Source organism: Myxocyprinus asiaticus, chromosome 48 (genome assembly GCF_019703515.2).
Source record: "Myxocyprinus asiaticus isolate MX2 ecotype Aquarium Trade chromosome 48, UBuf_Myxa_2, whole genome shotgun sequence".
NCBI classification, from domain to species: Eukaryota; Metazoa; Chordata; class Actinopteri; order Cypriniformes; family Catostomidae; genus Myxocyprinus; species Myxocyprinus asiaticus.
In genome coordinates, this window is record NC_059391.1 from 25,152,363 (window position 1) to 25,278,603 (window position 126,241).

Sequence of the window (126,241 nt, forward strand, 5' to 3'; positions counted from 1 at the left end):
GCACCGGCCCCCTCCCCTACCTCTCTCCGTCGCCCTTCCCAGGATGATGTCTCCACCACCATGAGTGCAGCTGGGGAGCCTGGGCCGGTCTGTTGGAGTTGCGGTCCCTGACATGCCACAGACTGCCCCCGATCGAACAGGGAGGTACCGCATACTGGTAAAAATCAAGGGGCATACATACCAAGCCTTGGTGGATTCTGTTGTAATCAAACCTTGATTCATCACGGCTTGGTTCATGACAGAGCTTTGGGTGTAAAATACAAGGTGATGGTGAGGTGTGTGCATGGGGATGTTCACGAATATCTGGTAGTGACAGCCGTTATTCAATTCCGGGGGAAAAGCATAGAGTGGGGGCCGCTGTTAATTCCCACCTCACCCATCCACTGATTCTGGGGACCAATTGGCCGTGGTTTAAAAGGCTACTAAAAGCGTTGTGTGTGGATGGGTCCTGTAAACTGAAATTTTGTGTGTGATGTGTGACGCAATGGCTGGGGAGGCAAAGCCGGGGCTGTCCACGTCAACTCAGCATCAGGATGACGCAGTAGGGGAATCCTCTGGCATTCCCGCCCTGAGGGAGTTCCCGGAGGGGGATTTTCCTCTAGAGCAGTCACGTGACAAAACCCTTAGGCACACATTTGACCAAGTTAGAGTAATCGATGGCCAGAAGCTCCAGCCTGACATCGCTCTCACATATCCATATTCTTTATTATTAGGGACCGGTTGTATCGAGTGACACAGGACACTCAAACCCATGAAAATACAATCCAGTTATTAGTCCCGAGGAGCCGTCAGGAAGCACTTTTCCAGGCAGCTCACCATAATCCTGTGGCGGGTCATTTAGGACAAGAAAGAACACTGCACCGGTTAATGGCCCGCTTTTATTGGCCGGGCATTCGCGGGGATGTGCGCAGATGGTGTGCGGCAGGCCGCGAATGTCAGTTGGTGAATCCACCGGCCACACCAATAGCGCCATTGCACCCGTTACTGTTAATCGAGGCCCTCTTCAAAATAATTGGTATGGATCTTGTAGGGCCATTAAAACGGTCAGCACACGGATATTGGTTTGTATTAGTCCTGGTGGATTATGCAACACGATATCTGGAAGCGGTGCCTTTACGCAACATCTCAGCATGCAGTGTTGTGGAGGCAATCTTCAAATGTATCTCCCGGGTGGGTATCCGAAGGAGATCCTCACCGATCAAGGCACAACCTTTATGTCACATACACTGCTCGAACTTTATTAATTTCTGGGGATTATATCGACACCAGCGTTTACCTCCTGCAAACTGATGGGCTGGTTGAACGATTTAATCGAACCCTGAAAAATATGATTCGTAAGTTCGTATACGAGGATGCTGGAAACTGGGACAAATGGCTGGAACCCCTATTATTTGCAGTCAGGGAGGTCCCACAAGCCTCCACAGGGTTTTCCCCCTTCGAGCTCCTGTATGGACGTCAGCCCTGTGGGGTGCTTGACGTCATATGGGAGGGGTGAGAGGAAGGACCTTCCCAAAGCAAAAATAAAATTCAGTATGTCCTTGATCTTTGAGCAAAGCTACATATGCTGGGTCGATTGTCACAGGAAAATTTGCTCCAAGCTCAAGAGAGACAAAGCCGGCTCTATAATAGGGGTGCCCAGCTACGGTAATTTGCACCGGGAGACAAAGTCCTTGTATTACTGCCCACGTCGAGCTCGAAATGACTCACCAAGTGGCAAGAACCTTTTGAGGTTACACGGCGAGTCAGGGATCTCGATTATGAGGTTAAACAAATGGATAGAGGCGGATCACGTCAAATTTACCACCTCAACCTCCTTAAATTATGGACAGAGGTGGTCCCCACACCAATGGCAATGGTAGTTCTGGAGATGGTGGAGCTCGGGCCGGAGGTGAAGTTCAAAGCTGATCCATTCTCCCCAGTCCCTTGTGGAGACCACCTTTCATTGTACTAGCTAGCGGAGGTGGCCAAGTTGCAAAAGGAATTTGCGGATGTGTTCTCTCGTCTTCCCGGACGTACGAACCTCATACACACCATATTGAAACCCTACCGGGAGTGGTAGTGCATAGTCGGCGTACCGCTTGACCAAACACAAGAAAAAGGTGATTTGGAACGAATTAGAGGCAATGCTCAAGATGGGGGTAATAGAAGAATCGCACAGCGATTGGGCAGCCTGCCCTCGACCCAAGACCAAAAAGGAGATGAGACAGTTTATGGGGCTGGCTGGCTACTGCCGAAGGTTTGTGCCTAGTTTCTCTGATGTCACCAGCTCCTTGACTGATCTTACTTAAAAGGGGGCGCCAGATCCGGTCTAGTGGACGGAGGCGTGCCAACAGGCTTTCACGAGAGTGAAATCTGCACTCTGTGGCGGGCCACTTTTACATGCTCCAAAGTTCTCTCTCCCCTTCATTTTGCAGAAGGATGCATCAGAGAGGGGGTTTGGGGTAATGCTCTCACAGGAGGTGGAGGGGGTGGAGCGGCACACACCGAAGCTACGCTGAAAATCTGTGTTATTTTATTGAGTTTATGCTGACTGTTATAATTAAAGCTGTGTGTACAAACTAAAAGACTTGCTGGAAAGTACATTTTGAGTTAAAACTTGGAGAATAAAATCACACTTACGTGGACTGCAACCCCGGCTCTGCTTCCTTCTTACTAGAACTCTTTACAATAACCTTGGCAGAACAACTCTGGCTAAACAACATGAATATAATGCCAATAGCGCAAGTCATGGTTTTAAATTAGTAAATTAATATGCATTAAGGTCCAGTGTTTTAAAAATAAAAATATATATTTTTTTATTAACTTTAATATTAATGACTAAAGTGTTTGAAGTCCATCCTGGATTAACTGCAGAAGTTCACATAGATGCATTGTCCTTTGTTAGTTGGCTGATGAAGGCTTTTGTTGGCAATTAAATGATAGTCAATTTATTCCATTTCAAGAGTGTAGTCCATCAATAGACAAAGGTGATGCAGGCAGAGATCAATGAGGTGCATCGCAGTTCAACCTGCAGGTCATTTCGGTGAGGTTCAGTGGGGTCCATCCTAACTTCAAGGTTCAGAAAGTGGCATATGAAGAGTCTGTGTGAGTGTTTGGGTATTTGATCTGAGACTTGTCATTGTCTCTGGGCTGTGGGGACTCTGGTTTCCATAGCACTGCCCGCAGGGAGAGACCGATGCTGAGGGATACCAGAAACGATATGCAGTCTGGACAGACCAATTGTTCCTGAAATTAGCTCTGGAAAGGTACTTAAATGGTCTGAACTTCCAACACACAGCAAGTGAGGATTTATCAAGTACATATGTAACACATATTAGTCAAATAACACTTAAATACATGGCGAACTGTGTAAATGAAAAGTTGTAAACAAAGCACTGAATAAAGTTTAAAGAGCACCTATTATGGTTTTTCAAATATTACCTTTCATATAGTGTGTTATATAGCTGTTTGTGAATGTAAAAAAAGTCTGCAAAGTTTCTAAAATCAAAGTGCACGACAAATGGAGTTATTGACTCCCAAAAGAAAGAACCGATTCTGAACACCTGAAACGAGTCGTTAGTAATTCCAGACTTACTTCCTGTACTAACCTACTTAATTTGGTAACAGAAAACCCGCCTCTGGTCTTCATTGGCTGCTCGCGAACAGCTTTGACCCGCCGTCAAACACTACACTAAGCGGTAGACCAATCACAACAGACTGGGACATCTGACCAATCAGAGCAGAGTAAGCTCTCTGAAAGGAGGAGTTTAGAATGAATCCTTTAGAATGGATCATTGAACGAGTAGTTTTTGACACTGGGGGAAAAAAGGTAATGCTGCAATTTAAATTATGAGCAAATTAAAGTGTTTTTTGACCTTGGATGCATGTAAATCTATTGTATGAGACCTTTAAAACAAAATTAGGCATGTTTTAAAAACCATAACAGGTGCTCTTTAAAAGATTTTAAAAAACAAATAAGTTTTTCTTGAGGCATGCACTCTCCGGAAGAATTTTCTCCAAATAAGGTTCCAGTTAGGACCATGCGTGTTTTTACAGGCAGAATCCATAGGAGAACCTTTTTAAAGTTCTTCAAAGAACATTTATTGTTTAATTCTTTAGAAAACCTATCCACTGGTGTTTAAAAAACAAGATGCAGCTAAAAACATGTCTGTTGTCAAATAATGTTTTGGATGAACAATTTTCCCTCTGTAAAGTAAAGTTTTGAGAGTTAATTTGTAGGTGATATCTGTTTTACTCTCTTTTCTGTTCTAGAACCTTATGAACCACAGACAGAGAGAAAGAATAAAAAAATTAACACTGAAGATGGAGAGTTGACACAGATCTTGTCACAGCAGGATCACAAAATGTACTGTATCTTGCTCTTTCTGTTCTTTAAAATACGCCCAGTATTTTATCAGCAAATAAAGGGCAGTGGTTCATTGCCAGTGATGTTATTGACTCAGACTTTAGCCTCTGTGGAACAGTGTTAAGCACAGCGATGGCTGCTCTGCTGTCTCAGTGCTCTAGAGCCTGTATTATATTACCCCACTCATCTATGACCTCATTACTTTTTAACCTCACTTTTGTGTAGAATATGACCTGTAGTCTCACTGTTCTATGTTTTAATTGCATAATCTTTGTGGTCTATTTCAGATAGACTTCATAACTGCTCTTGTTTAGAACCACTCTACAATCTCACTGCTATAGAATCCTTATGTTTAATAACCTTAGTGCTCTATAATCCTATAATCCCATTGCTATAGAATTGCTTTTCTCTATGGCTCTACTGCTCTAGAAATGTTCTGCTTTATAACCTTGCTGCTTTATAACTGGTCTTCTCTATAACTTCATTAACCTGGAATCGCTCTTTACTGCTGCCTCACTGCTCTAGAATCACTCTGTTCAATAACCTTGTTGCTGTAGAACTTCTCTGTTCTATAACCTTGCTGCTCTATAACTCCATCCATACATCCATCCATTTTCCTCCACTTACCCGGGTCCGGGTTGTGGTGGTAGCAGTCTCGGCAAGACAGCCCATTCATTATTTTCCCCGGCCACATCCTTCAGCACTTCCTGGGGGATCCCAAGGCTTTCCCAGGCAAGCTGAGAGACGTAATCCCTCCAGCGGTTTTAGGTCTGCCCCTGGGTTTCTTCCCAATTGGACATGCCCGGAACACTTCCCTAGGAAGGCGCCCAGGAGGCATCCTGACCAGATGCCCGAACCGCCTCAACTGGCTCCTTTCAATGCGGAGGAGCAGCGACTCTACTCCGAGCCTCTCCCGGATGAATCCGCATATCACTCTCATGCTCCAGTCTACCTTCACTCGTGAATAAGAGCCCGAGATACTTGAACTCCTCCACTTGAGGAAGTAGCTCGCTCCCTACCCAAAGTGGACAATCCATTCTTCCTTTTCCGACAGAGAACCATGGCCTCAGATTTGGAGGTGCTGACCCTCATCCCAACCGTTTGACACTCAGCCACAAACCAACCCAGTGCACGCTGGAAGTCACAGACTGACAACGCCATCAGAAAAACATCATCCACAAAAAGCAGAGGTGAAACCCTGAGGCTCCCAAACTGGACACACTCCGATCCTCGGCTGCACCTTGAAATCTTGTCCTTGAATATCACAATCAAGATAGTTGACAAGGGACAGTCCTCAGTCCAACACCCACTGGGAACAAGCTTGACTTACTACCGATAATGCAGACACAGCTCTCGCACCGGTTATACAGGGACCCGATGGCACGCATTAGCAGCCCCAGGACCCCATACCCCCTTAGTAGCCCCCTCAAGACACCCCAGGAGATGTGGTCATAAGCCTTCCCCAAGTCCACAAAACACATGTAGACTGGGTAAACAAACTCCCACACCCCCTCTAAAATCCTCGCTACGGAAAAGAACTGTTCCACGATCGGGACGGAATCCACCTTCTCCTCTAGCTGAGGTTCGACAATTGGTCGGAGTCTTTTTTCCAGCACCCTGGCTCAGGCTTTTCCAGGTAGCCTGAGAAGTGTGGTCCCTCAATAATTGGAACACACCCTCCGGTCCTCCTTTTTTAAAATGGGAACTACCACCCCAGTTTGCCAATCCCCAGGCACTGTCCCCGATTTCTACGTGATGCTGAAGCGATAACTCCTCCACTATATAATTTCACTGCTCTAGAACTGCTCTGTTCTATAACTTCACTGCTCTTTAACTGCTTTGCTTTATGACCTTGCTGCTCTACAACTGCTCTGCCCTGCAACCTCATTAAAATTGAATTGCTTTGTTCTGCAGACTCACTGCTCTAGAACTGCTCTGTTCTATAACCTCACAACTCTAGAAACGCTCTGCTTTATAACCGATCTGCCCTGCAACAGTACTGCTTTAGAATTTCTCTAATTTATAACCTTGCTGCTTTGCAACCTCATTAGCCGGAATCGCTCTTTTCCACAGCATTGCTGCTCTAGAACTGCTCTGTCCTATAACTTCACTGCTCTAGAACTGCTCTGCTTTATGATCTTGCTGCTCTATAACCGCTCTGCCCTGCAACCTCAATAGCTTTGAATTGCTCTATTCTGCAGCCTCACTGTTCTAGAACGGCTCTGTTCTATAACCACACTTCTCTAGAACTTCTCTGCTTAATAACCACTCTGTCCTGCAACCTCACTGCTCTAGAACTGCTCTGTTCTACAACCTTGCTGTTCTAAAACTGCTCCTCTCTATAAACTCTCTAAACTCTCTGCTCGAAAACTGCTCTAGTTTATAACTTAGTGCTTTTCAACCTCATTAGCTTGGAAATGCTCTGTATTTCAGCCACACTGTCCTAGAACTGCTCTGTTCCATAACCTTGCTGTTCTAGAACTGCTCCACTCTAAAATCTCACTGTGCAAGAACTGCTCTGTTCTATAAACTTGTTGCTCTACAACTGCTCCACTTTAAAACAGCAAAGCTCTAGAACTGATCTATTGTACAACCTTGCTGCTCTAGAACTGCTCCGCTCTATAATCTCTCTAAACTCTCTGCTCGAAAACTGCTCTAGTTTATAATTTGCTGCTCTGCAAACTCATTAGCTTGGAATTGCTCTGTACTGCAGCCACACTGCTCTAGAACTGCTCTGTTTTATAACTTCACTGCTCTAGAACTGCTCTGCTTTATGACCTTGTTGCTCTATAACTGCTCTGCCCTGCAGCCTCATTAACTTGGAATTGCTCTGTTCTGCAGCCTCACTGCTCTAGAACTGCTCTGTTATATAACCACACTTCTCTAGAATCGCTCTGCTTTATAACTGCTCTGCCCTGCAACCTCACTGCTCTGGAACTGCTCTGTTCTATAACCTTGCTGCTCTAGAACTGCTCCGCTCTATTATCTCTCTGCTCAAAAACTGCTCTAGTTTACAACTTGCTGCTCTGCAACCTCATTAGCTTGCAATCACTTTGTACTGCAGCCACACTGCTCTAGAACTGCTCTGTGCTGTAACCACACTGCTCTAGAACTGCTGTGTTCTATAACCTTGTTGCTCTAGAACCATGCTGAAATCTATAAACTCACTGCTCTAGAACTGCTCTACTTTATAACTTTGCTGCTCTATTACTGCTCTGCCCCTGAAACCTGGCTGCTGTTGAACTGCTCTGCTTTATAACCTTGCTGCTCTGCAACCTCATTAGCTTAGAATTTCTCTGTCCTTCAGCCTGTTCTAAAACTACTCTTTTCTATAACATCACTGCTCTAAAACTGCTCTGCTCGATAACCTCACTGCTCTTGAACGGCTCTGCTCAATAACCTCAGAAGAAAAATTTGAGGAGGAGAAATTCTCAATTTGATCTCCATTAAATCTCATTGCTGTCTAGGAGAAACAATGGAGATATTAAACAGACCTCATGTGTGATTTGTCTTTACTGGCTGATCTTAAACAAAAGTCTCCATCTGGTCTCCTTTTAATTTCACTGCTGGCTAGGAGAAACAGGAAGAGAATTGATCTGGTCTGTACTGAGGTCTGACCTCAAGAACATCTCTAGATGTCCACCAAAAATGCATTTAGCCTTGAGTAAATCTGATTAACAGATGTTTCTGCCTTGAAATCAGACCTGAAACTCAGCGAGATAGAAAGGAGGAGCTGAGGAAAATGGAGCATTTTGGGTTGTTGTTTAAGGAGTTCAGAAAACATGTATGGAATGTAGGCTCAGTGTTCTGAGGAAGTGACTGTTGTCTTATGGGAACGTTATTTGGCCTGAAGACAAAAGGCGGAGTCAAGGGAAGAATACCACGATTAGGGGGTGTGGTGCAAACATTTTCTCATACTCATCATCTCTCCCTCTTTCTCTTACTCCATTATCTGGCTTTCATCCAGTGTCTACATCTGTAGAGTTTGGTAACCCATCCTCTCCCTCTTTAAAACACAGCATAGTCACTAAGAATTATAGAAGGAAAACACAGAAAACATTTAGAAATTTACGCACACGACAGATCAATCTGAATTACTATTTACATTTTACAAAATAAGATTAGGATTGTTTAGAATTAGGTTATCCTACAGACATAAATAAATGAGTTTTTACTGAATGAACACATTTAAGCTCTAACTACAACCCCTATGATTTACTCTGTAAATAATAAGTGGCACTAAAGTAAAAATACTGATTAGGGGCTAGATTCACAAGACATTCTTCAGAATAAAATTCATCTTATTTTCTAACATAAGAAAAGGCTACGAATATTTTGTATCCTCGAAAAATCAAGTCATGTTTATTTATTTAGCGCTTTTCACAATATACATTGTAACAAAGCTAAAAGACTTCTTAAAAATGTTCCTTTTCTTAAACCGTCAATGTTTATAGCTGAACACCTTCTTACAAACCTCTTATAATTTATCCTATGAACTTCCTTTGTTTTTTCTTAAGATGTTTGCGAATCCAGCCCCAGACCATGACCAGAAGCAAAGTCTGAACCGGATTGCAGGAAGACCAGATTAAGGACTTCATGTTAATAGAACATGACCATCTGGCTTTTTCTTTACATTCTTTGAGACACACACACACACAAACTTGCATATGAAGAGTTGTTCTTCATACAGTAAGTATTGGATAATCATTACATCACTAAGACAGCTGCTCAATGTTCCTGCAGTGTGATTTTTCTCTTGATTGGAATGAATTTTCCAATGTAATCCAACTTAAGCAGCCAAAAGACCTTTGGCCGATATTTCTTGAAATTCTTTCTGTTAAAAAAAAGTCTGGACAAAACATCAAGAGTCTCTGAAGGCAATGTTTATGGATCTGCTCACTTCAGGGGTCACAGTTGGAGACTCAAAAGCTAAAGCAGACATTCAGCTCTTATCTTTGTTCAGAAAAATAAACCTGCTATTTGTCCTTCCTCGAAAGTTTATACATAACTTCAAATGGCATTTAGCACTGAATATTACTGTATTATAATAAAAGGAAACCCATTAATCAAAAAGTGGGAGGATCTCCTTAAAGATAATACATGAATTAGGAGCGACATTATTCTTTCAATTCATTTTTGAACTCTCACATTGTATTTTAGCAGATCATCTGCACACAAGATGGTGGATAGTTACTGTGTGAAATTCCACTGCATGTTCAAGAGACCCTGACCTAATGAGGAATACAAATAGAAAAATATTACTAAATATAATTGTATTATAATAAAGCTTTTAATGTAAGTAGATCGTAACTATATATCCGTAGCAACACTTCTGGATAACATTGACAGTTTAACCTCATAAATGTAAATTTCACAGGACTGTCTGAAAGAAATGGTTTACTTTAATATATAAATAATAATATATATTTTACAATTCTTTTGTATTTTGTCTGATCGTGTTACCCGAAAGTACATGTACTTTTGATCTATTTTCTGTTTGAAAAATAGCTGGCTTGGTTGGTTTGACAGTGGTCAAATTTTATTTCTACTCATATTATTTAATGACAAAACAAAATATTTTATGCTAGTAGGTATTTTATGTATTTCACATGCTTTTAGCCACATTCTAACAAGTTAGCCAAAATAGTTATGTGGTCTTTATGGAGAAATTGTCATTTTTGTATGTTGGACGTCTTTCAGTATAACACCACAGAACTGCCTGTGAGATTATGATTGGAAAATTCATTAAGCTCTAAAATCTATGTACAAATTATGGTAAAGTGCTGCTAAAAGTAGTACCATTAATTTATCTGAGGTCAATTCTAAGCTAGCTTGTAAGTGTTAGGTTAAAATTATATCTTTGCTTTTCCTGCAGGCAGTGAAGTTACCATAAAACAAGTTTTAAACAACATGAGAAAGGCACTGAAAACATTTTGAGATCTATTTATTAAGATCCCCTGTTTAACACCAGATCTGTGAAAGAGTGTAAAATCTACACATTATATAAATTCTACTGTCTTCTTTACAGTAAGTACACATGGAGAAATGTGCCGGTAATGATCTCACACTGTAAAAGAGTCCAAAACTATCTGTATGAGTTCTGCTGACCCTCCAGAACTGAGTTTTAAAGTAACAGAACATATTCTGCTTCCCATCTCGACCAATGAGAAGAGAGTCCATCCTCTGTAGTTGTTCCATTTTTGCTCATTTAAACAATAGGCTTCCTCAGAATGTGAGTAATCCATCTTCAAAAGTGTCCTGATAAAACTTTGCCAACATCTCTAGCACAAAAAGCAAGATGACCATTATGAAAATGGAATATTTGGATTAGTCTAGTCATGGAAAACTGTATCTGACTTTGGTATGAGGAACTCTGCTGTGCATTTGAGCTCAGCTGTATCTCGGAATGTGGGTGAAGTGGCCAAATGCACACACAACAACGACACAGGGTCTGTGTCCAAAGATTTCCAGAGAACTGAAAGCAGAGTGTTTTTGTTTTGCTTATGCGGACTTCCCCTCTTTACCAGAAAAGAAATCCCCTGAGGGATTGTACAGTGTTTTTTTTAACTGATTTGATCTGTGAGCATATAAACATCTGGAATCCAAAATAAAATTTCTGCAAACCACAGGACTGGTCAGTTATTAGGCATTTTAAAATATTCATCAGTATGTTTATTTTCAAGTCAACATGAAATGCCGTTTGCAACTCATTTTACATCCGTAATGGGATGAATTCTAGGTTTCTCAGAAAAATATGTAGGCCAGGATTTAGGGCAGGATTTTATCCATCAGGAATTGATTGGATGGTGAAAAGTAGTCTTTTCATGACTAGTGGATGGAGGGGGAGGGGCTAAAAAATAGGACTTGGTGACATCACCCAAAAAGGAAAGGGGTTTAAGAGGCGGGGTTTAAATATTTTCATTAACAATTACAAAGATAACCATTTTTTTTTTTTTGGAATAACGTGCACTGATAAATTGTTAATAATACCAGGAACGTATATTAAGAAATTTTAATATAATATTTAAGGTCAATTTTTATTTCATGTTGACTTTTGATTTATTAATGCATTAATGCTATAGATGTTTCTACATTACATTTGTGTCAGGTCCAGATTACAAGTCCAAACCTGCTCAGATAAACCTCTGAGATTTTTAACATGTTTATCGTAAAACTTCAATAAAACTAAAGTTTGACATTTTGGTCCTTAACAGTTAACAAGTGTGCAAACAGTAAACATCCAAGTTTACAATCTGAAACTTGAGAAAAGAGACAAGTTTTACAGTTAAACCAAAAGCACTGTAAAATGGCAACTCTACACCACAGAGTCAAGTAAGATTGCAACCTTGAGATTTGCTAATATAAACCCCTGTACCTCTTAAATCTAAGAACTAAATATAAAAGGGAAATAAAAACAAAAACCATGAACATAAAATCAAGCACAAAGTGTAAGACCTCTCCGTTTTTTTTTCCTGAGAGAACACAAAAATGAGAAGAGAAGTATGTTAGTTCCCTTTCACCTTTAGAAACACACCGAACAAACATTTGTGGTAAAGATGCTAATGCTAATACTGAAGTGTTTACATCTGCAATTCAGACCCTCGGTGTGCAAAAACTTTCTGAATAACTCACAAAACATGTTTTGTCTCAATCAATAACTAGAAAAATTTGTGCCAGAGGGAATTGCAAAATACTCTTTCCAACTAACATGAACTCATAAGCTCATTCATTAGCATGGAAAAAAGAGTAATCTCTACTGCATCTGAGAGCACTCTGGACATCCAGACAAGAATTCAACTGAATCTCTGAAGAGTATCACATGACTCTAACATGTGATTCACTGTTTAAAGCAGAAACTTGTTGCATCTAGATACAGATACTAGATACAGTAGACATATTCATGTCACAATTTTCTTTTAAAAAAGACAATTTGTTTGGCAAATGATCATGTAAACAAGCTTCGTCATATGCTAGTTTTACAACAAACTTGCTTAGTCTGTATTAGCAAACCACCAAATTTACTACCTTTACACTTCTCTGCAACAAGATTCATACTATTAGTTTACGTTGTACATAATAAGACGTGAGGTGATACACGGTGGTCTTTAGAGTCTGATAAGCGTCTGCACCTTGTAACGCGCACGTTTGACTCTAAAAAAAAAAAAAAAAAAAAAATCTGAAAAGAAAGTGTAACACTGTAGCATTTATCTAACAGACATTTAAATAAATTTCATAGTGAACCCGAAGATACAATTTACATGTACATTTTATCAAACAAGTAAACTATAATGTTGGTTTCTGCGGTTAAAAGTGACATTTTTAAGTGCAGAAGCGGCAATTTCTACTTTCTCTTGCAAAATATCCAGTCTGGAATTCGAAACTCCTTGTATATCCATCCCCAGGAGTGTCGTATCTCCATTACAGTCCAAAGGTCAGGCCCTAGAGGTTATCGTACATGCGTAGGGTTCTCTCTAACTGCTGACCCACACGCTGGTAGAAAGCAATCTGTTGCCGTAGATACGCCTGCATCATTTCTTTAAAATCCACCTCCCTGCGCTGGTGGAAATGATTCATTTCAGCCTGCAGGGCGAATCCCACGGTCCTGCAGCGCTTGCGAATGCCGTCTGCTTCTGCTTGGTCCATCCTGCCCTCGTCGCTCATTCGCTGAGACTCCTTCACCTTCGCAAATGCACCTAAAAGAGAGAAAGAAACATTAGCGTAAACATGAAATCAAAACTGATAATATTTACTTTCTAAATACACGTTTGTAACACGGTTAAAGGGAAAGGAGGAGGCGAGAACCGGCTTAACAACATAAATAATCATTTAATGATTAACTTAAACAAAAAGACAAACACAAACACATGCCAGGCAGCTGCCCGTAATTCTCTCTCTCTCTCGTAATTCTCTCTCTTTCTCTGCCGCCTACGGTCACCTTTATCCCTCGCCCGCCTCATCAGGCTGATTGGGGTCCGGGCGTGCGTCATTCCGGCCCGGCCCCGCCCTCCTCCACGCTACAACGTTCTTGGTCTTATTTATACGTTTAAATTCGTTTTTTTTAATCTTTTGAAAATGACTAGTGGCGTCACAAATATGTAACATTGTATTGCAGACGCATATGGAGCTGAAGGAGTAATCAAACGCGCTCACAAAAACCGCCCTCTATCTCTCATATGTAGTGCTGGGAAATCCAAATCATTTAAGTAAATTAGTTCATTCGGACAGTTCAAGTAAATTAAAAGTTAAAACAAACGATCCAATGAGTCACCTATATTTGAAGTGCAGCACCTAGTGAAGTGGTGCACTGACAATAATCTTGCCCTTAACACCCAGAAGACCAAGGAGCTCATTGTGGACTACCGACAGACCAAACAAAACCACGCACACACAACGCGTGTGTCCAGCTTCAAGTTCATAGGTGTCCTTATCTCCGAGGATCTCTCTTGGAAACTCAACACCTCCTCTCTGATCAAGAAGGCGCAGAAACATCTCTACTTCCTAAGGAGACTTAGGAAAGACTGCCTGTCCCCTCAAGTCCTGATGAAATTCTACTGCTGTACCACTGAGAGCATACTAACAAACTGCATCACAGTAATGGTATGGCAACTGCACAGTCTCAGATCGGAAGGCCCTCCGGGGGGTGGTGAAAACCGCCCAATACATCACTGGTGTCCAGCTACCCTCCATAAAAGAAAACCAGGACAAGCGCTGCCTTCGGAGAGCAAGAAGTATCATCAAAGACAACTCTCATCCCAGCCATGGACTCTTTACCCCTCTTCCATCAAAAAGGTGCTAAAGGAGTCTCCTCTGTCGCACTAGCAGACTCAGGAACAGCTTTTTCCCTTTCGCTGTCAACCTGCAGAACTCAGTAGCCAAGCACTAACCCCTAACACCCCCCCCACCCCACAGGATTGCAGAACTTGCAGGTTGTGTATCCAGCGCACAATGGTACAGGTTCAGGAAAAATAAAAAAATTGCAGGCACAGTACAAATCCATTCAAATGCACAATGGAAGAACTTTCTATGGTTTGAGATCATGGACAGTGTGCTGTTAGTGGAGATACCACTTGGGACATCAAAGCAGTTATAGTCGGTGAGTTGTCAACGCTAACATCTCTTGAAAGCTGACTAATGTTTACACACAACATAAACTCAATATTCTAGATAACTAGATAACATGATACCTCAGTTTGAGCTTTCCTTTTGCTTGTGAAATGGGTGAGGTGTGCGACGTTGGCACCAGGGCGGCGTATTAAGGGGGGATTTTAGGGCAACGCTGGGGGGCTATTGGCCCAGTGGTTGAAACGCAAATCGATTTTGGTCTTGCAGCTCAAGGTCCGAGGTTACTGGCCCCAGCTGGCCAGTTGATAGTCCTGGCTCGCACTAGCCCGATAGTGGAAAAGCGGCTACTGATTCTCTTGATTTTGATTTTGGTAGAAGTCATGGTCCTTCTTGAAGCAAAATATTATGTTATAGTTATTGATAATCACTGTTTTCAAGGGTGTTTTCTAGTTTTAGTAGTTTATATATAAATGTATGTAATGTTTAATGTCATCATAAAAAACACAACCATGAGGTGATATTATTTATTTGTCCAAGCAAAACTTCTGATTGTAGAATTCTGAAATGAGTCCTATTATAAACTAAATTTAATACATTCATTTTAACATTAAAATGTATATATATAAATGTTTAGTCATGCCTCAGTGAACCTCTGATCCGGTGTAACCTGTTCTTGCATCATACTCCTGTTTGACAGGACACGCTCACACTCGTAATTACGAGAATCTGAGCTCTTAAAGGAGCAGTTCAATCATAAGACCAAAATCTGAACTGATTCATGTGAATCCAAACTGAACAAAGCAACTGAATCAACTCATTTTGTGTCCATCTGTAACACAGAAACAAGACAGACAGAAAGACACGGAGATTAACAGACACAGCATGACAGATTAGATCTGAGTGTGTGTACAGCTGATCAGAGGTCAGTGTTTTACAGTGGCTGTACACACCTGTAATCCGACACAGGATGTCTGAGCATGAGCTCTTTGCTTCAGATTACACAACACTTTTTCTTTAGTTCCTTTAGTGAGCTCAGAGACTGATGGATTACAAAGAACAAATGGTGTACAGGCAAATGACATGCACAGAGTTCTTTATGCATTTCCTCAGCGAGTTTCTACATTATACATTATGTATTGTAAACGAGGTTGAAGTTGAAATATACGTTGGCTCGCCACACTGAATTTTAAAGGGGCCATCTTTGTCATCTTGTATGACATTTTATTTTTCCCCTAAAGCCGTCATTTAATGCAAGTCTATATTCCTTGCACCAAAAACATATTAAAGGAAAAGTTCACCCAAAAATGAAAACTCTGTCATTATTTACTCATTACTCCTCATTTTATTTTAAAAGAGCAAAGAAAAGTTGGTTTTCTGTTATATGACCCCATTACGAGGAACAATGAAAGAGGAGAGTGATCTTCTCATAACAGATGGACTTGAACAAGTGTCCACCAGTACCAGGCACAGCACAACACTGATCTCTATAATTCTCTCTTTCTCTAATCTCACAGCAAAAAGCATGAGTTTACAGGACTGAAATCTCCAGAACAGTGCTCAGTTCAACAGGTTTTATTACAAAATCTCACATTTCTTAAATTTTGCTTTAAAAATAAGCCACATTTTAGTGGAGTTAGACAGCGTAAAGTCTGTTTCACAGTATAACACAGCTCATACGTGGTTTCTGTGATATTAGTGGTCAAATGATATGGATTTTTCCTAACGTCAATGTCAATCTTTTTATACATAACATTAAAACAAAATGCACAAAAACTGGAAAATAAAAAAACTAGTGCCGTCAGTCGAATAATTGTTTTTAACATGATTAATCACAGATTTTGAAAGTGCTGAAATTTTACTCTAAATATCCTTTTTTTCTGTCAAAATGCATTTATTTCCTTCTTAGGAAAAAACTAAATGTAACAATATATTGCTTTATTGACATTTTCCAAACAATAGACCTTTTTCACAGACTGTGATGGCACGTTTCCACTTTATTTAGTAGCATAAACCTAACAAACTTTTTGATATGATAATTTTTTTTAAATATTGAGTGGAATTTTATAACATTATGCTTTGTGTTATATTACCCTGGAATTAGTTTTAAAAAATGAATTACCACAGCTGCAAAGGGGTTTCGATTACAGCTGCTGAGAGAGTGAGAGTAAATTTGGCATCGTCTCCCATCTGACTTAATCCACCACTCTCCTTTTTTTTTTTTCTTCTGGAAAGTCATTCAAATGTAATAGTCTTTTGCTCTTGGAGCAAATGGGTAAGTTAAATAATATTTGCTGTGGTCTCCCATTCACTCCCATTCAACGCTGTCGAAGTTTACCCTGCAATCGTTTACTTCAGCGTTCCAAAACCCGGAGTGTGAAAAAGGTCTATTGGTTACTTCCACAGTACAAGGATAAAAATGCACTAAAATTGCACCAATTCAAGTAACATTAAACGTTTCCCAAAGTCTAAGTGGGAGGTTGACTAATTGAAAGAACTAGTCCCCACATAGGTTGCATACTCAGTGCAATAGGCATTAAATCTCTTAAACTCTAATCCTCTACAATATTAATCAGCCAGCAGACTGTGGCTATCCACTTTGTTACAGCAATCGTGAAGCCGAGTTCATGATTTGCATCAGGGTGTGAAGCAGCGCTCTGAACTCCCCTTGAAAAGCGCTTGCAGACAAAAACATCTCATTCTGCGTTTTGAGGATATTTAAGACTTGTCGTGCTTCTGTGGTAATTAAAATGCACCTTGCTTAGGCTGAAAAATAATTGATTTCTGTCACAAGTTCCATCTAGGCTTTTTTGTACAACAAATACAGTTAAGAGCTCCTTTCTCCATAATTTTATCACTGACACGGAATAACTGCTGTGTGTTTGTGGTGTGTGCGGCAATGACTCCAGGCGGACACATTGTAAAGGTTCCATCCTTACAACCAGTGTTTATGCTGGTAAATGCGTTAATCGTGATTAAGAAAAATTAACATGTTAAACATTAAATTAATTGCATGCATTAACGCCTTCATTTTGACAGCTCTACTAAAAAACACGAATTATCCATTTACAAGGCTGTTGGTCAGTTTTGGAACTGACAGTTATGTTAATTGGGCACATCTATGCACCGATACTGATTATCTTAAAATGCGGAAATAGAGGTCCATTAATATTTTATTTATATTGGCCTTTTCAACAGTTTTATTTATAGAGACAGAGGACAGAACATGATGAGGAGAAAAGGGGGGAATAGATTCAAGAAATGCACCAAGGTTAGAGCTTAGGGTTGCTAAATTTTCGTCATGCGAATACAGGATTTTTGATCATTTTGAGTGCTTAAATACGGGACGGGAGTCCCCATGAAGTGTTATGCCACCCAAATGGGGGTGGGCGGAGACTTCCCTCTTGACAAACTCACCTCTAAAATACGGGACAGTAGGTGTCCCGTACGGGACGTCTAGATTTCTGCTACTACAGGACAGGGCCCACTCTAACACTGCTTTACTGACATAGTTAACATTCTGCTGGGAGAGACAAAGGCATGCTTTTATTTCTTTCAACTCAAACTTCTAGTTTCCTTCACCTTGTTTTGAAGCTTTATAATGTTCAGCAATCATAACACTGGCAGAAACTCTTTAAACTCTCAGGCCATGTTCACACTACTAAAACTCATCGGGTTTGCTATGTTTACACCTCTAATCCACACTGGAACTTTCGAAAACGCTTTCTTGTACCTCATATTTTGGAAAATGACAACATTAGGAAACTGAAAACTGAGCTTTTTAAATGAAAACAGATTAGTAAGGACACCGCCTCAGAATTCTAGAGGCCCAGTAGAGTTAGACAGGTAGAACGCTATAGCACAACATGTTATTAAAGGGCATGAAGTGAATTGTTCTCATTCCATGAGTGACTTAAAGGAAGAAATGCTGTGAGTACCCTCATGGCTCTGTCTGTATTTAAACATGCCTGTCCTCATGCAGAACTTCTACTCTTTGTGTTCAGTTATAACAGAGCAATGAAAGAGGAAGCTGAGCATTCATAAACTGTCTGTACCACTCTGCACATTATTTCTGAGGTCAATGTGACTGTTAGGTTGTTTGTTCCTTATGCAAACACTTATACATATATGACCCCTGTTAACTTTGAGTGGAGGTTTTCTAATGGTGTCATGCCATATTCTAACCCACGGAAATAACCCTGGCAGATGCTAAATGATATATGCCGTTTACACCCCAATGAAAATAGTGGCAGATATTATTTGAACACCAACCCTGGTGCAAATAATAAACCCTTACCCCTAAACTTGTGATGCTCCGATCGATCGGCCACCGATCAGTATCGGCCAATATTCATGTCCTGTGATTCGATCAGTGATCGGTAATTTGGCCAATCGCATAAACCGATCGCTCATGTAGGAAAGTGGTCACTCAAAGACATGCTGTTCTTTTAAGACTTCAGCAGCGCTGTCAGGGCATAACGGAGTGTGGGGAATACTGGCATAGTGTTGTAAGACAACAAACTTGATTCAGCAGTTATGAACGATGCAGTGGGAGAGGTATGGCAAATAAAGTTTGTGTACTGTACTGTTAATGTGGCATTTCACACGCGACAAGGCAAAGGGAAAACAGCGAGAGCTGTCCTAATTATCGTTCATGGAGGCAGCTCAATAATAACTTGAGTTACAAGATGTGGTGTAATTCATCTATCAAATTTTATTTTTAAATAAATATCTCCCGATTAAATGGCATTAACAATAGTTGCACCTGTAGAGTCCAGACACATGCAATCTTTCTCCGCTTTCCTTTCATCTCTTACCCTCATGAGAGAGTGCGTGTTACCTTCGTTAAAGTTCAAGCAGCAACAAGTGAAAAATTTACTATTAGCATAATACAATCATCCAACTAAATTAAAAGGCAGGGAAGGAATTTATAAATGTAATCATTCTTTATACAATATTAAGATACCATAATATAATGTATTAAATATAATGCAAAAATAAAATAAGGAATAATTATTATTATTTGAAATAATGACAATGAATCAATAACCAAAAATGTCACATCAAGTTTAATTGCACCTATGGGTTATCAGTTTGTCTTCAGTTGGACACTAAGCTTCATTTTTTATAGGGCTATCTTAATATAGAGAATATTTTGTTAGCCTATACTTGTTTTAAAGTCTTAATTAAAAAAGTTTTTTTAATAAGCCTTTTAAACATTTTCTGTCATCAAAAACTAGGCAAATTGATATGACTGAGAAGATGAAAATTCAATTAATAGTGACAGTGTGCAGAGAGCTTACACATAGTTAGTTATGACAGAGAAAATAAAGCAGTTACAGAAATACTCAAACCAGCCCGTCTGGCACCAACAATCATCCATGCATTTATCTAATCAGCATATCATGCGGCAGCAGTGCAGTGCATAAAATCATGTAGATACACGTCAGGTGCTTCAGTTAACGTTCACATCAACCATCAGAATGGGGAAAAAATGCCGACCCTGGCATGATTGTTGGTGCCAGATGGGCTGGTTTGAGTATTTCTGTAACTGATGATTTTACTCCAAATGGTGCCAAAAACAATCCAGTGAGGGGCAGTTCTGTGGACGGAAATGCATTATTGATGAGAGAGGTCAAAAGAGAATGACCAGACTGGTTCGAACTGACAAAGTCTACGGTAACTCAGATAACCACTCTATACAATTGTGGTGAGAAGAATATAATTTCAGAATGCTATTCTGAGATGCGGGTTGGCGCTGTTTTGGCAGGTGGCAGGTGGTTTTAATGTTGTGGCTGATCGGTATTTCTGTGGTTCCACCAGACTACTGGGGTGCAAATAGCTGCACTGTGTGGCAGATGCTATTTACACTGGGGTGCAAATAGCAGGGTTCCCACTCTTTTCAAGGCACAATTTTCCAGGACAATTCCAGGACATTCTATGTGCCCAATAAGTGTAATATTTAAGCAAAAACACATGCGTCCATTTAAATTGAGCTTTTATTTTGGCATTTCTGTGTGTTTTTGATGGTAGTTTCTCACCTGCAGATAAGCAGTTTGTCCCATGGCGCAGTGTGATTATTAATCCCCGTAAAGCTGTGATTAGGGCTGGGACGATTCATCGATGTAATCGACGTCATCAATTACAGAAATACGTCGATTTGCATAACATGTGTCGGCGCGTCGCAATGAAGTAATTAAAATGGCAGCGCCCGGTTTAAGTATGGATTCCCCCGAAGAACAAGCTGCAGCTAAAAAAAATCTCGCCTACGGTCATCTAAAGCGTGGGAGTATTTTAGCCAGAGACCCAACAATGTGGTGCTGTGTAAGCTATGCAAATTGGAAATGGCTTATCACAGCAGTACAACCGCCATGAACGAACACTTGAAGCGAAAGCATCCCGGAGCACTTTGTCAAGACGGCAGCAAGGTAAGTCCTGTTTACTTTATGTCCCCACCCAAGCATGACATATTAGTATTACAACACGTGTTAGTACTAGTCACTTTAAATTGATTTTTTAAATGTTTCCTCATCGCCCCCATGTTAAAAGTAATTTCTGCACCGCTGCTAACATAGGGTGACCATACGTCCTCTTTTTCTCAGACATGTCCTCTTTTTCGGACCTTAAAAAAGCGTCCGGCCAGGATTTCTAAATTTGCAGAAAATGTCCAGGATTCGGCTTTAGTTGCATTATGATGTGCATCTGGTCTAATACTTCATTGTGTGTGCGTGCATATTTGCATTGCTTTAACCCCTCTTTGTAAGTCCCGCCTTCTCGCACACCAATTGGTCAATTATAAGAGGCTTGCAGCAACTATTGGCCAAATTCCTGCCTGTCAATCTCTCCGCGAACGCGCAAAGCGCTGTTGTGTTTGGCATCAAACAGCTTGACAGTAGCAGCAAATGACAGCTGAGTGGAAACAATGCCCAAACGAAAGTGCAAATTTACAGAAGATTTGCAAAAGGTCGAGATCCGTGGGAAGCAGAATGTATGACATGTAAAGCTGGCACTTATGTGTCAGTTGCTAATAAAGGTGCAAGTGATGTAGAAGCACACATTAGCTCTGCGAAGCATAAAGGGTCAGCAAAAGGTGAAAGTTCAACAGGTAAAGTAACGGACTACTTTTTGCGACCAGGTAAAATTGTTATCACATTGCTTCAGAAAAAGAATCGTTAGATTAATCGATAAAAAAAATTATGGTTAGGTGCAGCCCTAGCTGTGATTCAATTGAATAAATACATACAGTAGTCTGTATGTGCTGCACACTTCAGAGTGCTCTCTATCTCTGTCATCTCACACAGAAGAGTGTGCGTGATGATCATGATGAGGTTTTTTCAGTGTATGAGCGGTCGGCTTTACATATTCATTTTGAAGTGCCCATCACTTGCAGATTATTTGTTTATTCAATTAAATCAGACTGTTTTAGTTTAATTTTCACACTAGGACATATCAGAATTTTAATTTGATTAATTGTACATTATGTCATATTCCACGTCATTCTGCGTTTTATTGCTTATGTCATTTGTACGATTAGATTTTGTGTTTTCCGCATACTACATTGAAAAATAAATTCACATCCCAAGGTATTAGGGACGAATCACTGTGGTCCGACTGTCATCGTTGTCTAAAGTTTATAACTCACAGGGTTGCAAACTCATGAGGGTCGAAAAAGTTGAGACAATCACTGATCCACGAACATGTTTTCCGGGGTTATTTTTTTAAAGAATAAACTAAAAGCACCAACTTAAGCTATTTTAATGATTCAAATATAGAAAATAATCTGCACAATTTTGCAGAATTAGCTGCAAAAATAAAGGGTATTTTGTTCTGTTTTACAAATTTTTTCAGTTTAATTTATTGACTAGTTTAGTGACCACTTCTGGAGATGCCACTAGGTGGAGACAAATGAGCATCTTATGTGCTATGAGTCATTGAATCATTTTGAGATGTTTACCACCGAAATCTGCCAAGAGACTTTATAGTATTTAAGCATTATAAGAACAAAGCAGATCTATAATTTCCATTCAGTTTGTGAACTGCCGAGCATGACTTTTCATCCAAACAGACAATAGTCTAATAATATTAATGAGTATCAATTACGTCCTTATCTTCTCCTTTATTAAAATTTGCATGACAAATCTACTGACTTCAGTAGAATGTTTAAGCATTATAAGAACAAAGCAGATGTACTGTATAATTTTCTTAAAGCAGTTAACCTGCAGAGCATGGCTTTTATTAGAAAAGACAACAATAATAGCCTAATAATAATAATAATTTTGAGTTTCATTAATGTCCTTTGGTCATTGTAAAGTGCATTTCACATGAGTTGAGTCAAGGCGTCAACGCTCCGCTCAATGCCAGCGTCAAGCAGCGCTTTGCCCTCCACATGACAAGTGTTGCAGAAAGCGTCACTGAAGGGTGAATATTTTGGGGGGGATTTTCTCCCCTTTTCTCCCCAATTTGGCATGCCCAATTCCCAATGTGCTCTAAGTCCTCATGGTGGCGTAGTGACTCGCCTCAATCCAGGTGGCAGAGGACAAATCTCAGTTGCCTCTGTGTCTGAGACAGTCAATCGCGCATCTTATCACGTGGCTTGTTGAGCGCGTTACTGCAGAGACATAGTGCTTGTGGAGGCTTCACACTATTCTCCGCGGCATCCACGCACAACTTACCACACACCCCACCGAGAGCAAGTACCACATTATAGCGACCATGAGGAGGTTGACCCAGCATGACTCTACCCACACTAACAACCAGGCCAACTGTTTGCTTAGGAAGCCTGACTGGAGTCACTCAGCACGCCCTGGATTTGAACTTGTGACTCCAAGTGTGGTAGTCAGTGTCTTTACTTGCTGAGCTACCCAGGCCCACTGAGGGATGAATTTACGAGCTTGCCACGCAAGAAAGCGAGAGGTGTGCACAATAAACAATGAAAACATTTATTTGGAAGAGAAAAAATGGCAATTGCTTTGATTGCAGAAAATAAAAAGAGGACTCGTTTATGTTTAGGTCTTAGTATTTTTTTTGGTAATATAATTACTGTAGTTCAATAACTGGGGTCTCTGGACACTCAATATTAAATACAGTATCTCTTCATAAATTTGGACAGTTTTGAAGTATTTCTTGTAGCTTTGTATTCACAAAGACACCATTGTGTCAAAAACGTGTGTGAAAAACAATTTGGTGTGAAGTTGTGCTGACACATCACTTCATAGCTTTCAATGTATTTGGCAGCACTGATATGAGTCATTTACATTTATGCATTTGGCAGACACTTTTATACAAAGCAACTTACAGTGCACTTATTACAGGGACAATCCCCCTGGAGCAACCTGGAGTTAAGTGCCTTGCTCAAGGACACAATGGTGAGGGCTGTGGGGATTGAACCAGCAACCTTCTGATTACCAGATATGTGCTTTAGCCCACCACGCCATCTCCACTCCAGTTCATGTAAAAGCCTCTCAATGTGTATAAACATCAGTCACTTTTACACATTAATAGCTCTTCCACCCTTTTCTCTCCGTGATGAACAAGGCAGACTCACATGCTGATGCTGAAGTAAACGAACAACATGCCCCTCTCATTCAGTCGGTTGGTACATGTACCAGGTCATATCAGTATGTTTATGAATGAGAAGTTTCACAAATGCCTATCACTGTGCATGTGCTGCTGTAACCAAGCACGTGACTGGCTGTAGCTGTAACCAATCAAGTGATCTGCCTCGGTTGGACATCAATTGCCAAGCACACAATTGGACGCTGCTGTAATCAATCATGAGGGTGTAAGCAACCTTAAAGTAACAGTTCACCAAAACATTTACATTTGCTGATAATTTACTCACCCTCAGGCCATCCAAGATGTATCTTTCTTTCTTCATCAAAACAGAATTTAAGACTTTTAGGATTTCATTTCAGGTCTCCTCCTTTAAACAATGCAAGTGAATGTCCTCCATTTTTTGGACTGTCCAAAGTGCATATTTAGGGTGCATCAAAATAATCCACATGACTATTCTTGACTCCTCCTCCACGTGACGCGTGTCCTAATCGTTACCATGTTTTTGTACATGTAACGAAAACCTTGCTAGCAACACAGTCAAACTGTTTTATTATACTAAAATATTTTCCAGGACAAATAATTATTTTCCAGGACATTTAAGTATTTTCTAATTTTCCGTGATTTTTCCACGACTGGAAAACTGCATTGAAAAATTCCAGGTTTTCCAGGACGCGTGGGAACCCTGAAATAGACACTCCGAATAACTTTAGGGGGGGTAATCCATTCAGTGCTTGATTAGTAATCCTACAAATATAGTTTGTTGATCTATCTAGTCTTAACCATCAAACATCAAGGGGGGCTCAGGGCAAAAAATGCCACTAAATGTGCCACAAATGCCCCCGCAATTTAAAATGATGGGGCAAAAAATGCACTCATAAGGAATTCTTCTGTTTTTAATCTGACATAATTCTTAGTATTCCATTGTTGTCCTGGTTCTATAGATTATGGCATAAAATAAATTAATTCTGATTGAATTTCTAGGGTAATAGGTAAGAAATTCTCAACCATGAAAATCTTTTATTAATTAATTGATTAAATTGAAGTCAACGGATGAGACAGAGAAATAATGGCCTCATAAAGGTAAAAAAATAAAATAAATGTTTTTGCCCAACAATTGCCCCTTAATTAAGTTAATTTCTGACACTGATGTCAGTTAATGTCATGTTATATAAACAAAACTATAAATGGTCAAATAAACAAAATCTTTATTTTTGTTTTAAATTAGCAAGATAACCGATTATCCTTCTAGGACGCTAAATTGTGACTACACAATTTAGGGACTGTTCAGACCGAACACGCCCTTGCTCTCAAGAAAAAGTTGTACACAGGCCCACGAATAGAGCAGAATGTGTTTTTAGCAGTTGAAATTCTTTTTAACTTGACACGGTGTCTGAAAATCACGATGATCCAATGCAAGTTCTTCACAGACGCAAAAATGTATTCGGTGTGAACGGCCCCTTACTACACATAGTCATATCAATTCTTCAGATATTACTTGGTCTCAATGTGTGATGTAAAAACATTTAAATGACATAATGATGTTAAATGTGCACTCAGTAATTTTTTCCTCATTAAAAAATCTATACTCCTTAAGAATCAGCAGCCATATCACCCTGCAGCTCTTTCCTGGTTCCCCACTAAAGCTAAGCAGGGGTGAGCCTGGCCAGTACCTGGATGAGAGACCTCCTGGGGAAAACTGTGGTTGCTGCAGGAATAGATATTAGACAGGCCAGCAGGGGATGCTCACCCCGTGGTCTGTGTGGGTCCTAATGCCCCATTATAGTGATGGGGACACTATACTGTAAAAAAGCACTATCTTTTGGATGAGATGTCAAACTGAGGTCCTGACTCTCTGTGGTCATTAAAAATCCCAGGGCACTTCTTGTAAAGTGTAGGGATATAACCCTGGTGTCCTGGCCAAATTCCCGCCATTGGCCCCTAATAATCTCCATCCCTGAATTGGCTACATCACTCTCCTCTCCACCAATAGCTATTGTGTGGTGGGCGTTCTGGTGCACTATGGCTGCCGTCGCATCATCCAGGTGGATGCTGCACACTGGTGGTGCTTGAGGAGATTCCCCCATACATATAAAGTGCTTTGATTGCCTAGAAAAGCGCTATATAAATGTAAGGAATTATTACTATTATTATTACTATATTATCAAAGTACTGTGGTGTTACAAGTACAGTTAATTAACCATACCTACATGATGAGTTACAACAGAATAGCGCAAAAGTTTTTGCTGAACTGTGGTTTGACAAGAGTCTTGAACACTGCTTTTTCTCATTAGAGAGGCCATACAGCTGAGCCATAACATGTTAAATAGTTCTAACATACTAACAGTAGCCTACCATACTGCCATTAATTGAATAAAGATTAATTTCTGATATCTGAGACCATCACTGCCGTGTTCACAGAGTGAGAGAGAAAAGATACTTGGTCTAAGTCCACATAGAAGGAGAGAGACTCATGTTTTTCTCACACTTATGGTGTTGGGAGGCTAAACAAAGAGGGCACAAATATCTGGAGAAGCTTTGGTTAGAGCCACAAAAACAGACATAGTTCTGTCAGAGTAAGAATTACGAGATTAATTTTGAGCTTTCTCTCAGTCTTTGAGGTGAAATGAATGTCGATTGCACAAAGAATAACAGACTGCATTTAATGTTTCTAACAGCTCAGTCATGGAAACAGAGGAATTTTAGGCTGGAAAAACAGTCAAAGCTGAGCAAATTCTCAGAGAAACATGAGCATGCAAAGACTACATATATGTGTAGCTTTAAACTTTCAGCTTAAAATCTTGCATAACTGAACTCAAACTCTTGAGTAAAATTTCTAGTAGGCTCTGTTCCAAAAACATACTAACCTGACTAATTGCCTATTGCCTCCATATGTTGCTGCCGTCCATTCGAATAGGGTCCATCACGCGAAGTGCACAGAAGACTCGACTCACAATTGATTTTAACAGAGTTTGCAGCCAGATTTTTATAAACGCGCGTACTCTGAACGCCTAGAATTGGCATGGAATTGTTTGCACTTATGAGTGGGTCCACAAGGTGGCAACACTCACAGTTGAGCCTTTGCTGTTTTTTTTTATTTTTAACTATTTTTATTGATTATTTTCGTAGATTGAAATATAAGTGTATTTATAATAGTTATATTTGATATGCGATATTAAATATGTGATATGCTTCACAAAGGGGGCACGTCTATGATGCCTTAAAGACCTATGTTGACCCATTTGATTGGGCAAAAATCTATGAAGTGCAAGAGTAATTCATGTTTTTGGTCGGTTTTCCTGGATGAGAAAGACTATAAATAATAAATGCAAATATCTGCTTAAAGTTTTTTGTTTTTTTACACTTTGGCGTACAGAAGCATTTATGGGTGTTTCTTCAACTTCTGGCCATTTTATGTCCATGGGGTTGATTTTTATTAAAATTAAAAGATTTCAACATTTTTCTTTTTGTTATAGGAAGATCACATTAAAACTGACTTGAAAACTTTTTATCAGGCCTTCATTACTTATTTTTGGTACTTTTCAAATGCCTTTTATGTACAGATTTGACTGTTTTAGCCAGATCTGACTGTTAAACCCAAACCTTCAATTCCATGAAAAAACCCATGATAGGGGGCCTGGGTAGCTTAGTGGTAAAAGACACTGGCTACCACCCCTGGAGTTCACTAGTTCGCTAGTTCGAATCCCAGGGTGTGCTGAGTGACTCCAGCCAGGCTTCCTAAGCAACCAAATTGGCCCAGTTGCTAGGGAGGGTAGAGTCACATGGGGTAACCTCCTCATGGTTGCTATAATGTGGTTCATTCTCAGTGGTGCATGTGGTGAGTTGAGGGTGGATGGCATGAAGCCTCCATACACACTATGTCTCCATGGTAACACACTCATCAAGCTATGTGATAAGATGCACAGGTTGGCAGTCTCAGACGCAGAGGCAGCTGGGATTAATCCTCCACCACCTGGATTGAGGCAAATCACTACACAACCACAAGGACTTAAAAGCACATTGGGAATTGGGCATTCCAAATTGGGTGAAAAAAAAAAGGAAGTCCATGATAAAAATGTTTTTTATTGTGTGAAAATTATTTGTCAATTTTTAAAAAATGATGACTGACACACAGCATGATTTCCACCACAACAGTTTTGCCCCCTAATATTCTTTTTTTTTTTTTTTAAAGTTAGTGGACTTAAAGGTGCAATATGTAACAATTTTCATGTAATATTCGCCTTTTTTTTGCCAATGTGTGAACGGCTTGTAACGCAACTTAAAAAATGAGCCCTTCCCGGACTTCCTAGGTTGCCTATTAAAGCCTGTAGACTGATTTTCATGCAAAGGGAGCGGGTCACTTTTGCCAGGAAAATCCAAAGGATGTGACGTTTATGCGCGCTCCCGAGAGCCTTCCCTCAGACAGTAATAGCTTCTCTTCCGCTATTCAACAGCGACAACAGACAGTCTGCAACACTAGGTAACATATCTTACAGATCTAATCCAGCAAACGTCCGGCTCCCAGCAAAACACCGACTCCTACACAAACTCTGAGTGAGCCAAAAAAAAACAAAAACAACAAAAAAAAAACATTTATCTACTGAATCCCGTGTGGCTAAGCGGAAACGTGATCGTGGTCAAGTGAAAACTAGAGTGAACATCGGCAGAGCATTTGATTCCTGGAGGGACCTTCGTTCGTTTTTGGGGATCAAAACCGACTCTGAATTGGCGTTCTTCTTATTGGACAGGTAAGCTTACATAACTGCAAAGCATGTGAAATATAGTGCCATAAGGATTGATCTGTGTAATTTTAGCTAACTTGATCTTGCCTGCACAGTAACTGTCATAAACAATGTTAATCTGTAATTATTCAGCAAGGTAAACTATAATAACACATGAAATGAATGCTAGACAATGTTCAAGCTAATGCAAAAAGACCCATTCATTAGTGTAACGTAACTTGGTTATACAGAAAATATATACATTCTATTATTATAAAACAATAGCACATCAATATATAAAAATGACAGTTGTGATGGAATCACATCAATACTGAATTGTGTCAACATATTTATAAAGTACAGTCTATTTTATCAGCTACTGTCATCATCCACCAAATTTAGCTAACAGCTATTGATAAAGCTGGCTAGCTAGCTAATGCCGACATAGGCTATCGTATAAATGTAGTCAGTGTATTATGCAAAGAAAAGTGATTACTTCAAACTACAGTCTCGCATAGTCAGACCTATATCCACACTTTAATTAGCCCTGTTCCAGCATAGTAGAGTCAAATATAATATACAGTCTCAAAGTTTGTAGTAAAACAATCAGAACTGTGTCATTTTAATTATGCTACCTCATCTGTCAGCATGATGCCGGTGAATCACGTTGTCTCTTTGTACGTTACGTCATTGTTTTGGAGTGTGTGCACGAGCACGAGTAACAGGTAGCTGGCTGCAGTTCACTTAATGGCCACAGGTGTCATTAATAACAAGGGTTTCTGAATCTTACATACTGCACCTTTAACAAAGTAAACAAAAATGTCGACTGTGTGAAATTATTATCCAATTGTGTGTATTTAGGATACATAAAATGTATAAACAAAATGAGCAAAACAAATGAGTCTGCCATTTTTTTCCCCGAAAACATTAAAAATGTCCTTTCCACAAAATAATTCTATTAAACACAATACAGAATTTGAGAAGAGGTGGAAATGACACTGTGGTGGGACAAAAATGACAGTGTGTAAAATATTAAAAGAAGACTTTACTTTCAGTGGCTGAAGTTGAAAAAACACCCATAGAGATGACCTCAAAGCTAACGAAAGGACTAAAAGCAACAGATTTTTTTGTTTTGGAAACATAGCTAATGACTTCCAGTGATATAACAGAGTCACTATTCTGTTTATAGCTGCTCTTCTGCTATAGAAAGCTGTGTGTTGTTTCAGGACAGGTGAGGAACAATCCTTCACTGTCCTGTTCATCCACAAGTATGTAAGACACAAGCATGATGTAAAAACCCGCCTCACTTCCTGTCAGTTCTCAAAAGATGGAGAGGAATTCAAGGTCTTGCCCTGACACGTTATTCCTCTTTATTTCAAAACTAAAAGCAACAAGAATCATTCCAAAAAACACTGCACGACTACTCTGTTGCGTACGTGTGTGTATTACTCAAATATCTGGCAATAAAACCAGACCAACACCCAGATCAACAGAAAACTTCATGACTACCATACACGCACAGCCTGAGGCCTGGAACACCTTTTGTTTTTACTCTTATTTTTTTTTTATTCTCTCCATATTAGCTCAGACGATACTGCAGCTAAGTTTTGAGAGAAGTTATGCAATATTATCCAAATTCACATCCCACTGCTTTAGTGAAATCCAAATATTTCTGTACCCTTTAAATCGGAGAGTGGGTCCAGGTCAAGTGTCCTGCAGTCCCACATCAGATTTGATTACAGCCCATTGGCTCGGACACAAAAACTGCATACGGAGCATGCTCCGAAAGAGCTGTTATTATTTCCCAGAGTCATGTGTTGTTTTTGTCCATTCATTGGTTTCCTTTGATCTCTCCTTGAGCTGTCGTGCAGCTCACGAGAGAAACAGATCATATTTCATGGATCATGGAGGCTGATCTTAGATCAGTGTTATCCCTACGTTAGAGATGCTCCACAAACACTTCACTGACCCTTTATGAGCTATAATCAGTTCCTTGGCAGATGCTATCTTACCAAAGCACAGTTGTATATTACTAGTACAGCACTACTATAACAGGTACTGTAGATCAGACTACAAAGTATTGCTAAAGGCCAAAGCCAACACATTCATATCAATAAAACAAACTGAAGTAGACATGGAAACAAAATCAACCATGTTTCCTTTCCTAATAAATGTTCCTGTTCTTAAAGCCATTGTCAACTTTGGTTTTCAGCATGCTGGTATGTCTAAATTTCAGCATCAGCACAGTACATGTGGACTGTCCGCGTGCTGCCCAGTTTTACTAGACGGGACTGTCCGCGTCAATGGCAAGTCATAGTGTGCATGCATCACACGTGTCTGTACGGGCTCACGGTCAAAAGAGTATACTTTGAAAGGATAGTACGTATGGCCTAGCCTTTATTGTGTAGGATTCATTTCCTTCTAAATTAATTTTATTTTTTGCTGATGAAACCAAGGCTGCATAGTCAGGAAAAAATAATATAAACCAATACTATCACAGCCTAATGATCATGATCCAATCAAATCCTGAAGGATACCACTCTACTTTAAATTCCGCTTACCTTACTGAATATTCAGGGGATGAGATTTGAATCTTCTCCCGGCTGATGCACACTCTGGCACGGGGACGCTCGTCACTCGCGCACGTTTGCTGCAGCTAGATTATAACGTGATGGCTTGCGACGTAGTGAATCATAATATATGTGTCACATTCACTGTGTGTACCTTTTCATGAAGGAAATCGGCAATACGCAGCTCTATTAAGAAGAGAAAGTTAGTTTTTTTGTGAGTTAAAGATGGATCGAAGTGAACATGAAGGTGAGAGAGTGTAGTCTTAGCCCATTATACACTGGAACAAAATACATTTTTGATTAGTCTTTTTTGGCTTGTTTTCCAAAATAATATCTAAAACTCATTTAAAACAATGTACATTTACTTTAGGAGCTATACTACAGAAGACAAATTGTTATTGGAGAATGCTGAATACAACATTTAATCGGGGCTCGACATTAATGCTTGTCCACTTGTCCGGGACAAGTGGATTTTTGAAGGGGCAAGTGAAAGACAATTTTACTTGCCCGACCGGACAAGCAGACTGATTAAAACATCAATAACGAAAAAATAACCATATATATTTGTGATAGCCTAGCACTGTGTCACTTATTAGAAAGTTCATATTTTTATTCTGCTGTTGAATGTAATCCAGAGTGCGTAATTGTATAATTCGCTAGCGATCTAGTAACAGCTGCACCCTGTTTGATTGACAGGCGACGTATGTGTGTGTGCTGAACAGGCGCTTGTTTTCCGAAAATGTTTGCGCTACTGCGCACATGAATGGTCAAACACATTTCAAAATTCCGCCAAAATGCCCGTCTTGGTGAGGTATTCATGTAACCACAGAGAGTGATGTCTAAAGTGAACATAAACAGTGGAGAAAAAAGCAGATTTGTATTAAAATGTTGGACTTGTTAGTGTAAATGTGAGCTAATAGACTTGCTGCCGTCTAGTGTGTCATTATAATAATCAAACAACCATAACAAGAAAACGAGAAAACACTCACTGCTCTTGACTGGGTAAGTTTAGTAGCTTTAAAAAGTATTAATGTATTATAATTATACAGTGAAGGCCAGTAGTAGTTTTATGTTGCATTTCATTCTGAATGTTTACTTGAATACTTGATAGCCTAAGCTGTTAAAAAGTACTGAATTTTCTTAATTTGTATTTTTGTTCTATTTTTAATCTATTTCTATTCATTGCTGTTTTTTATTGTTATTTTATTACTGACTGTTTACTAGCCTTGAATAATTACTTAAGAACTTGAAACCATTCTTCCATAATTAACATATTAGTTAGTGTTATTATTTGTTGTGGTTTTGAAGCTGGTATTGAGAATTGTCAAATTTCACTACCGACTACTGAAATGTTGGTATTGTGATAATGTATAGCCTTTATTGTACATGGTAGATCTTGCTGCATTTACATGATGAAAAAGTAGATCTCATTCCATAGAAGTGTGAGCATTCCTGCTGTAAATGATGGTGATGGAGGTTTTTCTTTATTTGACTACCATACATAACATAAAATAATTATCATATGACAATAGCCTACTCCCCTACCCAGTGCAGTTTACGTTTCAAGTTCAAGGAAATCCACTTTTAAAAAGACTGTTAAAATTTTTTTTTTTTTAAAGTTCAATAAATGCATGATGTCAATGTCTAAAGTCAATGAGTAATCGTGTTAAATAATTGTGATCTCAGTATTGACCGAAATAATCATGATTATGATTTTTGCCATAATCGAGCAGCCCTACTATCTGTATATACTCTAGATATAGCTGGACCATTTGACTTAAATATGAATTATAGGCCAAACAATGGGTTACAAGTAGAGGTTGACCAATAGTGGATTTTGCCAATATCGATAACTAAGGTGGTGGAAAAGGCCGATAACTGATTACTCAGCAGATAGTTTTTTTTAAATGTATCTATATAATAATAATAAAAATCTTATTAATTCCTTACTATGAAGGGCATAGACACTGAGGCTGCAAAATCAATAAAATCCCAAAAGAAGTTTACTGTACAACCAAAATCCCAAAAATAACCAGAGAAATGATTTGGTGCATAACATGGGACTTATTACTTTAAACAAGTCTGGGGACTCTTATTTTGAAATGATAGCGATTTGGCTCAGTTACAATGCTCTATATGTGAGTGTTTACCAATGAAGCTTTTTATAGGATATAGATTTACCAGATGAAGATTTTTGTGGGTAAATATTTCACCAGATGAGGTTTATTTTTAAGGAATTAATGAGGGAAAAAAATTAATAAAAATAAAATATCAGCAACTATCTGCATATATTTTTTCCGATAACCAATAGTTCCAATGAGCAACTATCGGTACCAATTAATCGTTAAAAAAAGCTATATATCGGTCTACCTCTATTTACAAGGCCCAAAACAATTTTCTGAATTTCAATCTAGCAGCTCCATGATGTTCAATAATCTTAAAATGAAAAAAATGTATCCTAGATAGCAACAGTTATTGAATTAAGATATATGAGAGGTCTGACGAGACATGTTGAAAGTCCAGTCAGAAGGATACATTTTAAGAAGAAAATGTAACAAATAATATGTATTTAGCTAGCTGGATGATAAATTGAAACAATGTTGAGCAAATTAAACTTCAGTTAAAGCAGAACAACTTTACTGTATTTAGAAAATAGTTGAAAAGAGTTGCTTTCAAGTCTGTTTTTGTCTGTTCAAGCTTGAATCTATCCGTACGTTCACATGCACTTCAAAAGTTCGATTTCAGTCGGACTAAAACAATAACTCGTCTTTTTCAAAATGTCATGTAAACACTTTAGTTCGACTGAAATTCAGTCAGACTAACATACTTAGATAAAGCGACTAGCTCGGCTTCGTCCAGCATGTAAACATGCTAATCAGACCACAATTGGCATTGTGCACATGTTCCAAAAAACATTACAAAGCAGTGCGGCGTGTAATTAATGCGCTGTTTTTGACGTCCTTCCTTCAAATATTTAATAACGCAATGTGTCATGTATACCTCGACAGATGAAGACCGTAGCTTGAATATGCAAATCAAGCTGTAGCTCGAATACAACCACACATGTAAACATACCAAATGTCAGAAATTAGCTAGTAAATTTATTGAGTAAAATTAATATTGATTCAGAGTCAAAAATCAGTAATTGGATGACTGTTGGTATAAGGGATACTCATCCTAAATCCATATAAAATCAGTGGTCAGTGCTCTTCCATTGAAAGACTAGAATCTTCATATACAGTACAGGCTATAATATAATAGAGTTCTACTGTAGTTAATGTTAGGGTAAGGGTGGGAGTCACTATGTCCATTAGTCACTATTAGCAACTTAATTATTTAAAACACCATTATTCATTGTATGGCAAGATCCATTGTATCTGAACACAAACTGTAATCAAGTTACAACCGTTATAGGGTGTGGACGTGAAACTACAGCAATCAGACTGTCCTGCCTTCAATACACAAGCACATGCACACGCACACACACGTCAGAAGGAGAAACTAAGGCAAATGTTTGCCCAAGGTGGTTATTTAATTAACACTAGTTAATTCTGCTGAATAACACAAGGTGAACTGCCCTCAGGTACACAATGCTGACAGATAATGGGGATAGTTTTCACTGGTCTCTTCTACTTTTGAGAATAAATCTACAACCCTGGATTAGGCACTACAGATCCTGAACTATTTGGCTGCTACCATGTCTTTCTGGCATGTAACGTTCACGTGTCATGTGACTGATCATGAAACAACACATGCACACCTGTGTCGTAAGGATAATACACCTTTACACACGTCTCAAGATGGCAACTCCTGCTGTTGTCATCCACAATCTACAGGGGCATTTCACAGTTCCTATGTATTTATATAGGACTTTTATGGACCTTGTTACAATTAACACAGCACTACAACACAAAATTGAGTGAAAAGATTAAACCCTACTGGTGATTATAGTTTCAGGGTCTCATTAAACATCAAAAAGGCTTAAAAGGCAATCAAGGCCTTACAAAAGACACTGATTGGGCTACGCCAATCATCTAAAAACATTGGACAAGGCATATTTGAGGGTTTTATAAGCTGATAATGATGAAAGATGTATAAATGTTCCAAAAAGAGTGCAGAGCTACGTCAGCGTTAGAGTGAATCACACGTCATACTTCACACCACAAACAAAAGGAAAAAATTATACAAAATTATATATAGCATGCTGATTTTCACTTTGTTTTATGTGTGTGTGGACAGCATGGTTTTCATAATGAGAATGAGATTTTTCTGCACTACAGTAATGAGAAATTGTGGATAAAATGTGCTTAATTGTCAGGAAAATAATGTTGCGATGCAAAAAATCGTAATGATCCTAAAACAGGATCCATTTTCGCTATGCAAACTATAATTTATTGTTTCTTTCTTTTGATTATGGGGTAAATTATGACCCACACATTTCTTTTTGAGATTCACCTATTAATATATCCTTATTAACAAATTTTTTTGTACACATCTAAAAGATGGCATATGTTAAATTCCAGCTCTCATTACACAAAAACATTGTAATGAAAGTGGAAGTTCATCTGGGCCATGAACGACTTAACTCTTTCTCTTAACTACATGGAAATGCCAAACGCATCCCATTTCCACTATAAAATGACTCTGTACCTCACCTTTAGGAGTTCAGACATCAACTGTGGATAAACAAAACCCCTACTCACCCCTACTCATATACATAACAACAAATGTGATTGGTTGCCTAAAGGCATGATGTCACTGGGTCAACTCTGCTCTGTGTCCCACATATCTGCAATCTGTGAATTGAGGAACCAGCAATCTTGTAAAACTAGTGAAAAACAATCTATTTGAAATGTTGGAGGATATATTAAGGCATGATATTTTAAAGCAATGTGCTGGGTTCAATATAAATTAAGCTCAATCAACAGCATTTGTGGAATAATGTTGATTTCCAAAAAAAATAAAAAATAAATGTCGCCATAATTTCGCCAAATATGCCACAAATGCTGCTGATTGAGCTTGACTTGTATTGACCCTGGAACATTCCTTTAAAAGTGAATGTAGCATTGCTGTGCCCCTACGACCCATTTATAAACAAATATCTTGAAAAAAGGTTAATATTATATTACAAAATTAGCCTAAGAGCTCTGTTTATTCAGAGCTAATTTTACCTTTTTGCAGGTGGATGATGTCTGGGAAATTGGATAGCAGGCCTTGGTACAGCGACAGTTTATCCAGCATGTGAAACAGGTCATATTTGGGCTGCTCTGCAAACATCTCGCCAATTTTCTCGTAGGTTCGCCCAGTATGCGAGATGGCATTGCTGAGGGCATCCGAGCTGTATGGAGGATCTAACAAGAACGATTGACTGATGGACTGGAAACCATTCCCAAGCCTTTGGAACTCTTTCCTAAAGCCTCCAAGGTGTTTACGAACCAATTCCGAAGCAACATGCGTCAACTGCATCACACTATCATCCATCTTTCTCGCAAACACCTTGAAGGAGTCAATGCGCTCCTCAACGTCCTGAAGATCCTGGTGCTCATTGGGTATCTGGAAGGTGAGCATGAAATGAGCACCAACCATCTCATCCTTCTCTGCCCTCCTCTTCCCGAGCTTCCACTGTTTATCATCTGCACACATTAGGAAGTGTTCGAAACCCTCATATTGTGATAGAACAGGGTGGCTGGTCATGTGGTCCATCCATAATATTAGCCTCCTCTTCCTCTTCTCAATGAAATCTTCCTCGAAACGGCCTGTGGCCTGTTTTTCTGGAAGGTGGGGCACGGATATGACAGTGAATTTGTGCAGTAGTCTGTTGTATAGCCAATCAAAGTGCTTGTAGCGACGGTACACCGGCCTGCTAGTATGACTGGGGGTCACTCGGTACGAGATATAAGTTTTAATGCCCTTGAATTTGGTCTGTTTTGTAGGGTCTTCAATGGAACAGGAAAATGGCTGAGGGCTCTCCTTCCATTGGGGCCCCCGGGGGCCCATTTCTATTGAATAAGACTCAGCGATTTTGGCCATCATGGGCACATCACCAAGTATGAAGGCCTCCACACCTGAACGCACGAAACTGGAGAACCGATTCAAGTTCCTGCCCACCATGCTGCCCTTCCTGTTGCTGGATATGCTGTCTTGGCGTTCCATGTATGGCTTGGCCCGGTAGTGGACATTTGAGTTGGAAAACCCGCTCTGGTGGGAATGCCCATTGGCACCTATGCCTCTCTGTGGATCTTCGTCATCAACGACTGTTGAGCTGTCATCCCAGTCGTCCCAATCGTCATCATCATCGCTCGGTAGGGTCGTAGTTGGGGTGTGGATGTAACGATATATCTTTTCCAGGAGAGCTTCCAGAAGAGCTGAGGGATTGATCAGTCAGGTTGGATCCAGAACGGCACCGGATGATGTGCACATAGGAGGCAGGGAAAAGTCCTCGTTCTCCTCGGCTGTTCTCGCCTTGTAACCAACCGTCCACAGAGCTCTCATCAAAAATCACGAGCTCTTCATTCTCCTGGATGCTTATCTCTTCCTTGTTTTCACTTTGGAATGTGTAGAGGGCTTTGGCTCTCAGTGACATTTTGTTGTGTTTTTGTTTTGTTTTTTTGCAATACCAAGGCAGATACACAAAAATTGGCCACAAAATCAGCTTCCTTTCTTCATGTCACAGTGCAGAATACTGTACTGATCAAATCTAACATAAACACAGGTCTATTTTCAGCCTCATTGGTGTATAACCCAGAGTCTTATATCTGGCTATGTAGTACAGCAGTAGATAAAGCTAATGTGCTCATAGCCTATGGAGACTGTTTTAAGGCTATTAGTTATAAAAATAAAAATAAAATAATAAATAAAATAAAAAAAATCTGATTGAAGGATTTAAGCCTTACTGGCGACAAATAAGAAATCAGGGATGGTTTATTTTCCCGGGAAAATGAAACAATGAGTGTATAATCGTATTTGCTACATTTGTAACTCTAAAAGAAAGTAAGTCTACAAAATATCCTAGTTGTATTGTTATTCTCCAACTTCACAAAATTTATGGCGTTTCATTATTCCGCAAAACCACAATATTAAGCCGCAAAAAGATAACTATAAATCCATAAATTCCGTCCAGCAGAACCTCGACACCGGTAAACACTTGCAATTCACTTATAATCCTTATATAACACTTTTAGGCATCTTGCGTGGTGTAAAACTCTTTCAAAACAAACACAAACTGGTTTGCATGTCCGGCTGAACTAAATTCCAGATGAAAACATTATCCCAACATTTTGTCCCGTACTGGGATGAGGAATACACGCATCCTCTGAGTTCCGTCAACAACAAAAGAGCAAAAAATACATCTAAAGCATCTTTATAATCCACAGATACATTTCAGATCGCTCTTTGTTCCCACTGTTTCCTTCGACTTTAGACTCAAATGGCCCGAGCGGAGTTTTTCAGAAAGTATTTCTTTAGTTTGAGCAGAAACGCAGTAACTCTTTCCATGACGTGACGATCGAACAATGAGAGTAGCGCAGTTTAATGTGGCACTTAAAAATGTTTCTGGCGGAGCCCTGCGGTCAACAAAACAACTACAGGCCCTGTGGAGTTTCACTAGTTGTCACGTTAAAAAGACAGCGTTTTTGTGTAGTCCGCATCTAAGCAAGCAAATCGTCTAATTTAACTCCTAGACCATCTAAAGTGGTCTTGATCCATTGGGTAGCTAAAAGCTTTTTGCCTACAAGGGGGCTCAAAAAAGCCTAATCCTTAATTGAGCCGTGTTCAAATTTCATGACCTGTTTTGTCGTATTGGAGATATCTGTAAACAAAACAATGCAATTGTTGAAATACATTAATTACAAATGTTTTATCTTTTGACTTACAAATAGAAATCCACTTCAGCAATGGATGTAAAATTAAATAAAATCCTTAGTCGTTAATCACAAACGACTGTGATTGGTCCATCTTCACCAGCGATGAGAAAAGTAGAGCGCACCACGTGACATCTATATGTGCAACCAAAGATTGTTTAACCCAAGACGGACCACTTGCATCAAAATCAATGGGAGAAATTGGAACGCTCAATATGGCGAATGTAACATCGTGTGTAGACCGTAGGTGCGTTTCAATCGACCGTTTAGGTCCTCCGGTCTGGACTTCACACATTATTCCGCCATATTAAAGGAGATTCCAAGCCAAAAGGTGCATTTATTTTCAGTTGGAAAGGCACTCCAAACGGCATAGGGAATAAGTGTACATCGATACATCACTTTACAGGAAGTGGAGAAGGATACTTACCCACCGGTCATTGCGAACCAGCAGAGTACTGATGTAACGTGGCTAAAATAAATGCTAAAATCAAACAAACAAAAGGAGTTTGAGATGCTGTCATTTTAATTAAACTTAATGCTTTCAATGTGGTTGCACATTTGATGATGTTGCAGGGTATTCCAAATGAACAAATTCTGTCAGGTGAAGTGGACTTCAGCAGATATCCCATGCTCAGTGAGTATGGAGCAGTGAACACTGTGTAGGGACCCTACGGAATGGAACGCACATCGTGTGATCATCCCTATGCCCTATTCACTACGAGGACAGAGCTATTGATATGGGTACTCTAACGGAAGCATATGGCATTACAGTTTGAATGTACCCTTCACTAAAACTCTTGTGAAAGGGCCCTTTGTGAAAACATTAACTTTCTTACTTTTGTTTGGAACAACCCTTCCAGTGGCGTCCCCTTCCTGAAATGCCCTTCAAGGGTGCAAAAATGCCATTTGGAAAACGCCCACATTCAATTGGAATTCGCCCCATATCTGTATTCACAGCAGTGCCAATCTTTGATTTTTGAAGGGAATGATTAATTATTTTCTGAGCAACTTATGTTTTTTTATGGAATCCCCTCAGACAACTGTACGATTTACAGTCTCCGACGTTCACCATTTCTGAACAAAATAAATAAAATTGGCACTGGATTTGATACTGAGATTTTAGCTTTTTTTCTTAGTCAGTCAGAACCTGTCTTTCTGTCAAAAAAAAAAAAAAGATACGACTATATGGAGCCTGCAAGGCTGAGTAGCCTGCCAGGAACAACGTATGGCACCTTTGACCCATAGCGACTTTTACCGTAGACAACGCGGAAATAAATACAGGTGCTGGTCATATAATTAGAATATCATCAAAAAGTTGATTTATTTCACTAATTCCATTCAAAAAGTGAAACTTGTATATTATATTCATTCATTACACACAGACTGATATATTTCAAATGTTTATTTCTTTTAATTTTGATGATTATAACTGACAACTAAGGAAAATCCCAAATTCAGTACCTCAGAAAATTAGAATATTGTGAAAAGGTTCAATATTGAAGACACCTGGTGCCACACTCTAATCAGCTAATTAACTCAAAACACCTGCAAGGGCCTTTAAATGGTCTCTCAGTCTAGTTCTGCTACACAATCATGGGGAAGACTGCTGACTTGACAGTTGTCCAAAAGACGACCATTGACATGTTGCACAAGGAGGGCAAGACACAAAAGGTCATTGCAAAAGAGGCTGGCTGTTCACAGAGCTCTGTGTCCAAGCACATTAATAGAGAGGCGAAGGGAAGGAAAAGATGTGGTAGAAAAAAGTGTACAAGCAATAGGGATAACCGCACCCTGGAGAGGACTGTGAAACAAAACCCATTCAAAAATGTGGGGGAGATTCACAAAGAGTGGACTGCAGCTGGAGTCAGTGCTTCAAGAACCACTACGCACAGACGTATGCAAGACATGGGTTTCAGCTGTCGCATTCCCTGTGTCAAGCCACTCTTGAACAACAGACAGCGTCTGAAGCGTCTTGCCTGGGCTAAAGACAAAAAGGACTGGACTGCTGCTGAGTGGTCCAAAGTTATGTTCTCTGATGAAAGTACATTTAGCATTTCCTTTGGAAATCAGGGTCCCAGAGTCTGGAGGAAGAGAGGAGAGGCACACAATCCACGTTGCTTGAGGTCCAGTGTAAAGTTTCCACAGTCAGTGATGGTTTGGGGTGACATGTCATCTGCTGGTGTTGGTCCACTGTGTTTTGTGAGGTCCAAGGTCAACGCAGCCATATACCAGGAAGTTTGAGAGCACTTCATGCTTCCTGCTGCTGACCAACTTTATGGAGATGCAGATTTCATTTTCCAACAGGACTTGGCACCTGCACACAGTGCCAAAGCAACCAGTATCTGGTTTAAGGACCATGGTATCCCTGTTCTTAATTGGCCAGCAAACTCGCCTGACCTTAATCCCATAGAAAATCTATGGGGTATTGTGAAGAGGAAGATGCAATATGCCAGACCCAACAATGCAGAAGAGCTGAAGGCCACTATCAGAGCAACCTGGGCTCTCATAACACCTGAGCAGTGCCACAGACTGATCGACTCCATGCCACGCCGCATTGCTGCAGTAATTCAGGCAAAAGGAGCCCCAACTAAGTATTGAGTGCTGTACATGCTCATACTTTTCATGTTCATACTTTTCAGTTGGCCAAGATTTCTAAAAATCCTTTCTTTGTATTGGTCTTAAGTAATATTCTAATTTTCTGAGATACTGAATTTGGGATTTTCCTTAGTTGTCAGTTATAATCATCAAAATTAAAAGAAATAAACATTTGAAATATCAGTCTGTGTGTAATGAATGAATATAATATACAAGTTTCACTTTTTGAATGGAATTAGTGAAATAAATCAACTTTTTGATGATATTCTAATTATATGACCAGCACCTGTAAATTTCAGCCCGATTGTGAAACTCCGTGATACGTTTAGCTCGCCCAACAGTCCTCGACGACAAAAAAAAAAAAAAAAAAAAAAAATTATTTATTTTATTGCTGAGAACATGAACATCAGTGTACAGTGATATAACCATACAGAACAAAACATCAAATAAATATTACTAATAGTACAAAGAAAGAGTTTTGGTAGGCTGTGGTGAGGTACGATGACGTCAGCGCGCCCATGCGTTTGAACGCGCGTATCTCTGCAGAAGGTGTGTGTTTTTGTCTATATTTGTGCTGGTGTCTCTAATATTCTCTTCGTTTATTATTATCAGCACCAGAAAGGGGCTTTAGAGCAGATCTGGCGGCAGCGTGATGACGTGTTTGTTGTGACACTTTGTTTATCTGTATGTAACATACTGACGTATATTTGTATCTCTATGTTAGATGGATAATTGGTGATTTGAAACACCTCTCATTGCTATTAAATACATATCAGCACTAATCATAGCATACTGTTTAGTGTCTCTAAGATGTTTTGAACTGTTGTGTATGATGTCACAGGTCAGTCATGGAGGCTCTGACTCAGGCTCTGTCCTCCAGCTTCTCTGTGTCCAGAGGGCCAAACAGCACATCTGCTCCTCACTCATGCCTGGCCCAGTACAAGAGCAAATACAGTGTTCTGGAGCAGAGTGAATGCTGCAGGAGGTGCATGGAGCTTCAGAAAGAGTGACATGTGAGAAATGCTTAAATCAGTACTTAGAACTTATGCATTGTTTTGGAAAAATTCACTTACCCAGCGCGCGCACTTTTCGAATTGTTGCCCTCTGGCCGGCGCTACAGGGCACTGAGCACCAGAACAGCCAGGCACAGGAACAGTTAAAACTGCCCCCAAATACTTTCCTTTTGTCAATGCAACCCTGTGCAATATTTAATCCATCCATTCCTACTTATATCCATATTTCATTTATATTTTTTAACTTGTATGTATGTATATACAGTTGTGCTCAAAAGTTTGCATACCCTTGGAGAATTGGTAATATATGTACCATTTTTAAAGAAGACATGTGTGAGCAGGTAAAACACATTTCTTTTATTTCTTATGGGATTCATATTCAACTGTAGGTTATAACAGAATGGCACAATCATAAAACAAAACATGGCAACAAAGAAAAAAATGAAATGACCCCTGTTCAAAAGTCTGCATAGCCTTAGTTCTTAATACTGTGTATTGCCCCTTTTAGCATCAATGACAGCGTGCAGTCTTTTGTAATAGTTGTCTATGAGGCCCCAAATTCTTGCAGGTGGTATAGCTGCCCATTCGTCTTGGCAAAATGCCTCCAGGTCATGCAAAGTCTTTGGTTGTCTTGCATGAACCGCACGTTTGAGATCTCCCCAGAGTGCCTCGATGATATTAAGGTCAGGAGACTGTGATGGCCACTCCAGAACCTTCACCTTTTTCTGCTGTAACCACTGGAGGGTCAACTTGGCCTCGTGCTTAGGGTCATTGTTGTGCTGGAAAGTCCAATAGCGTCCCATGCGCAGCTTTCGTGCAGAAGAATGCAAATTGTCTGCCAGTATTTTCTGATAACATGCTGCATTCATTTTGCCATCAGTTTTCACAAGATTCCTCGTGCCTTTAGAGCTCACCCCCCCCCCCCAAAATATCAGTGAGCCACCACCATGCTTCACAGTGCGGTTGGTATTCTTTTCACTATAGGCCTTGTTGACCCCTCTCCAAACATAGCGCTTATGGTTGTGACCATAAAGCTCTATTTTGATCTCGTCACTCCAAATTATAGTGTGCCAGAAGCTGTGAGGCGTGTCAAGGTGTTGTCTGGCATATTGTATCCGGCTTTTTTGTGGCATTGGTGCAGTAAAGGCTTCTTTCTGGCAACTCGACCATGCAGCTCATTTTTGTTCAAGTATCATCGTATTGTGCTCCTTGAAACAACCACACCGTCTTTTTCCAGAGCAGCCTGTATTTCTCCTGAGGTTACCTGTGGGTTTTTTTTGTATCCCGAACAATTCTTCTGGCAGTTGTGGCTGAAATCTTTCTTGGTCTACCTGACCTTGGCTTGGTATCAAGAGATCCCTGAATTTTCCACTTCTTAATAAGTGATTGAACAGTACTGACTGGCATTTTCAAGGCTTTGGATATCTTTTTATATCCTTTTCCATCTTTATAAAGTTCCATTACCTTGTTACGCAGGTCTTTTGACAGTTCTTTTCTGCTCCCCATGGCTCAGTAAAAAGGGTATGCAAACTTTTGAGCACAACTGTATGGTTGCATTCTCTTTGCACTGGAAGCTTGTTCTGTCACCATGACAAATTCCTTGTGTGTGTAAGCATACTTGGCAATAAAGCTCATTCTTATTCTGAACAAAAAACACTGGTTTATTTTTGGATGCTTTAACATAGTCAAAAGGCAGGATCTACTGAAAAACTAAGATATAAGATTCAATTAAGATGAATGCTGAAGAATTTCACGCTGAGATTCAAACTGCTTTTTCTCTGCAGAAAGAGGCTGAACTTTGTAAATCATGCACGTCAGCTGGCGGATGGAGACTGGACTAGAGCAGACAGTGAGGATGAAGAGGACAAAGAGCCAGCTACAGCTGAAGAACAGCACAGAGGAGGAGGGATGGAGATCGAGCAGAGAAAGAAGTTGCCGAAGCATTACGCCAACCAGGTGCTTGTAAAACACACTGATAGATGAACAGAGATGCATTTCACATGCGAAGAGGTTAGCCAGTTCTTAACAGAGGTTATTTAACACAAGTCTTAAAGGTACAATTAAAAATTAAGTCATCACCCTTACTTAATTGAATCATAGAAAGCTTTTACAAGTACTGGTAATTTAATGTTTTATGTTCAGATTAAGTCAGTTTCATTGAGCTAAAATAATTTCGTTGGATTAGGTCAAATTAATGTACTATAGTAATTAATTAATTAATTTTCTTTATTTATCACACATTATACATTTGCACATATACAGTGAAATTCTTCTTTTTCACATATCCCAGCTAGGCTGGGGTTAGAGTGCAGGGTCAGCCATGATACGGCGCCCCTGGAGCAGATAGGGTCAAGGGCCTTGCTCAAGGGCCCAACAGTGGCATCTTGGCAGTGCTGGGGCTTGAACCCCCGACCTTCTGATCAGTAACCCAGAGCCTTAACCGCTGAGCTACCACTGCCCCTAGTAGTTTTAACTTAACTTCATTAGGTTCATCAAACTCAATTTACCAAGGTTTATTTAATAGATTTTCATATGCTGGACCAACTTTATTTTATTAATCATTAGTATATGCCAGGTGAGCAAGTATAAGTACGGTGAAACTGTTGCATTGTCAATTTATTAACAACTGCTTATAAAGCTAAGCAGCGCTCGAATCAAGTATCACTTGAAATTGAAAGTCCATTCTCGACCTAAGCACAAGCGCCATTCTTCACCACAATAACCCCCAAAACTCCAGCATATACAGACACTCTTTTTAAATACCACTATAACAGAAGACATTAAACATTAACAAATCTCTTCCTGTTCTCATCTTGCTCAAAAATGCATAAAATAACACTTACCATTTCAACACCTATCTAGTCCCATGCAAAGCATGCAGGGAAATGGAAATCCCCTGCCCAGTTTCATCAAAGATGCATAACACCACAAAAAGTATTCATGTAGTCCCAACTTAAATTAATTAATAAACTTCCATTTTACACATTTAAATGGATAGAATGCCATGAAATAAAGATGTGCCAAAATGTTGTAGAATTGTGTTGCTTTAGTTTATTTAATAAGTAAATTGAACAAACAGCAAAAAATCCTTTTTATTATTTTTTTTTGAGTGCTGCAATAATAGTCTGTAATTCTGAGGTTGGGTGGCCGATGGTCACGAAAAAATAGAACTTACAGTCAAAAATACTAAATTACAGTCAAGAAATCTTTGGGGTTCATGGGAATATCAGGGAATTTTACTATTGTGATTTCCAGCCCTGGAAAAGTCATTGAAGTTTTCATAGAGAATAAACATTAGTATAAAAACATTTTCCACTGTAAAAAAACAAACAAAAAAAAAAACAGTGGAAAACATAGTTTTTAGATTTCTTATTTGTGAGCGAATCATTCTTCTAAGAATGATTTGAGGTCAAAACAGTTCACAAATCGGTCACAATGATTCATTAGCGAATCAAAATGGTTTTTAAAAATCCAAATTCAGCAGTCCCAAATGACAGTAAAAGTCATGGAGGAGTTATAGAAATGGATAAAATCATGAAAATCATAGCAGTCATGTTCGTTTCTATAGAGTATACACTCCCCCCTCTCTGCCTAAAATAAAAAACACTCACAGACCATAGTCATTTCTGAGTTGTGAGTAATTTTAGGTAAAAAAAAAAATGGTCAGAACTGTTCACAAATTGGTCTGAATGATTCATTAGCGAATTGGTTTGAATCTAAATGATAAACAAAAATCTGTATCCAGCAATCCCAAATGACTGGAAAGGTCATGGAGAAGTCATAGAAATTGAGAAAATCTAAAAAAGAAAAAAGAATAATAATGGAAAAGTGATGGAAATTTCTATAGAGAACATAAAGGTTTCTAGTTTTCTTCTGCCTAAAAAAAATAAAAATAAAAAACTTGTCCACACACCATAGTGATTTTTGAGCAATTCATTGTTTTGAAAATCATTTTAGGTTAAAAGTGGTCAAAGCGGTTTATAAATTGGTCTAAATCAAAATTATAATAATAAAAAAACAAAACTGTTTCCAGCAAACCTAAATGATTGGAAAGGTCATGGAAAAGTCATAAAAATTGATAACATCTTAAAAATCATGGAAAAGTTGTGGAAATTTCTATAGAGAATTTTATTTATTTATTTATTTTATTTTTTTAGTTTTCCTCTGCCTAAAAAAAAAAACCGTGCACACACACCATAGTAATTTCTGATTTGTGAGCGATTCATTCTTTTGAGAAAGATTTTTGGTCAAAAACGGTTCACGAATGATTCGTTAGCAAATTGGTCTGAAAAAAAAAATCTGTATCCAGCAATCCTAAATGATTGGAAAGGTCATGGAAAAGTCATGGAATTTCTTTGGTTAAAAAGGGTGGGAAACCTGAACCTTGACTAAGAAGAAAAAAGATGGTACAAATTAGAATATGGCCACTTTAAATGCAAATATATTATAACAATGTTAACATTTGTTAAGTATTAATATATTGTTATCGAGTTCCACATACAAGCTAATTGGGATAATGCGCATTAAGAACATAATTAACGGCCTTTTTTTCTTTGTATGTTTTTCTCCAGCTGTTGTCAGATTGGCTGGTGGATGTTCCTGTTGATCTGAGTTCTGATTGGCTGATGGTGGTTTGTCCTGTTGGGAATGCTCCCTCGTCGTTGCCTCCCAAGGTTTAGACCAATTACATTTCAAATCCTTCTCATTCAAGAGATAAACACACTGTTTATATATGTTGTTTTTACTTCAGGGATCCACATAATCTAACACTAAAAGCGGCTGTGACAATCGATTTCCTTCTCTTCTCCCTGGTGGCAATAGACACAACTCAGCCTTGGGAAAAGGTCTGCACCTCACCTGTCCTGCAGTATTATCACACTAGAGTGTGCTAGAGTGCTAATGTTTCCTGTTCTGAGCCATGTGATAAAGATGTTTTATATAGATTACACAATTCTGGACTGCATCTACAGTGAAGTGGACAGAACATACTACATCCTGGACATCATGTGTTGGAGGGGACATCCTGTATATGACTGTTCTGTGAGTGATGCTTTCTTCTGAGAATAGTTATTTATGCTAATTGTTTACATAAACCTAATTCATTAATACAAAAATTATAGTAAATCGTAGACAGTTGTTATAGTCTCAGTTAAAGTATAAACTGATTTCTTTTACAGACAGTGTTTAGATTCTGCTGGCTGCAGTCTAAAGTGGAAGAGGTTGAAGGTCTTTCTGAAATTTCTAAGATTAATCTTGTAAGTGAAAAAAATGACTGCTAATCTATGAACAAAATGCATGGATTTAAAGGAATCATATTTTATTTATTTTCCACACTGTCTGCATAGAATGTTAGTCAATGTTTTTTGTGCTAAAACTCTCCTAGTTTAGTTTTTCACGAAAAGTTTACACCCTCTCAAAATTAACCATAATTCTGGGGTCAGAGTGCAGGGTCAGCCATGATACAGCGCCCCTGGAGCAGACAGGGTCAAGGGCCTTGCTCAAGGGCCCAACAGTGGCATCTTGGCGGTGCTGGGGCTTGAACCCCCGACCTTCTGATCAGTAACCCGGAGCCTTAACTGCTGAGCTACCACTGCCCCTTTTTTTTTTTTTTTTTTTTTTTTTTTAACTATAGATCAACTAAGGTATTTATAGTAAATCTATAACCACAAAATTAACCATAATTTTACTGTAGTAACCATATTTCAACCATGGTATTTTGTCGTAAAACCAAAGTAATACAGGAAAACCAAAACTAATAATTCTGCCAAAAACAAAAAACAAAAGCATGGTTACAACAGCTTTACTTTAGTAACACCTTGGGAAATTTGTGGTTACCAAAAAGTAAATAAATAAACGTGCCCTTACCAAAATTAACCATGGATTTACTATAGTAAAACTGCAGTTACAATGACTAGTAACCATTTTTATTGTAAGAACTATGAATTTAAAAACTTTTGTTTTCCTGTTGCCTATTATTTATATGCTTTTATTGTGAATATCATCGTTAAAATATGGTTACTGAAATAAAACCATCAAAATTTTAGTAAGGGATGGATAAAGCTATTATGAGGGAACCCAAAATGCAGGAGAACACAAATCTTATTGTCAGGTATCGCAAACTATTGCGAGGGAACGCAAATCTTTTTTGTAAAAGAATGCAAAACTATTGCAATGGAACAAAAAACTTTTCTGTAATAGAGAATGAAAAACTTGTGAGAGAACACAAAATTATTGTAAGGGGATTCAAAACTTTTTTGTGAGAATGCAAAATTATTGCGAGGGAACAATATTTTTTGAGAGGATGCAAAACTTTGCAAGATGATGCAAACGTTTTTGTAAGAGAACGTAAAAATATTGCAAGACAACGCAAAACTTTTTTTGAGAGAGAATGCAAAACTATTGCAAGGGAACACAAAATTTTTTTGTGTGAGAACGCAAAATTATTGTGAGGGAATGCAAAACTTTTTTTGTGAGAGAACGCATAATTATTGCGAGGGAACAAAAAACATTTTTGTGAGAGGATGCAAAAATATTGCGAGACAATGCAAAATTATTGCGAGGGAAAAAATTTGTGAGAGGATGCAAAATTATTGCGAGGGAACAAAAAACATTTTTGTTAGAGGATGCAAAAGTATTGCGAGGGACCGCAAAACTTTTTTGCCGAAGGAACGCAAAACTTTTTGTGAACACAAAACTATTGTGAGGGAACATAACTTTTTTGTGAGAGAATGCAAAACTTTTGCAAGGGAACAAAAAATTTTTTTGTGAGAGAACGCAAAATTATTGTGAGGGAACAAAATACATTTTTGTGAGAGGATGCAAAAATATTGTAAGACAACGCAAAACTTTTGGTGAGAGAACGCAAAATGATTGCGAGGGAACAAAAAACATTTTTGTGAGAGGATGCAAAAATATTGCGAGACAATGCAAAACTGTTTTTTGAGGGAATGCAAAATTATTGCGAGGGAACAAAAAACATTCTTGTTAGATGATGCAAAAATATCGCGAGGGAACGCAGAACTTTTTTTGCGAGAGAACGCAAAACGTTTTGTGAGAAAACGGCAAACTATTGCGAGGGAACACAAAACATTTTGTGAGAACGCAAAACTATTGTGAGGGAACGCAAAAATGTTGCGAGGGAACACAAAGCTTTTTTTGTGAGAGAACGCAAAACTTTTTGTGAGAGAACGCAAAATCAGTGCGAGGGAACGCAAAACCTTTTGTGAGAGAACGCCAAACTATTAAAAGGGAACACAAATCTTTTTTGTAAGAGAACGCAAAACTATTGCGAGGGAACGCAAAACTTTGTGAGAGAATGCAAAATTAATGCAAGGGAATACAAATTTTTTTGAGAGAGAACGCAAAATTAGTGCGAGGGAATGCAAAACTTTTTGTGAGAGAATGCCAAACTATTGAAAGGGAATGCAAAACTTTTTTGTGAGAGAACGTGAAGCTGTGGAGGGAATGCAAAACTATTTCAGAAAATTAATTCCCATCCAGTCCTCTAATGGGCCCCTTACATTTCCAGTGTCGTGATTCTTCGAAACTACGTGCAGAGTGGCAGGTGCTACACACAGCCACTTTTTTTGTTTTGGAACAAGCGTTTTTGCTGCTTAGATTGAATAAGAAATTTCTTTTTGGACTTGGGAGGATGTTTTCAGTTCAGAACGTTTTCAGAAGCAGAATTTTTACATCGTACAATTAAATGTTTTATTTCAAAATATAACACAAATTTAGATTTCTCTTGATATATGACCCCTTTAAAAACAAGCTGAACTTTGTGTTTGTTATTTTGTTTGTGTTGGTTCATGGGGCGTTCTCTCTCTGCAGTTCCGGTTTGTCAGTCTGAGCAGCATCAGCTGTTCGACAGAGTCCATCCAGAAAGCTCTTGCTCTTGATTATAACTTTATTGTGAGAACTTCCCTAATTGTTATTTTACTAATCCTGTTGTTTGCCACAAAGCATGAAAAAAAACAAATCTTGGATTTAGTGGATTACTCGTGATGTTTTATTCATGTTGAAGCACACTTTGAGTGACTCTTCAAAATCTGCTCCTCTACTATAGGTGGACGGCCTTCATTTTCTACCACAAAGAAACCCACTAAACCCAAGGCAGCACTCCACTGGTGGGCTGGCTCAGACCCTACATGGTTGCAGATGTCTTGGGCATAGAGGTACCACAGTGCCCCATCACCAACAAGCCTGATTATGCCAGTCACCAACTTCAACAGACCCTAGAGCACAAGAAAACAAGATGAACTGGAACACCTCTCCACACCAGACACACAGCAAGAGAACTCTCACACCAGTCAGAAAGAAGGCATGGAGGTCTGAGATTTGGGAAAAGACTGCATGAGCTAATACTTTTAGAGAGCATGTTTTCTCAAGTCTGTGCACCATTGAAGAAATCTAGATTCAGTCTAGCACTTGATAGTGTTTGAGCTTGAGGACGCTGCATTGATTTTGGGATAATTCAGGCATGAAGATAATCACTAGAATAATCTTATTTCAAGAGGACAGTGATGTGGATGAATTGGGTTTTTAATTGCTACATTATCAAATTACAATTTAGTTATCTCAGAGGGGCCTATTTCTGTAACCATATTCACAAAAATGTAACTATTGTGCTTTTTTGGCACATTATTTTAGTACATTTACAGCTATTATCAGTAGTAAACTCTTGTTCTCTTTTCAAGGGATAGTTCACCCAAAAATTAAAATTCTCTTGTCATTTACTCAGCCTCATGCCATCATCACTGATGCGTATGACTTTTTCTTCTGCTGATCACAAATGAAGATTTTTAGAAGAATATCTCAGCTCTGTAGGTCCATACAGTGCAAGTGAATGGTGATCAGAACTTTGAATCTCCAAAAAGCACATAAAGGCAGCATAAAAGTAATCCATAAAACTCCAGTGGTTTAATCCAAAAATGTCTTCTCAAGCGACCAAATTGGTTTTGAATGAGAACAGACCAGAAATATAACTCCTTTTTCACTGTACACCTTGTCATTGCAGTATTTAGGCACGATCATTATTTCAAGCTTGATTACACTTCCTAGTGCCATCTAGCACTCTGCACATGCATCAAGCTCTAGTAAGTGTAATTGAGCTTGAAATCATGATCGTGCCTAAATACTGCAGTGACAAGGTGTACAGTGAAAAAGGAGTTATATTTTTGGTGTGTTCTCACCCAAAACTGAATTGATCACTTTAGAAGACATTATGGATTACTTTTATGTGGCCTTTATGTGCTTTTTGGAGCTTCAAAGTTCAGGTCACCATTGACTTAAATTGTATGGATCTACAGAGCTGAGATATTCTTTTAAAATATATATATATATATACTTTCATTTTTGGGTGAACTATCCCTTTAAATTCCCCTGCTCTTTTCAGTCATGCATCTTTACAAATGCTCTTTATTGGATTTTTTAGATGTAGCTTTTTTAATTAATCGTTAGGATTCAGCTGGTGAGGAAGCCTATGAAATGGTTTTTTTAATTTGTGTTACAACTTCAATCCAGTTTTACTGTCTGTTTCTTTCATCCTGTGGTCTGAATGATTTCTTAATGTCCAAAGAAATTTCCACTGTTGCTTCCAAATTAATTGGAACAGTTTGGAAAGTAACTTTGGGTTAAAGGTCTGTTCAAATTGTTCTGACATAAAATTGCACTTTTCTAGAGACCCTTAAAATATGCAATACCTATTATATATTAAATTATATTTTCTATGTTTATAAATGTAAACAAAACAAAAAAACAGAGCTTTTAAGTACTATTTAATGTTTAGTTTTTATTTGTGTCATTGTAACAGCGCTGAGTATAATTAAAGTGACTGTTTTTGCCAATGAAACGCTGGCCTCATCAAAATCTCTTTTGGTTGCATGTCAAAGAGCTCATTTTAGGAAGACACAAATGTGACGGAAGGTTGTGATGAGGTTGCATTCAGTGATATGAAACCACCAGGTCTCATCTCACAGAAAAAACAGAGTGTAATCGGAGATGACTGTGGTTGAATGAGAGTTTGGTTATTAGTCAATAGCTGCTTTCCAGGAACACACATCACCAGTCAGCCTAGATCTCACTTCCCAGATCACTGACCAACATAGTTTGTCAAAACTGGAGTCAGCATTATTGGCTGCGAGAACAGCTTGTCAACTATTAAAAACATGTCAACTGTGTAAACCTTAAATCATGCGCTGTGTTTTAAAACCCAAGTGAGATCCCTACATAGACAGCATTTTGGGGCATATTATGAGGTTTATGAAATGCTATTTAAAAAGCCTTCTGAAGTCATTTCTTGACTCACTGTGTTTGCTTTTATTTGTTTCTACATTAGTTTGGAGCTGTGACAGTGTGTATGGCCTCTGACAGTAAAAGCACTTATGTTTGCATATTTCCAAGATGATGTCATAAAGCTCCCCTGTCAATCACTCCGATGGAAACCCGCCCACAGGAAGCTGTTGTTGAAGCAGCTAAATGTGCTTAATTTCCAGGATAACATTTGAATTTATTTCCCTTGTGCCGCCCACAATATTTGAAGAGCATGGAAACTTTCAGCGAAAAAAAAAAGTACTGTTTTAATGACGTCCGATTCGCGAAAGCGTCGTTCAGTTGAAATGGTTCTTTTTAACGATTCATTCGAACCGATTCTCAAGGTGTTCGTAAATCATTCGAATCACTTGGCAGCATAAAAACGCATCTTGCTATTTCCACATTCACAAATCAAACTATTCAAGCTCTAGACATCTATTTCTTTTTTTTTTTTTTTTTTTTTTTTTAAGAATTTGAGCAATACCTTACATTAATTAAATTGTCTAAGAAAAAAGCTTTTGTATAAAATATACATACACTACCAGTCAAAAGTTTTGAAAAGTTACAAGTTTTTAAAAAGTTTTTTAATTACAAACAAGTACGCGTAATATGCTGCACGAGGACTCCTGAGAACTCAATGAAAACTCAAACGAATTGGTGAATCATATTTTGAACCGGTTCGTTGAACCGAGCCTTCTGAACGAAATGATTCGCTACAACGAATCGGACACACACCACGGTTTTTATGAATGGAAAGGAGGAGCGTCAATCAGCTGCAGTTCTCCAGTGTGAACAGCAGGGGGAGCGTCGCCTTTCATCTTTCACTCCTGCTTTTCAGAAGCGTAGGATCTTCATTCGCCTTCTCACAGTAAAGAGTACTGGAGCGTCCGAATGAAGCGCTGCCGATCGCTTATTATTTTTATTTAACACCCAATTATATATCAACGGGCCTTTGAGAATTTCGGCTGAGCACCGTGATGAATTTCTCCCTCCGTCACACAGGCGGGCGGACTGAAGCTCTGCTGCTCGTGCTAGCTTGATCGCTGCTAACGGGCCTGAAAAAACCCCGTTCTGATCGTTACAGTCCGATCTAAACATCTGGCTGAGCTTTAATCAGATCCTCCAGCGAAGTAAAGGAGAGAAGAGAGGATGGCTGGCCGTCTGAGCGCAGAGGAGGAGCAGGTGAGAAATACCATCACTATCCAGTTACTCTAGGAACCAGAACACTGATTCACTGTTCCAGAGGTTCTGTTGCTAAGCAACCCAGAAACACTGTCCAGTTAATTACAGTAGAACACCTTTATGGTCACCGTAGTTTCCGCCACAGTACAATAGTTACTACAGTTGTTGATAAAACTGTAAAATTGTAGGCTAATACATGCATTGTATCTCCTTCAAATAGTGTTAGAATCTTTCAGAATCTGTCAATTTAATCCACTTTTTGATGACAATACTGGCAAATACCAAGTTTCTATAGTTTTATTGTAGTAATGTAGCTATGGTATTTTGGTGGAAGCTATGTTTTTTTTTTAAAGTAGAAACTCTACTGGACATTGGGGCTGTAAATGTTGAAATGACAACAGATAAATCACTTTCCAGGTGACTATAATACCTGAAACAACAAATACTCAAAGCACCTTTAGTCTGAAACAACAAACATTTAAAAACACCTTTAATTTGCTACATCAAACACTCAAACACCTTTAGCCTGCAACGACACTCAAAACGCCTTTAACCTTCAACAAAAAATACTGAAAACACCTTTAACCTGCCTCGACAAATAATCAAAACACCTTTAACCTGCCTCGACAAATAATCAAAACACCTTTAACCTGCCTCAACAAATAATCAAAACACCTTTAACCTGCAACAACAAATAATCAAAACACCTTTAACCTTCCTCGACAAATACTGAAAACACCTTTAACCTGCCTCGACAAATACCGAAAACACCTTTAACGTGCCTCGAAAAATACCGAAAACATCTTTAACCTGCCTCGTCAAATACTGAAAACACCTTAAACCTGCCTCGACAAATACTCAAAACATCTTTAACCTGCCTTGACAAATACTCAAAACACCTTTAACCTGCAACAACAAATACCGAAAACACCTTTAACCTGCCTCGACAAATACTGAAAACACCTTAAACCTGCCTCGACAAATACTCAAAACATCTTTAACCTGCCTTGACAAATACTCAAAACACCTTTAACCTGCAACAACAAATACCGAAAACACCTTTAACCTGCCTCGACAAATACCGAAAACACCTTTAACCTGCCTCGACAAATACTGAAAACACCTTAAACCTGCCTCGACAAATACTCAAAATGCCTTTATCCTGCAATAACAAATAATCAAAACACCTTTAGCCTGCAACGACAACTACTGAAAACACCTTTATCCTGTAACAACAAATACTCAAATGCCTTTAACCTGCAACAACACCCAAAACGCCTTTAACCTGCCTCGACAAATACTGAAAACACTTTTAACCTGCCTCGACAAATACTCAAAACGCCTTTAACCTGCAACAACAAATAATCAAAACACCTTTAACCTGCCTTTACAAATACTCAAAACACCTTTAACCTGCAGCAACAAATAATCAAAACACCTTTAACCTGTCTCGACAAATACCGAAAACATCTTAAACCTGCCTTGACAAATACTCAAAACGCCTTTAACCTGCAATAACAAATACTGAAAACACCTTTAGCCTGTAACAACAAATACTCAAATGCCTTTAGCCTGCAACGACAAATACTCAAAACGCCTTTAACCTGCCTCGACAAATACTGAAAATGCCTTTAACCTGCCTTTACAAATACTCCAAACACCTTTAACCTGCCTTTACAAATACTCAAAACACCTTTAACCTGCAGTAACAAATAATCAAAACACCTTTAACCTGTCTCGACAAATACCGAAAACACCTTAAACCTGCCTTGACAAATACTCAAAACGCCTTTAACCTGTAACAACAAATACTCAAATGCCTTCAGCCTGTAACAACAAATACTCAAATGCCTTTAGCCTGCAACGACAAATACTCAAAACGCCTTTAACCTGCCTCGACAAATACTCAAAACGCCTTTAACCTGCCTCGACAAATACTCAAAACGCCTTTAACCTGCCTCGACAAATACTGAAAATACTTTTAATCTCCCTCGACAAATACTCAAAACGCCTTTAACCTGTAACAACAAATACTCAAATGCCTTCAGCCTGCAACGACAAATACTCAAAACGCCTTTAACCTGCCTCGACAAATACTCAAAACGCCTTTAACCTGCCTCGACAAATACTGAAAATACTTTTAATCTCCCTCGACAAATACTCAAAACGCCTTTAACCTGCCTCGACAAATACTGAAAACACTTTTAATCTCCCTCGACAAATACTCAAAACGCCTTTAACCTGTCTCGACAAATACCGAAAACACCTTAAACCTGCCTTGACAAATACTCAAAACGCCTTTAACCTGCAATAACAAATACTGAAAACACCTTTAGCCTGTAACAACAAATACTCAAATGCCTTTAGCCTGCAACGACAAATACTCAAAATGCCTTTAACCTGCCTCGACAAATACTGAAAATGCCTTTAACCTGCCTTTACAAATACTCCAAACACCTTTAACCTGCCTTTACAAATACTCAAAACACCTTTAACCTGCAGTAACAAATAATCAAAACACCTTTAACCTGTCTCGACAAATACCGAAAACACCTTAAACCTGCCTTGACAAATACTCAAAACGCATTTAACCTGTAACAACAAATACTCAAATGCCTTCAGCCTGTAACAACAAATACTCAAATGCCTTTAGCCTGCAACGACAAATACTCAAAACGCCTTTAACCTGCAACAACAAATAATCAAAACACCTTTAACCTGCCTTTACAAATACTCAAAACACCTTTAACCTGCAGCAACAAATAATCAAAACACCTTTAACCTGTCTCGACAAATACCGAAAACACCTTAAACCTGCCTTGACAAATACTCAAAACGCCTTTAACCTGCAATAACAAATACTGAAAACACCTTTAGCCTGTAACAACAAATACTCAAATGCCTTTAGCCTGCAACGACAAATACTCAAAACGCCTTTAACCTGCCTCGACAAATACTGAAAATGCCTTTAACCTGCCTTTACAAATACTCCAAACACCTTTAACCTGCCTTTACAAATACTCAAAACACCTTTAACCTGCAGTAACAAATAATCAAAACACCTTTAACCTGTCTCGACAAATACCGAAAACACCTTAAACCTGCCTTGACAAATACTCAAAACGCCTTTAACCTGTAACAACAAATACTCAAATGCCTTCAGCCTGTAACAACAAATACTCAAATGCCTTTAGCCTGCAACGACAAATACTCAAAACGCCTTTAACCTGCCTCGACAAATACTGAAAATGCCTTTAACCTGCCTTTACAAATACTCCAAACACCTTTAACCTGCCTTTACAAATACTCAAAACACCTTTAACCTGCAGTAACAAATACTCAAAACGCCTTTAACCTGCCTCGACAAATACTGAAAATACTTTTAATCTCCCTCGACAAATACTCAAAACGCCTTTAACCTGTAACAACAAATACTCAAATGCCTTCAGCCTGCAACGACAAATACTCAAAACGCCTTTAACCTGCCTCGACAAATACTCAAAACGCCTTTAACCTGCCTCGACAAATACTGAAAATACTTTTAATCTCCCTCGACAAATACTCAAAACGCCTTTAACCTGCCTCGACAAATACTGAAAACACTTTTAATCTCCCTCGACAAATACTCAAAACGCCTTTAACCTGCCTCGACAAATACTGAAAACACCTTTAACCTGCAACAACACATACTGAAAATGCCTTTAACCCGCCGCAACAAATACTCAGCACCTTTAACATGCAACGACAAATACTCAAAACGGCTTTAACCTGCAACATCAAATACTCAAAACGCTTTTAGACTGCAATGACAAATACTCAAAACACCTTTAACCTGCAACAACAAATACTGAAAATGCCTTTAACCTGCCGCAACAAATACTCAGCACCTTTAACATGCAACAACAAATACTCAAAACACTTTTAACCTGCAGTGACAAACACACAAAACACTGTTAACCTGTAACGAAAAATACTCAGACATCTTAACCCAGCTCCCATGCGTTTGTTTTTCTATCTTTGTGGGGACTTTCCATTGACTTCTATGTAAATTGCATTTATTATAAAACTGAACTAATTCTATTTTCTATCACCTAACCCTAAACCTAAACCTCAAAGAAAGCTTTTTGCATTTTTACATTTTCATTATGACATTGTTTAAGCGTTTTCCTTTGGCTCATCCCCTCAGTGTCAGAGATTTCAGGTTTTACTATCGGCAAAATCTAGCTTACACTCACTAACATGTGTTTAATGTGTGTTTATGAAGCTGTTTGGTGGGAGAATTGTTTTCTACTACAGACAGACTAGAAACAGGAAACTGTTATTATATAAGTCTGCTTGTTATTTATAGGTCACTTTAAGCAGGAATGCATGTCGTTTAAATCGTGAAATACACTCAGTACTCCGGAGCAGTTTCTTAGTGTAACCCCACCATCTTTATCCTTCATGCTGTCAATCCTAAACCAGAAATTCCCATCTGACTTAAATATTGAATATGCTAATGATTTGAATATCCTTGAATGGTTTAATTTGTATTAAAATATCTTATGCATGGTGGGTTTTTTTTTTGTTTTTTTTTAGAGATTCTGTAACCTGTTTTTTTAGATGGGTGAAAGTGTGTCTGCTGGTTTTCTTTAACAAGGCGTCTCTGTTTCCTCCGTCCTGCTGCTGAATCTCATTTAAATAAACCCCAGTCAACAATCCATCCATCCATTCATTCATTCATTCATTCAACCTTTATTAAAGGAATGCTCCGGGTTCAATACAAGTTAAGCTTAATCAAAAACATTTGTGGCATATTGTTGATTACCTCCAAAAATAATTTTGACTTATCTTTCGTTCATTTAAAAAAAAAAAAAGAAAAACAGTTACGGTCACAGTACGGCTCTTACAATGAAAGTGAATGGGGCCGGTTCATAAACGTTCAAATATACACTGTTTTAAAAGTATAGGCACAAGATGTATACATTATACGTGTTAACATGATTTTAGTGTGATTAAAGAGAGATTTACGGTGTTTGCCAGATTACTGAGTTTACTGCCGTTACATTGTCACGACAATGGAGTTGTAATTTGGATCTACATTACGCCTAACTTTACACAGATGGTTAGTACTTGATTTTATTGTATAATGTTTACAGCTTGTGGTTATACTTTTGAAACAGTGCATATTTGTAATGTAATGCTTATTGGCTGGCCCTATTCACTTTAATTGTAAGTGTCTGTCTGTAACTGCGATTTTTGCTTCTTCTTTTTAGAAATGAGAGAATGTTTTTTTTTTTTTTTTTTTTGGTAATTAACTTTTAAAGGGATAGTTCTCCCAAAAGTGACAATTCTGTCATCATTTACTTATGTTGTTTCATACCCATCTGACTTTATTCTGTGGAACACAAAAGGAAGCGTCAGCTGGCAGCTTCAGTCACCATTCGCTTTCATTGTTTGGAAATAAGATGCAGTGAAAGTTAATGCTGACTGATGCAAACATTCTGCCTAACATCTCCTTTTGTGTACTACAGGAAAGTCATTTTTGGATGAACTATCCTTAGCAGTTGGTGTCTTATCATCTGTTTCTGCCTGTGCTAGTGCTGAGTGTGTATCCCATCTCGGATGCAGTGCAGAGACGTGGCTTATCGGGTCAGCTGGTTCCTGCTGCATGAGTGTGAGAGAGTAATTATATGTCAGACTGGCAGCGTCCGGCGCTCAGAAGCCCTGAGGGACATGAGCTGCTAAAAGCATTTCCACTGGTGCAACCAAAGGGGAGGGGGGGGATGCAACCAGCTTGTTGCAGAGTGCAGCTGATGACATGTTTTTCTTCCTGTTCAGTACCGACAGATGCCAAAATGCAAAAAAAACAAACAAAAAAAACCCCGCTAAAAATCTTCATAGTTGTGACATTATAAGCATGATCACTTTACAGTGGTTCCTACTGGATTTTGTTTTGGCACATGACGAAATTGGGCCTAACAGCTTGCTCAATAATAACAATGTCATTTTTATAACTTTTTTTTTTTTTTAATTAAAGGGATAGCTCATCCCAAAATGAGGCTAAAATTATTCCTAAGATCTCCTTTTGTGCTCAGTAGAAGAAGAAAAACAAGTCATATGGGTTTGGAACAGTGTCAGAAATAACTTTATTTTTTATTTTTATTAAGGGGCAATTTGTGCCCCTAAATTTGATTTTCAGGGGCAAATTGTTACCTTTTATGAGGGATTTTTATTTTATTTACATTTAAAAGATTGAGATTTTGTTACCTATTACCCTATAAAATTAAATCAACATCTACTTTTTTTATGCCATAATATGTATAACTAGGACAATTATAGAATATTAAGAACTATATTTAATGTAACAAATAAAAAAACAGAAGAATTCATTACAAGGGCATTTTTGCCCCTGCACTGAAAACCCTAATAAGTTGACTTTACTCAAATGATTAAACTCATTTCCTGAATTGAATTTAGTAATGGCATCTCCAAAACGTGTGTAATTAAGTTAACTTAACTTGGTGTTCATATCAAATTAACCTAACTATTGAAGATAAGATAACACTGATTTGCTATTTAAATGTTGTTTCAACTTAATAATTTTAATTGAATGTACTCAAATTTAGGTCATACAATTACAGCTAAAAAATGAAGACTAACTGATTCTATATGTCAATCATTAAAAAACATATTTCTAAACAGAAATGCATATATTCCTGTACTTCAGTTTCACATGCACAAGGAAAACTGAGAAAGTGTTAACAGGGTCCAACTTGATCAAAGTGACAACTGTTTGCAACAAAACAACATAAATAATATGACAAAAGAGCTAAAACCTCTATGAATTCTTAAAAACAACTATTTAAATGAAACATAATTAAATACAGTAATTCAAGCATAAAGCATTGTGGGTATTCCCCATAGCCTCAATTTTATACTTAATAGTTTGAATTATTAACACTTAAAATCTTAAGTCTATGCATTTTAAGAAAAATAAGTTCAAGGAACCTAGATATTTGAGTTATAAGCACAAAACGTAACATTTCAAGTAATGATTAATTAAGACAACTTGATTTTTCCAGTAATGACAACTTCAGGGTTTACAGTGTGCATTTTGAATTGCAGGGGTATTTGTGACATTTTTGTCCGGACCCCCCTTTAATTTCTGACACTGGTTTGGAATAACATGAGGGTGAGTAAATTATGACAATTTGAATTTTTGGGAGAGTTAACATACCATATAGTATAACAAAACTATGATTATGTATTAGATACTAAACATTGTCATATGAACAACCAGTCAGTATTCACCTTATGCGCCAGAGAAACTAGCGCGCAGCCATCTTGAAAATTTTGTCTTTGAACCTCTGGTGTAGTGTATTCTATGTAGATTTCTGTGGTGTTGATGTCAAAGTGTAATTAGCTAGCAAAGTAGATTTACAGGTTATAGAGTGACCAAAAGTTATCATGAGTATTTTAAAGTATTCAGGGGATGTCATAGCAACGGAAAGCAGAGCGGGGAGAATTTTAAACAAAGAGTGTTTCATTCATAAATACACAAGATCCTACCTCATGCTGCAGATGTAGTGATGTGCCTCTGTGCTCATGAAACTCCAAGAGACAACACAAAGTCATTAAAAATATTGACACCTGTGGCCATCTTCTCATGTCATTCACCATTCGCATTTTATTACAGGTGAGCAGATTTTTTGAGTGTTATTCCAGGACGGAGTAATACTATATTTTTATACACTACACATACACGCAAAAGAGTACATTTTATTTTATATTGCATTTGCAACTATTTTAATCACATTTAAGCCTCTTAAAATTGTGGGGTGAAAAATTTATTTTAAAAAGTACAAATAATTTCCTTTAATGTCATGAACTTGCATGTAAAATAATACGAGCTGTCCTGTTTGGAATTTCATGTCAACTACACATTTTAACACACATTGTTAACAAGTTGAAACCTAAAAATTTAGCAGAATTACACGTATAACAATTAAACACTTGTATCATGGTAAAAGTGCAGTGTGTCCAAATTTGATCTGTCAGGTTCAGTTTACCTCTGCGGGTGTCGGAAAAAACGAACATTTACATTGACAGAAAAAAACACCTCTCGAGCGTTTTCACTTAGTGAAGGGGTTGTGTAGACTCACACCATCAACTCTTGGGGAAAATACTTTCTGTGCTCCCACACATAATCCATTTTGATCGACTCTTCTCAGTACACTCTAATACAAACAGGAAGTTAGATGACAAAATTTGAAAGAGCGGAGCACGGAAAAGGGGCAGGGCTGAATAAGGTGAATAGACCAATTTTAAATCACTAACCTTACAAAAATGTATTAAGCCCAGTATAGTAATGGAAACTTCAGATGGAAACAAACTTTTATACGAATGAGTTTATACTACATGCGGCATCATATAAAAATAAACTAATAAAGAAACGTCACGCCCAAACCACTCCTCCGATTAGTTGTAACCAATCGTCAACGCTCTTTGACTAGCCAAGTTCTCCTACGTCAAGAATTTCAGAGATGTGCACAAACTGGATAAATATCACCAAACGAACACCAGCAGAACAAAAATGTAAGTACATAATCATTTTTAGGCAAACTAGAAGAATGTTGTTTGCCCAGTAAGTATAAATTATCCTTAATACTGTAAACGGTTCTTGGCTCATTTGGAGATGGAGTGAGTAATTTGAGTCGATTCAGATTAATGACTCCTGTTATCGATTTAGTCTAAATGATTCGCCAATCAGTTCAACATCCAATTCATTAAAAAGAACCCTACCTGAGTACTCCAGAGTAATCCACGCGCATTACTTATCAACATGTTGTTACTTATTTCATATGCAAAGAGGTTAGCCAATCACAACAGAGGTCATTTACATTTAGAAGTCTTAAAGATACAGTAGCAAAAACAGCTTGTATTATTCTTATTGTCAGAATCAGATTGCGACTGATTTTGGTGAGTAATATTTAAGTGCATTTAAGGGATAAAAAGGTACATTGATTAAAAGTGTCAGATATGACCTGTGTAAAACCAGAGTCCAGAACTGTAATATTGCTGGAGTTGCTGATTCCCGAGGCCTGCACAACAAAGTTCATCTTGGGGTGAATTTTGCAGAATTCAAGGCTGTCTGCCTGGATGTGCTGCTTATCTGGCCTTTTAAGGAGACGGTGTTGTGCAAGTAGGTGGACTGGAACCTCTAGAGAGAAACAGAAAGAGAGAATGAGCTTATTTTTTTATATATATATACTTTGTCTTCAACTGAATCAGCAGAACTTTATTTGTTGAAGCTGTAGTAGTGAAACAGAACAGTGAAGAAAAGTGATCAGTTGTGCTTCATGTCTCACAGCTTGGCTGAAGTTCTAGTCTTCTAGGTCTGTCTGAATGATTTTAACTGATCAGATTTAAAGGGAGAGTAGTTTTCCAAACAACGAAAGTAGATGAAAAGTGAGACAGACTGGCAAACATATGAAAATGAGCTATGCAAGAACCTGGCAATTTGCATTGTTTTGGAGCACTTTGCTCTACAGAAGTTCAGTTTAATACGGTTTGATTTCATCACTGTGTTTGATATGAGTGAAGGCTGTTGTAGAACCAGCTGCGCTCTTGGTTCCCCCTTTCTTGATGTCCTGTGTTCTCCAGACTCTCAATACTAACATCAGTCAGATTTTTCCATGCCTATCTCCATATGGTCTTGTTTGTATGTGGGTTTTTATACAGTGCATCCGGAAAGTATTCACAGCGCTTCACTTTTTCCACATTTTGTTATGTTACATCCTTATTCCAAAATGGATTAAATTCATTATTTTCCTCAAAATTCTACAAACAATACCCCATAATGACAACGTGAAAGAAGTTTGTTTGAAGTCTTTGCAAATTTATTAAAAATAAAAAATGAAAAAAATCACATGTACATAAGTATTCACAGCCTTTGCCATGACACTCAAAATTGAGCTCAGGTGCATCCTGTTTCCACTGATCATCCTTGAGATGTTTCTACAACTTGATTGGAGTCCACCTGTGATAAATTCAGTTGATTGGACATGATTTGGAAAGGCACACACCTGTCTATATAAGGTCCCACAGTTAACAGTGCATGTCAGAGCACAAACCAAGCCATGAAGTCCAAGGAATTGTCTGTAGACCTCCGAGACAGGATTGTATCGAGGCACAGATCTGGGGAAGGGTACAGAAAAATGTCTGCAGCATTGAATGTCCCAATGAGCACAGTGGCCTCAATCAACTGTAAATGGAAAAAGTTTGGAACCACCAGGACTCTTCCTAGAGCTGGCCATGGGCCAAACTGAGCAATCAGGGGAGAAGGGCCTTAGTCAGGGAGGTGACCAAGAACCCGATGGTCACTCTGACAGAGCTCCAGCATTTCTCTGTGGAGAGAGGAGAACCTTCCAGAAGAACAACCATCTCTGCAGCACTCCACCAATCAGGCCTGTATGGTAGAGTGGCCAGACGGAAGCCACTCCTCAGTAAAAGACACATGACAGCCCACCTGGCATTTGCCAAAAGGCACCTGAAGGACTCTCAGACCATGAGAAACAAAGATTGAACTCTTTGGCCTGAATGGCAAGCGTCATGTTTGGAGGAAACCAGGCACCGCTCATCACCTGGCCAATACCATCCCTACAGTGAAGCATGGTGGTGGCAGCATCATGCTGTGGGGAAGTTTTTCAGTGGCAGGAACTGGGAGACTAGTCAGGATCGAGAGAAAGATGAATGCAGCAATGTACAGAGATATCCTTGATGAAAACCTGCTCCAGAGCGCTCTGGACCTCAGACTGGGGTGAAGGTTCATCTTCCAACAGGACAACGACCCTAAGCACACAGCCAAGATAACAGAGTGGCTACGGGACAACTCTGTGAATGTCCTTGAGTGGCCCAGCCAGAGCCCAGACTTGAACCCGATTGAACATCTCTGGAGAGATCTGAAAATGGCTGTGCACCGACGCTCCCCATCCAACCTGATGGAGCTTGAGAGGTCCTGCAAAGAAGAATGGGAGAAACTGCCCAAAAATAGGTGTGCCAGGCTTGTAGCATCATACTCAAAAAGACTTGAGGCTGTAATTGGTGCCAAAGGTGCTTCAGCAAAGTATTGAGCAAAGGCTGTGAATACTTATGTACATGTGATGTTTTTATTTTTAATAAATTTGCAAAGATTTCAAACAAACTTCTTTCACGTTGTCATTATGGGGTATTGTTTGTAGAATTTTGAGGAAAATAATGAATTTAATCCATTTTGGAATAAGGCTGTAACATAACAAAATGTGGAAAAAGTGAAGCGCTGGAATACTTTCCGGATGCACTGTAGTTGTCAGGAAATTGCTGAGAACATAGCGTGTGTTTGGACTTTTCTTGTTTTCTTGTCTTCCTCTGCCATAAACCCACTAAAACCCCCTTGACACACACATACAGTTTAGATAATTCTTTGGAAAATTCTATTGAATACCTATGCAATAACTTGAAAATTATTACAATTAATAATGTCGCAATTGTCACTACCTTTTTGTTTTGAATATAAATATTTTTTGAGTTACAAATTTCTGTAATTTGTAGACATTTTACAATTTTAATTTGTAATACAGGGCATTGTAAGTAAATTACATAACCGACCAAAAAGTATACCATAGTACTGTAAAGGCAAACTTGGTCTTGATAAACCCTAAAGTATCTTTTTTCTCTCACAGGCCACTAAGCAATTTTTGGAGGAGATCAATAAATGGACATCCCAGCATGGCGTCTCGCCATTATCCTGGGACGTGGCGGTAAAATTTCTGATGGCCCGCAAGTTTGACGTCCTGCGAGCCATCGAGCTTTTCCACAGCTATAGGGTAAGTGAGTGTTTGTGTCTCTTTTTAACTTGGTGAGACTGAGATGTCCACAGAATTAGCTGCTTATTATGACAAAACCCTTGTCCTTCAAGGGACATTTAAGAGAAAAGTGTTATAAATTCTATAAATGCAAAATTTACGGTTATTTCATAGTAATTATAATTAGAGCAATTTCAGTTTAATGTGCTGTATTGGAATGACAAAATAGCTGCATACTATGAGAATAGTGCAAAAATAAGTAACAAATAGTGCAAATGGAGTAAACCAGTCATGTGAGCAATGCAAAATACAATACATGGTTCCCACAGCCATGAAAAACTTGGAAATATCATTTTACAGTTATGGTGGCGAGGCCTGAAAATTGATTAAAAAGAAAATCAATCGATCGATCACTAGAACATATATTTTTCTGGTTATGCTCTGGTCTAAAATATTGGCTAGAAATTACTATTTGTGAGTGCCATTTATTTAAAATGCTTTTTAAAACCTCTAACCAGTAATCACAAACAACTGGAAAAGTCATGGAAATTCATTGATGAATAGGTGTGGGAACCCTGAAAATGAACAAAATGAAACATGGTGCACTGAAGTCATGTCAGAATGATTGTAATTACGAGATGAGTGCAAATAAACGCCACCGCAAAGGCGTAATTACGAGTGGGGAAACTCAGTATTTTCTTTGAGGTCCGACTTTTGAAGCTGGGGACATGTCAATTTAAGAATCATGGCAGAAACAAATTGGTATCGCTCATAATTCTGTTTTAATTTTTGTACTGTTGCACTGAAAAGACGACTCATTTACATTTGCTGGTTAATGAGGCAACAGGCTTGTGTAACAAATCTACATTGCCCATCATAATACGTGGCCGAACAAGAATGATAAAATAGATACTTAAAGGGATAGTTCATCCAAAAATTAATTATCTTATTTACTCACCCTCATGCCATACCAGATGTGTATGACTTTCTTTCTTCTGCAGAACACAAATGAAGATTTTTAGAAGAATATTTCAGCTCTGTAGGTCCAAACAATGCAAGTAAATGGGTGCCAAAATTTGAATTTCTTAAAACTACATAATAGTCAGCATAAAAGTAATCCATACGACTCCACTGGTTTAATCCATGTCTTCAGGAGCAATATGATAGGTGTGGGTGAGAAACAGATCAATATTTAAGCCCTTTTTTACGATAAATCTCCACTTTCACATTCTTCTTTTGTTTTTGGTTGTTTGCATTCTTCGTGCATATTGCCACCTGCTGATCGGAGCTGGTGAAAGGTGGAGATTGAAAGTAAAAAACAACTTAAATATTGATCTATTTCACACCCACACCTATCATATCAGTTCAGAAGATATGGATTTAACCACTTGAGTCTTATGGATTACTTTTATGCTACCTGAGATTTTTGGAGCTACAGAGGTCTGATCACCATTCACTTGCATTGAATGGACCTACAGAGCTGAGATATTCTTCCAAAAATCTTCATTTGTGTTCTGCAGAAGAAAGAAAGTCATATGCATCTGGGATGGCATGAGGGTGAGTAAACGATGAGAGAATTTTCCTTTTTGGGTGAACTATCCCGTTAAAGCATCTATTACACACCCAATGTGTCACTTTGCTGTTCATTTTGTAGCATTGGTGCTAAAAACGCTTCCTGTCTTTGTCAGTAAGTGACAAAGAGAGGAGAGAAAGAAATATGAAATTGCAAAATGGGTAAATTAAATAATTTGACCACACATTGGTGTGCCAAGCTTGTAGCATCATACTCAAAAAGACTTGAGGCTGTAATTGGTGCCAAAGGTGCTTCAACAAAGTATTGAGCAAAGGCTGTGAATACTTATGTACATGTGATTTTTTTTCATTTTTAATAAATTTGCAAAGATTTCAAACAAACTTCTTTCACGTTGTCATTATGGGGTATTGTTTGTAGAATTTTGAGGAAAATAATTAATTTAATCCATTTTGGAATAAGGCTGTAACATAACAAAATGTGGAAAAAGTGAAGCGCTGTGAATACTTTCCGGATGAATTGTAAATGAGGAGAATTTTCATTTTTGGATGAACTATCCCTTTAAGTAGACAAGAAGGATAAAGTAAAAATGAAAAATAAGACTAAGTATGCCAATAATCTCTCTCCTATAGGAGACTCGTTTGAGAGAGGGAATAGTCAAACTTCAGCCGCACGAGGAGCCGTTACGCTCTGAACTATTGAGTGGGAAGTTCACTGTGTTGGTAAGTTCACTCTTCACATCAGGACTATATAAAAAAAAAAACAAAAAAAAGAAAGGCTGTTTATGTTGCTGGGAAATCAGGTTAATGGTTCACAAATGACAAATATGCTGTGCTGAGTTTCATTTCCACTCAGCTGATTGGCTCTAATTACAGCTGCAGAGTCACTGCTGTGCTTTCACTTCAACTTTTCACACGAGATGGATGTTAATTCCAGGTGTAAACAGGGCCATTGTGTTTGAGAGACAAGCTTTCAGCATTTGTAATTGATAATGTTTATGTAAGGTGTGTGTGGGACTTTTCAGAGGCTGTGCTGCTCTCCTATTGGTCAGGAGGATCAGCGTTCCGAGAGCTGATTGGATGCTGTGAAGGCAGGATGCCTCTGTTCATTCGATACTTTCATTGATCACTTTAACCTCTTTTCCTCACTTCCTTTCCACTGTATTTATAACCCAGAGTCCCATATATTTCTTGAGTCAACAGATTATTGGAATATTATATTAACATAAATATTTGATTGATGTTAAGAGCCTTCTGTGTGTGTGCATACGGAAATGCATGTCATCACAGCAGCTGAAAGCAAATAAACCTGATTTAGCATCATATTGAATGGCAGAGAGATGAATACTGTTATCAGAAGAGCTATAAATGTTTTCTAAGAATGAGTCTGCGAGATGAACTCTATTCTGCCCCCATGTGTACACTGTTAAAACTACACCTCAGTGAAACCACAGGTGTGGAAATGACCATTCTGAATGGTCTGAGATGACTCTTCTGTATCTTTTGGGTTTTTTAATGTAAATGTCAAGTCATTTGTGTTTGATTGGGATGTTTTCCTCTCTGTGTTCTGGTATCAGGGTGTCCGGGACCCGTCTGGAGCATCCATCGCCCTGTACACAGCTAAACTGCACCATCCCAGTAAAACAGGGAACCATGTAGTTCTGCAGGCCCTGTTTTACCTTCTGGACCGAGCCGTGGAGAGGTAAAGAGTGTAAAAAGAGTGAAAGACCAGTTGTTTCAGAGGCAGAGAAAATTATTATGATTTTGTTGAAAGGGGGATATTTATTAAGAAAGTAAATGGGATCCGTATTGATTTCATGTTGTCTTCTACCAGCGGAAATCAGAAAACAGCTCATTATCACTCATAAATCTCTCTTTTTTTTCCTGAAGTTTTGAGACTCAGAGGAACGGGCTGGTTTTCATTTATGACATGGCTGGATCCAATTACACTAACTTTGAACTTGACCTGAGCAAAAAGATCCTTAACCTGCTCAAAGTGAGTTTCTGTTATGTAGTAACTGATGTTAAGATGTATAATTAAGAGTATAATATTCAGCATAAGCTTGTGTATTTGTATTAAAGTTTTGTAGTGACTTATGTGGTCTGGAAGCTCTGCTGCTGTTCTCAAAATAAATCAGGAAAGTCTTTTTTTCTTTTAAGCCTCTGCTGTTTCCTTCAGGGTGCATTCCCAGCACGGCTGAAGAAAGTGCTCATCGTTGGAGCTCCTGTGTGGTTTAGGGTGCCATATAACTTACTGAGCCTGTTACTGAAGGAGAAGCTCAGAGAAAGGGTTGGTGGACACATACACAACAACAGTATCTTCCTGTGCTGCTTTAATGTGTTGTTTAGATCCCTATTATATATATATAAACACACAGTTGAAGTCAGAAGTTTACATACACCTTAGCCAAATACATTTAAACTCAGTTTTTCACAATTAATGACATTTAATCATAGAAAACATTCCCTGTCATAGGTCAGTTAGGATCACTACTTTATTTTAGGAATGTGAAATGTCAGAATAATAGTAGAGAGAATTATTTATTTCAGCTTTTATTTCTTTCATCACATTCCTAGTGAGACAGGAGTTTACATACACTTTGTTAGTATTTGGTAGCATTGCCTTTAAATTATTTAACTTGGGTCAAACTTTTTGGGTAGCCTTCCACAAGCTTCTCACAATAAGTTTGGCCCATTCCTCCAGACAGAACTGGTGTAACTGAGTCAGGTTTGTAGGCCTCCTTGCTCGCACACGCTTTTTCAGTTCTGCCCACACATTTTCTATCGGTTTGAGGTCAGAGCTTTGTGATGGCCACTCCAATACCTTGACTTTGTTGCCCATAAGTCATTTTGCCACAACTTTGGAAGTATTCTTGGGGTCATTGTCCATTTGGAAGACACATTTGCGACCGAGCCTTAACTTCCTGGCTGATGTCTTGAGATGTTGCTTCAGTATATCCACATCATTTTCCTTCCTCATAATGCCATTTAGTTTGTGAAGTGCACCAGTCCCTCCTGCAGCAAAGCACCCCACAACATGATGCTGCTACCCCCATGCTTCATGGTTGGTATGGTGTTCTTTGGCTTGCAAGCCTCACCCTTTTTCCTCCAAACATAACAATGGTCATTATGGCCAGACAGTTCAATTTTTGTTTCATCAGACCAAAGGACATTTCTCCAAAAAGTAAGATCTTTGTCCCCGTGTGCACTTGCAAACTGTAATCTGGCTTTTTTATGGTGGTTTTGGTGCAGTGGCTTCTTCCTTACTGATCAGCCTTTCAGGTTATGTCGATATAGGACTCGTTTTACTGTGGATATAGATACTTGTCTACTTGATTCCTCCAGCATCTTCACAAGGTCCTTTGCGGTTGTTCTGGGATTGATTTGCACTTTTCACACCAAACTACGTTCATCTCTTGGAGACAGAATGCGTCTCCTTCCTGAGCGGTATGATGGCTGCGTGGTCCCATGGTGTTTATACTTGCGTACTATTGTTTGTACAGATGAACGTGGTACCTTCAGGCATTTGGAAATTGCTCCCAAGGATGAACCAGACTTGTGGAGGTTCACAGTTTTTTTTTCTGAGGTCTTGGCTGATATCTTTAGATTTTCCCATGATGTCAAGCAAAGAGGCACTGAGTTTGAAGGTAGACCTTAAAATACATCCACATTGTACACTTCTAATTCAGTGCACCTCCTATCAGAAGCTAATTGTCTAAAGGCTTGACATAATTTTCTGGAATTTTCCAAGCTGCTTAATGGCACAGTAAACTGAGTGTATGTAAACTTCTGACCCACTGAAATTGTGATAGTCAATTAAAAGTGAAACAGTCTGTCTGTAAACAGTTGTTGGAAAACTCACACATGTCATGCTCAAAGTAGATGTCCTAAACGACTTGCCAAAACTATAGTTTGCTAATATGAAATCTGTGTAATGGTTAAAAAATTTGTTTTAATGACTTCAACCTTCAAGTGTATGTAAACTTCTGACTTCAACTGTATTTTATATATACATATATATATATACACTGGTGGCCAAAAGTTTGGAATAATGTACAGAGTTTGCTCTTATGGAAAGAAATTGGTTCTTTTATTCACCAAAGTGGCATTCAACTGATCACAATATATAGTCAGGACATTAATAATGTGAAAAATTACTATTACAATTTGTAAAAAAATGTTCAGAACTTTTTAAACTACTTCAAAGTGATCTCATAAAAAAATCCTCCACCTGCAGCAATGACAGCTTTGCAGATCCTTGGCAGTCTAGCTGTCAGTTTGTGCAGATACTTGGGTGACATTTCACCCCACGCTTCCTGTAGCACTTGCCATAGATGTGTCTGTCTTGTTGGGCACTTCTCACGCACCTTACAGTCTAGCTGATCCCACAAAAGCTCAATGGGGTTAAGATCCATAACACTCTTTTCCAATTATCTGTTGTCCAATGTCTGTTTCTTTGCCCATTCTTAACCTTTTCTTTTTGTATTTCTGTTTCAAAAGTGGCTATTTCTTTGCAATTCTTCCCATAAGGCCTGCACCCCTGAGTCTTCTCTTTACTGTTGTACATGAAACTGGTGTTGAGCGGGTAGAATTCAATGAAGCTGTCAGCTGAGGACATGTGAGGCGTCTATTTCTCAAACTAGAGACTCTGATGTACTTATCCTCTTGTTTAGTTGTACATCTGGCCTTCCACATCTCTTTCTGTCCTTGTTAGAGCCAGTTGTCCTTTGTCTTTGAAGACTGTAGTGTACACCTTTGTATGAAATCTTCAGTTTTTTGGCAATTTCAAGCATTGTATAGCCTTCATTCCTCCTTACAATGATTGACTGACGAGTTTCTAGAGAAAGCTGTTTCTTTTTTGCCATTTTTGACCTAATATTGACCTTAAGACATGCCAGTCTATTGCATACTGTGGCAACTCAAAAACAAACACAAAGACAATGTTAAGCTTCATTTAACGAACCAAATAGCTTTCAACTGTGTTTGATATAATGGCAAGTGATTTTCTAGTACCAAATTAGCAATTTATCTAATTTCCAGCAGTGATGGCTGCTGGAAATGGGGCCTGTCTAGATTTTATCAAAAATGACTTATTTCAAATAGTGATGGTGCTGTTTTGTACATCAGTAATGTCCTGACTATATTTTGTGATCAGTTGAATGTCACTTTGGTTAATTAAAGTACCAATTTCCTTCCGAAACAGCAAAATCTGTACATTATTCCAAACTTTTGGCCGCCAGTGTATTTATATATATATATACTGTATAACTCTCATATATATATATATGTATCTGTTATCTGTAAAAACTGATGCCAGTAGTTACACAGACGAATAAAAAAAACGTTAACTATCAGCGTCGATTTTTACAGATAACAGGTAGGTCCAAAAAGCAGCTATCAGCACCAGTTGAATTACAGGTCGACCAATATATCGGTTTTACTGATTAATCTTTGCCGATAGTTACTTTTGGAACTATCGGTTATCTGCAACAATCGACGCAGATGGTTGCCAATATTTTTTTTGTGTTCCTCTGTGGCCAAAACCCTTCATGTGGTGAACATACAGGCTATAAAAAGTTTAACTTGGTGAATATTTACATATAGAGCATTGTAACACTGCCAAGACTCTGTCACCATCACTGTTTATGGACTAATTCACAATTATTAATGTGGAATGTGGAAAAAAAAAAAAAAGACACAATGTTTGGCAAGCGATCGCTTTTGGTCTGCTGTAAATGAATGATGATCTACTGTTAATTAATTATTGCTCATACAGTATTTATTAGCCCATATAGCAATGTTTACTTTACTGTGTTTCTATTGTAATACTGTCTGACTGACTGATGTAATCTCAGGTTCAGATGGTGAAGATGGCCGACCTGCAGCAGCACCTCCCCAGAGACTGTTTACCTGAACACCTGGGCGGCTGTCTGCCTCTGGATGTGCACAGCTGGAACCTGCAGCTGCTTTCTGAGCAGAATGGGCGTGTGGACCCAGTGGATGAGCTGGTGGGGATTCCCCTGGAGAACACCTCCATACACACACCTGGACCTGAGGGAATGGGTCTGCCCGAGCTCATGGCCCACCTGAACCGGGCTCAGCGCAGCGGAATCTACCTGGAATACGAGGAGCTTCGCCAAGAACAGCCACCTGGAACGTTTACCTGTGCACTGTGAGTTTTAAAGGGATAGTTCATCCAAAAATGAAAATTCTGTCATCATTTACTCACCCTCATATTGTTGCAAACCCATGTGAGTTTTTTATTTTTATTTCGTGGAATACAAAAGGAGATGTTGGGCAGAATGTTAGCCTTAGTCATCATTCACTTTCATTGCGTGTTTTTTTTTTTTTTTCATCATGATGAAAGTGAATGGTTACTGAGGATAAATTTTCCAATGGACGAAAGAAAGTCATAAAGAGTTCGGAACAATATGAGGGTGAATAAATTATGACACAAGTTAAATTTCTCTTAAAATACCATTTTAAAAAGCATTCACAAAGCATGTTATTTCAATAATGTGACATTTTTACCAGTAAAATAGAATATTCAATGGGAAAAAATGTAGGGCGGGATTTTATCCATCAGGATTTGATTGGATCGTGAAAAATAGGCAGTAGTATTATTGCTCAATACAGTTTTGAGCCGCCCATTTTAATGAAAGTTTATTTTGAAAACAAACTGACTAGGCCTAACCACTACAAAAAGACCAGGGATGTTTATTTAGAAAGTAACTGGGGGTCAATCTGGGGTGAATTTTGATTTCATGTTGTTTTTTAAAATTCTTCAGGGCTGCTCACAATCAGGAACGGAATCGCTATGGCGATGTATTGTGCCTTGATCAAACCCGCGTGCGACTCAAAGCAAGAAGGAACGAGGTCTGTGCTGTCTGATTTTATTCTGTTTACAGATCTATTATTGGCTATATTTGTGTTTATGAATGTTTTATTTAATGTACCGTTTGTTCTAAACGACCTGTTTTCTTTTCACAGAGATCAGACTACATAAACGCCAGCTTCATGGACGGATACAAACAGAAAAATGCATATATTGGGACTCAGGGTAAAAACAATCAACCCCTTTTTTACAACCCCTATTTCGAAAAAGTTGGGACAGTATGGAAAATGCTAATAAAAACAAAAATGAGTCATTTGTCAATTAAATTCACCCAAATTTTTTGTATGTTTTACCTTGTGAATTTCATTGATTTTATATATTCTTAAAATCAGACACGTAAAACAAAAGTTGAGACGGGGGCAAATTAGGACTAATAACAATCTGACTAATTGTGTTTAAAAAGGTGATGTGAAACAGATGTTGAACAGGTGAGGCAATTGTGTCATAGTATATAAGTAGCCTCCGCACTTCAAGCATAATGCCAAAGACAAATTAGATGGATTTTGGCCATTTCACCCTCTACAGTGCACAATGTAGTTAAAAGATTCAAGGAACCCGGTCGAATCTCAGTGCATAAAGGGCAAGACGAAAACCATTTCTGAATGCGCGTGATCTCTGATCCCTCAGACATCACTGTCTTAAAAAAACGGCATTAATCTGTAATAGATATAATGAACATGGACTTGGGGTTACTTTAGTAAACCTTTGTTAGTCAACACCACTCGCTGCTGCATCTACAGATGCAAGTTAAGACTTTACTATGCAAAGCAGAAGCCATACATCAACACTGTTCAGAAGCGCTGCTGACTTCTCTGGGCTCGATCTCACCTTAGATATAAAGTAGAACAGTGGAACTGTGTTTTCTGGTCCGAAGAGTCCACATTTAAAAGGTTTTTGGAAAAAAACAGCCGTCATGTTTTTCAGGCCAAAGAGGATAAGGACCATCCAAGCAGCCAAAAGCGTTCATTTTTTATATGTAATCCAGTGTCTGTATGGGTCAGGGGTGTGTCAGTGCCGATGGCATGGACAACTTGCACATCTATGAGGGCACTATTAATACAGAAAAATACTGTATGTAAAAATTTTGGAGCAACTTACTGCCATCCAGATGATGTCTTTTCCAGAGACATCCCTGCATTTTCCAGCAGGACAACAGCAAACTATATACTGCCCAGATTACAAGTGCATGGCTGTGAAAGCGGTCCTGAAATGTGTCCAATTGAGATATGTGGCACATTACGAAGCGCAAAATACAGCAACTAAGGCCCCATACAATTGCGCAGCTGAAGACCTACATAATAAATGAACTGGGGAAAATTCTACTTGCTAAACTTAAACTTGTGTCTTCAGTGCCCAAATGCTTAATAAGTGTTATTAAAAGAAATGGTGATGTTTCACATTGGTAAACACTCGACTGTTCCAACTTTTTTGGAGTGTGTTGCAATCATCGGATTTGAAATGAGTGTAAAAAAATAAAAAATAAATTAAAATGGTAAAACATTAAATAATGTGTTGTTGTTTTAGTGCTATCAATATAGCACAAGATGAATAGAATTTCATTTTTGTTTTTATTAACATTTTCCATACAGTACCAACTTTTTCAGAACTGAGGTTGTAAAAACTGTCAGGGGCCATTCACACCGAATGTGTTCTGACACTAAAAAAAAAAAACCTAGCGCACAGTGCAACTAATGGAATCGAACACATGTGTTCCACGTGAAACGCTGGGGAAAAAACAGAGAGACATGACGCAGCGGTCAAAGACATCTGTCTAGCGCATATTTACATAGAAAAGCAATTTAAAACAGTGCAGACATACACAAAAGCGTGTTCTGTGTGACCAGCCCCTTAGAGTTTGGGATATTGTCCTGCAGTGGTACAAATACATCAGTAAGCCACAACATTAAAACCACCCGCCTAATATTGTGTAGGTCCCCCTCGTGCCACCAAAACAGTGCCAACCCGCATCTCAGAATAGCATTCTGAGATTATATTCTTCTCACCACAATAGTACAGAGTGGTTATCTGAGTTACCGTAGACTTTGAGTATTTCTGTAACTGCTGATCTCCTGGGATTTTCACACACAACAGTCTCTAGAATTTACTCAGAATGGTGCCAAAAACAAAAAACATCCAGTGAGTGGCAGTTTTGTGGATGGAAATGCCTTGTTGCTGAGAGAGGTCAACAGAGAATGGCCAGACTGGTTCGAACTGACAAAGTCTACGGTAACTCAGATAACCGCTCTGTACAATTGTGGTGAGAAGAATATAATATCAGAAAGCTATTCTGAGATGTGGGTTGGCGCTGTTTTGGCAGCACGAGGGGGACATACACAATATTAGGCAGGTGGTTTTAATGTTGTAGCTGATCGGTGTTTATATGCTTTGTTTTTGAACAGGTCCGCTGGAGAAAACCTACGGAGATTTCTGGAGAATGGTTTGGGAGCAAAGTGTGCTCGTCATCGTCATGACAACAAGGTGAGACTGGGGTGACAGAGAGACCAGTTCACTTTGACAGGAAGAGGGTGTTTGACTAACGTGTCAAGTCATCAACCACCATTTGCTCTTTTTATTTGATGATTAGGGGTGAGAACAAAGAGAAATAAATAAGTATGCTGAAAGATATCTTGTGTACTTGCATCTACATTTCTCAAACAAAACTTTTGAATATCTTTCAAGGAATCAGAGGTATGACTCTTGCAAACTCAAACAATCCAGCAACTAGTTCTTCCTAGGAAGCGCTCATTGGAGCAGCCTGGGATCTTAAACACAACTTTGTTTCCCAGAATAATGATTTTCTGTGTGCAGTATATCATGAGGTCCATTGGCGCTTTGTTGGTGTGAAACTACTTTACGTGCAACTCTCAAAAGAGACTGCTGATTAAAGTGTGTGTGTGTGTGTGTAGGACACAAGAAGGAGGCCGAAGGAAGTGTGGACAGTACTGGCCCCAAGAGGAGTGCGGTCAGGAGGTGTACGGACACATCGCTGTGGTCAATCATAGAGTAGACAACCATGCGCATTACAACCAAACCACATTAGAGCTACACAACACAGAGGTATGACACACAAGCGAGCGTTTAAATGCATACTAAGCAAAACAATACTGTTTTTGTAACATATTTTATTGTTTTATTTAAATATCATGTACAGTTTTACAAAAAAATAATGTGAGTGTGTAACTTCAACTAGGCCTACAAATGTTCATGAAGAGACTCAAATCTTCCATAAATCTTTTTGAACCCGTTCATAAAAAGAACGGAGTCATTCGTAAGAGTCATTTGTTTGTGAATCAGAACTTGGCAATATTTGTGCTGACTTCAGATCTGTATAAATATTAGATGGTCCTTGATCGTTCAAAAAGGGTATTGATACAGATTTCCCGATTTGATTTGATTCCGATTTCGATTCAATACCGATTCATATGGATATATTTCAGTTATAATGTCCATTTTGCTTACATATGAAAGAAATTCTCTCCCAACTACTGCTGTTAATTATACAGGGGACCTTCTAACTAAGTACATTATGAAAATATTAATTTTACTAATTATGTTTTATTAGTTTTTTGTATCATTTTGGTCACATTTAAGCTTTTTAAAAATGAACAAATCCATGCATTCCATCAATAAATATGATATTATATTGCATATATTATATTTTGTTACATGTTTATTATTTACATGCATAATTTGTACTATTTACATTGATTTGTTGAACATGTGTTAAAAACCGGTACTGCTTCTTTGAGACAACTGTCTGTTCTGTACAGAGCATCTGTAAATGAGCGCATATTAACGAGAGAGACTCAAATGGCTTTACCTCATACGTGCGATGCATGATTAGAATGAAATATTTCTTTATTTTTGATCAACAACTGACTGCAAAGAAAAGAAAGGGTATTAGAAGAGACATTATTTAATGACAAATGTGTTTGGTGGATCTCATCTTTGGACACACAAAATGAGTCAAACCAAACTTTTACTCTCAACATTGTGCTGAACTTCTTCCCAACTACACAATTACCAGTGAATGAAATTTGAACATTTACCAGCCAGTGGCTAATTACAGACATTTTAGTCACAGAGCGTGAAATTTGGTTGCAAATGCGAGTGATTTCCTCTCACTGTTGTAGGGGGTTGAGCATAAAGTAAAAGATCGATCTGGAACAAAAGCAATTATTTATGTTTTTCTTTATCATTTTTTCTGGTGTTTTGCCATTCAACAACATAGCTTTCCCCCGTGGATGGTCATAAATGTGGCGGTTGTGAGGAAAAAGTCATGTGACTGAAACGGATGCATATCATTATATCAGTGCCATTATTGTTAACGAAAACGAAAACTAAGTGAACATTTTTTTACTAAAAAAAAAAACAACTAACCTAAATACTGTTTAATAATTCCAAAACACTCAAACAGGTACTGAACTAAATAGGAATGACAAATTGAAAATACATTTTCAATAAAAAAATGTAAAACTATAATAACCCTGTCTATATATTTTCAGACATTTGAACAGAGGCAGGTGACTCACTTCCAGTTCCTTAGCTGGCCTGATTATGGGGTCCCGTCCTCCGCCGTGTCTCTGATTGATTTCCTAGGGGCCGTGAAGCATCAGCAGCAGTGTGCGGTCCAGGCTTTCGGGTCACAGTGGAAGGGTCACCCACTCGGGCCGCCCTTGGTGGTTCATTGCAGTGCTGGAATCGGCAGGACCGGTTGGTTCCAAACCACTAATTAAATGCATCACAAATACTAATCTGCATATTAATTAAGCACTTTAATGGCTTTTCTCCTGGTGTGAATTATTACTAATGGTGTCTGATATGGCAAGCTTCTCTATTAGGCTATTATTACTAATACCAGCACCAAACTCCTAGCAACAACCCAGAACACCCTAGCAACCACATAGCAACGTGCTAAAGAAAAACTCAGAACACCTTAGCAACTGCATAACAATGTGCTAAAACCAGGGCCTGGGTAGCTCAGTGAGTAAAGACGCTGACTACCACCCCTGGAGTTCATGAGTTCGAATCCCAGGGCATGCTGAATTAATCCAGCCAGGTCTCCTAAGCAACCAAATTGGCCCGGTTGCTAGGGAGGGTAGAGTCACATGGGGTAACCTCCTCGTGGTCGCTATAATGTGGTTCGCTCTCGGTGGGGAGCGTGGCGAGTTGTGTGTGGATAGCCTGAAGCCTCCACACATGCTATGTCTCCGCGGTAACGCGCTCAACAAGCCACGTGATAAGATGCGTGGGTTGACGGTCTCAGACGCGGAGGCAACTGAGATTCATCCTCCGCCACCCGGATTGAGGCGAATCACTACTCCACCACGAGGACTTAGAGCGCACTGGGAATTGGACATTCCAAATTGGGGAGAAAAAGGGGAGAAAAAATGTTAAAACAATGTGCTAAAACATTCAGAATATCTTAGCAATACATAGTAAAGCTGTGGCAACCACTTAAATCACCCTAGCAACCGCATAGAAACAGGCTACAAACAATTCAGAACACCCTAGCAACTGCATAGCAACGCGCTAGAGAAAAACCTAAAACACCTTACAACTGCATAATAACTACCTTAAAAACACTCAGAACACCATAGCAACCACATAGCAATAGGCTACAAACCATTCAGAACACCATAGCAACCACATAGTAACGTGCTAAAGAAACACTCGGAACACCTTAGCAACTGCATAGCAACATGCTAAAAAAAACACTCAGAACACCTTAGTAGGGCTGGGCAATTAATACAATTTTATTTTCAATTAAGATTTTGGCTTCCAACGATTATGAAAACAAGATAATCGAGATAATACGATTATTGTGCTGCATTCCGTGTTGCAATGATGCTCTAGTTTGGTCTTGTGTTATAAATCCAGCACACCCCTTTCCTTTACAGCGGTGCACTTTCACCCCTCCTTAAAAGCACAAACTCGCTCCCCGCCAGGGTTGGATTATTGTCTCTATTGTGATAATGCAAAAATGCCACACGAGAAATGTGTACAGCGCATAACACGCACGCATTACACACTCTGTCGGATAAATGGAGTGAGGCAGTGCGATTGCTCGTTCCTCAAATTCAAGGTGAAGATGAGAGGAGATTATGAAGGAAAAAGTGCATCCTCCATTGTGTTGAATTGGTTTGGCTTTAGAAAATGCTATACCGAGCAGAAAACAGTGATTTGCGAGGTTTGTACATTGTGAATGCCGATATATCCATGTGTGCATATATATCAGTGGTCAGGGCTTCACGTGAGACTGATAGAAATAATGAAACGCAGTTTTTCACTGACAGCTGCACGTGTGATTAGATGAAAAGCTTGTCTAGAACGCGAGAAAAAATTACATCGAATCCGCTTCTGCAGCATGAAATTTCACTTGAGCCACCATCAAAGCAAATTCAGTGACATTCATCCCGCGCTCCAAACACGCCTCCCATCCAAACACGCATAGCTGTGTTTTGCGCGGTGTTGCGCACGCAGTCTGAAACACGCAAGTGTGCACAAGTGTCGAAGTCATCCCAGTCCCTTCATTTGTGTTCCAGTGACAGAAAAAGTGCAGATCACACCCGTTACTCATTATGGTTTCTCTCTATGTCATTTGGGTTTTTAAAATACACATCAAAACCCTTTCTAAAATTCTGTTAAATTATGTTTAATATCAGGAAACAAACCAGCCATATTTTCCTTCAGATATTTTTATTTTATTTAATTTTTTTATATAGATTACTAAAAACACTAAGAGCCTAATTAAGTGTTTTATTAATGGATAGATATTTTTTTCATTTATATATTATTTTCTTTGTTGCATTGCTTTGAGATGATGTTAAGTTTCTCGAGGAAAGTTAATAATAATAATAATAATAATAATAATAATAATAATAATAAAAGAATATTAGTGCACTTCATCAGACTGAAATGTGGCATTTTTTTACTTTGACTATGTTTGTCAAGTTGTAAATAAAGAGAAAATTATATAAGATGTAGTTTTTATTTATAAAGTATTTAATTTACTGACTGGATTACTCAAAATTGCACATTGCGACATGGCTTAATATTTAATAAATAAAACAAAATGTAATTCAATAAATGCATGATGTTTCCAAAGTCAGTGAGTAATCGTGTTAAATAATCGTGATCTCAATATTGATCAAAATAATTGTGATTATGATTTTTGCCATAATCGAGCAGCCCTACACCTTAGCAACCACATAGCAACATACTAAAAACATTCAGAATGCAGGTATCTTAGCAAATAAATAGCAACGCTGTGGCAATCTCTCAAAACACCCTAGCAACTGCATAGCAGTTGGCTAAAGAAACACTCAGAACACCTTAGCAACTGCACAGCAACATGCTAAAAAACACTCCGAACACCTTAGCAACTGCACAGTAATGTGCTAAAAAACATTTAGAACACGTAAGCAACCGCATAGCAACATACTAGAAACATTCAGAATACAGGTATCTTAGCAAATAAATAGCAACACCATAGCAACCACTCTAAACACCCGAGCAACCGCATAGCAATGGGCTACAAACCATTCAGAACACCCTAGCAACCCCATAGCAACATGCTAATTAAACACTCAAAACACCTTAGCAACCGCACAGCAAGGTACTAAAACCATTCAGAATGTCTTAGCAACTAAATAGCAATGCCATGGCAACCACTCAAAACACCCTAGCAACCACATAGCAACAGGCTTTAACTCATTCAGAACACCATAGCAACACCATAGCAACACATAGCAACACCATAACAACCACCCATCACATCGTGTCATCGACTTTTGCACAGGCATACACCACTCACATTTTCCTCAGATGATGTTGTTTTTTATTGCTCATGAGACTGACCTTTGTCTTCGTCCCCCTGACAGGTACATTTTGTGCATTGGATATCTGTCTGTCCCAGCTGCAGGATGTTGGGACTCTAACCGTTTGTCAGACGGTGCGACGGATGAGAACGCAGCGTGCCTTCAGCATCCAAACACCCGAGCAGTACTATTTCTGCCACACGGCAATCCTTGAGCACGCCCAGAGACAGGGCCTGCTCTCTGCCAATCAGTGAGTAGCAGAGGCCACTCTTAGCCAATCAGAGACAGACAGGGCCATATCTCAGCCAATCAGTGAGAGACAGTGCCTGCTCTCGTCCAATCATGAAAGACAGGGCTTGTTTTCGTGCCTGTGGGCAGCCCAATCACAATCACTGGGTCTCTTTCCATAGCCAATCAACTGCCTGATTTACCGTGACTGATCCAGACTAGTTATTTCAATATTATCTTCTTTTAAAGATTGGCAGCCTATATAGTAACCATAAATGACTCTGCTGTAAAAGGGGATGCCTGTAAGTGTTCAGTGGTTTGGCTGCCATTTAGTGTGCCTGTAATATTGTTAAAATCTGTGCTGCATATTCTGTGACTGCAGTTTATTCAGTGAACTTTGTCAAAATGTATGTGTTTCACAAGAAGCTTCAGATTTGCCCAGATGTGATTCATGACAAATGCTGGAACTGGATGTACATGAACTGTTCTTTTTCCTGAGAAGTTACTGTAGTAATTACAAAAGATAGATAAAAACATTTGCATGTGACAGTTTGCAGACAGTCTGAAAGAGCTGTATTCTGGTTTTTGGTGTCATTTTGTCAGACTGATGTTTCATTCTTGTTATAACACCTCATTGGTTTGTCCTGGTGTGGATCACTTTAAAACTTTTAAAGGGATGGTTCACCCAAAAATGAAAATTCTGTCACCAATTACACACCGTTATGTCATTCCAAACCCAGATTACTTCCTTCCATGAAACACAAAATTCACTTTCATTGTATGGAAAAAAAGATGCAATATAGGTGAATGGTGACTGAGGCAAACACGCTTGTCTGACATCCCCTTTTGTGTTCCATGTAAGAAAGAAAGTCATATGCGTTTGGAAAAACATGAGGGTGAGTAAATGATGACATAAGATTAATTTTTGGTAACCCTTTGAGTCATTTACACTTTGAACTAGTTTTGTCTGTTAACATTGTACTAATAATCTGTTTAAAGTTGTATCTAAAACCTTGTAAAGTGCATTTGAATCACTTTTTATTTTTGTTGTGGGGTGAAAGAGTCTTTGCTATACTGAGTTCATATTGAATTTGGACATAGTGAAGCAACTCCCAATGATTCCAGGATCTGCAGTCCTGCCTCAGTGGGCACAAAATGTGACCAATTTTATTTTTCTATTATAACCAAGTTTTATGTCATTACTTATTACTCTACTTCCAAATATATAGATAAATTATATTTTCTTTTATATCCAATTTTATCTTACATTTCTTTTTTCTTCTTTTTTTTTTTTTTTTTGCTGCTTATGTCAATGAAATTAAACTAACCAATAATGTTAATATCAATATGTTTGCAGCAGTTCTATTAGTGATTGAGTACTTTGCTCTGTAGCTAAAGAGCCTTACTCCGGACATGTATGTATGCATTGTGAGAGATGTTTATGTGGACGATTTGTGCAGGGTGATGCTGCCTTAGTGTCCCGTTCTCTCTCAGAATCGACCTGTGCTCAAACTGCAATGTTATTTTAGCAAAACCAAATCAAAATCATGTGTTTTAAAGTATAATAAAAGGAAGAACTATTTATTGACTGTGTTTTTAATTTCAATCTCTGACTTGCTGAACAAACCCGGACCGGTCACATCACTGTAGGGTCTTTTTACAAGAATTTTGTCTTCATATGAATTACAGTATGTGCACGCTCCAAATCAATTCAGACCCCTATTAAAGGAATAGTTTACCATAAAATGAAAATTCATTCATCATTTACTCTAAGGCCATCTAAGATGTGCATGACGTTCTTTCTTCTGCAGAACACAAAGAATTTTAGAAGAATATTTCAGCTCTGTAGGTCCATACAATGAAGGTCAATAGTGTCCAAAACTTTGAAGCTCAAAAACACATAAAGGCAGCATGAAAGTAATCCATAAGACTCCAGTGGTTTAATCCAGGTCTTCATAAGCAATATGATAGGTGTGGGTGAGAAACAGATCAATATTTAAGTCCTTTTGTACTATAAATTTCTTCTTCTGTTTTTGGTTATTCGCATTCTTCGTGCATATTGCCACCTACTGGGCAGGGAGGAATTTATATAAAAAATAAAATATAAAAAGAACTCAAACAATTTAAGTTTCTCACCCATACCTATCATATCGCTTCGTCCCTCCTTTTCTTTAAAAAACAAAAATCGCGGTTACATTGAGGCACTTATAAAGCAAGTGAATGGGGCCAATTTTTGGAGGGTTTAAAGGCAGAAATTTAAAGCTTAAATTTTTATAAAAGCACTTACATTAATTCTTCTGTTACAAATTGTGTATTATTTGAGCTATAATTGTTTAAATTGTCATATTTACTGCCATATTAGGTTTTACAGCATTACATGGTCATTTCAACGAAGCTGATAAACTGGATATACTGTAACTACACAGAAAAGTTTAGCAAGCGATTTTATCACCCTAAAGTCATGATAACATACATATTGTTTACATCTTGTGGCTATACTTTTGAAACTGAGTATCTTAATGTTTACGGATTGGCCCCATTCACTTCCATCGTAAGTGCCTAACTGAAAGAAAAGGAGGGACGAGTATAAATTATCTTTTGTGGTAATCAGCATTATGCCACAAATGCTGTCAATAGAGCTTAACTTGTATTGAACCCAGAGTATTCCTTTAAAATATCAACTCTTTTTTATGTGATTAATATGTATAACTGTTTATAATATTTATTCATTATGAATTCATATTAGGCCTAGTAAGCTATATCAGATGTTACTTTTTTTTATTTTTGTCACTTTCGGTGGCAATTTTGCCCCAATCCTCCTTTAATTGCTGACCCTGGTTCATACTGTGCATTGTGAACACAAAGCACCAAGTTTACTTTACGTTCACATTTGCATTATGGCAAATATTTTTGCCCATTACAGGTTACTATACAAATGTTATGACCACATTCAGTGACAGCTGAGATAAGCCACTTATTCTAATTTTATAAAGAGAGATGTTACAATGATATATAAGATCTATAAAATGATTGCAAGTCACGTCTACTAAATGACTAAATGTAAATGGAGCCTAAATGTATTAACTGCACACAGAAACTCAAGTTCTCCTTGAGATTTATGCAAATAAATTAAGGTTTGAGGATTTAACCAGACCGAGTTTCAATGCTTCGTTAAAATCAATAATTAATTTATCAGTTTTATTTATTATTGTTGTTTTAATAAATGTAACGTGATTAAAAGAGTATTGTAGTGGAACACTCGCCACCAGAATAATGTGAATGCAAAGTGGACTGAGACCCTATCACCAAAAAGAGATCCGAGTCCACTGATAAGGTCAGGGACGGTGTGAATGCAAATGGCTTCTTTTTCTCTCTGTCCTCATAAAGAGGTCTGAGTTAGGCTCAACACACTTACTGACATAAACTCACATTTAAAATGTAAATACTGCACTGTAATTCAAGTTTCAGATTAATATTTGCTAGGACCGTATATTTTTATGCATCGTGTCATTTGATAATAACACTTGCCTCAGAAACAACCCCTGTTCCTACAGCACAGGTGTTTGAGCAGCACTATGAGCAGTGAGCACTGTGGATTTGGCGGGTTTTATTCAAATCCAGATGACGTAAACTGAAGCGTAGACCAATGGGAGGAGAGGGGGGCGTTCCCAACTATTTGTTCCAAACACGAATCCGGAGAGCGAGGCTCGTTTTCGCAGGTATGTAGCAGCTGGGCAAAAGAAAACAAATTTATATGACGCTTATTTCGTCAAATCTACATTTCTGTCGGCGTTTGAGCGCTTTCTGTGTGGGGCTGGTCGATCAGTAGATTAAAATGTTTTTATCGGGGCTGTTTGTTAGATCATAGCATATTAAGGTTAGAAAAAGGGGCAAAGCTTTGGCCAACTAATGATCAAAAGAAACGTGTATCGGTGTCTTACAAAACACAAGTCCATCTATGTGTGTCTGATGTTTTCATGTGGTCTTTTTATAACTTGGTTTTCGATCTGAAGGCAATGTTTAGATTTGTAGCTCTGTGTTTGGTGTTCAGAGGGGGAGGGAAGAACTGCACATACACGGTTAGACATTTTCCCCTTCAGTCTCCCAGTAAACAAAGAATATTAGATCATCTGGCGTGTTTCTGCTTTAATGCATGATCAGATCTCGCGTTTCAGGTCTTTGCATGATCGCATACAGAGAGTCCATGTTAATGCGATCGGATTTTAGTTCCCATTTTGACTTTGGGTCTGATTACTAAAGGACAACATGTCATGATAGAGGCGTGTATGTTTGAGCTCTGGTGTCATGTTCGTTTGTGCTTGACCGATCCAGAAAACACGAGTTCAGGAGATCGGTCTCTCATAAAGGCGTTTGAGGGTGTTTTTGTGACGATCTTTTGTTCCGTGTCGTGTTATAGTGTTCGCTGAACATGTTGTATATTTTGAGCGCTTTGCTTCAGAATCAATCCTAATACTTTTATTCTGTTACTTTGAGCTGTTTGGGTTTCGGGTTGTATCGAGTTTTGTCCATATTTTTAAAGCGAAACGCGTCCTAAGGGGCGCAGCATTGTGCACATGCACTCACTCGCGCCTCTCAGCTCAGACTGACTGACTGCGGACGGGGCGAGGAATCCCGGGCACTAGTCTAAGCCCCGCCTCTCGTGGGCGGAGCACGATAATACAAGTCTTACGTCATACAAAACACCCTCTCAGAGCCTTCGTCCAATCAGCTGTAGCTATTCTATAAAAGGGGTGTTATCTGTTAGGGATCCGTGCTTCTGATTGGTCAGCCTCTCTGAGGGGGCGTAAAGCATGACGTAATGTCATACGGTTACGTGTGGCAGGAAGTTCAGGAAGTTCCTGAAAGCATTCAGACGTGGGGCCGCGCAAAGGAAGTTTGTATTCAACATCAAATAGATTGATCGCGCAATATTTTCTATATTTCTAAAATATAGTAAAATAAAGCCAGATCTGATCGCTGCTCACTTTCGAGACTTCCGAGAAAATGAGTTCACGTGCTGCTAAAAGCCAGTCGCCCTTCCTGGAGCTTCCCTTGTGTCTATATCAAACGTTATGTATACGTGTGAGAATGTTTCATGTGTGTGAGAGAAACGATGGCAGAGTTAGTTTCAGCCCTTCAAACAATGCTGGTATCTACATTGACTGACAGTCTGAGCTTTCAATAATTTTTTTTTTTTCCCCAAACGCGTCCCCTGAGCTAAGAGCCAATCAGAGAGCCCAATGGGCGGAGACTAAATGCAAAGCCAAAGTTAACCCCGTCCGTCCGTATCAGTATTTTCTGCGCTAGATGATTTTAAAACCGTTTTAATGTGTTTTAGCGGTAGTTTTAGTCTTTCGGACATGGTTTAACTACTGTTTTGTGGTGTACAATGGGCTAATAGGAGCTGGTGAGTCCCAGAGCTCCAAAATATCAACTTTACATATCTTCATTCAGTATCTTTGAAGTTTTCCGTAATTCTACAGCTTTTCCCTCAGAATGAAAGTCTCGAGCTCAGGTCATACAAGTTAATGTGTTAAAAGTGTATGATTTTCTGACGAAAGTTTGTCATTTTTTGTCGCGAGTTAGCTAGCTAGCATTTCTGCTCGCATGTGCAGAACACACACACACAAGCTTATATTTTCACACATCCACAAGCTTATATTTTCACACATACACAATATACAGAAACACACAAGCTTATATTTTCACACATATACAATATACAGAAACACACAAGCTTATATTTTCACACATACACAATATACAGAAACACACAAGCTTATATTTTCACACATATACAATATACAGAAACACACACACACACACATGCTTATATTTTCACACATAAACAATATACAGAAACACACACACATGCTTATGTTTTCACACATATACAATATACAGAAACACACACATGCTTATATTTTCACACATACACACATGCTTATATTTTCACACATACGCTTATATTTTCACACATACACACAAGCTTATTTTCACACACATACAATATACAGAAACACACACACACACATGCTTATATTTTCACACACATACAATATACAGAAACACACACACACGCGCTTATATTTTCACACATACACAATATACAGAAACACACACACGCGTATGTTTTCACACATACATAATATACAGAAACACACACACACACTTATGTTTTCACACATAAACAATATATACATTCACACGAAAGCTTAAATTTCCACACACATTTACAGCTTTGGAAAAAATTAAGAGACCACCGCAAAATTCTCTGGATTTACTATTTATAGGTATGCGTTTGAGTAAAATGAAAATTTTTGTTTTATTCTATAAAGTACTGACAACATTCCTCCTAAATTCCAAATAAAAATATTGTCATTTAGAGCATTTATTTGCAAAAAATGACAACTGGTCAAAATAACAAAAAAGATGCAGTGTTGTCAGACCTCGATTAATGCAAAGAAAACAAGTTAATATTCATTTTTAAACAACACAATATTAATGTTTTAACTTAGGAAGAGTTCAGAAATCAATATCTCATGTGTCTTGGCATGTTCTCTACCAGTCTTTTACAATGCTGTTGGGTGACTTTATGCCACTCCTGGTGCAAAAATTCAAGCAGCTCGGCTTTGTTTGGCTTGTGTCCATCCATCTTCCTCTTGATCACATTCCAGAGGTTTTCAATGGGGTTCAGGTCTGGAGATTGGGCTGGCCATGACAGGGTATTGATCTTGTGGTCCTCCATCAACACCTTGATTGACCTGACTCTGTGGCATGGAGCATTGTCCTGCTGGAAAATCCAATCGTCAGAGTTGGGAAACATTGTCAGAGCAGAAGGAACCTTGTACGTGGCTTGATTCATGCATCCTTCACAAAGACAAATCTGCCCGATTCCAGCCTTGCTGAAGCACCCCCAGATCATCACCGATCCTCCACCAAATTTCACAGTGGGTGCGAGACACTGTGGCTTGTAGGCCTCTCCAGGTCTCCATCTAACCATTAGATGACCAGGTGTTGGGCAAAGCTGAAAATTGGACTCATCAGAGAAGATGACCTTAATCCAGTCCTCTACAGTCCAATCCTTATGGTCTTTTGCAAACCTCAGCCTTGCACTTCTTTGCTTCTCATTGATGAAGGGCTTTTCTCTAGCTTTGCATGACTTCAACCCTGCCCCTAGGAGCCTGTATCAAACCACCCTTGCGGTGCACTTCACCCCAGCAGCCGTTTGCCATTCTTTTTGTAGGTCACTTGATGTCATTCTACGGTTGTTGAGTGACATTTGGCTTTGTTGTCCTCAGTGTCTGCTGGTTGACCTTGTTCTCATGAACCGCCGACTTTTTTTTTTTTTTTTTTTCTTTTTCTCCCAATTTGGAATGCCCAATTCCCAATGTGCTTTTAAGTCCTCGTGGTCGCGTAGTGATTCGCCTCAATCTGGGTGGCGGAGGACGAATCTCAGTTGCCTCCGTGTCTGAGACCGTCAATCCGCGCATCTTATCACGTGGCTTGTTGAACGCATTGCCATGGAGACACAGCGCGTGTGGAAGCTTCACGCCATCCACCGCGGCATCCACGCTCAACTCGCCACGTGCCCCACCGAGAACGAACCACATTATAGCGACCACGAGGAGGTTACCACATGTGACTCTACCCTCCCTAGCAACCGGGCCAATTTGGTTGCTTAGGAGACCTGGCTGGAGTCACTCAGCACACCCTGGGTTCAAACTAGCGAACTCCAGGGGTGGTAGCCAGCGTCTTTTACCACTGACCTACCCAGGCCCCTATGAACCGCCGTCTTTGAAATTTTAAGGATGAAAGCAAACTGACGTTCACTGTATCCCTCTTCCAATAAAGCCAGGATTGAACCCTTCTTTTCCTCACTGAAAACTTTTATTTTCAACTCTTTTGGCATGTTCAATTGTTATTTTATGATTCCAATTACTTTTGAGGTACTACTAGCACTGTTTTTGTCATCCAGCTGGTCCTGTTGCAAGAGGATAGTGATGACCACAGCAATGGTTTTTACGCTTTTCCTCATTAAATAAGATTTGGTTCAGTTGATCACCTAATCAGTATTTCATTAAGTAGAATGAGGTGTGCTTGTGTTTGAATTCAACAGATACTGGAATGGAATAGCTGCCATAAATGTTGAGATGCTGATTTAAGAAAAAATTGGAGTGGTCTCTTAATTTTTTCCAGAGCTGTACAGACACACGCGCGTGCTTTATCCACACTTATGTACTCTATACATGAAGTGTATATACATGTCTTTTTCTGATCCATCAGTTTTCGTGCTTTATTAATGGAAGAATAATTATGTAGTTATAGAACTAACATTCTATAGTTATTTCAGTTCTAATTATTATGCTATATGCAGTTCCGTCTTGCTCCTCACAGTTTCCCTCCAAATTTTGAACATGTTCTGTTGACCCTGAATGCAGTTTTAATACATTTTTGTCAGTCGACATTCTTTTTCAGCTGCTTAATCAGTCAGACATTATGTAGAAGATGATTTCAACTGCCTTTTGCAGCCACTTTAATCTTGGTTGCAGTTGAAACTGTATGTTTTCTTTGACAGATGTATTACACTAATGAAAAGCACAAACTTGAGCTGCTACAAGGATCTCAGACCAATGTAAGCAATCACTGTGTACACTTCTAAGAGTATGTTTTTCTTCTCAAGCTTTACCAAGTGTTCTGAAAATTAGGTAATATTCTATAAAATTCAATAAATTTCTAAAAAGTCTATAAAATCCATCCACTATTGAAACATTAGTCTAACCCAAATATATCATGAAGAGCACAGTTCCTTTTGCTTTTTTCTGAATGTTCTAGATGCATTAGAACCCAAAGTTTCTATTGTACTCAACATTTTCAGTCAGCCAGTGTTAGCCTAGATGGGTGCTATTCTCACCTATCCAAACTCTGACTATTGGCATGAATTCATTGTCGATTATTTCGATTAATAGAATTTACAGTAAAGAAATATTCCGGGTTCAATACAAGTTAAGCTAAATCAACAGCATTTGTGGTATAATGTTGATTACAGCAAAAAATTATTTGGATTTGTCTTCTTTAAAAAAATAAAGCAAAAATTGAGGTTACAGTGAGGCACTTACAATGGAAGTGAATGTGGCTAATTTTATTGAAGGTTTAAAGGCAAAAATTTAAAGCTTATAATTTTATAAAAGCTCATGTTAATTCTTCTGTTTAAACCTGTATATTAATTGAGCTGTAAAGTTGTTTATATCATCGTTTTTACTGTCGTTTTAGGGTTACGGTGTTAAGTTGTTAAAATTGGATATAACTTTCCAGAGAAAATGTTAGTTACCGATTGTATCACACTAAAATCATATTATCACACATAAAGTTTTTACATGGCCAAACTTTTGAAACGGTGAGTATTTTATTGTTCAAAAATTGGCCCCCATTCACTTCCATTGTAAGTGCCTCACTGTAACCTCGTTTTTTGCTTTTTATAGAAAAGGAGGGACGAGTCGAAATAATTTTTTGTTGTAATCAGCATTATGCTACAAATGCTGTCGATTAATCTTAACTTGTATTGAACATGGAATATTCCTTTTAAATACTTCTTTTGTGTGGGTCAACTAAGCTAAAGGACTGTGTTCCTGAATTACTTTATTTGCACAAAAATATTTTTCAAATTTTAAACAGCCTAAAGTTTACACAGAAAGTGGGTTGTCCTTCCTGATATCTAGATAGACACATTTTAAATGCTTCTGACTTGTCATTGCATTTTTGCACACAATATGCCGAAAAAAATACATATATATATATATATATATATATATATATATATATATATATATATAACCTTTTGTCACAATCTAAATGGAGATCTAAATGGAGTGCTGTAATTGACACTTTTCACAATTAGTTAATTGCGACAGCTGTAATTGTAATCTCGGCTGCCCTACATTGTAGCTTCTTCTGGCCAAGAACCAGATTTGCTGCCATGACCCATGCAAATGTTGTCAAAATAGCGACTAGCTCATTGTAGTGTCCTGGCATAGTGAAATAAACCTGTGCAAATTGTGTAAAACCTGCCAATCAGATTGGAGCTTGCTTGTCTCATTGGCAAAAAAAATAGCTCTATCCATTTTTGTGTGCAGTATGCATCACTGAACGACCAGTGGGCGGTAAGTGGGTATGCTGCCTAGACTAGACTAGATGATATCCAGTTGGCAAGGGTCTTGAACTGAAAAATCATGGTATTTCATGTTTCTTTCGTGTCTTGTTTCTCCCAGGTCTTTGTGCCCTCTGAGTATGAGTACAGCATGAGGAGGCGTTTAGAGGATCACGAGCCAGTGTTCACCCCACAACAACGTCGCCTTCCAGGCAGTGCCGAGGGCTTCCAGCATAGGGTTCTTGCCCCGGCGCCTGCCGTTTTCGAGGCTGTGACTGATGGCATGCAGCCTACTCCAGGAATACAGTACCCTGTTCCTCAGGGGTACCAGGTACTGAAACTCATCATGACACACTACAGCTCAGAGGAATATGTATTCATGCATTGTGTATTCTTGTGTTACTGTGGTGGTAACAAACCACAGTACTCAAGGGGACAATAGAGTTGCATTTAAAAAATGCGTGCCATTAAAATGGATGTTATTATTCAGTTAAGTTGCTATAAAAATATTAACTCCACCTAACTTGCTCAGCAATGTTATCTTCAAACTGTTGTCCTGCTTTGACAGTAGTTGTCTTGAAAGAAAAACTCAGTGTAGAAGTGGACACTGTTATCCGCTATAGCACCCTTTGAGGCAACGTTAAGAATGCAACGTGTACTTGCATTATGTTACGGAATGCAGTCTGACACAATTTAAAGCACAAAAATGCACAAAAGTGCCTGTGTTTACGTACTTGCCTAGAATATATTTCAGCCTTAAAAAAAACATATTCATGCATTATACATTAGGTCTTTGCACCGCTTCTGTTTTCAGGTGCCTACTGTGGCGCAAAGCTCAAATGGTCATGGTCACACTCCCAGCCCGGCGGTCCACAGCGGGGCTCACCATCACAGCCCAGCAGTCCAGTCCCATGGTCCAGCACCAGTGCAAGGCCAAGGCCACACCCACCCACTCATCCCCTCTGCATCTGCACAGGGGCAGCAGCAGTTCCAGAGACTCAAGGTGGGACATGGCGTGTTGTGTTCAGCTAGTTTGGGGGTCAAACAAAAGGTGAATTACCATCAATATTAGTAATATGTATGAACTAAATTGGATCATCTCCTGCAGGTAGAGGATGCCCTGTCTTACCTGGACCAGGTAAAGCTGCAGTTTGGCAGTCAGCCACAGGTCTACAATGATTTCTTGGACATCATGAAAGAGTTCAAATCTCAGAGGTAAGTTTATTTAGCTTATCTTCTCTCATTACATTTAAATACACACACACACTTGTGTTTCACGTGTTTTACTTTCACTTACAGTAAGCAACTCGAGGCATGCATTACAGTGATTTTACTACGGTTAAGGAGTGTTGTTAAGGAAAATGTGAAGTGGAATGGCTAGAACCCTCTCGACGATGGTAAAATCACTGTAACGCATGTCTCAATGAAGCCACCTTTATAAAACATGCAGTGTTCAATAAGTGCATCTATTAATAATAATTAGGGCTGTCGATTTAACGCATTGATTTCGTGCATTGAATTCAATGAAAAATAACAAAACTAATCATGCCCCTGACCTGTATGTGAATTCAGTAATAAGGAATGTTCCTTCCATTGGAGCAATTCAAGCTTGAACTACCACCATGATGCAGTAGGGGCAGTCAGTGCTCCAGCTCTATAGTCAACACACCTTGTCAAACCAGCAAGCAGCAGGCAGTGAAGACAGCTGGGATCTTGGGACATGTTTCCCAAGATCTAAGTTTCAAATTTTGTTTAACCTGACATATCCTAAAAATACAGTATTTGTGACTAGAGGTGCTGAAACCTAGTGAGATGCAACGCAACCAAAGTGAGATGCTCCAAAAGCATCCGTCTGACTCATGAGTATATATGATGGATAGCTATCCGATCAGTAAAAACTCATGTGACCAAGTGTAAATACCCCCTTAGAATATGACTCATCCAATCAGATTTTAGAGGCAGAATTATACATTTTATAATACAAATTAAATATGCACAAACTTAACTTTACAGTGTAAAATTTGAACATATTAAAAAAATATGCAAATGTACTAAATTATAAACACAGATGCCCTGTGTTTAACATGCCAATCTCTCTCATTCTGCAGTATTGACACCCCAGGCGTAATCAGCAGGGTGTCCCAGCTCTTTAAGGGTCACCCTGATCTCATTATGGGGTTTAACACATTTCTTCCACCGGGATACAAGATTGAAGTTCAGACCAATGACCTGGTTAATGTGACCACGCCCGGTCAGATCCACCACATCACACCTCATGGCATCTCTGTGCAAAACATCCCCACCGGACCGGCACCACAGCACCAGAACCAGACACCTGCAAACCTCACCAGCATGGCTTCCACACCACCCACCCAGCCCACACCGAAAAGCAAGGTAATCACATGAGAAAAGTGTTGGGTTCATTTAGTGTAAAACATTGTGGAAAACCTGCAGATGCATACAGATCGTAACATAATGTAATTTTTTTAGCTATATATATTGTCCGGCCGTAGTTCAGATCAGGGTCAGTGATTTTATTTTTTTTAGTTTCCATCCCTCTCTCTCCAGCCGCTGCAGTCTCTGGCACTGACTCCGAGCAGTCATCCCAATCCGTCCATCCCGCCTTATGCTTCCCCACGGTCCCCCCCACCGCAGCCTCTCACCCCTATCAGCAGTATGCCCTCCGCCCCGCCACTGCAGAATAACCAACCTGTGGAGTTCAACCATGCCATCAACTATGTCAACAAGATTAAGAATCGCTTCCAGGGCCAGCCCAACATCTACAAGTCCTTCCTCGAAATCCTGCACACATACCAGGTCAGGTCTGACACCAACAAACACTTGATTGTTCAACATAAGAATATGGCTAAATTCGGAATGTATACTCTACCACACTGCTCTTACTATTTATGCTGTATCTATAAACAATATTTATAAATTTTTGATTTCCATATATTAAATATTTTGTAATTTTGCATAAAATTGTAATAAATGAACAGGTGTGTTCCAACTTTTGACTGGTTGTGTATATTTTACTTCTAACTCTAGTAGTTATTTTTCTATGTGTCTAATGCTGGTTTTGTGGTGGTTTGTTAAACAGAAGGAGCAGCGTAATGCTAAAGAAGGGGGCGGGAGCTACACACCAACCCTGACGGAGCAGGAGGTTTATGCTCAAGTAGCTCAGCTCTTCAAGAACCAGGAAGATCTGCTCTCAGAGTTCGGCCAGTTCCTGCCAGATGCCAACAGCTCTGTGGTGAGTTTGATCATGGCCCCGCCTCCTCTGTGACCCTGCCCACTTGAGCCATGCCCATTGATCTACAATGTAGAACTGGACTGCTGATGGCATCATAACACTGAAGCTACTGTACTGCCATATTTGTATGCCCAGACATTCCAGTGGGCCTACTGGCTTCATAGCAAATCATCTCATTTCAAAGTGTAAACGTTAGCCATTCAGTCACCGATTTTAAATTTGAAATCTGCTTATACAGCCTTAAACGCAAAATTCCTGCACATGTAATTTATTTAAAGTCAGGAATTGTTCCTGCTTCATGAATGCCTGAGCGAGTTATGTAGATCTATATCAGACAGTAGCTCTAGGGGCAGGTGGATGAAATTGTGATCTGCGTACGATCCTCCCATGCAGCAAAAGTTATTAATAACAAGCAAATTAAAAGTCAGCCATGATTGTCACTAGGGGGCGAAATGCTACTGTCATATCCAGAGGTCGGAGATGGTGAAACAGCAGAGGTATCGGCTGTCAGTCATTGAGGACCAATGGCAGCTTAGGCATACCAGTTTAGCTGCTCGAACACTTCCGGTGGCTTGACCTCCTGCTGACAGTTTACCATTGTGTCAGCAATCCAGTTCTACACAGATTAAATTATTCTGATGTCACATCGCAGGCAACCATGCTTCCGGGTTGTTTTTAGCAGTAGATTTCAATAGTGGATATGGACAGCACTGCAGTTTTAAACAGTCATGAAACCCCAAAACACATTTTTTTTATATTTTAACATATATGTACCTATTGCACATATTTGAAAACAATTATAGCAGCCTTTATGTTTATTGTTAAGGGGATCAGTTTTATTGAGGCATTTCATTCTTCCGGTTTAAAAACTAAAGTTGAAGCAATGTCACAAATATTAAGTATAGACCAATGTAACAGTTCGGGAAAGGATGATGCAGGAACCGGGGTAACAAACAACAAAACTTTAATCAATCAGAACATCAAACTGATAACACAACAACATAAACACACACACAGAGCAGCCACGTGTCTCTCTCTCTCTCTCTCTCTCTCTCTCTCTCTCTCTGGCATCCCCGACTCTTCCCTTATGTCTCTCCCGCTGATTAGGCAACTCAGCGCCGGATGTGTATCCTCATGGCCTGGCCACGCCCTCCTCCTCATAACACTCCTCCACCACCCGATTCAGGCCGGGGTGCAATCCGGACTGGCTTACAACCCCCCCCCCCCCCCATCTCTGGATGGGAGACGCTGTCCTTCAGGCCGTTCCGCCACCCAATGGTCCACCCCACCTCCTGAGAATCTGAGAGAGAAAAAGCAAGCGGGAGAGAGAGAGGAGAGACAGAGATAAGAAACGCTCTTCTTCGGCTCCCACGAGCACACCGCCCACCCGGTTCACAGCCACTCCTCCAGCCCATGGCGGATGGCAGCGCTTCCTCCGTCCCCTGGCGGGTGGCAACGGCTCCTCCTCCTGGCGGACGGCAGTGGCGAGTTCTCCCGGACAGCGTGCCCTTCCTCCTTTCCCGGGTTTCGGCACCAGTGTAACAGTTCAGGAAAGGATGATGCGGGAACTGGAGTAACAAACAACAAAACTTTAATCAAACAGAATGTCAAACTGAAAACACAGCAACATAAACACACACACAGAGTGGCCGCGTGTGTCTCTCTCTCTCTCTCTGGCGTCCCCGGCCCTTCCCTTATCTCCCTCCCGCTGATTAGGCAACTCAGCGCCGGGCATGTATCCTCACGCCCTGACCACGCCCTCCTCCTCATTCCAACCATTTCAAGGACTTTCCCAAGAATTTCTCACTGTGCATCTAAAGATGGACGAGATAACACGACAGCTTGTTCAAAAACAGAATATGAAAGCCGAAAACTCAGTCATGTTAGCTATTTCTTTTTAACTCTTTTTGTATCGGAAATTCATAGATGCGATTTTAAATATGTAGGTTTTGCATGTGCAGAAATAAATGACACGTACAAATTTAATCACGTTTACTGTAATTCCAAAAGCTTTTTGTGATATTTGCAACGTAAACAATCATTTCTGCATTTCTTCTACATTATTAATTGTCCAAAATACAGAAGTAGCAGGCATTTAGAAAAAAGTTTAGAAAAATCTATTGTTATTTCTCACTTCGCCCTGATAGTTTTGCATGAATACATAATTTCCGGTCGTGCAGTCGCATACGGTCTAGTCGCACGAGTCGGCTCAAATCGGATCCGAAAATGTTGCATCCAGAGACGGTGGGAATCTCATGCAGCCCCCGTGCGACTCTCCATTGGAAATTAATGACTTGCGGTCTATCGTCGGATGCAGTGAAAAGGTGGCTTTAGTCACGTTCGTTACTGTCAATCTCCAAAAATCACATAAAAAACATAAAAACACCAAAACCAAAAGCCAAAAAAACATAAAAAGTAGTCCATCTGACTTGTGTATTTTATTCAAAGCCACTTAAAGACAAGCGATAGCTCTGTGAATCGCAAAAGGCTGTGTTTAACAAGTAAATATACAGTATGCATGTGCAGCGCTAGCGCGTTAGTGAATGGCGCTGCTCTGTTGACACACACACATTAGCACTATCAAGCAGGCTGGTGAAGTTCTCGTGGCTATTTTCAACCTTCACAGCGGTGTGCAATATTTGAGCTCTACACACGAACAACATCTCAGATGTAGATGCTCAATAGTTCGGTTCACTTATAATATGCATTTATAACGGCACCGGAAGAGCATTTTACCAGAATTTGAATAAGAAGCAAATTAAACTACTGTGAATTAGCCAAAATGCAGACACTTACAGGACTTCTGGAGTCTTCCGATTAGTCAAAATAGAAGTCAGAGGGTTTTAAAGTTAAAGGTACACGATTGAATATATTACTGTTGTATTTAACATTCCAAAAGTCAACAATAATTATAATAATCATTTATTATTATCAATATTATAATTGTTTATTTACAAATTATAACAATATTTAAGTTGAATGGGTTCAAAAAATAACTGTGTGAAAGAAAACTTAACTGGTATCTTGCAACTAAATTAAACAAAAAAGAGATCTGAATCCTTTATAAGTCCAGATACAAGTTGAAAAAGTTTGCAAAGAAAACTGGCATCTTTTTGTACTGAAGACTTACACTGGAATTACTGTTAATTTTGCTGCTACCATTATCCATTTAACAATAAAGTTTTTCTTAATAAGATATACATTTATACTGAAATAATGTGTAGTTAGAGGTTTGTGTTTTTGTACATATAAAAGAGTACCCCCAGTTAGTTCCACACAATAATGTAAAGATATTTTAAACTGATTATGTAAAAAACAACACTGGTGTCAGATCGGTGTCGTTATCGGCTGATATTGAGATTTCAGATATTGAAATCGGATCGGAAGAGAAAAAGTGGTATCGTGCATCCCTAGTATTGAGGCTATACTTTTGAAAACAATGTGTATTTAATGTTTTATGTATTGGACCCATTTACTTTAAATGTTTGTGCCTTACTTTCAAAGTTTGAAAAAAACATTGAAATCTTTTTGCAGATTTGCAAAATTGTCACTCATTTTCACTCTTCACATTTTTGTCCCATGACTAGGGATGCACAGATACCACTTTTCCTCTTCCAATCCAGTTCTGATACCTGAAATCTCAGTATCGGCCGATACCGATCCCGGTCCGATAACAGTGTTGTTGTTTTTTCATAATCAGTTTAAAATATCTTTACCTCACTCTGTGATACTAATTGGGGGTACTCTTTTATATGTAAAGAAACACAAACCTTCAACTACACATTATTTTAATACAAATGTATAGCCTATTAAGAAAAACTTTATTGTTAACTAGTCTACTGGATAATGTAGCAGCAAAATTAACAGCAATTCCAGTGAATGTCATCAGTAGAAAAGAAGCCAGTTTTCTTTATTTTGTGGAACCCAGTCAACTTAAATATTGTTGTAATTTGTAAACAAATTATAATGATAATAATAATGTAATAATTGTTACTTACTGCATTCAAAATACATGCAAAGACATAATTTTAGCAGTATGACATTATTTTTATTTGCAAATCCTTTAACAGACTGTAGTCTATGCGCTGCGATGGTGGAGACGGAGTCCCAAGCTTCGATGGGTTTTCTTAATATAAGATCAACTTTAGATCATATTTGACCTCATATCTGTCACAGCAATTGCACTTTGCAAATTAAAAAAAAGCCGTTTTTGATCCGATTTGTGTGATTTCTTTGTGAAAACAAGTGCAAATCCACCAAAAGCAGCTGCAGATCAATTGAGTCTAATAGAGCAGATGTGATGACAATGATGGTGATCCATGAAATATCATGATTTATGTCAAATCCTGAGTTTTTCCTGATCCAACGATCCCGATGGAAATTTAAAGAAGCCCAAATCGCCATTCATTTGATCGAAACAAAGTATTTCAACCCCACAAACAACATTTTTTGGGGGCATTTTAAGCTCAATTTGTGCAAAGCGCCTTTTGAACACAGGTCTTTTCTGGTCTTCCAAAAGAACCCGAAAGTGTTGGAGTGGTGCATTTGTTTGTAAACAGTAACTTCATCTATATATATATCAGTAGTCACGGCTTTAGAATTCTAGAGTTTTAGAATTAGTTTTAGAATCTAATTCAAAATTACCTGAACATTCTAAAAAACAAGATGAACCAACTGTCACATCTTGACGCGTGGTGTCATCTGCTGTTTAAATACAGCACAAAGTGACGGTTTAATTGTCATTTTCTTTCTCTCTGCATTTCTTCTAGTTGCTTGGCAAGACAACAGCAGAGAAGGCTGAATCCGTGCGTAACGATCACGGTGGAACGGTCAAAAAACCGCAGCTCAATAACAAACAGAGGCCTAATCAGAACGGCTGCCAGATACGCAGACACTCGACTACAGCTGTCACTCCACCTGTGAAGGTACACTGCCGCTACAAACATTAAAACAACCACACAGGGTTTCCACGGTCATGTCAAACCTGAAAATATATCAGGGAATTTTAAAATTGTGATTTCAAGGCCTGGTAAAGTCATGAAAAAGATGTTAAAAAGAATACAAAGTTTCCTAGTTATGCACAGCTGAACAATACAGTATTTAATCAGCTAGAAATTGCTTTTATTCGAGTGCATTCTCTACAGAATGATTTTCAAACTAGTTATGGGCAGCTCAAAAATATTTCATCAGCTCAAAATTGCTCTTTGTGAGCGCAGTCTCTTTTAGAATGATTTTTTTAACCTAATTATGCGAGCTCTACAATATTTCATTGACTAGAAATTGCTCTTTGTGCAATATCTTTAAAATGATTTTTAAAAATACACTTATCATGAAAACTATGATCAAAAGATGTGGGATTCTCCTTTCAGCCTATTGATCTAAAACATCTTCATTTTGTGATCTGTTTCATTTGTTTTCCACTTGCTTGATTTCTCAAACCGTTGTCACTTTTTCAGAAAAAGCCCAAGTTTTTGAATCTTAAAGATTCATCTGTGGCCGACGCCAGCAAACATGGAGGAACAGAGTCTCTTTTCTTTGACAAAGTGAGTTGTACTGGATTAACGTTGTTGTTGTTGTTGTTTTTATCTCAAAGGCCTAGTTATTTCATATTGACTGACATTAATGATATTTTGTAGGTGAGGAAAGCATTGCAGAGTGCTGAGGCCTTTGACAACTTCCTGCGGTGCCTGGTCCTTTTTAACCAAGAGATTATTTCACGTGCTGAGCTGGTTCAACTTGTGGTTCCATTCCTGGGGTAAATCTGGGTTAAAGTGGAGATAAAATTTCTTCTAAGAAAATATTTAATGTCCCTTTACCATTAATAGCAGTAATTCATGTTTCATTGTATTTATTTTGCAGTATCATGTTTGTATTTTAAATTCTTAAATAATTAACCAAATCATTTGGTTTGTCTTTTTTTTTTTTTTTTTTTTTAGCAAATTTCCTGAGCTGTTTACCTGGTTTAAGAACTTTCTTGGCTATAAGGAGATGTCACACATGGAGACATACCCTAAAGAAAGAGCCACTGAGGGAATCGCCATGGAAATTGACTATGCCTCATGCAAACGTCTGGGTTCGAGTTACAGAGCTTTACCCAAGAGCTATCAGCTGCCCAAATGCACAGGGAGAACACCACTTTGTAAAGAGGTGAGGTAGAACTTAACCTAAAAAATCCCATGACCTGCGTTGAATCACTGACCAGATTGGCAGATACTGTTTTTTTTTTTTATACTGATTTCTGAATTATAGTGTTCTAATGTTCCTTTGTTAGAAGGTTTTAAAGTTAGAGAGAAATGTGATGATCATTTATAGACTGATTTTGGTTTCATCTGAATCTATCAGGTGCTGAATGATACTTGGGTTTCCTTTCCCTCCTGGTCTGAGGACTCCACCTTCGTCAGCTCTAAAAAGACTCAGTATGAAGAGCACATGTACAGATGTGAGGATGAGCAATTTGAGGTGAGACACTTCCACACACTCAGTAAGTTCTTTTTTTGCTGGTCATAAAATGCTTGTGTGATGCCCATCTTTTTAAAAGAATATTCCGTGTTCAAAACAAGTTTGTTCAGTATCTTAAATTATGAGATTCATCTACCAGAAGAACAGTGCCGAAACACAACTGACATAAAGTGTCCTTCTGCAAATTGCTTGCAATTTTAAGTTTCAACCACAGATGTTGCTAGAGTACAAAGTTACACTGTACAGCTTTAAAAAGAAGCAAAAATCTGTTAAAATACTCAAAGTATATTCGCAAGTTATAAAAATTGTGTTAACAGGATTTCAGTGTGATAAAATCACCTACTAACCTTTTCTGTGTAAAGTTATATCCAGTTTAACAACTTCGTGACCATGACCACCTAACACTGTAAACCCTGCAATGCTTTAAACAACTTTACAGCTCAAATAATATATTAGTTTATCATAAGAATTAATGTTAGTGCTTTTATAAAATTAAAACTTCACATTTCTACCTTTAAACCCTCCAAAAATTGGCCCCATTGGCTTCCATCGTACGTGCCTCACTAACCTCGATTTTTGCCTTTAAGGAAAAGATGGGATGAGTGTAATTTTTTTATTTTTTTTTTTTTTTTTTATTTTTTTTTGTGGTAATCAACATTATTCCACAAATGCTGGCAATTGAGCTAAACTTGTATTGGAAATTCCTTTAACAATGGTGTTGATTTCTCACTGTAGTTGGATGTCGTCTTGGAAACTAACCTGGCCACCATTCGTGTACTGGAGTCAATTCAAAAGAAGCTCTCTCGGATGTCTGCAGAAGAGCAGGTGAAATTCCGGCTGGACAACACTTTGGGCGGCTCCTCTGAGATTATCCACCGGAAAGCCATTCAGAGGATATATGGTGACAAAGCTCTAGATATCATCGACGGGCTGAAGAAGAACCCAGCCGTGTCTGTGCCCATTGTACTCAAGAGGTTAGAGAGAATATACACAGCATAAATAGATTTTTCCAACACTTCTTTTAATCGGCCTGGTGGACACGGTCCCCAAGTTTGCCAATAAGTTGTTGTTGTCGATGAAGTATCACATTATTGCAAGTTTTAGAGGTACTATACAAGTTTTAGCATTACCTGTGCCAGTGAAGTTAAGGAGAAGTGATGTAGTGCTGATGTGTCTCTCTTCACACTCTTTTTCAGGCTTAAGTTGAAAGAGGAAGAGTGGCGTGAAGCTCAACGGGGTTTTAACAAGATCTGGAGGGAGCAGAATGAGAAATATTACCTGAAATCTCTGGACCATCAAGGCATTAATTTCAAACAGAATGACACTAAAGTTCTACGCTCTAAAACACTTCTCAATGAGATCGAGAGCATTTTTGATGAGGTGAGACGCTCTTTATCATCTAGAGGAGGTTACAAGGGTTTGTTCTCAAAGAAAAGATGGTTGATAGTTGTGTGTTTGTTTAGCGGCAGGAACAGGCCTCGGAGGACAGTAGCAGGCCCCCTAGTGGCCCTCACCTGACACTGACCTACGACGACCGCCAGATTCTAGAAGACGCGGCAGCTTTGATCATCCACCATGTGAAACGCCAGAGCAGCATTAACAAAGAGGACAAATACAAGATCAAACAAATCATCTACCATTTTATCCCCGACTTGCTATTTTTCCAGCGGGGGGTGTTGTCAGATGCTGAGGAAGAGGATGATGAGGAAGACGTGGACCTTGAAGAGGGAGCTTCAAAGAAGCACAATGGGCTAACGGGAGGAGTTGGCGGCAGCCCGACAAAGTCCAAACTGCTCTTTAGCTCGTCCACGGCTCAACGGCTTCACTCCTGCGAGGACGCGTACAATCTGTTCTTCGTGAATAATAACTGGTACATATTTCTCCGGTTGCACAACACACTGTGCTCGCGGCTGCTGCGACTCTGCACGCAGGCCGAACGGCAGATCGAAGAGGACCTGAGAGAGCGTGAGTGGGAGAGGGAGGTGCTCGGACTCAAACGGGACAAAAATGAAAATACCGCCATACAGCTGCGTCTGAAGGAGCCCAGTGAGTATAGAATCTATTCAGGGGCGTGTCCAGGATTTTATACACGGGGTGGCAAAGGGGGAGCAAGAGCAGAATAAGGGGTGGCAACACACCACTTAAGTGTGTGTGTGTGTGTATGTATGTGTGTGTGTGTGTATATATATATATATATATACACACACAGTATATATATACCGATCAGCTACAACATTAAAACCACCTGCCTAATATTGTGTAGGTCCCACTCGTGCTGCCAAAACAGCGCCAGAATAGCATTCTGAGATTATATTCTTCTCACCACAAATGCACAGAGCGGTTTTCTGAGTTACCATAGACTTTGTCAGTTTGAACCAGTCTGGCCTTTCTCTGTTGACCTCTCTCAGTGGCGCCAGACGGGCTGGTTTGAGTATTTCTGTAACTGCTGATCTCCTGGGATTTTCATGCACAACAGTCTCTAGGATTTACTCCGAATGGTGCCAAAAACAAAAAACATCCAGTGAGCGGCAGTTCTGTGGACGGAAATGCCTTATTGATGAGAGAGGACAAAGTCTACGGTAACTCAGATAACCGCTCTGTACAATTGTGGTGAGAAGAATAGCATTTCAGAATGCTATTCTGAGATGTGGGTTGGCACTGTTTTGGCGGCACGAGGGGGACCTACACAATATTAGTTTTTTTTTATATTTTTTTTTTTATCCCCTTTTCTCCCAATTTGGAATGCCCAATTCCCACTAACTTAGTAGGTCCTCGTGGTGCCGTGGTTACTCACCTCAATCCGGGTGGCAAAGGACAAGTCTCAGTTGCCTCCGCTTCTGAGATCGCCAATCCACGCATCTTATCACGTGGCTTGTTGTGCATGACACTGCGGAGACTCCGCATTTGAAATCGACTCCAGGGGTGGTAGTCAGCGTCAATACTCACTGAGCTACCCAGGCCCCAGGCAGGTGGTTTAAATGTTGTGGCTGACCGGTGTATACTGTATATATTTTATTGCAGTTGCATTGTCAGGATTAACAGCATTAATGAGTTAGTGCAGCAGGAGCTCAGGAGACAGAGCTGTTAAAATTCAGCTGCTCCTGTGTGTTGAAGAGACCTTGAGCAGGAACCTGCTCCTGATGGGAGTCTGTTGTAGAGGTAAATTTGTGGCAGTGAGTGTAAACTGCTCTCAGTTCAGTTCAAATGCGCTAAATAAATAGTCAAATTACAATGTTCCATATGTAGAATATCACAAGATTTGTGAAGTGGTCTAAAAGCAGTAACATCATGATATTACAGTATGATCTTCATACTACCTCCATATTAAAGCATAAGATTAATTGAGCCTATAAGAAATCACATTGAAGGATTAGAGCTTTCAGATGTGATTTTAAATTCTGTTTGAGTCAAACAGAATTTATCAATGGGAAAGCTTCAAACACTATTCAATCACTAATTTATAGGCATAAAGTCTGTGTTGTTAAGTGATGACTTCATGCAGCCTATACCAGCCAGAGAGTGACTATTGCCTGCAGCATTTCAGTCAATAGACTACCAACACAGGACTGCAAACTACAGCCTATATGAGGACACTTCACTGACCACTACCTGCATCACTCAGTCAATTTAGGTAATATTTTGAATAAATGAATATTATTCAATGAGCACATGACTAATATTACACATACTATGTAAATAGATAATATTTACAATAACTGTAATGCCAGAGGTCATATAGGTTTAGAACAAATTAAGAGTGAGTAAATGATGACAGAATTTTCATAAGTATCCCTTTAAATTTACTTCCTGATCTAATCTAAGTGAAGAATTATGACAACACTGTTGTTAACAATGGGCATACCATGAGGTCCTACTGGACATGCAAAAGGTGTTTCCCTGATATTATATTATATAGTTACATAGTTTTTATGAAAGTGATTGCACTTAAATAAAATGCCACTTATTTTTTCATTAAATGTTCTGTAACTATAAATATTGTAATATCAGTTTTGCATGTTGAGCCAAGTGGCACCGAAACAAGTAGAGTGGGAGAGGGGGTGAAGAGAAGCGTACACAATGAACACTGCTGCCCAATGAAAATTATTTAGCTCACATTTACATTTAATTGATATGCCATCTTAATGTTTGCTTAGATATTTTAACATTACCTTTTAAAATTAATTAGTAATTAATCCGGAGATCAAGTCTGTTGTTCAGCTAATCTCGGAGATGTCAAAACTTAATTGCCAACAATTTAAGATCAAGATTAAAAAAAAAAAAATATATATATATATATATATATATATATATATATATATATTTAAATAATAAAAAATTGGGTATTTCTCAACATAGATGCAAGTTCAAAAATGACAATTGATTCGAAAACTTTACATCTGCCAGCTAGAATACGCAACTCAAATGAAATGTTTGCTTTGGTATTTTAGATGTGTGGAGATTTACCTACTGTCTCTGTTTACATTCTCATCTCCTCTCTGGACAAGCGCATTCTGGGCTGTTCCACCATACATGCTCTGATCAGACTGTTCATCTACCGATCTGCATTTACACTTACTGCTGGGGGCAGAAATGCGCCTTTATATGACTGAAATGATATATACTACAACTAACATGGTTAGATTGTTACAGTGAACATAAAAATAGCATGTACTACAACTATTGCGAATTATAGTCCATATCAGAAATGTGCTTTTAAAGTGAGCACATCGAAGTTTAAACAACAATACATACTGTAGAACTGTCGGGTACCCAGCATGCATTGTGGAGGGTGAAGGACTGACTACGTTTGGACTGAATAACTCTCAAATTGTCCAGAACGGGTTTTGGGGGGGGGGGGGTATTGTTGATTGAACTATCAGAATTTGCCATATTTACATTTTCTTGTTTGTGCCTTACCATTATGTAACTTTGTAGTCCTCAGATTCTAGGACTGAAGGTTTGCCATGGTTATGTATGTGTGATTGTGTCAGACTCTGTAAGTGTCTCATTTGAGTAACAACAAAAAAAGACTTTAATGAACTCTAAAGACTGTGAAACAAATAATCGATATATTATTGGTTGAATTTGTGGTGACAAGAGGGGTGGCAAAGCCTCTATTTAGGGTGGCAGCTGTCACCCCGTGCCACCCTTGTGGCTATGCCCCTGAAACTATTCTATGGACCCTTTTTACATTTCCTGGCTTGGAGTCTGGAAGTAAAGTGTGGCTGGGTTAACTTCTATTGCAGTGAATCCACAGCAAATACTATTTTTGCTCTCCCATTTGCTCTAATAGCATAATAGAGAATCCACTATTAGGTTTTCACGACTTTCCATAACAGAATTCCATAAGAAATTAGAGAGCGGTGGATTACGGCAGTCAAAAGAAAAAGAGATGTCATATTTACTGTCACTCCCTCAGCTGCTGTAATAGAAACCTCATTGCAGTGGTGGCAATTAGTTTTTTTAAATTAATGCCAGGGTAATATAACGGAAAGTATAATGTTATAATTTTACACTAAATAAATAAATACTTCCAATCAGATCGATCCCATTCTTGCGCTTAAAAAAATCATGACGCAAATCATATAACAGAATGCTGGTGTCTCAAGTGTTTTTACCTGACTCAGTGTCAAAACAATTTAGCACTCTGGTGAAGGGTTGTCACAATATAAAAATTTCAATAGTCTGTACTCATACCAGTAAAATTTCACAATTCTAGAATTGAAAAACGAATAATATGCCATTGAACACACTTTTTTTAGCCTATTTAAAAAGTAACATAAATGTAAATAATAAATTAAAACAAATGCATGTTTTCTTCTGGTGTTTTTCATTTAAGTAAACATTGCTTGGAAGTTTTTTTCAAGTAGGGCCCAATGAAACTTTTTATTTTTTCCCAAATCTTCTGTTTTCCATTTAAAGAACACCTATTATGGTTTTTAAACGTGCCTAATTTTGCTTTAAAGGTCTCATACAATAGATTTACACGCATCCAAGGTCAAAAAACACTTTAATTTGCTCATAATTTAAATTGCAGCATTACCTTTTTTTCCCCAGTGTCAAAAACGACTCGTTCAATGATCCGTTCTAAAGGATTCATTCCAAACTCCTTTCAGAGAGCCTACTCTGCTCTGATTGGTCAGATGTCCCAATCTGTTGTGATTGGTCTACCGCTTAGTGTAGTGTTTGAGGGCGGGTCAAAGCTGTTCGCAAGCAGCCAATGAAGACCAGAGGCAGATTATTTTGTTACCAAATTAAGTAGGTTAGTACAGGAAGTAAGTTTGGAATTACTAACGACTCGTTTCAGGTGTTCAGAATCGGTTCTTTCTTTTGGGAGTCAATAACTCCATTTGTCGTGCACTTTGATTTTTGAAACTTTGCAGACTTTTTTACTTTCACAAACAGCTATATAACACACTACATGAAAGGTAATATTTGAAAAACCATAATATGTGCTCTTTCATTTTTTTTAGTTTAGGGTTTGTTTTTTTAGCTTTTATTTTTACAAGATGGCTTTTCAGTTTTGTGTGTTTTTGATGGTAGCCTGACACCTTTAACTTATTATTTAATTAAATAGTCTGCAGGAACTACACACATCACAGTGAATAAGCACTCTGTTCTGTCATCTATTACAACATGCACAGCATGTGTGATGCTCTTTTTGCAGTGATTTTAGCATATGAGCGGCTTCATACATTCACTGTAAAGCATGCAGCACATGCAGACATTATATTTAATTAATACTCGTACTAGGACCTATCACAATTTGAATTAGATTAATTTTGCTAACTTTTTGTCCCAAATATGTCAAAATTCATGTGTGCGCATTTAAAAGCATCCTTGTGCAAATCAGACCGCACGCAGGTATCAAACTGAGTGTGTGCTTGGTACTACCAGTACTGCAAAAACACTGGTATCATGTTATTTTAGTATTGACTTGGGACCAAAGAACCAGTACTTTTTACATCCCTACTCCTGTGCGAGATGCTGAAAAAACAGCTGGATGAGGCACAACGATCAAAGACGTACATCTACCACATGTTTAGATAGAAAAACGATGGAAAAAGAGAGCAGGCGGACACAAAAACATGCTCAAAGCGGCTCTTTAGATCTGTTATTAAAGCCAAAGTGAAAAGGCATTCACAAAGCATTTAACTTCTGTTATGATGGATTTCAGAGTGAAACCGAATATTCAGGGAAAATAATGTAGGGCGGGCAAGGATTTGACTGGATTGTAAAAAAGCAGTCTGTGATATTATTAGTTAATATTATTTTTGCCCGCCCACGCAGAAAAAATTTGTGTTAGAGATGGAGAAAGTTGAAAATATTTGTTTCCTTTTGAATAAAGGTACATCTATCTGATAGAAATGTGTTGGACTGATTTTAAAAACACTCTTTTTGTCTATCTCTTGCAGTGGACGTGGATGTGGAGGACTATTACTCTGCGTTTCTAGAGATGGTGCGTAATCTGTTGGATGGGAATATAGAGGCATCTCAGTATGAAGATTCTCTCCGAGAGATGTTCACCATTCATGCCTACATCGCCTTCACCATGGACAAACTCATCCAGAACATTGTCAGACAGGTTAGTAACGCTTTAAAACAGTCAGCTCTAGCATTTTGCCAGATGAAGAAATGGTAAAATTATCTGAAAAGTTAAAAGTAAGATTTACAGCACTAGGATGCGCTGACAACATGCAGCAAGTTTATTGAATTGGAAGTCAAAAGGTTATGCATCACAAAAAAAAAAAGTCACTTGTTCTCTCTTTGTGTCTCTCTGCAGCTCCAGCACATAGTGAATGAAGAGATTTGTGTTCATGTGACTGAACTGTACCTGAATGAAAGCAGTCACTCAGCCACAGGTGGATCTCTGCTCACTCAGAGTAGCAGAGCAGCAGCGGAAACGTCTTACCAGCGCAAAGCCGAACATCTCATGTCTGACGAAAACTGCTTTAAGGTACAATTTAAACATCAGCTCATGGAAAGTCTGAGTCTTACAGTATCCAATCTTATTTTCATTGTCTCTCTTTCCAGGTTATGTTTATGAAGGACCAAGGGAATGTTCAGCTGACAGTGGAGCTGTTGGACACAGAAGAGGAGAATTCAGATGAGCTTGTGGAGATAGAGGTGAACCACGGCACTTAAACTCTGAATATACACAGAAATGACAGACAGATAGATATTACTATCATTTGTCAATTTTCAGCATTGTTTGTGTCTAGTGTGTGTTGAGTTTTCTTATACTAAAGTGTATTTTGACTGTGTGTGTGTAGAGCTGGTCAGATTACGTCATGCGGTATCTGTCAGCTGATTTCACATCTCCAGAACTGAGGGATCATCTGGCCCAGAAGCCTGTGTTTCTGCCAAGGTACCTATGATTATTGGCCTTTGACTTCTGCATCTTGCAGCCAACAGCTGAATTTTAGCAATCATACTGTATTTATCCAGCAGAGTTGAGCTTCTTATAGATAAATATATACCTCATTCATCCACATCTGTTGTTGCTGTCTTTATCCATCTTTCTCCTTGTTTCCGTAGGAACCTGCGGCAAATCCGTAAGTGTCAGCGTGGCCGTAAGTCTCAGGAGGAGGCGGTGAAGGATGGAGGCAGAAAGGAGAACCCAGAGAGCATGAGGATGGAGTGTATGTTCAAACTGAACTCGTATAAGATGGTGTACGTCTTTAAATCAGAAGATTACATGTACAGACGCACAGCACTGCTGAGAGCCCACCAGGTAAAAATCTCAGCATACTTTTCTTGACTGTTAAAGAAGGAATGTTTGAGGTTCAATACAAGTTAAAGGAATATATATATATATATATATATATGGATAATTATTACGAATGCTGTCCGACATTTGACAGATTAAGATTTCGAAGGGAGGCTGAGTGATTTCATGACTGCATACATCAATCATAACATCAGTGTGTTGTTGCCAGTTACTTCATGGTAATAAAGCACACAAAATTACGAAAATTCATGCAATGTTTATGCCAGTTATGCTTGGATTTAAAGGGCAAAAATGACATTTAGTGCAGAATTTGGAGTTATTTTAGTGGAGTATGCTACCGGTATTATTCAGCTGTAGCTGAAGGCTTCGTCGTTCTCATCTGTGTCACTGCTTGCATGTTGATAGCAGACATACTGAAGAAGATTCGTGAGGTCTTGTCCATGTGAATGCACTTTAAAGCCGCACGTAGTAAAGTTTAAAAATCTTGTTTTAGTGCCGAGGTTAATTGACAGGTAGAACTTTCAACCTAGAAGTCCTTGGTTTCACCAGACTCGTGCTTGGTGAGTTGAAAAAAAATCTATCACATATCCACTATTGTGTATATACAATTAAAACAGATGCTATACCACCTTAATGTCACCCTAGAACTGAAATGAATGCAAGTGTGATGAATAAAAATAGATCATGACGGAAACTCTGTCCGTCAGAGTGATAAAGATTGTTTTCTAGCGCAACCCGTATGGCAAATGATTTGTTTGAAGAGCAGAGAACAGCATGGCCTTGCTGTAGAATCCTTCCCAGTGATGTGGTCGTGAAAAATATGGGAAAAACGCAGTTTAAACAACTGTTTCTCCAAATGTGTAAAAGCTTTATAAACACTCAGTTTTCGTTGATCGTGTGAGTTGTAACACTTTCTCTTGATTGGTCAACTTCAGATAGATCATCAAATCAGCTCGTTCAACCGCATACACCTCATGAATTTAAGCCAACTGCGGACAAATTTTTTAGACATTTTAAAAATTATTAGGAGGTCGTGAGCTGCTCGTAATTCCTCTCACATTATGCAAGCAGCAACCACATGAGCACCAACGATTTCCATGCAGTCTTTCCCAACTGGACAAAATCGGTCGGGAGCTCACATGGCAGCCGAAAATTGCACCATGTACGCCCGCCCTAAAGGGGCCAATTGGAATGTATTTTTTAGCTTTAAAATATTGTCACAACAAAAAAAAGAAATACAATTTTCGTAATTTGTGTAACGGGGCAGTTGGTATACTTTGTTTCTTAAATATTGTCGCATCGAAAATGTGTACTTAATTTTCGCATTTTGTGCAATACAGTCAATTAGAATGGGTTTATTTTTTAAATGTTGTCACAGCAAAAAATTGAGTTCAGTTTGTGCAATGGGGTTGGAAATAATTTTTTTGCCTCAAAATATTGTCAGAATTATTACATTTTTTTTGGATTTTGTGTAGAATCCATTGGAATGGACTGTTTATTTTTAAAAAGAATTGTAGCAGCGAAAATGTTTTACATTTTTGCTAGTTGTGTGAAGGGATCAATTGGAATGTGTTATTTAGCTTTAAAATATTGCTTCAGTTATTTTTTAATTTTTTTTTATTTTCATAATTTGTGCAGTGTCCATTAGTTATATATTTTTTAAATATTGTCGCATTGAAAATTTGTGTTCAGTGTGAATAGGCATTTACTGGCCCTCTGCATAGCGATTTACCTCTTTCTTTTTTTTCTCTCTCTCTTTCTCAGTCTCACGAGCGCGTCAGCACGCGCTTACATGAGCGGTTTCAGGCGTGGACTCAGCGGTGGGTAAAGGAGCATGTGACCAGAGACATGGCTGCTGAAAACAGCAGGTGGTTGATGGGAGAAGGGCGGGAGGGTCTAGTACCCTGCTCCACCACCTGTGACCCCGAAACCGTTCACTTCCAGCGTATTAATAAATACAGAGTCAAGTACGGCAGTGCCTACAAGAGCCAGTGACATCAGCAGACAGGGTGGAGTGAGGGGCGTGGCTTAGAGATCACATGCGTGGGCCAAGCTAAACTGTCAAAATTGTCACGTGGCATTAACATACACACAAGATTTTTAACAGTGTTTGTTTCCTTTTATTCAAGCTGTTCCTGCAAAAGCGCAAGTCCCCCAGTGCCAAAACACAGGGCTAATGACCTGTCTGTCAAACCCAGTCTGGACCAATCAGCACAGCTCTTACAGCAGACCAGCCCACTCACCTGATATATCTAGATCGTTCTGTAACTCTAGAAGGCCAGTTGAGCATAAAAATGTGTTTCACTGGTTTTGATAGTTTAAAATATTCACAGGCAGCAGATCTTACTAAATCTGTGGCAGAGAAGTTGACCTGTCTGAATCAGATGCGTCACTTTAACAACTTTTTATGAAAGTGAAAAACGTGTTGATAGACTCCTAGTTTTGGGATAAGTGCACTTAACTTCAACATAAGAGTTAGAGATTTATTCTACCACATTTCAGAGGAGAACAAAGATTTAAGGTGAAAAAAACAAATCTGTGTAATATTAGATTGAACAAATTTTTTTATTGAAAAAGGCAAAAAATAAGAAAAAGTGTAAGCAATAAAGATCTATCAGTATAGAATTTATAGAATTGGTAAACACTTACATCTGCACCATACACCAGCTTACATCAAGCATACATATGAACCACAAACACACACACAATTAACCAGTTTTGTAAATAAAGTGTAAATATCGCCAGACCTTTTTTATGCCAGATGTGTGTGTGTTGTGTTTAGTGCTTCAGTGTGGCGTTAAGAGATAAAGATGCTGGAATCCACTTGGGAAACTATGAAAAATGCAAGATGGTTTATTACAGTTTCTAAAAGGGATAGTTTGCCCAAAAGTTTAAATTCTGTCATTTAGTCACCCTCAAGTTCCAGCACAAAAGGAAATATTAGACAAAATGACATTAACTTTCATTGTATGGAAAAACAATTGTATGAAAGTGAATGGTGACTGAGACTGCCTTATATCTCCTTTTGTGTTCCATGGAAAAACAAAAAGTCATACAAAGTTTGGAGCGACATGAGGGTGAGTAAATGACAGAATTTTAATATTTGAGAGAACTATTCCTTAAAGGTTGGGGTTTGTGTTTTTTTCTTTCTCCTTTTGTGTTTTCTTTGTTTTCTCTTCTCTTTTGCCCCTTTTTTTTTTATTAGTATAATGTTAATTTCGAAAAGTAGAAATGTATCCAGGTTCTTGTTTTTGAAATGGAAGTTTTTATAAGAAAAAAAAAGCATTTTAATTTTTGAAGTTTGAATATGGATCTCAAATACTGTACACTTTTATCACTTGACCGTTTTGGATAAATCTTCAGCTGTGTCCTCTGGCAAACACACACACACACAAATACACAACTCTATGAATGTAAAGGTCTTTATTGTTGTCAGAGGTTTCAGTCTTCGCTCTGGATAGATTTCTGCTGGACAAATATAAATATATATACACATTTTAAAAATGAGTCAACGCATGTCTTTTCTGTGGATCATTATAGACCCTTTATTTGCATAATATTTAAATGAATAAAAATTACATTTGTAGCATAAACATATGCCTCCTTGATTTGTACTCTTTTTAGAAAATGTTGACAGTAAAATATAAAAGACTGTTAATATCAGCTGTTTGTAATGTGGTTCCTCTCTACATATCTATTAAAGGGATAGTACACCCAAAAATGAAAATTCTCTCATCATTTACTCACCCTTGTGCCATCACAGATGTGTATGACATTTTTCAATTGAACACAAACAAAGATTTTTGGAAGACTATTTCAGCTTTGTAGACCCATACAATGCAAGTGAATGGGTACCAATATTTTTAAGCTCCAAAAAGCACATATAGGCAGCATAAAAGTAATCAATAAGACTCCAGTGGTTTATTCCATGTCTTCAGAAGTAATATGATGAGTGTGGCTGAGAAACATCAATACTTAAGTCCTTTTTTACTATACATTTTCCTCCCTGCCCAGTAGGTGGCGATATGCACGGAAATGTGAATCGTCAAAAACACAAGAATGTGAAAGTGTAGATTTATAGTAAAAAAAAAAGGTCTTAAATATTGTATCTGTTTCTCACCCACACTTATATCGCTTCTGAAGATTTGGATTTAACCACAGGAGTCTTATGAATTAGTTTTATGCTGCCTTAATGTGCTTTGTGAGCTTCAAAATTTTGATCACCATTTACTTGCATTGTATGGACCTACAGAGCTGAGATATTCTTCTAAAAATCTTCGTTTGTGTTCAGCAGAAGAAAGAAAATCATATGTTTCTATGATGGCATGAGGGTAAGTAAATGATGAGAGAATTTACATTTTTGGGTGAACTATTCCTTTAAATCCGTTTTGTGGAGAGTCATGCATGAATTCTCATCTCTGTCCACCAGGGGGCGCCGAACTTATTTAAAACGATGCTCGGTTTCTCAGGAGGAGCTGGATTGTTTGTTCTACTGAACAGCAAATGTTACTTTCTAATGTTCGTTTGTTAAAATCCTTTCCTACAAGTCTCAAATGGCTGTAATTGATACATCCTGACCAGCGCTGAGAAAAGTAACATGTACCGTGTGACAACACAGTCGATGTGCTATTTCTTCCTAGTTAAATAATACAAGTTAAGATCATTTGACGCGAATCCCGACTCGTCCCTCGTTTACAGTAAAAGGCATATACAATGGAAGTGAATGGGACCAGTCCACAAACACTAAAATACACACTGTTTCGAACACATATAACCTGAGTGTAAACTTGATTTTAGTGTGATAAAATCAAGTATTTTCCAGAGTAATGACGTTTACCAAATTATAAAGTTTAGGCTACAGGTGCTGTGAAAGAAGTTACATTTCTTAAAGAAACATGCTCATTTGATTGGCCTGATATTCTCTCGATATTTAAGTGTCTTTGAGCATCGAAAAGCATCTGGGTCATTCCTGGGTTTCTGGTATATATATATATATATATATATATATATATATATATATATATATATATATATATATATATATAAAGACTGTTAATATCAGCTGTTTGTAATGTGGTTCCTCTCTACATATCTATTAAAGGGATAGTACACCCAAAAATGAAAATTCTCTCATCATTTACTCACCCTTGTGCCATCACAGATGTGTATGACATTTTTCAACTGAACACAAACAAAGATTTTTGGAAGACTATTTCAGCTTTGTAGACCCATACAATGCAAGTGAATGGGTACCAATATTTTTAAGCTCCAAAAAGCACATATAGGCAGCATAAAAGTAATCAATAAGACTCCAGTGTTTTATTCCAAGTCTTCAGAAGCAATATGATGAGTGTGGCTGAGAAACATCAATACTTAAGTCCTTTTTTACTATAAATTTTCCTCCCTGCCCAGTAGGTGGTGATATGCACGGAAATGTGAATCGTCAAAAACACAAGAATGTGAAAGTGTAGATTTATAGTAAAAAAAAAGGTCTTAAATATTGTATCTGTTTCTCACCCACACTTATATCGCTTCTGAAGATTTGGATTTAACCACAGGAGTCTTATGAATTAGTTTTATGCTGCCTTAATGTGCTTTGTGAGCTTCAAAATTTTGATCACCATTCACTTGCATTGTATGGACCTACAGAGCTGAGATATTCTTCTAAAAATCTTCGTTATTATATATATATATATATATATATATATATATATATATATATATATATATATATATATAAAATTTTTTTTTTTTTTTTTTTTTTTTTTTACTACATTTGATTAATTGTCTGAACATGAGGCACATATTAAACTTCCAGCAAATCATGTTTTCCCAGCTCCTATTTAAAAAAAAAAAAGAATCTGATTTGCACGCCTTTTTTCTCAACAGTGTCACATAATGGAACTGGTTTGAAAATTATTCTAAACTATACTGGTTATAAAATAAATATCTACTGCTCATGTGTTCCTCATACCAATTTAACAACCACAATTATGACATTTATGACCGATTTCTCATGTGACTGAGCTACAAATAGGCAAATAGTTTTTTGTTAAAAATGTTTTAAATTCAGATTTTTTTTTTTTTTTTTACTAAAACTCTTAACTTTTTATGCTCTCCCTTAACATGTCAGGGTGTGTTCAGCAAACAATACATTGATTTTTAATTGTGTTCCCATTTTAATTATTGCCACTCTCATCTCAACCCCGTCACAACTCTCCCACCACTAGACTACTTGCACCCACATATTTTTAACACCATGTTCCATTCAAGTAAATATATAGTATTTGTGATGTATAATATTTTGACTATTTCATATTTTTGTTACAATATTCATAAATGTAGTGAATAACTCAACCCCGTCACAGGCTGACAGTGAAGAAATGTTACAGGGTTGTGTTTTTTTGCTCAAAATGGCCACTGTTCCTCGTATGGAGTAGGACAGAAGACCACATAGCATGCATGAAATTAATAAATTCTACATATTTATGGATTAAAATATTATTTTGAAAAGTACTGATTTAACATCTTAATTTCATGTGATGGGGTTGAACAGTTGAGCTTGACGACACCCTGACTTTAATACACTTCAAAATATGAATACAAATGATGACATTTCTAACCTGTTTCTGCTCCACACTGTTATAAAGACAGCTGAATGATGTCACTTCTGGTTTATAATCTCTCATATGGGTGGAACCAACATTTATGGGGCTAAAAATGGTTGGTGTGACGGGGTTGAGTTCAGACTGAGGGACACAACTTTATAGCCTGGTTTTTATCTAATTTTTTTTAAATGTGTTCTGTGTTTTTTTAGTAAAATATCTTTCTCAGTAATGCAACACAAATAAATGTACATTAATGACAAAAATTATAGACATTGTGCACTTTTCTTTTTTTCTAGGTACAAAATCAGTGACTTGCCTCAGGGACATGACCAAACGCTTGGTATAAGATAGAAATGAGACATTATTTTATGATAAAGATAATTTTAATGCAATAATTATTTTTTATTAATTATAATGGACATATCAACATCTTGTAAAAAGCTCCCAACATTACATTTTAGTGAACCACCATACAAAAATGGACTGAAATATTACAGAATCCCAAGAATGACCCAATTATAGAAATGAAACAAATTATTGCAGTTGTTGTTGTCGTCCAGGTGTTTGTGTGTTTTTACTGTTTTTGTTTATTCTGTTTAAGTTTTAATATAGCTGCTTGTTGTTTATGTTGCAAATAGACTGATAAATGTATCTTCACCATTTCTATTCACCATACTCACCCAGTCATGTCTGAACTCCTGTAGTTTCATACTATGTGACTCTAAAGTGGCTCAGGTGATGTGTGAACTCCTCCCCATTCTATTCTATAAAGTATATTTCTCTGAAATGAATATAAATAGTCAGGTGCACAGATAGCTGTCAAAACCTGCTGGGCGTTATTGCCTGCCACACCTTCACCAGTGCCTTCTGCACAGCTGCATGGTCATCAGCTGGGAGCCACCCATCACAGATGTTTCGCCCCATTAATCCCAGAAGAAACCCCCAAAGAAATCCTACCCTACATCCCAATGCCTCTGCCATGCTGACATCTGCTACACATACTATACCATACACCCACCGTGTGACATATAAGCTCCCATGTGACCATACACACCAACCCGGTGGCTAAGTCTGTGCTAGCCCCACTGGCACCGTTAATGTGTACTTGGTGCCTCTGGTTCTGTGTGGCATAACCTCCCATCCGACCATATGCGCCAACTCAGTGGCTAAGGCTGTGCTAACCCCACTGGCACCGTTAATGTGTGTTCGGTGCCCATGGTTCCATATGGCATTCTACCTCACCACACAACACTGCACAAACCTCTCTCATAACCCTTGTAAGCACACTAGACAGACACCAGCCCAAGTATTCCTTCCCCCAACGTAATTGTACCACACATAATCTCAAACATCAGAAATGTTCCCTATCCCTACTTCTCCCAACTGCCTTTCTCATTTCTGCACACCCCATTTTTTGTCCTTCTTTCTTAACCATAGCCCGACGTGAACATATATAGAGATACAGTAGGGTCACCAAACCCGACAAGTCATAATTAATAGTTTCCAAAATGTGTTACTCTTCTTTATTTCCTATCAAGTGACTCTAATAATCAATTAAGTGGCTCAGGTGATGTGTGAACTCCTAAGTTGGCAGGAGACAGTAAGGCAGCTCACTAACTTGTTTCAATTATCTGTCACCATGGTCGATATATCAAGTTGTTGGTGGAGTTTTAAACATTTGGTGTATTCCTATGAGTATTGCACATGTGCAGCATAACTTTGTGGTTTCTTCTCCTTTTACTCCAACTCATCTACCGAATAGCCCATGCTATGGTCTGTCTGTCTCTCTCTGTTGGTGGTCAATGAATGTATGTATCTGAGCCAAGATTTAGAAGTATCTTGGCCAGTAACTGATTCTCTATAGACTTGCACAGAGCTATGAGAGCATTAATCTGAATGAAAGAATACTGTGTTATTGCAATGACTGTTCACATAATGTCTTCTTTTTTTTTTTTAGATTTGTTAAAATTTGATGTTCAAATATAAGCAGAGGCAATTATAATGTCTAAAACAAGTTCAATTTAGACTGGGCTCAGGTACCAACAGGTCCAGCAGCAAATTAATCATCATACCTTCAAGCACATGGTAAAAAAAAAAAAGTCATCCAGCCTGAATGTGTTTTCTCTACTCTCAGTGGACACTGTGTAGCTCTTTAGGGCTGGAACAATCTGTGTGTGTGTGTGTGTGTGTGTGTGTGTGTTAGAGGCTAGACAGAATGGTTTCGGACAGGTGAAGGATGGTTCTCTTTCTTTTCGGCCCAGTCAGAGTGACCCAGATTGTTGTGTGTAGCTCTGACGGGCGCTCGGGCTGACAGGTGCAGTGAGACTCCCACAGCGAGGTAACGAGACAGAGAGACAATCTGCTCTGTCAGAGGAATGTGTGTGTGTGTGTGTGTGTGTGAGAGAGAGAGAGAGAGAGAGAGAGAGAGAACCTTCATTAGTTAGATCTGGCATCTCTATGAGCTGATAAACTGTCAAATAATAAACTTTTGGCTATTGGCATGTAGTCTGGTCCACACTGTTGCTCATTCTAGCCAGGAAGCGCCCACTTAGACAGGAAGTAGCATATCTGATTGATATGTAGAGAAACTGACCACAATTTGTCAAGTTTATATGAAATTTTGGGTTGGATAAATCTGAGCTTCGGCATGAAGTAGGGTCTACTTTACAGCTTTTTTTTTAGCCCCCTCACAGACACAACCAATCTCCTGTGGTGCCATGGACTGTTTCAGTAATTTAAAGAAATGTTGCAGGTTCAATACAAGTTCAGCTCAATCGACAGCATTTGTGGAAGAATGTTTATTACCACAGAAATATAAACTTTTTGATAAAATTATTATTTATTTTTTTAAATGGTGGTTACAGTAAAGCACTTTCAATGGAAGTGAATGGGGCCAGTCCATAAATATACAGTATGTATATACATATATATACATACATATATATATACATACATATATATTTACATACATATATATACACTCACCGGCCACTTTATTACACTGTACACCAACTTATTCATGTGATTATCTTATCAGCCAGTCGTTTGGCACCAGTGCAATACATAAATCATGCAAATATGGGTCAGGAGCTTCAGTTAATGTTCACATCAACCATCAGAATGGGGAAAAATATCATCTCAGTGATTTCGACCATGGCATGATTGTTGGTGCCAGACGGGCTGGTTTGAGTATTTCTGTAACTGCTGATCTTCTGGGATTTTCACACACAACAGTCTCAATAGTTTACTCAGAATGGTGCCAAAAACAAAAAACATCCAGTGAGCGGCAGTTCTGCAGACAAAAATGCCTTGCTGATGAGCAAGGTCAACGGAGAATGGCCAGACTGGTTCGAGCTGACAGAAAGGCTATGGTAACTCAGATAACCACTCTGTACAATTGCAATGGGCAGAATAGCATCTCAGAAAGCACATCATGTCGAACCATGAGGCCGATGGGCTACAACAGCAGAAGATCACGTTGGGCACTTTATTAGTAACATAGAGTCAGCATGATGCCGGTGGTTCACGTTCAGTCTCTTTGTATGTTACGCCATTGTTTTGGCCGATGCTCGTTCGCATCCCTATGGAGTGTGTGCACGAGTGTGAGCACGAGCAACAGGTAGCTGTCTGCAGTTCACTTAACGGCCACAGGTGTCATTAATAACAAGGGTTTCTGAATCTTACATACTGCACCTTTAAGGAATGAGGTTGTTGGTCAGGATTGAGTGTGAGGGTGTGCGAGACAGATAGAGCTGTTTTGGCCCCTGGCTGCAGTCAGATCAAAGCTGATGGATGAGGCAATGTGTCACTCCAATGAGCAACACAGGATACAGACTTTACTGTCTCCTCATTTTTCCCTCTCTCTCTCTGTCTCCCTTTCTTTTTAAACCCAGTAAGAAGATGACAGAAAATCCAGCAGAGTCACAGAGGGTCTTAATCTTGAATAAAAATGTCTAAAGAAATATATAGTAAACAAACTGCACAGAGACTCTTCTCTTCTGTTCAGGCAAGACAGTGCAGTTGACACGTAGAGGATGTGTGTGTGTGTGTGTGTGTGTGTGTACTACTGAGGAGGCGGTTTACAGAGTGTAACCACTCATCCTGGGAAATAGTGGCAAATAAAAAAAAAAGTGAAATACGCTGTAGAAACTTTTTTTTAACCATCTTTTCAAGAGAAGCCTATAAAATGCCTTCACCAACAATGACTCAAGTCCTTAAAAGTGGCCTGAAATTGGTCAAAGTTCTGTCTCATTTATAAAAAAAACAATTTACGATTTGTTGAGACGTTAATGGTTACGAAGGGCCATTTCAGGGGCCCTGATAAAACACCTGCTCAGTGACGGCCCAAAAAAACCCCCCCAGCATTCAGTTTAATTCCTGCTGTTTATGTCTCAGGAAGCCACGATTGTGTTCGGACCCTATTTTCCCAATGGTTCTGCACGTCTTCGCATTCGCTTTGTCTCAATTCAACGTTCTAAATCACTGTCACCAACTAACAAACCCCAGGACACAAACAACAAAACATCAAACGTTGTGGAGCGATTTGTCTTTATGCCACGGGAGCTGAAAGCTGTTCTTTCAACATGCTGTTTCACAGCACCGAACAACACAAACTCCCAAAACGGCAGTTGCCAGGTCTTCGGCACACAGCCCTGATTTCTGACCTGCTACACTCTGAAAGAATGCGTCAGCTCCACAATACACACACTCAGAGAGCCTCAGGCAACTGTGCGAGTGTGTGCCATTATGTTAATTTGATGAGGGGTTTGGTTTGGATGCTCTTCTTTGCGCTGAAAGAGCTCTTTGTTAAGAACGGTCAGCACACACAGGTTCTGAGAAACATTCGGCTCTCTATGAGCTGGAACGGGGCTCCCTGCATCCTCTGAGGGGCTCACAGGGTCCAAAACGAGGCCAAAGCCTCTGTGAACTGAAACAATTAGCTGAATTGTTGTTTGAAGTGAAAGAGATCGTAAGAACAAATGTAAGAATGATTTTGACTCACTTTCATTCTAGGTTTGACACTCCAGCTGCTCAGAATGGTACATTTTTTTCAAGTTAGAACATCGGTGAGGCTGCATCCCAGTTCGCAAGTATGCATCCTAAATAGCATGTAAGGTTACAATTAGTGGATTTTTGAGCACACTCCTTGGGCTAACATTAGCAACGATCCCTTGCACTATTGAAGTTTAGTAATTTGTGTAAATTCTCTATCAACGAGTTCAATGCGAAACCCAAGTTGCTCCAGCAATTGACTATAGTATGCCAAAGGCAACCAGTTGTATTCAGTGGATTCCAAAGTGTGCATACTGTTAAGAGCTAAAACTATCCATATCTCATTGCACTATGGAAATGAAGTTTAAAAAAAACCTGAAACTGAAGTTATCACAGTTGTTTTGAAGTGTATGAACCTGAAAGTGAAGAAATAATTAATTTTATGCTAACCGAATTTGCTAAATGCAAACACTTGCAAAGGCAAACAGTTTGTGAGAAACGGTATCAGGATGCAATTTTATGATTTGGTAGTATGGCAAAATTGCGTACTGTCTTACTACATACTCAAAAGTAAGTACTTTCTCATCACCAGTGAAGTTCATACTTGCAGGGCATAGTGGACTTTGAATTGCAACCTAACACAGTATAGGTTCAGTCTTAAGTAGCCTGAGATTACGTAAGGACACATTGGTGGTATTTCATGTATTGTCCTTTGCAGAGTTTGAACAAACAACGTTGCGGTTGCCCGCTTGGAGTATAAACTGTTTCGTAGATTATAACGGGAGCGATCAAGTTTTGTTGTGTTTCTTTCTTGAAATTTTCTAGTTTTGCTTTGTTCACTTGACAGCGTCGTTGAATACAACGGAAGCATTAAAGTTTTGTTGCGTTGCTCACTTGCAGTGTCGATAGTGTGTTGATTATAACCGAAGTGTTCTAATTTAGTTGCGTTGCTCGCAGTGTAGACAATGTTGTTGATTTATTATGGAAGCATTCCAGTTTTGTTGCATTACTCACTTGCAGTGTAGATAGCATTGCTGATTATAACGGAAGCGTTTTAATTTTGTTGCATTGGTCGCTTGCAGTGTAGACCGTGTCATTGATGATAACAGAATTGTTCTAGTTTTGTGTCGTTGCTCACTTGCATTGTAGACAGCGCTGTTGATATAACAAATGTGTTCTAGTTTTGTTGCGTTGCTCGCTTGCAGTGTAGACAGCATATCTGATTAAAATGGAAGCGTTCCAATTTTGTTGCGTTGTTCACTTGCAGTGTAGACAGCGTCGCTGATTAAAATGGAAGCGTTCCAATTTTGTTACGTTGATCACTTGCAGTGTAGACAGCATCACTGTTTAAAATGGAAGTGTTCCAATTTTGTTAGGTTGCTCACTTGCGGTGTAGACAGCGTCGCTGATTAAAATGGAAGCGTTCCAATTTTGTTACGTTGATCACTTGCAGTGTAGACAGCATCACTGTTTAAAATGGAAGTGTTCCAATTTTGTTAGGTTGCTCACTTGCGGTGTAGACAGCGTCACTGATTAAAATGGAAGCATTCCAATTTTGTTGCGTTGTTCACTTGCAGTGTAGACAGCGTCGCTGATTAAAATGGAAGTGTTCCAATTTTGTTACGTTGATCACTTGCAGTGTAGACAGCATCACTGTGTAAAATGGAAGCATTCCAATTTTGTTAGGTTGCTCACTTGCGGTGTAGACAGCGTCACTGATTAAAATGGAAGCATTCCAATTTTGTTGCGTTGTTCACTTGCAGTGTAGACAGCATCGCTGATTAAAATGGAAGTGTTCCAGTTTTGTTAGGTTGCTCACTTGCAGTGTATACAGCATCACTGTTTAAAATGGAAGTGTTCCAATTTTGTTAGGTTGCTCACTTGCGGTGTAGACGGCATCACTGATTAAAATGGAAGCATTCCAATTTTGTTGCGTTGTTCACTTGCAGTGTAGACAGCGTCTCCTGATTAAAATGGAAGCGTTCCAATTTTGTTATGTTGCTCACTTGCAGTGTAGACAGCATATCTGATTAAAATGGAAGCATTCCAATTTTGTTGCGTTGTTCACTTGCAGTGTAGACAGCGTCTCCTGATTAAAATGGAAGCGTTCCAATTTTGTTACGTTGCCACTTGCAGTGTAGACAGCGTCGCTGATTAAAATGGAAGTGTTCCAAGGAAGCGTTCCAATTTTGTTATGTTGCTCACTTGCAGTGTAGACAGTGCTGTTGATCATCACAAAAGTGTTTTAATTTTGTTACATTACTCGATTGCAGTGTAGACAGCACTGTTAATTATAACAAAAGTGTTCTAGTTTTGTTGCTTTGCTCACTTGCAGTTTTTTTTTTTATCCCCTTTTCTCCCCAATTTGGAATGCCCAAATCCCACTACTTAGTAGGTTCTCGTGGTGGCACGGTTACTCACATCAATCCGGGTGGCAGAGGACAAGTCTCAGTTGCCTCCGCTTCTGAGACAGTCAATCCAAACATCTTATCACATGGCTCGTTGTGCATGACACCGTAGAGACTCCCAGCATGTGGAGGCTCATGCTACTCTCCGTGATCCACGCACAGCTTATCCCAATGAGAGTGAGAACCACTAATTGCGGCCACAAGGAGGTTACCCCATGTGACTCTACCCTCCCTAGCAAATGGGCCAATTTGGGTGCTTAGGAGACCTGGCTGGAGTCACTCAGCACACCCTGGATTTGAACTCACGACTCCAGGGGTGTTAATCAGCTTCAATACTCGCTGAGCTACCCAGGCCCCCAGTAAACAGCACTGTTGATTATAATAAAAGTGTTCTAGATTTGTTGAGTTCCTTGCCTGCAGTGTAGACAGCATTGTTGATTATAATGGAAGCATTCTAATTTTGTAGAAAGTCAGTGAAGACAATGTCGTGGATCATAACAAATGTTCTAGCTTTGATGCACCACTTTCTTTGTAGATCACTTGGTTGATCATAACAAATGTTCTAGTTCTGTCAATTATAACGGCATACCTTCTCGTTTTGTGGCATGGTCTGCTTGCCTTGTAGACAGCTTTGTTTATTATAATGGGAGTGTTCTAGTTTTGTTGCGTTGTGTCGCTCGCTCTCACTGTAGATGCAGTGTTTAGCCTTTCTTTGTCTTGATTTAAGGGTTAAACCACCACTTTGTGTGTGTGTTTGAATTTGTTTTCTCTGAGCATGACACCCCCTAAATCTGATCACACATTTCAGTGTTGGCGATAAATGCGTTCCCATAAAGGATGGATCTGTCTGTTCCCTTATCTGCCTCTGCCACCCGCTGGAATCTGACAGTGGGGCAAAATCTGTGTGTAATGAGATCCAAAGAGTTGAAAAACCAGCCAGTAGATTCTCTACAAACAACTGTTAAAAACAAGATTTTTTTAATTTTCTGAAGACAATGTGAGTGGTGATTATCTGTGCAAAACTCGTTGCCACAATGCCAGTGTGTTGCTCTGTGGTTGCTAAGGTGTCAGATACCACTAATAAAGGTTCTTTGTAATTTCTTAGGTTGAGCAAAGAACCCTCTTCTAATCAAGCATT

General features: G+C 38.7%; 3 protein-coding genes and 1 long non-coding RNA gene across 6 annotated transcripts; 3 read left to right on the plus strand and 1 right to left on the minus strand.

Annotated features, from left to right (window-relative positions):
- Positions 1–10,272: 10,272 nt before the first annotated feature.
- On the minus strand, positions 10,273–38,743 carry LOC127437711 (sorting nexin-33-like). Its single transcript, XM_051692802.1, is given in 3 exon segments — positions 10,273–13,038; positions 36,419–37,571; positions 37,573–38,743. Coding segments are annotated over 3 exon segments (1,665 nt in total). The 5' UTR covers positions 37,831–38,743; the 3' UTR covers positions 10,273–12,784.
- Positions 38,744–42,080: 3,337 nt separating this feature from the next.
- LOC127437532 (uncharacterized) lies at positions 42,081–51,780 on the plus strand. The gene is made up of 7 exons (XR_007896577.1): positions 42,081–42,250; positions 42,543–42,714; positions 44,499–44,670; positions 47,286–47,387; positions 47,465–47,754; positions 47,892–47,969; positions 50,780–51,780. It is a non-coding gene; the product is annotated as an uncharacterized LOC127437532 (long non-coding RNA).
- A 2,045-nt stretch (positions 51,781–53,825) lies between these two features.
- On the plus strand, positions 53,826–84,090 carry LOC127437633 (tyrosine-protein phosphatase non-receptor type 9-like). The gene is made up of 13 exons (XM_051692671.1): positions 53,826–54,207; positions 65,910–66,053; positions 68,196–68,285; positions 69,140–69,264; positions 69,453–69,558; positions 69,742–69,852; positions 73,418–73,734; positions 74,351–74,438; positions 74,553–74,622; positions 76,857–76,935; positions 77,364–77,514; positions 78,963–79,170; positions 82,341–84,090. Exons 1-13 carry the CDS (start codon positions 54,175–54,177, stop codon positions 82,529–82,531), a joined length of 1,713 nt encoding a protein of 570 aa, XP_051548631.1. The 5' UTR covers positions 53,826–54,174; the 3' UTR covers positions 82,532–84,090.
- Positions 84,091–86,169: 2,079 nt separating this feature from the next.
- Positions 86,170–114,831, plus strand: LOC127437145 (paired amphipathic helix protein Sin3a-like). Of its 3 annotated transcripts, none has more exons than XM_051691848.1 (22): positions 86,197–86,224; positions 91,084–91,140; positions 92,774–92,983; positions 93,467–93,655; positions 93,761–93,867; positions 94,761–95,046; positions 95,200–95,469; positions 95,753–95,905; positions 100,675–100,830; positions 101,362–101,448; positions 101,542–101,660; positions 101,842–102,052; positions 102,248–102,364; positions 103,100–103,338; positions 103,561–103,744; positions 103,828–104,410; positions 109,780–109,949; positions 110,148–110,321; positions 110,399–110,491; positions 110,638–110,732; positions 110,903–111,098; positions 112,860–114,831. In XM_051691848.1, the coding sequence occupies exons 2-22, from the start codon at positions 91,084–91,086 to the stop codon at positions 113,088–113,090; spliced, it is 3,927 nt and encodes a 1,308-aa protein (XP_051547808.1). In that variant the 5' UTR covers positions 86,197–86,224; the 3' UTR covers positions 113,091–114,831. The 3 variants fall into 3 exon arrangements, with proteins under 3 accessions (XP_051547810.1, XP_051547808.1, XP_051547809.1); XM_051691849.1 differs by having other exon boundaries at positions 95,221–95,469; XM_051691850.1 differs by lacking the exon at positions 91,084–91,140 and having other exon boundaries at positions 86,170–86,224.
- The last annotated feature ends 11,410 nt before the right edge of the window (positions 114,832–126,241 follow it).

Excerpts from the sequence above, each read along its gene's own strand:
- LOC127437145 (XM_051691848.1), top strand. The coding sequence starts at position 91,084 with ATGTATTACACTAATGAAAAGCACAAACTTGAGCTGCTACAAGGATCT. Across the intron at positions 95,906-100,674 it reads CAGATGCCAACAGCTCTGTG|TTGCTTGGCAAGACAACAGC; the intron begins GTGAGTTTGATC and ends CATTTCTTCTAG. Across the intron at positions 111,099-112,859 it reads CACTGCTGAGAGCCCACCAG|TCTCACGAGCGCGTCAGCAC; the intron begins GTAAAAATCTCA and ends TCTCTTTCTCAG.
- LOC127437633 (XM_051692671.1), top strand. The coding sequence starts at position 54,175 with ATGGCTGGCCGTCTGAGCGCAGAGGAGGAGCAG. Across the intron at positions 69,265-69,452 it reads CTGGACCGAGCCGTGGAGAG|TTTTGAGACTCAGAGGAACG; the intron begins GTAAAGAGTGTA and ends TTTTTCCTGAAG. Across the intron at positions 79,171-82,340 it reads TGCTGGAATCGGCAGGACCG|GTACATTTTGTGCATTGGAT; the intron begins GTTGGTTCCAAA and ends TCCCCCTGACAG.